This window comes from Aricia agestis, chromosome 3 (genome assembly GCF_905147365.1).
Source record: "Aricia agestis chromosome 3, ilAriAges1.1, whole genome shotgun sequence".
Taxonomy (NCBI): domain Eukaryota; kingdom Metazoa; phylum Arthropoda; class Insecta; order Lepidoptera; family Lycaenidae; genus Aricia; species Aricia agestis.
This window is the reverse complement of record NC_056408.1, coordinates 21,700,097-21,834,930: the sequence shown is the minus strand read 5'-3', so window position 1 is coordinate 21,834,930 and position 134,834 is coordinate 21,700,097. Positions and strand designations below refer to the sequence as shown.

The 134,834-nt window shown below is 37.8% G+C and overlaps 5 protein-coding genes across 8 annotated transcripts in view; 1 reads left to right on the top strand and 4 right to left on the bottom strand.

The window, feature by feature from the left end:
• The window catches only part of LOC121725707 (UDP-glucosyltransferase 2-like), a 5,006-nt gene extending 4,370 nt beyond the window's left edge, over window positions 1-636 (bottom strand). The window contains exon 1 of the mRNA XM_042112767.1: window positions 157-636. Coding sequence (XP_041968701.1) covers window positions 157-300 — 144 coding nt within the window. The 5' untranslated portion in view covers window positions 301-636. The remainder of the gene's footprint in view (window positions 1-156) is intronic.
• A 4,035-nt stretch (window positions 637-4,671) lies between these two features.
• LOC121725709 (UDP-glucosyltransferase 2-like) lies at window positions 4,672-32,143 on the bottom strand. The gene is made up of 10 exons (XM_042112771.1): window positions 32,085-32,143; window positions 31,736-31,890; window positions 23,713-23,800; window positions 17,251-17,416; window positions 13,865-14,056; window positions 11,132-11,351; window positions 10,586-10,805; window positions 8,257-8,476; window positions 7,352-7,455; window positions 4,672-4,893 (listed from the first exon to the last, which is right to left on the bottom strand). Exons 2-10 carry the CDS (start codon window positions 31,874-31,876, stop codon window positions 4,721-4,723), a joined length of 1,524 nt encoding a protein of 507 aa, XP_041968705.1. The 5' UTR covers window positions 31,877-31,890; window positions 32,085-32,143; the 3' UTR covers window positions 4,672-4,720.
• An 11,740-nt stretch (window positions 32,144-43,883) lies between these two features.
• LOC121740554 (EP300-interacting inhibitor of differentiation 3) lies at window positions 43,884-55,239 on the bottom strand. The gene is made up of 7 exons (XM_042133292.1): window positions 55,055-55,239; window positions 54,756-54,863; window positions 49,994-50,112; window positions 46,924-47,093; window positions 45,898-46,085; window positions 45,548-45,654; window positions 43,884-44,173 (listed from the first exon to the last, which is right to left on the bottom strand). The coding sequence occupies exons 1-7, from the start codon at window positions 55,140-55,142 to the stop codon at window positions 44,117-44,119; spliced, it is 837 nt and encodes a 278-aa protein (XP_041989226.1). The 5' UTR covers window positions 55,143-55,239; the 3' UTR covers window positions 43,884-44,116.
• A 1,089-nt stretch (window positions 55,240-56,328) lies between these two features.
• Window positions 56,329-81,260, top strand: LOC121740512 (protein mahjong). 3 transcript variants are annotated; one of them, XM_042133230.1, is made up of 35 exons: window positions 56,329-56,692; window positions 58,152-58,302; window positions 58,586-58,723; window positions 59,856-59,980; window positions 60,817-60,892; window positions 61,790-61,898; window positions 62,248-62,343; window positions 63,468-63,590; window positions 64,803-64,888; window positions 66,756-66,923; window positions 67,552-67,685; window positions 68,206-68,317; window positions 69,181-69,317; window positions 69,660-69,744; window positions 70,274-70,434; window positions 70,624-70,754; window positions 70,933-70,935; window positions 71,595-71,686; window positions 72,032-72,154; window positions 72,545-72,698; window positions 73,208-73,353; window positions 73,914-74,105; window positions 74,301-74,425; window positions 74,824-75,024; window positions 75,494-75,728; window positions 76,017-76,136; window positions 76,413-76,504; window positions 76,763-76,959; window positions 77,410-77,507; window positions 77,952-78,029; window positions 78,591-78,711; window positions 78,963-79,120; window positions 80,090-80,171; window positions 80,568-80,674; window positions 81,138-81,260. In XM_042133230.1, exons 1-35 carry the CDS (start codon window positions 56,595-56,597, stop codon window positions 81,231-81,233), a joined length of 4,350 nt encoding a protein of 1,449 aa, XP_041989164.1. In that variant the 5' UTR covers window positions 56,329-56,594; the 3' UTR covers window positions 81,234-81,260. The 3 variants fall into 3 exon arrangements, with proteins under 3 accessions (XP_041989164.1, XP_041989165.1, XP_041989163.1); XM_042133231.1 differs by lacking the exon at window positions 70,933-70,935; XM_042133229.1 differs by lacking the exon at window positions 70,933-70,935 and having other exon boundaries at window positions 71,577-71,686.
• A 3,532-nt stretch (window positions 81,261-84,792) lies between these two features.
• LOC121725384 (single-minded homolog 1) lies at window positions 84,793-129,407 on the bottom strand. Of its 2 annotated transcripts, none has more exons than XM_042112291.1 (10): window positions 129,164-129,407; window positions 99,138-99,356; window positions 98,502-98,677; window positions 97,910-98,019; window positions 97,337-97,457; window positions 96,713-96,891; window positions 88,154-88,260; window positions 86,901-87,048; window positions 86,240-86,483; window positions 84,793-85,398 (listed from the first exon to the last, which is right to left on the bottom strand). In XM_042112291.1, the coding sequence occupies exons 2-10, from the start codon at window positions 99,310-99,312 to the stop codon at window positions 85,165-85,167; spliced, it is 1,494 nt and encodes a 497-aa protein (XP_041968225.1). In that variant the 5' UTR covers window positions 99,313-99,356; window positions 129,164-129,407; the 3' UTR covers window positions 84,793-85,164. The 2 variants fall into 2 exon arrangements, with proteins under 2 accessions (XP_041968225.1, XP_041968224.1); XM_042112290.1 differs by lacking the exon at window positions 129,164-129,407 and adding an exon at window positions 115,686-115,921.
• Between the last annotated feature and the right edge of the window lie 5,427 nt (window positions 129,408-134,834).

Genomic DNA, 134,834 nt, shown 5'->3' with positions numbered 1-134,834 from the left:
CTTTTCATAAAATTACCCCCACAATTAATTTTTTCATTGCCTTTTAATCGTTTATTATGTAGAATTGATTTAGACGTGATTATTTACTAACGTATTTTTCAAGTATGACGTAATGCCAAAGGTAATGAACAATTAATGTAAGAGAATTAATGTTACCTCATGTCCTGCTTCAAGTAGCGGTTTCACCAGCCCCACCAGGAGGTTGTAGTGACTCTTGGAGGGAGCAGTCTGGACGGCCAACAGTCGGTAGCCAAAAGCCATCGATATCGTACAAAGAAACAATAGTATGAGCGTCCTCATCTTGAATTGGCCTTCTAAATTCAAAAATAAAATCGGTCGAGCATGAGTTCATTCGATTTTGCTCCTGCGACGGAATAGATAATTGTTGCTCCTGTCTGGTATATGGTGACTCACAGTCACAGAATACAAACTCACAGTTCACTCTTGTCTCTTGAGTAATATTTCACAATTATTTTTTTCACGATTATTGTTTGGTACTGTTATTGTTTAAACTAACACTATATTACTAAGCCAGAGCTGATTTATAACTGACGGTAACCGCAACTCGTTACGACTTACGGTACGTTATTTAGTCAATGTTGATCTTCATAATTTTTAGGGTTCCGTTCCCAAAGGGTCAAAACGGGACCCTACTACTAAGTCTTTGATGTCCGTTCGCCTGTCTGTCTCCAGGCAGGCAGGCAGGCAGGCAGGCTGTATCTCGAGAACGGTGATAGCTAGAGTGATGAAATTTTCACAGACATGGGTGGATCAACTTTTCCTTGCCAAAACCTGTCCCTCACAATTGGAATGCTCTGGTCACAAAACTATTGGCAATAATAATAATTAACTGCTTTTATATGTGTATCAAAACTACTGCCATCATATTAACGTAGGGATTAATAGACATTTTCTGTTATATAATATATAATATATAATATATAATATTTTACATGGCCCGACCGACGAAAATTCACTTTCATACAAATTTCTGTTGTCCTTTTGACAAATCGATGTATTGAATTTAATATTACGACAAAAAGTTCCAAAGCGGAGGCTGTTTTAACATTCCAAATACGTATTTGAATATGTAACGCTTCATAAATCTTGAATTATAGGCGACTAAATTCTTTTTTATTTGATAATTTGACTTTAACAAAATTGTCCCCACCAAAACTAAAATACCCTGGTCCGCTGTCATACGACACATAAGGAGGGGTAAGTGCGACAGACACAGCATTTAAATAGCTGGACCAGTAGGAAACCTTTTTGGGTTTCACCTGATACTCGTCACGCCACTTTATTTTCGCTAATTGATCGGCAATTTCATCTAAGACTCTGAGTGAGGCAGCTTTATTGTCGACAGTTTTATTGTCGAGCTGCGGGGTAGCATCGAAATTAAGGTAAATATATTAATAATTTCAATAAATTTTTGTGGTTATATATGGATATTATGTCTTAGTTCTCCTGGATATTGTTGAAATTTTTAGATTTCTTATATTCATCGACAAAAAATAAAATATGTGTAAATGTCTCCTAGGTCGTTCCCCTGTCGTTACCCAGGAGACAATGGGGATCATAGACATAAGTCCATTTTTTTTTAATTTTGCTCATTACAGAACATTTCGAGGAATAAGGTCAGTGATCTTTTTCTGTATATAAAAGAAAAAAATACCCATTACTTACCTATATTTTTGAACAAATATGTTGAACCTTAGTTTGACCTTCAATGGCGTTCGTATCAGCTTTCACATAATGAGAACTTGCATTTGACGAACCAGCCATTATAAATAAGATTGAAAGGAAATTTAAAACACTACAGAGGTCAATTGGCCGCCGGTGATGACGTCAGAGCGAAACTTTAAAAATTTATTGAGAAAAAACTAGCCAATGAATTTCAAAATTATTTAATTTATATTCTTAAAATACCCTATTTTAACGAAAAAAATATAAAAAGTACATGTGATTTTTTTGGACAATGCCCATTGTTACTAAGATTCTTACCTTCTAACTAAATTTGCTAACCGTTTGGTTTACTAACGTTATTTACGTCCGTTTTCAGCTACCCATGCCTTTAAATAAATAAGTAAGTAAATAAATAAATAAAATATTTATTTTATATATTAATTTATCTATAGATAAAATCTGTATTCTGATTTTTGAACATTACACAACCACAAAAAAACATATAAAGAGAAAAAAAATAACACAATATTCTTTGTGTTTGTGTTCAAACGTAGGTTCAAACCATACCTTTTTGGAAGACCTTTTCTGATTCATTACGACTTTGTCTATGAATAAAGTATTTTGATCTATCAATATCTTTTATTATATTTAAATTAAATCCAACTAATTAAACGTGACGTATTTTTCCCAAAAAACGCTCAAAAAGTCAACGAAAATCGGTGCTGAAACTACTGATATAAAATTAAATGTATAATTAAGATGATTCCCTATAGTGATAAGTAAAAAAAGCATGGTTGAATTTTTTGAAAAAAACTTGATCGCGTGCAAAGAATAATTGATTCACCCACATAATATTATGTATTTCTGTTGCCGCTATAACAACAAATAAGTAAGTAGGTACTAAAAACAAAATAAATTAAATATTTTTTGGGGGCTCTCATACAACAAACGTGTTTTTTTGGCCTTTTTTGCTTTAAGTAAGTAAGTAAGTATACATTTATATTATTCACAAAATTCTTAAAAATATTTGCACTTTATTAATTAAATAACAATAACATTAAAATAAAATAAATATATACCCTATATAATAGGCTCCCATACAAGAAAAATAGTTTTTTGACATTTTTGCTATCAAATAGTACGGAACCGTTCGTGCGCGAGTCTGACTCGTACTTGGCAGATTTTTTATCATTGTTGCCGTCCGGAATCACGTCCGCAAATAAAGTCGAAACTAATACATAATTTCGACTTTATTGCTATCCAGATAAGGTTCAAAATTGTTATAGCCCCCGGGCAACGTGATTGCCTCATAATCCTGAGATGATTTTTTTTAAATTTTTTCAAGCTTACTTTAATTGTCTACTGCTTATAATGCAGATATCGATACCAATTTCCAGAAATAAATGATTCTGATTCTGATCGAATAATCGGCATACTTCCTACGTAAAGCGTTTTGTATTAAGTACTTATTAATAATTAGTAATAAGTACTTAATAACTATAAACTAAAAACGGAATTAAAATCTGTCTAGTTACTAGTTAAGTAGGTACTACAACTTTAAAGAATGATACCTAATTGATCTCCGAATACATAAGCAACATGTTTATACAGTGAACTGCTATAAAATAATCTTCACATATTATACTACTTGCGCTTAACTATATGATTTCTTCAGCATGCAACTTGCAAGAATATTCCTTTTAAAAAAACCGGCCAAGTGCGAGTCGGACTCGCGCACCGAGGGTTCCGACAGCTTAAAGGTATTATAGACCTGAGTATTTGGTATGAATTTCAATTTAATACCTCTACGCGTTTATGAGGAAATGGGTAGTAAGTTTAAAATTATTAAAAAAATATATATTATGTGATGTAACTAAAAATTTATGGTTTTCGTAATTTTTCCTTTATCTATGCTATAAGACGTTGCTTCGTACCAAATTTCAAGATTCTGAGTTCACGGGAAGCACCCTGTAGGTTTTGATTCCCTTGCAAGTGTCGAAAATTTGCGGCATAAACGGCTGTATCTTTTGATTGCGTTGGCTTAGAAGTTTGATTTTTTCACAGCTTCAAGGGACAGTAGACCTGAGTAATTGATATAAATTTCAGCTTCATACCTCCACGCGTTCCTGAGAAAAAGGGTCTTGACAGACGGACAGACGGACAACAAAGTGATCCTATAAGGGTTCCGTTTTTTCCTTTTGAGGTACGGAACCCTAAAAATACCTACTATCACTTCAAACAACAGAAATCAAATGGGAACGTCTGTTACTTTGTATTTTACTGACTATTACCACAGTGCACAGTGTAAACATTACTGTCTAACTAGTCGCTACTATAGTGTATAACCTTGGTGACTAAAGTTATATTAATCATCGAAGACAGACGTTCCTAAACTTTTTGCTAATGGAACACGAAACAAATGCCTTTTATTTGGAGCATAGCGATGAAGTACTGCAAACCTATTTATATTATTGTTTTCTGAGAAACCAGTTGGTACCAGTATAATATATTGCGATTTGCGATGGATCGAAATGATCGATAAATGTCTGGTCGTCCTTATCTTATCGTATATTTTGTGATAATTCCAAAAATAAATCCAAATATTTACTATTAGACGTGGCATCATTTGATGAGTAAAATATTAATTCCCATTTCCCTGTGTTCCGCGGAACATTTCGAGAGTCTCTGATCTCTACATATTTTGTATTCTAATTATCGACCTTAGCTCTCGCAAAACAAAATATCTCCACATGATCGTTTTCCTGTTAGTCTTCGAAAATATTCGTTGTATCGTTTGGTAAGTAAAATGTTAGTCCCCCGGGTTCCGCCCACCCACTTTGAGAGTCTCTGATCTCTACACTTGCATTCTAATTATCGACCTTAGTGCTCCCATAATAGAGTCTACTTTCTCACAAAATAAAATCGTTTTCCTGTAATTGTCTACCAAGTGAGGGAAGAGGTATTTTTAATACATAATATTAACAATTTCGTATGAAATATTTATTTACAAGTTACATATTCCCTTAGCGGAATATCATTGCTTCTTAACTTTTTTCGTTCTCGAGAACATTCCTTTTATCAGACACACTATCTTCTTGATGACTCTATAGAGGATGTACAGCACCGCCAGCAGTACGGCCGCCTGGTCCAGCATCCAGATCTCGTACCACTTGTACAGTAGCGTCTTGGAGCGCAGGTGGTGGGCACCTGGACAAAAATATGTGTCAAAATTTCTATGAAAATTGATCTTGTTTCTAAAGGTCGTCGTTAATAGCTACGTTAAAACTGCGATAGCCTTTTTTAAATTTTCTCTCTACTTATTCAGAACTTTAGTACCTTTTTAATAAGCATAAGTAATGATCTCTGCACCCTCGGCGCATTGAGGACATCGGCCTACTATATGCTTAGGTTCAATTCAGATTTCAGACCGCAAAGCGACGCGAAGATGCATTTGTGAATTTGTATTGAATTGACAGACTTGCATGACGTCGCACGCAATAAAAGACTTTTACAAATTATATTAGTTACTAGCTGTTGCCCGCGACTTCGTCCGCGTGGACTTTAGTTTTAATAGTTGTCCCCGAACATCGACTGAATCGTTTACGCGCAAATCAGAAAAGTATATTGTGTGGGAACTGCACATTTTCCCCGGACAAAAAAAACATTCCTTGTCCCAGATTCAAATTAGTATCTCCAATCTCCATGCCAAATTTCATCAAAATAGATAAAATAGTTTAGGCGATAATCATAAAAGTTTATTGTGCGGGAACCGTACATTTTCCGGGACAAAATTAGTATTACTGGTCCTTTCCCGAGACTCAAAGTATCTCCATACCAAATTCCATCAAAATAGATTGAATAGTTTACGCGCAAATCATAAAAGTATATTGTGCAGTAACCGTACATTTTTCCGGGACAAAATGTATCCTATGTTCTTTTTCGGGACTCAAAGTATATTTATACCAAATTTCAGCAAAATGGGTCCAGCCATTTACGCGTGATGTCGTGACCGCGCGGCTTCGCCAGCGTAAACTAGATATTTCACAGACAAATTAGTCCACAAAAAATAGCCTATGATCCTTCACGTGGTCTACTTCTTACCAGTTACCTGTGCCAAATAACAGAAAAATTGCTCCAGTAGTTCGTGAGATTAGCCCTTTCAAATAATTTCCCCCGTTTTTTTCACATTTTTCTATTTCTTCGCTCCTATGAGTCTTAGCGTGATAAAATATTATAGCCTATAGCCTTCCTCGATAAATGGACTCGAAAAATTCTTTCAGTATTAGATAAACACTGAAAGAATTTTTCAAATTAGATTAGTAGTGCCTGAGATTAGCGCGTTCGAATAAGCCCTTTCAAATAATTTCCCCCATTTTTTCCACATTTTCCTCTATTTCTTCGCCATTATTATATACTATACAATATATTATATATTATACAATACACATGGGAGAGCCATGCTTCGGCACGAATGGGCCGGCTCGACCGGAGAAATACCACGTTCTCACAGAAAACCGGCGTGAAACAGCGCTTGCGCTGTGTTTCGCCGAGTGAGTGAGTTTACCGGAGGCCCAATCCCCTACCCTATTCCCTTCCCTACCCTCCCCTATTCCCTTCCCATTCCTAACCTCCCCTATTACCTTATTCCCTCTTAAAAGGCCGGCAATGCACTTGCAGCTCTTCTGCTGCGAGTGTCCATGGGCGACGGAAGTTGCTTTCCATCAGGTGACCCGTTTGTTCTTTTGCCCCCTTATTTCATAAAAAAAATAGTCTTAAAGTGATAAAATATAGCCTATAACTTTTCTCGATAAATGGGCTATCTAACACTGAAAGAATTTTTCAAATCGGATCAGTACTTCCTGAGATTAGCGCGTTCAAATAAGCCCTTTGAAATAATTTCCCCCGTTTTTTCCACATTTTCCTCTATTTCTTCGCTCTTCTTAGTCTTAGCGTGATAAAATATAGCCTATTGCCTTTTTCGATAACTGAGCTATCTAACACTGAAAGATTTTTTCAAATCGGACCAGTAGTTCCTGAGATTAGCGCGTCCAAATAAACCCTTTCAAATAATTTTCCCCCGTTTTTTTCACATTTTCCTCTATTTCCTCGCTCCTATTAGTCTTAGCGTAATAAAATATAGCCTATAGCCTTCCTCGATAAATGGACTATCTAACACTGAAAGAATTTTTCAAATCGGACCAGTAGTTCCTGAGATTAGCGCGTTCAAACAAACAAACAAACTAACAAACTCTTCCGCTTTATGATATTAGTATGGATACGAAATTGATCCAAAAATGCATATTTTCGCGTCGCGTTGCAGTCTGAATTGACCCTTACGGTGCTCTATATTTTTTCTGAAATAAAGGGGCAAACGAGCAAACGGGTCACCTAATAGAAAGCAACTGCCGTCGCCTATGGACACTCGCAACATTAGAAGAGCTGCAGGTGCGTTGCCGGCCTTTTAAGAGGGAATACGCTCTTTTCTTGAAGGTTTGCTGCTGGTGACAGTTCGTTCCAGAGTTAGTCGTTCCCGACTAGAGTTAGTCTATTTAACCACTTTCCGCTTATTCGCCTAAGACAAAGTTGCGAAAACGCTTACACTTACCGCTTCGGGTACTTTAGTTGGTACTTACATGGCGTTTAAAAAATGGTATATTATGCTTACCTTTGCTCTCAATGGCGAGTTCCACATAGCTGGTCAACAGCTTTTTCGGCGGCACCGGCCGCTTGTGGTACAGACTCGACAGGTACTGCGCTCGCTTGTAGTAACTGAAAGTAGGTAAGTAAACAATAGAAATCCCACCAAAATTTAAATAATAGCCGAGGAAAATAAAACTTTTGACCTAGTAATAATTAGCATAGAGCTAAAAATGTATATACTTAGGTATGAAATTATAAATAAAACTTTGAGGTGGTGTATATTTAACGTCTCTACCACATACATAAATCTAGATAGATACCGCATGTGTATGTACTTCCCAAACGACGAGCAATGCTCGTCTTTCGAAAGTCTGTTCTTTAGTCTGCTATCGAAATCGGACGTCAATCGGAATTTTAAAAATGCCTAAATGCCTTTTATAATAATAAAGTGACGAATTGAGCTGTAGAAATTCAAATAGAAATGTTGGCCTAGACAATGGTCACGTTTCTTATCATCGGTACGTCACAGTAGTTAGGAAAAAAAATTCATACAAATGGAGCGACATCTTGATCTGTCTGTGGTCTCTACCAATTTTCAGCTCTATGCGAATTATTCCTAGGTTACGTTTTTATTGCGTCTAATTTAACTATAACTGCATTCGCATTACCTAGGTTCATTATCATATTTTATCGGGGACACAACATACATAGAACTACATTGCAGAACTACTTGTCTACGATACTTTCAAAATCGACATAGTTTCAGAGCCTATATCCAATGTTAACAAACAAATCTTTCTACATTAAATCCGTCGATCGGAGATTCTCGGAAATGCCATTGTATTCTATTGTTGAAGCCCCGTATGAGCGTACGGGGCTTGATAGGTTAATCTACAGAATACAGATGTTTAAACATCACCTAGTACCTACCTATCATTAGTAAGCATCTCGTTCAAGGCCACTCTTAACTCTGGTACCATATCCGGCGAGTAGGGTACCACGAGGGCTCTGCCGGCGTGCACCGCCTGCTCCGAGTTACCGGGCTGGTCCCCAAACACTGGTACAGCCAGGATCGGCTTACCGAAGTGGAGAGACTCGATGATGCTGAGCGCGCCGCCGTGTGTTATGAACACCTTCACGTTCGGATGAGCTGCAAAGATATAGGCGAGAGTTGGCACCTAGATAACACTTGTAAGATGGCACTAGGCGTAACTACACTGCAACACAGTAGTTCTATCATGAGTTTAAAGCTACAGTATTTAGGTATAGATACTCGATACCGACTATGTAAATATTTAGTATGGCGATTTTAGTTCCGCAAGTAACCGCTAGAGGCGCTGTAAAATTTGCCATACTAAAAATGTACGTAGTCGGTATCGAGTATCTATAAGTACTATAGCTTTAAACTCATATTAGAGCTACTGATAAGTAAATAGTTATTACCTAAACTGCAGCGGAGCAGCGCGACACGCACGGCCAAATATTATTTGTGTGAAATCGTATGAGGTACCCAAGTGGTAAGCGGTAAGGGTCAATTTTTACTAGCGCAGAATTGAAGCGAATTATTTAAGTAAACTAAATAATATAACAAATTCAACCTTAACTCCAAAGCGTTAAAGCACTTTATTATTTTCGAATTCGCGTCAATGCGCCCGACCAACGCTTATTGGCCTGGCAGAAGTAATTAATGTATGCGTTACGCTCTGGTTGAATTTTCTGTGTTCAGTTTTTGGGAATTCGCTTCGCTTCGACTCTGCGCTAGTATAAAGGAAGACACAAAACGTCAGTTTGAAACGTGAAGTGTCGCGTCCCTCCCCTGCAGCTTAGTGTCGATGTCGCTTAAAGCTGCGCGTCAACTGGATGGGAATCGGAACGTACACAGCGTACGGATTTGTTGCTTATTGATTTCTATGGTACTCAGTACTGTGTCCACTGGATCGGCATTTCTGCGCCTGAGACCGGTATTTATGCCGATGACTTCATCCGCAGTGAACGCGTCATTCGGATTCCGAAGTTTTCTTCCGACGTGTTTCCGACGACGCGACAGCTATATATAAATACTTATTCACGATGAATGACGATACTTTAATTACTTTAGTGGAAAATATGAATAACTTTACAATCTAAAACATCAACATTATGCCAACTTAGGAGAGACAATATTTGGGATGAAATTGGGCAAATAATGAATGAAAGTGGTTCCGATAAAATACAGCTAATTACAACAATATCCTCGTCACTAATATCGTCCTCCATAATGCACGTTAACAGGCTATGACGGACAAAGAATAACCGGTGGTAGGCATCTGTGTAGCCCCGACGTTCAGAGAATATTTGAAAAAATTTATTCTGAATAAAAATTTTTGAGTTTGAGTTTTGAGTTTCTAAATTGCCGATGCTTAATGCGAATGCAGTGGACGCACCCCATCGGCATTTCATGAATGCCGACGCTCCGTCCGCTCCCTACGCTCTGATTCCGATCCAGTGGACGTGCAGCTTAATCCCTACTTATCCATGGACAATCAAATGAATAGTAAGCCTTTACTAGCAGAAATCGAGCCCACGATTTCCGAAGTGATAGCCAAGCAGCTCGGCCTTCGTGGTGCCCGTACCGCAGACGAAATCAGCTTATCGAGCAAGAGCCTTCAGTAAAACAGCGATAAATAAAAATTCTCTTACGACCTTTTCCGAGACACAGGTATTTCAATGTCTTTCATTAAACCGGTTCAGGACCCCAGTTTAAATGCATTCGGCGAATGCATTTTGACTATAACGGTAACAGAGAAAAAGTCTTTCGTATTTATAACATTAAGGGCCTGTTTCACCACTTCCTGATAAGTGCCGGATCCACAACTTATGTGACAGGTAATCTGACAGATAGAGTATACTATAAGTTGTAGATAGGCATGGGCGTACCCAGGTTCTGGTGCCAGGGAGAGGGCATATTACCCAGGTTCTGGGTCAGGGGGGGGGGGGCAAATCAGATTTTTCATAAGCTAGGTGCTTATAAAGAATATAAGATTAAACTTTTAGTTGTAAAAATATTGTATTGCAAACAAATGGCAAAAATTCGTTTTCTTAATTTTTATACATAAAAGTACTAGATAATATACCTACTAAGTATAGTAGAGACGTCAACATGATCCAGGGGGGGGGGGCGGCTGCCCCCCCCCCCCCCCCTGCCCCCTCGGTACGCCCATGTGGATATCCTATCTGGCACTTATCAGGAAATGGTGAAACAGGCCCTTAGAATACTTACTTAAAATACTCGTCTGCGGCATCCAGGGTTTGACGTGGAGGTTCTTGGGCGGATCCTTGATCTCTGCCTCGAACTTCCACAGCACGGTGTAGGGAAGCTCCGCAAACATCTTGACAAGGTCCTGCTTCACTTTCTCAGGGAATCTCATGGCTTTGAGGACAGAGCCCATGCTGAAGTAGATCACTCCGTTTTTGGAGGAATCCAGTAGTGTTTGTAAGTCCTACAAGGAGTCAATATCTTTGTTAATTAATTGTCACATCAAACGACCAGCAACAACCCTAATTCCCGTAGAAAAGAAACAACCAACTTATATAATACGTCATCGCTAATTTGTGGTGGACGGTGGTTCGCTATTTAGCACAAATGTTGGTAGGAAGAACAAGTAGGTAGTTCAGGTATTGCACGATAAGTAAAATTTAAGAGGCAAGGCAAAGCATTTTGCGAAAGTCGTCCCGCAACCCCTGAGTTCCCATATGCTCACGCTTGGATTAAAAGAAACATTGTAGGAATTTCTGTGCATAAAGCTTAAAAAACACTAGACTATACCTTTGGCAACGGTGGAACATTATCATCAATATGGTACCCGCCGATCTCGACAGCATTAGGCGGCAGGCTGATGGCAGGCGTGAAGGACGGATGTGAGTTGAGGAAGAGGATGGATACGTTGCGAATCGCGTCCCAGTAGGGCGGCAGCTTGTGCCCGCGGGCTTCGGCGAAGCGACCGAACTTCGCGTGGTATTCCGCTTCGTCTGCTGGGAAGTCTTTTCTGTGAAGGGCATGATACTACGTCATTTGATCGAACGATGATATATTATTCAGATGTAGTAGGATATTTTGAAACCGATTGGCTGACTTGCATTGGACTTCCAGTGAGGACAGAGTTTTGCGATTCACAAGGCAAATTTGCGAAGGCATTTTGAAATGAGACATTCAAATATGAAACTAGCAGCCCAGCAGTCCCGGGGACGTCAAGTCTGTTAATTCAAATTTCAATGTTTATTTTCTTGAGTAAAAATATCGATGCCGATGCTCGATGCCCCATTAGCCAATTCAACGTTACCATTTTTTTCTTCGCTAATTTGACTTAAACTCATTAAAATATGAAAGTAATGAAATATACGAATACAATACTCGTAATAAATTTGGCGTGGTATAGTTAATTATAGTTTTTTAGATAATAAGCCTTAAAATTTTTATGGGTACGGTAATTAGACAAATGTAAAATTTTGTGTAACGGTAATTAGAAAGCATTATAATTCTATCTAAAACATCATAGAAAAACACTGATTAATAATATTGTAAAAGGGGTAGAATTAACGATGTCCTATACAACCATAACCTGCCAATAGTAAGAAATAGACACTTTCAAATAAAATCTGTAAATGCGAAAATAACAACAAATATTGTTTTAATCAGTAGATATTTATTAAGATCCAGGTACGATGAACCTAAAAATAATTATATTCTAAATCTCTTTGGACAGAATAGCAACTCAAATGTAGGTCACAGCTTTTACATCTCGAAAATTACTTATTTTTGTTTTCTCGTAATTTTACAAGTTCATCTCTATTCATGAACACTTATTTCTCGATTTTTTTCCATTTTTTATTTTTTTTTGCCTTTTGTAATAAGCTCTAAAGTTTAACTCATTTCTCTTTTGAGTTTTCTTCCGCCATTTTGTTAGAATTTCGCTGATAAGCAGTATTTTCTTTTATAAAGTATACCTTTTTTCACTTTTTCCCTTGATCTCTGATATAAAACTGGGTAATTTCAAATTTTTACTCGACGTTTCCAAGGAACAAGCCTTCTTCTCTCCAATTTCTTGTCTGGTCATTCCCATCCAAAAAAAATAATGTATATATCGCAAAGGGACTAACTGACATAGTGATGTATCAACACACGGCCCAAACCACTGGACGGATTGGGCTAAAATTTGGCATGCAGGTAGATGTTATGACGTAGGCATCCGCTAAGAAAGTTTTTTTATTAATTCAGCCCCCAAAGGGCTATGAAACTTTGTAAATTTAAATAATAATAATAGTAGCCATTTATTTCGGATCACAGGAAATCCATAGTGTTAGTAGAAAGTACAATTAAAATTTAAATTACATTGCAATTCTTATAGTATAAAATTATTTATTATGAATGGTTGAAACTATTAATGAAACTTAATCTCTATCTAACATGCACCTCTATCCAATGCCTTATCAAACCATCAAAACTGTCAGTTAATACCCTTAGAATGCTGTTATTACTACTTCTGACACGCTGCATCAATGACGCCCCTCGTTTCCTTAGTATGGCGTTACAGCCATCAGTGCGCATTTCGGCAAACATACCTGAGGCACTACAGTACCTCGGTAGTCCTAACAGCATTCTAAAGATATTATTGTACTGAACACTAAGAGCATTTATTGCACGCTGGGTGTAGCTCGCCCATAGATTGCATGTGTAAAAGGACTGACATTAAGCTTTAAAAAAAGTCACTTTCACCTCTGTAGAGCATCTTGCAAATCTACGAGCTAACATGTTCCCACGTACGGCCAACGCTCTTCGCTCCCTCTTAATGTCTACTTCGTCAGCAAGCGTGTCAGTTACCCAATGACCCAGGTATTTGAATTTATTGACTTTAGCAAGTGGAACTTCATTTAGAAACACGGGTGGTATTGTACTAACTTTGTGTTCACGAGGTTGAAAAACACGCTAAGGAGAAGAGACCCGTGCACTTGTAATGTGCCAAATCCTGTTATTTTTGGGTGGGCACCCGAAAACAGCATGCGATACGGTAATTAGAACTTTTGATAGGACAAGCGATTATTTCATGATAACTATTTATAGGCTGGGCCTATTGAGTCGATATTTTCCAATGCGATAACCAATGTTTATGAGCATTTAAAACGATGAATAGATCATGGTTAATATGTATGTTATAAAAATTACAAGCAAGTTTCGAGATCAAGTTGGCGTGGGGACACGTCACGGTAATGAGAAAAACATGATTTTTGAACACGACTTAAATTAATTTAGTCTGAATTACTTAAATTAGAAGCCTGTGTTTAAGCTTGTAGCTAGTTACGGATGCTATCTACCGTTTAAAAATATTGCATACTTGAATAAGATAATATTACAGAGTATACAAGCCCGGGACACTTAAATTTTGCTATCCTGAGAATGGCCGTCAACATTGCATCGACGCGTTATTTGTTTTGGAGGAAATCCATAGGAAATCCTATCGGTAAAATTGACATATTGCATTAAATATTTTAAGCGAACACTTACAGAAACCCGAAGCTCATCAGCAGATACCACGCGGTGTTCATCATCCGCTGCGGCAGGTTCATGGGGATGGGGGCGCTGTTGAACATGGTGGGGATGGTGGGGATGTGGCGCACCGTGTCCACCAGGTTCTCCATGTGGGGAGACATCTCGCCGTGCAGCACTATCCAGGGGACTTGGAGCACGGCTGCGTAACTGGAACGGATAGAGTACGGGTGAGAAGATATTATTGGTTGCGGTACAATTACACATGCTTACAGGGCCGTCTCTAGCCCATGTGGCGCCCGTGTGCAAACATTACCCTAGCGCAACCTAGCAAGCGCGCGGTCAAAATGAAATGGTTAGAAAGTGCAAGTACAGTTTAGGGTGAGGAGTCCATTAGTATCATATGGATCATTTATCCTGAAGCCACTGGACATCAAGTTACCACATAGGTACTGTCAAATTTCTCCAATAGATAACAAACTCTATTGTTTGTAGATTAAGATTTTTTTGGTTTTGAATACCTACCATGATGTGCTATTGACTGGCCTTAACATCCTAAGCCCCAAAACGTACCCATGTTAACATACTCGTATCTATACAAATGTACTTCATATAAATGTCCAAATAATGAGTTTTTCATTGTTATTTTGACATCACAAATAATAATAATAATTAATAATATAGTCATTTGATAACATTTGACAGGGAAGTTCACTAAAAGCGAGGGCCCTACACACGGGTATAAAGTATTTTAAGGAAGGAAAGAGTGACAACTAAGAAAAACATAACATAAGATTTTTTTAATAATCATTTAATATAATATTTAATAATAACTATTTCCTTGCGAGCAGCACTCGGCGCCCCTGGGACTGCGGCGCCCGTGTGCAACGCACGCACTGCACCTATTAGGGAAAGACGCCCCTGGATGCTTATTTCAAGCACGAATGATGAAAGCATGCTTCAACCGAGCAGTTGCTGCTTATGAGCACGTGTGTCCAAGCATTGTTCAAAGTAAGCATTCTGCATGCCTATCTCGCTTTTTTAGCTTTAAGTAGCTAGCAGCAACTGCTCGGTTGAAGCATGCTTTCGTGCTTAAAATAAGCATGTTTAACTGTACTTTATGCTTTAGTACCCAGCTGTTGGACTTGGAGTTTTTTTGACAGGAGTTTATAATTTCAATAGTTTTGTTGATGTGTTAACTTGACGTAGACGTAGTTGACGTTAACTAAACAAAAGCTAGAGTGAACAGAAGTAACGAGAAAATCGACTAACGGCCATTCCCAATATTTGATCTATCTCTGGTTTTGCCCTACTAGAGATAGGAATAGCTAACAATTGACATTAGAGACATATATTTTATGTCAATTGTGAGCTATTCCTATCTCTAGTAGGGCAAAACTAGAGATAGATCAAATATTGGGAATGGCCGTAAGAGATCTCGAAATTTATAAGTTTGACGTAGTTTATGTCATATCGGCCGGCGCACGCAGTACTAATGCGTTACCCAGCATGGTGAAACCATGGACGTATAAGGGTTGATTCAGACCGCAACGCGACGCGTAGATGCACTTCTAAATTTATAGGGATTTGACAGATTTTAATTGCGTCAGACGTCTTGCGAATCTGTCAAATCCATACTAATTTAGAAATGCATCTACGCGTCTCGTTGCGGTCTGAATCAACCCTTATACGGTGAATCAATATGTTCAAAATTCAAATTAATATTTGCGCCCAACTCGCGTACACATTCGCCGTTTGTTTGAAGTGGAGGTACTCCTTGGTTCTGTCTACTCTGCAAAAGCGCTAGTGAATAGATCTGTCAAAAATCTCAGAAACCCTGTTTTTATTGTTCTGTGCAGAAACCACATACGCACACTTGCTAACGCACACTCGTGGACCAAGAAGGCTTCATCAAAAAGCAATTAGGCGAGATGAAACAACAAGGCCCAGGCACCAGTGTCAATGTCCAAACGCACGCAACGCGTCATTTCCCGGTTGTGGTTAAGAGATCGCACATTTTCAGCACGCACACACCGAACGTGCCGCATTTTAACCTCGCACATTCGTCCGCATCGTACGCGCCACATTTCGTGTACTATGCGGTGCGTTCGACGCGTACGGCGCGTACGGTGCTGACAGATGTGCGATCAGCTTTAGACACCACAATGGTGCTGCTGTGATAACTGATATGTCACATCGATATATTGTGTCGACGGACTCGGTGTTCAACGCAGGAGGGTGAATAACCGTTTTGTATTTTTGACACATGCTATGTGAACACTGTATAGCATGTGTTCCCACAGCATGCTATGTGAACGCATCACATAGCATGCTATGTGATGCGTTCTGCTTTGACGACGCAATGTACCATCGAGGAAGTTGATTCCTATGCAATTGACAGACCAACGTTATTTGGTCGAATATGTCAAATGAATGTTAATTGTGATATGTCAGCTGGGTTTGACGTAACCCAACCAAACTACTTAGGTCCCCGATTTGCATAGGAATCAACTTCTCTGATAGTACAACAATGATCTAGATTCCAGAGCAGTTTGAGTTGTGAACGCATACAAAATGTATTAAGTACCTTAAGGGCCTGTATTCCCAGAAATGGACGATTTTCAAGATTTAAAAGTGACAGTAGACACAAAAATATAAATAAAAAATGACGATCAAAAAACTATAAAATAGCAGGCGCAAAGTGTGGGACTGAAAGCGTACCAGCCGAACCTTTGCGCCTGCTATTTTATAGTTTTTTGATCGTCGTTTTTTTATACATCAATTAAATTGAGTCAAAAAAACGAATCGCCCTAAATATATTCTTTGTCTTTAATTCAGTGTAAAAATTATCTGAAAATTTCAAATAATTTGGACATGGTATGGAAATTTCGTTAAAAGAAGAGGTAACTTTGGGATTTTTTTCTATCGAGTGAAGTTAATGATATTGTGTAATGGAATCTGGATTCCACTGTGTTAGATCCTTAAGTACCACATATATTTTTTTCAGAATTTAAATTACTATATTTTTGTGTCTACTGTCACTTTTAAATCTTGAAAATCGTCCGTTTCTGGGAATACAAGGCCTTAAGGCGCTTTGCAGACGACGGGGCGGGGCGGGCCGGTCAATTTCGCCGCGAACGATAGCACAAAGGGAATCCTATATTACCATCGCACACGGCGGGCAAAAAGACCGCGCCGCAGGTGCTCGTCGGGCACTGGCGGCGCATGTCCGCGGCTGCCCGCCGTGGATCACATAAACCAGTTTACATGTAGCGCAGACAGCGTGTGCTTTGTATACGGTACGCGGCGCGGGCAGCCGCATACATCGACGGGCGTACGCAGCGAAATTGACCGGCCCGTCCCGCCCCGTCGTCTGCAAAGCGCCTGAATGTCAAACAGCTTACCCAGCTTCGATATCGCTGAACAACCACTCCGTGATAACGGCGTCGTAGCTCTCCTTGGTGAGGGCGTGCTGCACCTCCGGATTGTTCAGGATCGTCGTCGATACGTTCGACAACATTTCCTTCAATTGAACCATGGACACATCGTTGTTGTTTATGTCGTTTGTGTCTGAAAAAAAAAACATGTATATTTTACTGTAAAAGCTCGAATTTCGGTAAATCTTAAGATATGAGTGTAAATCTTAGGATTTACCGACACGAGTTGGTAAATGTAAGTATTTCTAATAATTACGACGATCTTTTTCTCCAAACGAGCCGGCCCATTCGTGCCGAAGGTCGAAGCATGGCTCCTCCACGGTGAATACCACTTTAATAATTTTAAAATAAAATAAAGATTTATGGGGGCCATCCATACTAAAAACACAATTTCTGGCCTGCTTTTGCTCTATAATGGTACGGAACCCTTCGTCCGCGAGTCTGACTCTCACTTAGCCGTTTTTTTTCAACATATATTATGTTGCATGCCTTAAACGTAAATCCTAAGATCTACCAACTATATGGTGGTAAAAGTTCGTATCGGACCTTTTCAGACATTTTACCATTAGGAATTGGTAGATCTTAGGTTTAACCTTTTTTACAAGAAAATCTTAGGATTTACTGCAGTTCGAGCTTTTACAGTAACATATATTTAGATTTTAGAATGTCAACATGACTACTGTAATCTTATCTTATATCTTTAAACGAGCAATTCTTGTGTCTAATATAATATAGTTGGAATCTCGGAATCGGCTCCAACGATTTTCATGAAATTTAGTATATAGGGGGTTCCGGGGGCGATAAATCGATCTAGCTAGGATCATTTTTAGGAAAATGTCTTTTTATTCTTGTTTTATCGATAATCGATAAACTGAAAAATATGACTCTTCCTGACATCTATTGGTGAATAATAGTACTATTTTGTGAGCAACTAATTGTTTTAACGACACATCACACAACAACAGCTAAAGCTATCCAGCAGATGGCGTTGTTAAGTAACACGAAGTCAATGAGTGTTTGCTATACCGAGCAAAGCTCGGTCATCCAGGTACTAATATTTAACATCACTACTACAAAATAACTTTTTAGAAAAGGAGATACATTATAGTCGGCTAAAACTTTGAAAGTAAACATTTCATGCAATAATTCTGTTCTGTTCCGTTTCGTTCCGTTCTGTTCTGTTCTATTGTAAGGGGGGATGAAAGTTTTTATGAAAGTATTGTTATTTTTAAAGAAAGAAGCGCTTAAGGGCCTGTTTCACCACTTTCTGATAAAGTGCCTAATAGGCTATTCACAACTTTTTTGACAGATTCTCCATACTTGATCAGCTGTCAAGTTAATTGGTGGATAGCCTTATCAGGAAGTGGTGAAACAGGCCCGAACCTTTTTATATTGCATAGCTTTTATCGCGGGCTCTAAGCGCGGTGACCGAATCAAGAAATTCTGTAACGAAAAACACCTAACATTCGTCTAATGTCGTTTTAGTTCGGCAGAATTCGGCTCGGTGCGAATCGGGCTGTGGTGCGCAACGATATCAAAATACTACGTTACGTTCCTTCTAATTCTATGGTGGCGTGACGTTGCCAGACATCGACACGGTGTTTGTGTGCAGGTACTAGGCGTATGCGAATTATGATTGCATTAAGAGGGTACACCAGGGGCGAGAGAAATTGAAAATAGGTATTTGAAAATGTATTGCTGTCTCACCAATCTCAAGTCTCCCACCGCAGAGCGCGATAGAGACAACACGACAAAAATTGTCATCAAAGAACAGAAAATCTTCGATTCGTTGTCCGCTGATTCCTTCTCCAAAACTTAACCGATTTAAGTACTTTTTTCAATAAGAATTAAAGCAAGGCTTGAGCTGTGTTCCTATGTTTTATTTTTTTTTTGTATATTTTAGCCAGTTTTGTTCTCTGGGTGTTTGAACACAGAGGAAAATCTTGCCATTTCTTTAGGTTTTTGGACGTTCTTATCTTTTTTAATAATAAAATTATGAAAAGACAGAAAACATAGGGACATGCTAATAGTGGCCATAGATATTCAGGAAAAAATCATAACTCTACCGGCATTATCCAGGGAGGAAACAGGGGACAGCGTTTGTATGGAAAAACGGCGATGTGGACTTTTCTTAAGTTGATAAAAATGCTATGCTTTACCGCGGCATTCCCCGAGTGCCACATGTATTTCTTTTAACTATGATGTTTTGATAGAAATAAATTCGGTAACAGATAAATAATCTTATAAGTACTTATATAAAATTCTCGTGTCGCAATGTTAGGCCCCGCACTCCTCCGAAACGGCTTTACTGATTTTAACCTAAATGCATATTCAGTGGGTCTGAGAATCGGCTACTGGGTTCTTATTATATTGATAAGTGTAAATATTAGTAAATAAAAATAAAAAAGGCGGCGACCATTGTTTGTACGACGGGATAGCGATAGACGTTTTTAGTCACTTCAATAAAATAATATGCGTGAAATACCTACTTGATTTATATTATGGCCACTGACCTCTATAAATTATAATATACTGGACAGGCTATGCCGTACAAAATGACAGCTATTTTTTATGCCAGTTTGAAGCGCCGCGGTGAGCGTACTGTGAACTAATTACATAGAAAACTAGCTGTCCCGGCAAACGTTTCTTTGCCATATAAAGTACTAGCTGTTGCCCGCGACTTCGTCCGCGTGGACTTCAGTTTATAGCGCGCGATGTCAACAAAATTGGTGTCAAAAGCTTTTATAAAAAAACCCTGGTACCCCTTAAATCAATACAGCTGTGCAGTGTGCAAACAATAAGTACTTCATTTTTGTATGTTAAACTTTATATATTATGCCAAATTTTAAAGCTTATTTAGCCCCCCAATTACACAACTTTACCCATAAACTATTTATCATTGATAGGTTTAGCCCCAATTTCACCAACGTCTGTTAGTGTTAACAGCTTGTTAAAATATCCTGTCTTCTCTTTCATTCATATGAAAAAACGAAACAGCTAACGTGATACTAATTCGAGCATTAACTTTAACAGTCGTTGGTGAAATTTGGTCTTAAGGTTACGTCACTGCCTGCACAGATAAAGTACTGAGTTATTTAATACCGTAGAATAGATATAACAATCGAAAAAAATCGAGACTTAAATGTAAGATGATACCACCTCTTATAGAAAGACTTTTGAGCAAGCGTCAGCGCCATGTAGAAGACGCACGGCGCCATATGAACGCCATTATGAATTTTTTGAACAAATTTACGACCCTTACAACCCTTTTTTCCAGTAAAAAAGTAGCCTGTGTCCTTTCTCAGGCTTTAGACTATCAGTATACAAAATTTCATTACAATCGGTTCGGTAGTTTTGGCGTTTGGCGTGAAAGCGAGACTGACAGACAGACAGACAGACAGAGATACTTTCGCATTCATAATATTAGTACAGATTATGTGCACACTGCACAGCTGTTTTTGGGTATTTTGATTAATTAAGGGCCGCGCTACACCGGAATGGCAACGGCGAGGCGAGCACTTTCAGCGCTGCCATTCCGGTGTAGCGCGCTGCGCGGCCCTAAGAGGGGTACCACTTACCAGGGTTTTAAAAAGTTTTTAAATTTGACACAAATTTTGTTGACACCGCGCACTATAAACTAAAGTCCACGCGGACGAAGTCGCGGGCAACAGCTAGTTATGAATAAAAACAATAATATATAATAAAGTAGGTATGATTAGTTCTGTTATAATAATGAAGTAAAAAATAAAGCGCCATCTGTTTTCATATATTAGAATTAAAATGTAAAAATATTTTCTGGATGGAATATAGGCCAACACAACACACTCGAACTCCTTAGAAATGCAGTAGGAGTTCTATAAGATCAGATAGATTGATTATTATTATAGCAAGTGATAATATTATTAAACATAATATTCTAACGTATTAAAAACTATAAACAAAAACATAATAACTAATAAGTATGATTAGTTCTATGTTACAACGAAGTAAAAAAAAAGCGCCATCTGTTGAATCGTATTAGAACTAAAATGTTCATTGCATCGCGTCGATATATTTCTGGATTTTTTATAATATTATACATAAAATATATTTAAGATTTTTGAAATATTATTTTAATACACATCCAAGACCCAGGAACATTGAAAACTTTTTGTTCCGCCTGCGGGACTCGAACCCAGGACCCCCGGGATGAGCGCTGGCCACGCGCAATGCGAAGTAATTTTCATCGATATTTTCATGGAAATAAGATATTTTCCCACATCAAAATGTAGCCTATGTCCTTTCTCAGACTCTAGAATAACTGTGTACAAAATTTCATTGCAATCGGTTCAGTAGTTTTGGCGTGAAAGCGAGACAGACAGACAGACAGACAGACAGACAGACAGACAGACAGAGATACTTTCGCATTTATAATATTAGTATAGATTTCGCCCGTATTATTTTATTGAAGTGACTAAATAATTAGTATGTCACTACTCACCATGGCAACGTCCATCGCTATCCCGTCGCACAAACAATGGTCGCTGTCAGTCTCGAGTTGTAATAATTTACTATTATTTATTCAACAAATGCACTTATCAATATAAAAAGTACCTAGTAGCCGATTCTCAGATCTACTGAATGTGCATATAAAATTTGGTAAAAATCAGTAAAACCATTTCGGAGGAGTAAGGTGACTAACATTGTGACACAAGAATTTTATATTATATACGAAGATTATATTATAAGATTATATTATTACCTATTTTTAACAAAAAATTAAAACCGACTTCCAAGGTAAAAACAATAATAATATGAACTAAAAAGTATTAAATAACTCTTACTCTTTAATATTGCCTTTTTCAGAATTCGTCTAAATCTCAACTATTTCTGTACATACTACAGTCTTCATTACTTTGAAGTCGGTACCAGCTAATTTTATCGTGAGTTCAGTCAATGTCAGAATATCTGAAGCTTTTGGGACTGGTACCGACTTCAAAGTAATGAAGACTGTAGTATGTACAGAAATAGTTGAGATTTAGACGAATTCTGAAAAAGGCACTATTATAGAGTAAGAGTTATATTTAATACTTTTTTGGTCATATTATTATTGTTTTTACCTTGGAAGTCGGTTTTAATTTTTTGTTAAAAATAATAATTTCACTCTTTTTAGTTATCTACAAGATAAGGCTTTATGCGTAAATAACCACTACGAATGTTAACTATTCACATTATGTTACTGTAAGCGAAATTGTGGTAAATGCTTGCAGTTATCTAAGCGATGCTGCAATTTAAAAACTTTTATCTTTAAATGTTCAGGAGTTCTGTTCGGTGCCTTTGGACCAAGAGACACCTTTGTATGAACTTTCTCTTATTCGTAACCTATGTTTAAGTTTCTAGAAACAACATTTTAACCACTATGAGTCTTTTGATAAATTTCAAGGATTTCCCTCTATTGCTCATAGATCCCATCATCAGGTCACCACTTTTGTAATTATTATACAAAATCAAGATTATATCCTATACAACAACACAAGAATTTTGATTCGGTCCACAAACAGCGAAATAATCATCAAAAACATCTGCTTCGATGCAAAATATCACGAAAAGCATCAATAATTGGGCCATAATGTGATGACCCATGGCATAATTATGATTTTGATGATGATGATCAAATAAATTGATGTGTTGGCTTATGCTTTCAGTTGTTTAAGCAACGCCGAAATCCCCGAACCTGTATCTATAAGGATTCAAAAGTTCTGTTGGGTACCTTCGGATCCAGGGTATAACCTGGTGCGAAATCTTACTTTTTGGTAGCATTTACCTCGAATGCATCAGAAAAAATTGAAATCATATTATACAATATTTCCATACAAATTTCAAGGAGTCCCCTCTATTCCTCCAGGATCCCATCATCAGATCACCACTTTTGTGAACATGGTACCAAATTCGAGTTAAACCCTATATAACACAAAAAGAATTTTGAAAATCGGATCACAAATGGCTGAGTTATCGTTGAACATACAAAAAAAAAGATACATACAGCCGAACGTATAACCTCCTCCTTTTTGGAAGTCGGTAAAAATATTACAACCGCCATTTGCAAAATAGTAGTTCCAAGTATCAGCGCCAAATGCCTATATGGCGACATTCAAATAGGAACATTTTATTGATAGCGATCGCCTGTCTTGGTGTTATAGAGGTCAGTGATTATGGCAAAGCAACGTTTGCCGGGACAGCTAGTAATAACCATAATATTAAGGTGCTCATATACGGGACAATTTGTCGTTTCGATCGATCGTCAAGAAAATCGTCCAATCGATCTTTTGAACGTAAAATCGTTCGCGATATTGCTACACACGTACAATTTGTCGTTCGATTTTAACATCGAGGAGATAAATCGTTACGATAATTGTCCCGTGTATGGCCATTGGCCACCTTTATACTAACCATCAACAACGTTTTGCAACACGCTCATGTCAATGATTCGTAGATTCTTCACCGGCTTCTTCTCGGGAAATATCGCCATCAGAGTCACCTGAAAACAACATCATCATCATCATCGACTTGATTAAAGTAATCGTAGTTAATTTCAAATTTACATTAAGTACCTAAATAAGGCTTAATGTTATCATGATCCAGCGAGTAACTAGTTTTCATCCGGTTCAGAAGACCAATTTTTTTTATCTTTATATTTTAATGAGCTTATTCAATAATGAATACCTATGTCGCATATGACCAATTACAAAATCAGAAAGGAACAAGCAAAGAAAAAACAATTGCTTAACAATAATTATTATTATTTATGATGTCGATCCTTCAAACTAATTTTGACAACTTTTAAGAGATCATTATAGCTACCATACGGTACGGTACATGAAGCTAAAACAAAGGTACGGTACTTCTAGGGTTGCCAACTTTTTTTGACAAAAAAAAAACGTTTTAGGGTCAATTTATACTAGAGCAGAGTCGAAGCGAAGCGAATTCCTAAATACTGAACACCGAAAATTCATTCGTAACGCATACATTACTTCTGTGAGGCCAATCAGAGTTGGTCAGGCGCATTCACGCGAATTCGCGCGGATGAGCGCACCTTTTTAAATTCTCAGAAGCAATAAAGTGCGTGAACGCTAATGGAGTTAAGGTTGAATTTGTTATGTTCAGTTTTAATAATTCGCTTCGATGCGCTTCTACTTTGCGCTAGTATAAATTGGCCCTAAAAACGTATTTTTGTATGCTTTTAGCGCATACTAATAATTTTTTGTTACGTGTTTGTTAAATGTTACGAAGCTTGTTTGACAATCAACATTTAATTTAAATAAATAAACAATAATTCATTCTTAAAGGACAATAGTATCAAATGTATGAAAAAAAAAGAGAGTGAACAGAAACAGGTGTAGCTCAGAATTTCAGTCCTAATAAATAAAATAATTCTGTATATAGGTATTTCCACTTAAGATTTGACCACTAAATGAAAGATATTGCTATTGACTTTACGTCAGGAGTGTTTTTTTTTAATTTTTTGTTTATTTATGTTATTCTGCAGCTCTATTAATGGGCAACAAGGTATTTTGGATTGCGTGATTAAAAGTTAAAACACCGTTTGAAGTAACACAAAATATACTAATTCAAACAGTTTAATTACATAATATTATTACGTACCTTCTACATATTCTAATGTGAACTGCATTGTCTATACGCACTCGATTTTCTTTTCTTTTTATTTAATTCCTTTAGTTAACTCATACATGCATGGAAGAAGAACTTTTGGAAGTTGTGCCCATGTAAAAATTATTTATAGACATCGGATTATATGCATTTGCATACTTGCATATTATGCAAATGCATATAATGGCACTTTTTAGGTGATAGTGCATATTTTGGCAATTTTTCGTTGATAGTGCATATTTCGGTAGTATTATGCCCTCGTAGTCTAAAAAATAGCTAATCATGACACACACCGAGGCCACAAAACAGAGGTACGATAGATCAAAACACTTCAAATATGTGGTCCATACCCATTTAAAGATTGCTATAAGTACACCCAATATACAATATCTTTCTAGATACAAAATTTGTCTTTGTAGTTGGCAACATTATTAAAAATTTTGAATAAAATAGTTAACGATTTGATAAACTTCCATGGGCATTAAGATTATCGGAAAATGTAGAAAATTATTATTGGTGCTGTATAAGAAATGAAAAAGCCTAGATTTGATGAAATTTAAAAAATTGGCGCTTTTATTAAGAGGATACACCAGGGGCTAGAGAAATGAAAAAAAAGTACGTGTAATATCTATAGCTGTCTCCCTTACCTCAAGCCTATACCGCAGAACGCGAAAGAGACAACTGCAGAAAATCCAGAAAATCAACGATTCGTTGTCCCCTGATTCCTTCTCCAAAACTTAACCGATTTAAGTATTTTTTTCATTAAAGATTAAAAAAAGGATTGAGCTGTGTTCCTATGTTTTGCTTTTTTTGTATAATCTAGCCAAATCTGTTTTCTGGACGTTTGAACACAGCGGAAAATCTGGCCATTTTTTTTGGGTTTTTGAACGTTCATATCTTATTTAATAATTAAATTATGAAAAAAAAGAAAACATAGGGACATTGTATTAGTGGCCGTAGATATTCAGGAAAAAAATTATAACTCTACTAGCATTATCCAGGGAAGAAACAGGGGACAACGTTTGTATGGAAAAAAGGGCGGTGTGGAATCCTCTCAACGGCACCACCGGAAAACTCTTCAAAAAAATAATAAATTTTAATATTAAGTGACTTTTGATTGTGCATATTTAGTGCATATTTAGGCCATTTTTCATGCATATTTGCATGCATATTTCAGTATTTTGATCGTGCATATAATCCGAAGTCTAATTATTTATAACCATAAGGTTAGGTTAGAGACTCACTGTTTAGAGTCTCTACACATGTAGATACTCTAAAGTCTAAACAGTGATGAAATCAAAACTACGGTGCTAGGCCTCATGTAGACACGACGTTCTATAAGTGTTAACTTTGTTAACCTACTTAAAAATAAATATTTTTCATTTCATTTCATTTTCATTTCATTTTATTTTAATTTCATTTTAATTTCATTTCATTTCATTACTTTTTTTTTTATTTTGCACGCTTGTCATAGCAAAACATGGCGCACTGTAACAATCCATGTAATCATGTTTTTGAGCAAATAAATATGATTAATGTGTAATAATATACTTTTTGGGATGGGCCAGACATCCGTCCAATTTTTCACACCCCGCTCTTATGCTGGAAAATATCACATTAGGTGTTATAGATAATATTATGTAAACTGTTTAAAAATATATTTGGTGTTACTTTAAACCATGTTTTTTATTACACAACCTAAAATAGTTCCCTATTCTTATGGACCGTTTTAATTATGGAAATTTATAATTGTTATAAAACTATAATAGATGAACGGCATTCTAATAACAATTCAGCTGCTAAGTACTGCAAAGAAAAGCATTAAAAACATAACTTTAAAAGAAGATAAAAAACTACCCCTGACAAAATTTTAATAGCATTAATATATTCTATTTAGCCAACAAATATAATATACATTAAACATAATAATTATTTCATTTATTATGACTGAAATTCTGAGCTACACCTGTATCTTTTAAAAAACGACTATCATTAATAGTAATTGAAAAATCGTATTACTTGGTGACTGAATTTTTAAATGACGATGCCCTGAAATAATTTGACATGTATTTTCAATTGTTAACAAACTAATAATTATTATGTACTAGATGTCCCGCGCGGCTTCGCCCGCGTAAATTAGGAATTTTACGGAAACCGTACATTTTCCCATAAAAATAGCTCTTATGTCCCTACTCCCTTCACTTGGTCTACTCTATATCTGTGCCAAATATTGCCATAAAAATTGCTCCAGTAGTTCGTAATTTCTAATATTTCCCCCGTTTTTCCCACATTTTCCTGAGTTTCTTCCGTCGTATTAGTCTTAGCCTATAGTCTTAGTTCTTACTCGATAAATGAGCTATCTAACACTGAAATAAGTTTTTAAATCGGATCTGTAGTTCCTCCGATTCCGTTCAAGCAAACATACTCTTCAGGTTTATAATATTAGGTAGGTATAGATTTTTTTAAATTATCGCTTGACAAACTCGAGTCTCGATCTAAAAGACTATGAAAAGTACTTACCAATAACATGGTATAATATGGTAGTGATGATGATGACGATGTTGATGATGAATGTAATTTGCATAGAAGCATATGCTTTCCGTTCTTAAAACAACGCCGAAACTCCCAAACTTGTATCTATAAAGAATCAGGAGTTCTCTCAGCACCTTCCGAACCACGGTATACCAGGTATACCTCGGTTCAAAATCTTACTTGTTGGTAGCATATGCTTAGAATACTTCTCACGAAACCGAAGTCACCACATATTTCCCTATAATTTTTGAGGAGTTCCCTCGTTTACTTATGGATCCTTCATCAGATCACCACTTTTGTGAATATAATACCGAATTGGGATGATACCCTATATTTATGATGATACCCAAAAGAAAAATTTTGAAAATCGGTTAACAAACGACGGAGTAATCGTTGAACATAAGAAAACGAACATAACACCTCCCCCATTTTGAAAGTCGGTTAAAATTGTAGCCTATGTGTTATTATGATGTTTAAGCTATATCGACGGGTGCAAAGTAAAAAGAGTCATCTACAAAACAGCTACTTTTCAGGAGAGCGCATAATAGGAAAAAATGCTCCCATTTTGTCAATTTCCAATCAAATTTATTGAAATTTTCATCGTTGTTTCATTATTTATAAATTAATCTACATGTATATTTAATTTCTTCTATTTATGTTTAATTTACGAGATATTGTAGTTGTCTGCATCTACATTGCGCTTGAAAATATGACAACTGAGTTAACTACCACTTGGTCGTTTCTACGTGGGAATTAAAAATTATATTTATTAAAGTATTTTTACCGATCACTAGTGCCATTATCAGTACCTAAGTAAAGTATAACACTTTATGTTATTAAAATATGTAGTTAATGCCCGTTTTACACCTTAAAAACACCAAGCTCAGAACATAATTGCGTAGATATCGTTTTCTACGTTGTCGATTCGGTGCAAGGTGCACGATTTAGAAGGAAGTTAAAATATGAAATACTAGCTTTTGCTCGCGGCTTCGCTCGCGTGGAATTTGAAAATCGCGTAAAATGCAAATATTGCTGTAAGCTCCCTTAGAAACATGATGTTATTCCAAGACCAAAAGTAGTCTAGTAATATAAGCGGTTTTATCTTTTCAAATAAGTTTATGCCAAAAAACAATACGATTAGTTTCTTAGTTAGAGCGTGAAGGAAGGACAAACAAATAAATAAATAAAAAAACATACTTTCCCATTTTAATATTAGTTTGGATATACTTAGGAATCATTCATTTACTTTCGTACAAATCGTAATTTCTCACAACAAAAATTAAATTCTGTGTCAATACTTTAATTACTTTAAAACTAATTTAAAAAGTATTCAGTATCATTATCAGTACAGGAACTATGTTGTAAATTATTATAATTTAGGCAGAGGCTTATTACGAGTAAGTCTTTGTACTTGGCACTTGCGAATTGTGATCATGATGGGTTCATTATAACATCATAAGCATCGCCGGACGTTTTACACCATCGGAGGAATGTATACGATTCTTCAGAACACAAAATGAAATTTTATTTCAACGATTTCTTAATTGCTTTTCATGATCACAGAGATCCTAAAACCGGTCAAAGATAAGTTAAAATGAATACTTCGCGAGATATTTTTGCGCTACAGTTAAACTTGCAAATGCCGGAATATGATGTTTTGCAGGTTGCAATTTCCCATTTCTGGACTGATGTAATTGTTTACCTAAATTTTGTCGTAATTTACGTCACGTGTCAATACACGTGTCTTTATTTCTCAATCGCCTTTTCTTTACATCAATACTGAACTGACGTCTTTTTCTACCGTTTAACGAGGAAGGCGTAGAACAATCACTTGATGCCTCCACTGCCGAAGAAGTATCAATGGTGTTGTCTTTAGAAGATTCACAGTTTGAGAGGGATAATATACTCGATGGCTCGATATATGAGTTAATAAACTCAAGCAGGTCATAGATTATATGAGATCAAACTATCTGTTTAATAAAAAAGACAAAATATTTTGATCTAATACTGATAATGGACGCGGCGGACTTGAAGTGATGAATTGTATTCTGAGGGCGTTGGCGTATTCAATAATTTGCTTAGATCGACATCCAAATTTTCAAAATCATTTTATATTTTAGACTGAGAGTGAACTGGTGTGACTGGCCCAGAGTATTCAGATCATGAGGACTTATCTTACGAAGTTAACTTATATTAATTTGTATTCATCGCTGATACATCAAGGTTTTCTATAGAAGTTCAATAATTCTTCATCGGGCAACACAGTATTTTGCTCGATAAATCTATCGTTTATGTTCTGGAAACTTTCAACTTCTTTAAAAAGTTGTTTTGGACTTTCTGAACATGAAACAACAGTAAAAAATAACAGAAAGAAATTAGAAGTCAATTAATATAATAACAATAAGAATTAACATAGAAAGGTACTCATAAACATAACAAACAATACTAATTTACAAAAGTAAATTGAGACATCTAAATCACAATCGCAACGTAGAAAAAGCTATATGGCAGATAGCCGCTTATGCCGCATAACATTAACCCCGCGCGTCCCGCGTATAGACGATCAGCGGTAGTTATCCGCATCTACGTCGTGCAATTTCACAAAACAGGAGTAGATGTCTTCTTTTACGTGACAAAAGTACCAGAAATAAGGTGATATTTGAATTTTTGTTTTTGTTATGTTGTAGAACATGATATTTTAAGCTAGTTTCTACAAAAAAACGAAAAACTCAAAATTGCAGATGACTTTTTTTACTTTGCACCCGTCGATATTATTGTAAAGTTTCATTAAAATCCGTTCAGTAGTTTTTGCGTGAAAGAGTAACAAACATCCATACATCTACATATACATCCATGCATCTATACATCTGTGGGATAATGCGTGGCGACGCTAAAGGAAGATCTTCCAACCGAGCGAGGTGTTATGCTCGGTCAGGCCGAAGCCCACGTGATACATTTCAGTTGTCGTATATATACCGACGCGCTCAGAAAACTTCGATAGCGCGATGCAGGAATATTAGGCGATTTGTGGGTACCGCCACACATCCAAAATTTTTCTCACCTTTTAAACCTTCCCTAGACCTCCACGAATAATTCAAGACCAAGATAAGATAAATCCGTTCAGCCGTTCTCGAGTTTTAGCGAGACTAACGAACAGCAATTGATTTTTATATATATAGATATTGTTATTTTATTTATTCCATATTGACATTAATTTAAGTAATATTGTTTAGTTTTAATTGAAATCGTGATGTACTTTGAAATATTTGTAATTTTGTAGGTATACCTTGACGAAGGTGGAAATGTAGTGAAACCAGTATTAATTTTAACACCTGTTACATGTACTTACCTGCATTTCACAAATAAATTATATTCTATTCTATTCTGTTCGCTCTGGGTTTTATTTTAGCATTGTCCTTTAAATAATTTATGCTCTATAGACGGATAGACGGACGGACATACCGAAACTATAAGGGTTCCTTGTTGACTACGGAACGCTAGAAACTCTTTCAGTGAAAGCTGAATTATCCGTTTTAAACAGTTCGTTCAGCAATTGTAAATCGTATAACTAGTAACTACCCATAATGAGTATTTTGTTTTACGCATCACAGTAAAGGTTGAAAATAAAGTATATTTGCATACTTTATTTGTATGTAAAAGTATAAAGTATAAATATCAAAAATAAAGTAGGATACGTTATTATAAAGTATGGTTGGCAACCCTATGTACTTACTTCTATATTTGATGAAACAAGAATTAGGTACAACGTTATACTCAAACGTTGTTTTTTTTTTTATGAAATAAGGGGGCAAACGAGCAAACGCACACTCGCAGCATCAGAAGAGCTGCAGATGCGTGGGAATAGGGTAATAGGGGAGGGTAGGGAAGGGAATAGGGGAAGGTAGGGAAGGAAATAGAGGAGGGTAGGGGATTGGGCCTACCAGACCTAAGTAGTTTGGTTGCGTTACGTCAAACCCAGCTGACAGATCACAATTAACATTGAATTGACATATTCGACCAAATAACGTTGGTCTGTCAATTGCATAGGAATCAACTTCCTCGATGGTACTAATAAAAAAGTGTCGAGGTCAAATACTGTTCTGTGATCTGTCTAGCCTCTATTACGCCGAACGCGCGATAAGGAACTTCGTTTCAATAATTGTGATATGTCGGCTGTCTTTGCCGTATAACGACCAAATTACATAGGTCCCCCATCTGCCTATTAAGCAACTTCTCTGATAGTATCTAAATAAACTATAAATCTGTTAAGTACCTCATGTCCCGCCTCCAGTAGCGGCTTCACCATCCCAGTCATCAAGTTGTAGTGACTCCTCGAGGGACCATTCTGGATGGCCAGTATTCGGTAGCCGAACGCCGCAGATATCGTACAGAGTAGCAGTAGGAAGGTCCTCATTTTGAATTGGCTGTCTAAAATTAAAAAAAAAACAGTATAAGACGAGTATTCATTAGGCAAAGAATAGGCAAAGAAAGAATTATTACGAATGAGCTTTTCTTTTTTGATTTTATTTCATTCAGAAAAACAAAAATATTTGAGCATGAAAAATCCAAATATCCGGATTTTCTTGAGAATTCTTTTTTTGCAATCCCTATCTATGACCCACATAGCTAAGCTTGCGCTATCGCCTGCACAGTGCACACGTCCAATACACTGACAGCCGACAGGTACTCAATAGTTGTCCACAAACAACAGACAACCTTGACCTGAACATTTAGGTTACATCTAGGTTACGTCAAGAACTATTGCCTAGATCTAGTTTCCAGATAAAAAAATACTAGAATATAATGTAAGTAAAATTAAAAAGTCAGTTTAGTGTCCAAAACATAGATTCATTTTATTTATTACTAGCCACCCGCCCTGGCGTCGCGCGCACGGGCATAAAATATAATATAGCCACTGAAAAAATGATTAAATGATTAAAATCGATAGCCTATGATCCTTTACGAGGTCTACTTCTTATCTGTGCCAAATAATATAAAAATTGCTCCAGTAGTTCGCGAGATAAGCCCTTTCAAATAATTTTCCCCATTTTTTCCACATTCTCCTAATTAGTCTTAGCGTGATAAAATATATAGCCTATAGCCTTCCTCGATAAATGGACGGAAGTGAAAAAAGCGACTTTGTTTTATAATAAGCATATTATAATAAATATAGATAGATATTATAGACTAGCTGTGTGTTTAACTTAATTAAACAGCGGCCGCGGTGATACCCGCTGTTTTTAAGTTTTAAATAGACATAGAATATAGACAGTATTGGCTGTAACCAACGCTGTAACACATAGGCAATTAAAATATTCACAAAACGCTTAATTGTATTTGTTATCTAATAATAAAATTCAAATAAAATAATTTTTACAACCCTTCGTCCCCGAGGCCGACTCTAACTTGGTCGATTTTAATGATATACTGTCGTCTGTCACACGTTGTTGTTGGTGCTAGACAGGCTCATAAATTATACTTTCGCACTTTGTTCTTAATTTTTAGATTTCATAATATTATGTTGTAGGCGTAGAAAAATCTCATTGAAAAATCTCTAGCACTCACCTTTAGTGTCTTCCCAAGTGTTATTTACGCTTTTCGTTACTTCATAATATTTCCTAGTCCTCCGTTGTTTAGGATTTACTTATAAGCACTAAAGCTGGACTAAGAATGGACCTTGTCGTTTTCATTCTAATCTAGCACGTCATGATAATAATATTATTATGTTATCATTGGCGATCCGCGATCTTCACAATAGGTACGGTCGCCAAAAAACTTTTGGTCCTTATGTGTAATAATAATAATAATAGCTCCCACACCGGTTTCGGTGACGGTGGCCGGTTTCATTGAAACCAGGCCAGCTACGCAGGAGTAATTTTATAGTGCCCAAGTGTGTGCGCAGTACACAAGAGCACTCTCTATTCCTTTACTCTCATAATCTTGTGGGACGGCAGACCGACACGACCGGCGAGAGATCAGGCGCAGGACCGACTTTTTACATGCCCATCCGACGCATGGATCATCTTACTTGTCAGACAATCAGGTGATCAGCCTGCATTGTCCTAACCAAACTTGAAAATAACATGTTTCCAACGCGGGAATCGAACCCACGACCTCCGAGTCAAGAGCCGCGCTCTGTACCACTAGACCACGGAGGCGTCATTATTATTATTATTATGTGTAATATTCAGTTGGGGTAAAAGTTTCTTCGCATTTTATATAAAAATTTAAAAGGTTTATTTATAAAGTTTTTTTTTTATGAAATAAGGGGGCAAACGAGCAAACGGGTCACATGATGGAAAGCAACTTCCGTCGCCCATGGACACTCGCAGCATCAGAAGAGCTGCAGGTGCGTTGCCGGCCTTTTAAGAGGGAATAGGGTAATAGGGGAGGGTGGGGAAGGGAATGGTAGGGAAAAGGGGAGGGTAGGGACGGGAATAGGGTACGGGATTGGGCCTCCGGTAAACTCACTCACTCGGCGAAAGACAGCGCTAGCGCTGTTTCACGCCGGTTTTCTGTGAGAACGTGGTATTTCTCCGGTCGGGCCGGCCCATTCGTGCCGAAGCATGGCTCTCCCACGTATAAAGTTTATTTAGGATTGACTAAAGTATTATATTGGTGCCATTTTGTTCGATAACTTTTTGCCATCTTGTTGGTAGGGACATGATCCCATTGCTATAAAATTTTTGGGGCTTCCCGCTTCTGATGAAAAAACTTCCACAAGTGGTTTTGGCAATCCTCTTGTCATGTCAACCTGACAGTTGTCACTGCCTATTGCCTAAGGAATTCTGCAGCCTGGGCCGGATCGTGAACTTACGAGGCCCTAGGCTGAAACTACTTAGGGCCACAAGTCACAACATTTTAACTCAGTTCGTAGTACCAACATCTAAATTGTATAATAAACCTTGGTCGTAACATTCTCAGGGATACCAACAAAAATTTAATAAAAATATGAATTCTTTCGCATTATCGTTTATTTTTGACTTGACTTAGCTGGGGGGCGGAGGTCCTTGAACTCATGGGGCCCTGGGCTTAAGCCCAAATAGTAGATCCGGCCCTGTCTGCAGCGACCGAAACAGATGGAAATCTGAAGCTGCAGCCTGCAATGTCAAGATTATACGGCGGATGCATTAACCCTCCCAGCCAAACTCCCGTAATTTTTGCTGAGTGGCTAAAGATGTGTGAGGTCTAGCGTTATCATGGTGAAAAACCACACCCCTTCTGTTTATTAATTCCGACCGCTTTCTCTCAACTTCTTGCTTTAATGTCATCAGTTGTTCGCAGTACAGTTCAGAATCGATGGTCTTGCCTGACGGTAACATAATGCCCTTCCAATCCTACCACACACACAGCATCACCTTGTTGCGAGTTAACCCGGGTTTCGCCACAGTCTGTGAAGCCTGCCGTGCCGGCCTAAGATGCGCACAACGAGATATTATCTCACTCTCGAGCGTAGTTATATTATTGTCGATATCGATATTATATCTCTTTTTCCCTAACATGCGTACGTCGAGAGATAAATTTCTCGTTCGTAGACTAGCTTCACAGATAATAGACCGTATATATCGACAAACTACTCTTCTCGTTTGTCATAATCTTGACAAAACTCGATAAAAATTTGTTGGTTCGAGTTCGTAGCACTGACCTCCATCTATACTTTTTTAATATTATAATTCTGAAGAGTTTGTTTGTTTGCTTGTTTGTTTGAACGCGCTAATCTCAGGAACTATTGATCCGATTTGAAAAATTTTTTCAGTGTTAGATAGCACATTTATCGAGGAAGGCTATAGGCTATCTTTTGTCACGCTAAGACTTAAATTAAAACTTTTTAATGACACCAAAATCAGCCAGATTGCAATTATGGTTGCAAGGGCGTCGCCAGCCGATGGCGCAGGGGGGGGGGCAAGTTGACTTTACCTACTACAGTCTACAATTCATACTTTACTCACTCTCTATAAATGAGAAAAGTAGGTATGAATTGTAGGTAAAGTCGACAGCACATGAAACTTTTCACTTGTACTACATACTACATCTATTACCAGATTTTAATATTATAGTGGTCGTTGCTTTTGCATTATATTTGGCAACGTTTTTTAGAGTCTCTAAGGGGGGGCAGCTGCCCCTCCCTGCCCCCCCCCCCCTGGCGACGCCCTTGTATGGTTGTCCGGCATGTCCGCGTCTCGGAGACTCATCAGTCATCTCAGCGTGCAGGCTAAGCCACGCCACCCCGCGGGGTGGCCTAGAAAACCCCACACGATCACACCATCACGGCTCTCTGTGGGAAAGCTAAAATCATTGATTTATATTCGCCAGTAATATATAAGTCAATGCTAAAAATACAAGTAGACGGTGTCTAGCAACTATACTTATACCTACTACAGCTTCTGGGCCATGTACCTAACCTAATACATATTACAACAATAGTAATCTGCGGCTTAGGTTTCAGTATTTCATTCAAGAACCTAGCTCCTACGCGGTCAGCTGTATGATGTACCTATTTTATCATGTTTCACAATGGTTTGTTTAACACATTGCACATTTTATAGAATCTAGAGTCTAAACACTTGTATGATTAAGTATATGGGGCAAATCAGATTTTTCATAAGCTAGATGTTTGTTAAGAATAAAAAATTTATAATTTTTAGTTGAAAAATATTGTATTGCAAACAAATGGCAAAAACTCGTTTTCTCAATTTTTCATTTTTATAGATAAAAGATTAAGTCTATGGATAAAAGTACTAGATAATATACTTAGTAGGGACGTCAACATGATCCAGGGGGGGCAGCTGCCACCCCCTGCCCCCCCCCCCCCTCGGTACGCCTATGATTATATTTATGCAGGGTTGCCACCTTTAGGTCCAATTTCACCAACGTCTATTAGTGTTAACAGCTTGTTAAAACTCTTTCATTCAGGTGAAAAACGAAGGAATGAACACGTGTTACATGATACTAATTCGAGCATTAACTTTAACTAAGTAGTTTTTATTCGTAGACTTTACAGTCGTTGGTGCAATTAGGTCTTAGTGGAAAAAATCGGGACGATCGGGCATCCATCACATACGTTCGGACTTCGGAGTTTGGTCCAAAAAAATAAACGGCCAAGTGCGAGTCGGACTCGCGCACGAAGGGTTCCGTACCATTATAATTTATAGAGCAAAATTAGGCCAAAATTTGTGTTTTTTGTATGGAAACCCCTCTTAATTTTTTGTTTAATATTAATATTCTTATTAAATATTAAAGTAAGTAGGTACACATAAAATTAAGAATTGTATGAAAAATTCAAGTACCTACCTATTGCAAAAGATACATACTCGTAAAACATTGTCATTGTTTTATGTATCTTTTGTTGTGTTCTTCATTTTGTATGTTACCTTATGTGCAAATAAAGAATTATAAATATTGCTATCATTGATATAGAGCAAAAAAAGCCAAAAAAATCACGTTTGTTGTATGGGAGCCCACCTAAAATATTATTTTTATTTTGTTTTTAGTATTCGTTGTTATAGCGGCAACAGATATACCTACACAATCTGTGAAAATTTCAACTCTCTAACAGCTAGCTATTACCGTTCTCGAGTTACAGCCTGGAGACAGACAGACGGACAGACAACGAAGTCTTAGTAATAGGGTCCCGTTTTTTCCCTTTGGGTACGGATTACGGAACCCTAAAAATGACCCTTGTGAAATAGTAAAAAAGTATAGTTAGCTACACTATAAATAATTTATAGATTAGCTAATATACTATTTTTTTCCTTAAAGCGGCTTATTATGAGTGTGATACCACAGAATAGATAATACTTAGTACAAGGTGGGTGATACATGCAAATATAAAAATTTATCCAATGATCAAGGATATTTTTTTTAAATCTGCCATCCAAAGCCATGAGATCCTGCCCCCCCCTGGATCATGTTGACGTCCCTACTAAGTATAATGTATATTATCTAGAACTTTCATCTATAAAAATAAAAATAATAAAACGAATTTTTGCCATTTGTTTGCAATATAATATTATTACAACTAAAAATCATTAATTTTTTATTCTTTATAAACACCTAGCTTATAAAAATCTGAGTTGCCCCCCCTGGCCCAGAATCTGCGTAATTTGCCCCACCCCCCCCCCCCACCCCCCCCCCCCCCAAATGGCCCAGAACCTGGGCAATTTGTACAGCCGATCGTACAGTGATATTGTTACGTGCTAGGGTTCGAAGTATTTGGAGAGAAAGACCTGCTGACTCTCTTGAAGACTTTATTCACAAAGCACTAGGTCCAAAACACTAAGCACTTACACTGTCTTAGGTCGTAGCCAAGTCGTAGGTTTCACTAGAACCCTCTGGATAACTTATTTTCACTCCGAAGTCACCTTGATGAAAGCTCAAACTGAACTGAATCACTGGCCTGACTGCGGCTATTTATATGGGCCGAGGCGAGTTCCAGATTATTCCAGAGAATTCGTTTCTAGAAAATACGCGCATGTAATCATACTCCTAACGCCATCTAGTATCGAGTAGAGGATTTATGTTGTCTGTGTTCCCCGAGTGGTTCCACTGGTTGACGCTAGATGGCACTGTGTGTCCGTATGCGTAACAATATTATTGTACAGCATGAGTTTTCTTCGACTTGCTTGACAACTTCATTACTTCACCCAATTACAAACTGCCTGACAAACAGTGCGTTTGTCAGGCAGCTTATAGTTTGGTGAAGTTGTCCACGTTTTAATATATACGAGCGTCAGTTCCACCAACTGTGAAGAAGCACCCAACATTGCGCACCAGATTCGAAGATAGTCCAAAAGCGTGACGTTTCTCTCTTGTGACAGATCGTAGTATTTTTAAGATCTACTTAACCTAACCCCCTCCCCCTCACGTAGTATGTGTATGTTCCACTGATATGTTCCCTTAGTTATTGAATAAAATATTTAGGTAAGCAGAGCATGAATCATCACTTACCATGAATCAAGTTTTTTCTTCTTTAAGTAATAAGATCAATTCACACAATATAAGCAATATACTGAATATTGTATTTATATTCATAACACAAGTTATATAGCAACGAAACTTTATCAGCTATAATTGTTTGTAATTTTATAATTTATTAATTTATTTATTATAAATTATAATAAAATTTGCAAACAATTATAGCTGATAGAAAAACCGCTGAGCGAGAGAAAAACCGCTACGCATCTGTCACGCACAATTTTATACTGAGCACATGTGGTAGTTGGTACCGGCGCACGCGCAGCCAACACGGTTCCATGGTACAGAACCCACAGAGTTTAGTAATCACAAAAAATTTTATTCTAGGGCTCCCTCACTACGATCACGTCGTTCTTTAATGAAAACCTTGCGCATCATCATTTTCGACCTTATAAACTTATAACGAGCACCAAAAGTCACTTTTTGTAGCAACCGGACTTACATATTTTTGCTCAATGATGTATAATGTAGGTAATATGAAAATTAGCAGTAAGTACCTACTTACATTATTATTTTTCAATTATCAATTGACAATAATTATTTTTCAATTATCTACAAAAAAAATTATGTCCCTTGGGGTCAAAATAAACCCAATATCCTTTCATCACGGGTCGTTTGGGACAGTGTTTCCCAACCTTTTTCAGCCACGGACCCCTAGGAAGTCAAACACAGTTTTCACGGATCCCTTAATAAGATAAACAGCAAAAAAATCGACCCCCGTGGGTTCGGGACCACAGGTTGGGAAACAACGGATTAGGATAATATACAGTTGGTCCTAGGGTACTTGTACTATTATCTATTATGTGCCTAGGGTCACCTTGGGTGGTGACGTCATGGTTTCCAGTAATGTAGCCTTGAGGCTTGACGGCAATTTTGAATGTTGCGAAGCAACTTTTATTTTCATTTAGGTAAGTATAATAATTTAAGACTTTATTTCTGATGAAATATTCCGCTTATTTGTGTAGTTTCAATATATTTTGTTAGCCAATGTCAATATTTTTTTTTGGGAACGGTTAAAGGTTATAAGAATGTTTTATACTTTGTTTTAGCTTCGTGGTTTTATACCACATGATACAACATAAACAGGTATAGTTATGGACGAATTATACATGTATGATTTCTCCATTGTATAATTTAAACATGAATAATGAATATGTAATAAATAATTTTAGATTTGTTTTAGCCACAAAAAAATTCTTTTAAAACAGAAATTTTTGGAGTTAAGAGGCTGTTTCTGACGGTAAGAAACATCATACCTAAAATTAAATTAAGAAATTTAAAAAAACCCCCGCCAAACAACTTAAAAAAGTAATGCTAAATATTCTTCTTGCGTCTTGATGGCGTCCATTTTTAACTTTACCCAAAGATTTGACATTTTGCACTGTAGTCAAAGTTAAAGTTAGTTGGTGCAATCCAGTCTAAGACTGGGTTGCACCAGAAGCGTGGGTAAAGTTAAATATGGCGTCCAAACACCCCATATTCTCATACGACATCTGTCAATTTTTCCGGTTATAGTTAAGGTTAAAGTTAAAGTTAGTTGGTGCAACCCAGTCTTAAAGTTGTTTGGCGGGGGTTTCTTTAAATTTCTTAATTTAATTTTATTTCATGCTTTTTAAACTTGTGTTGGTTATAGTGCACAATAATTCTGTTCTGTTGATAGAACAGGATCATAATATTATATCCCAATAAATACCATCTAGGAATGCCCTTTTGGATGCGGCCGTCGATATGAGTCCAAACATGAAACCTCCACTTTGGGTTTATATGGAGCTCGGCTCCTATAGAATCCAGGTGATGCTGCAGCAGCAGCATGAAAAATTTTATTGATTATCTACATCTTACTAGTTGTCGCAATTGAAATGAGCCCAAACACGAAACAATTGCTCTTGGTTGGTGAGGAGGTGGGTATCATATTAATTACCAGGTGATGCTGCAGCACCAGGTCAACTTTCCATTAATGTGTAAATATTGATAAATGCGTGACATTTATGAACTAGAATGCAAAAAGCCCACCAAGCGACTGCAAGTTGCTAATCGGCCCTTCACGAACCAGATGAACCGCGATTTTTCAGCACGGAGCTGGCTGATGATGATGAACTATAGCTAAGAACACTCTCAATTAAGTCAGCTTTCAAACAAAAAAAACTAGATCAAAATCGGTCCACCCGTTTGGATGCTACGATGCCACAGACAGACAGACAGACAGACAGACAGACAGACAGACAGACCGACAGACAGACACGTCAAACTTATAACACCCCTCTTTTTTGTCGGGGGTTAAAAACGAGACGACCTATAGCCGAATTCACACTAAAAATATGGTTCATACATCTGAAAACTGAAAAAATCATTGCAGTTTGCTACAAAATTATCGTTTGTGTTAATATCAGCGCTGAAAAAGTAAGTTTTTTTACTTTTGTACGGGCAAACTGATGAAGCCGGTGCGCTTGCCCATATAAAATACAAATACAAAATACAAATACAAAAGTCTTTATTCACCATGAAAATTTTACAAACATTTTAACAAATAAAGGTCCCCCAAACAAGGCAAGGCCTGTCCTTTGTCCAAAAAAATTGCTCTTTCAACGCTGCTTCTTTCACAGTGAACTCTATGTTAGGGACACACACACCCTAAAGTATTATCATTTATCACTTAGTTTTGTGACACCCTATACAAGTTAATACAACGGGACAAACCTTCGTGGTTTATGGAGAGTATATTTTATAACGTCATGTATGATTTATGAAAATAAACGAATAAATAAAAAAAAACATAACTGGAGAGATATGTTCAATATTCGAGGACGTGATATTTGGCTAAATATGTTAAATGAAAAAAATAATATCGTAGCTTAAAATTAAATAATTATTTACCCAACGCATGGACACCGTGCGCGGGAGGGGTTGCCACCGCGCCGGCCGCATAGTAATTTACTAATGTCCATGGTTCATTTATTTAAAGGGAAATTTGGTCAAAAATTAAGTACCTAATTTTATTACATAATTATAATAAGAATCGAGTACCGAGTACTCTCCTTAAATATTGATTATGTCTCACCAGTCATGCTGCATTTACATGTATTATCATGTGGTACGATGATTTCGAGTTTGATATGTCATAATATAACGCTACATAACGCAAGTTGCAAACTTGCAACGCAATAAAGACGCAAATGAACTGAGTATTTGCTGACTTCATTATGCTTTCCAAAGCATAATGGAGTCAGCAAATACTCCGTTCGTGTCAGATCCATCTGACAGTTAAATCCGAAAGTGTCTGTTTGTCTGTCTGTTGTATTTTTACGCTAAAACTTAAAATATTAAGAAAGTTAAAAACAACCCCTGATTCAAAAAAAATTAAGTAGATCAAACTCAAACTTTTCAGCACTGAGCGGGCTGATGATGATGAACTATAGAACACGCTCGATACTGTCCGCTATCAAACAAAAAAAACTAGATCGTCACAGACACGTCGCTTAATATAACACCCCTCTTTTTTGACGGCGTTTAATTTGGTACGAAAATATTTTGACTTTCGTTAAAGGACATATCACAGACACTTCTTTAACCTAACCTAAGACCTAAGAAAAGTTTTGAAAATCGGTTCACAAACGGCGGAGTAATCGTTGAAAATACATAAAAAAATATATATATCCACAGCCGGTTTTTGGAAGTCGGTTAAAAATAGCGGTCAACATCTACTATAGTATAATAATTGTAGTACCTACTGACTAAAAGGAATAAAAGTCGTACATTTCAGTCATTCTTTATTTTACAAACAGTTAAAAACTTGAATGTTAACTTTAATTGATATTTACAAGTAAAACTACAAGTAACACAATATTTTCAGATCACTCAAAACTTAATATGTATTATTATTTTTAACTCACTCCTTAAAGCTTTGTGTAGTCTTTTCTTAATAAAAAATATACCTACAAATATTAAAGGCGTTCTACAGAATCAAAATATTAAAACGATTATTATTTTAATCCAACATTAAGGTTGGGTTGCACCAGAGGCGTGGTTATAGTTAAAGTTAAATATGGCGTCCAAACACCCCATATTCTCATTTTTTTTTATGAAATAAGGGGGCAAACGAGCAAACGGGTCACCTGATGGAAAGCAACTTCCGTCGCCCATGGACACTCGCAGCATCAGAAGAGCTGCAGGTGCGTTGCCGGCCTTTTAAGAGGGAATAGGGTAATAGGGGAGGGTAGGGATGGGAAGGGAATTGGGGAGGGTAGGGAAGGGAATAGGGTAGGGGATTGGGCCTCCGGTAAACTCACTCACTCGGCGAAACACAGCGCTAGCTCTCCCACGTATAAACGACATACGACATCTGTCAATTTTTCCGGTTATAGTTAAGGTTAAAGTCAAAGTTAGTTGGTGCAACCCAGTCTTACACACTTTCGACGCAATTTCGAATACCTCTCGGTAAGATAAAACTACGAAATTGTGTCCTCGTGAAATGTCAAACCAAAAACGTATTCTGATTCACGATAACGGTAATAATTACCGTTATCGTGAATCAAAGTTATCGTGTAGGCACGATAACTCTGATTCAGTTAGTTGGTGCAACCCTCAGCAATAAATCAAGATAGAACGGCTAAGCGGGTGAAGTACACGTGTTTCAATCTTGCACAAGTGAGCAAGATTTGTTGAACGTTCATTTAGTCAGCGCGCACGTCTCGACTCGATTACACCGGAGCAGTTGTGCAAAAATGTGCAGTGTCTAATAAAAACAGAAGTACGAAAGTGAATCGGTCAAATAACGTACCCGTGGAAAGAAATACCTCCTATTTCTTTCCACGGGTAAGTTATTTGTTCTAACTAAATGCAAAGCAAATATTGACACGATCGATTCCTTAGCAACGCACGCGCGTCGCCGTTCTATCTTGATTCTTGACTTATTTCTGTGGTGTAACCCAACCTTAATAGGTTGGGTTGGACCAACTAACTTTAACTATAACTGTAACTTAAACTATAACTTTGACTACAGTGCAAAATGTCAAATCTTTGGTTAAAGTTAAACATGGACGCCATCAAGACGCCATATTTAACCATAACCATAGAGCTCGACAAGGTTTTAAATGCACGTGGCGAAAAAAGGAACTAACGCTGTCATCATACAAAAACGCCATTTTTGACAGTTCTCCTTTACCAGCAGCGCCCCCGCCCACGTTCATTTATAACCTTGTTGGACCAGCTGTCATCTGTCAATTTCTCCGGTAAAAGTTAAGGTTAAAGTTAAACTTAAAGCTAAATTTAGCCTTAACTATAACCATAACTTTAACTTTAACTTTAACCACGCCTCTGGTGCAACCCAACCTAAGGCCGGTATAAATAGTCAGTACTCAAGATGCATCTCGGCCTCAAGACACGGTTCAGGCTCTGTGATTGGTTGGCTGTCAAAATTTGAACCAATCCCAGAGCCGAACCGCGTCTTGAGACCGGATCGCATCTTAAGTACTGACTATTTATACCGGCCTTAGTAATTGATAGAAACCAGACTGGATAAAATCTCTACTTAGATTAAAATACCAAAATGAAGTCTAGCAATCTTTCATTCGTAATCACATATTATTGGATAATCTTTAAATTTTTATAATTCCTTTTCTTCAATGGCTTCTAACATTTCGTTAGTAAAGTAATAACAACTATAAAACATGACCACTTTAAGTCAGTGCCTCTTTAATACCATCATGGGTTTTCTGATGTCGAAAGCTTCAACGAGGTCCTGCAAAGAAAATAAAAAACAATTAAACAACACGGAAAATAAAAAACGACACGGACCAATTTGGGTGTAACAAAAGTGAGTGATAATATTTTAGGGTGTGTAATCTGTATAATGGGTCGCCTATAGAGAGTTTGCTGTGAAGTTGTAGCGCTGAAAGAGAAAAACTTTTGTATGGGAAAATAGGCATGATGAATATTTTTTTCTTCTTCTTGGTAATTAAAGGACCATTCACAAGTAGAACAATCAGTGAAAGAATGACTCTGTTAGCTTCAAAACTTTCCAAGATATCACAATTCAAAAATCTAATGAAATAGACCTTCATGAAATGCTCCAAAGGGCTACGAAATTATGACGTCATCGGGGGAGAACTTTGTTTGATAGTTTTTTTAAAATGAAATAAGGGGGCAAACGAGCAAACGGGTCACCAGATGGAAAGCAAAGTTGCCTATGGACACTCGTAGCATCAGAAGAGCTGCAGGTGCGTTACCGGCCTTTTAAGAGGGAATAGGATAATAGGGGAGGGTAAGGAAGGGAATATGGGAGGGTAGGGAAGGGAATAAGGTACGTAAGGCCCAATCCCCGGGCCTCCGGTAAACTCACTCACTCGGCGAAACACAGCGCAAGCGCTGTTTCACGCCGGTTTTCTGTCAGAACGTGGTATTTCTCCGGTCGAGCCGGTCCATTCGTGCCGAAGCATGGCTCTCCCACGTGTATACTTTTTATCCCGAAAAATGTACGATCGATAAACGAATTTTAGCGCAACGTAGTGGCGGGCGTCATCTAGTTTAAGGCTTCGAACAAACCTACGCGACCAAAGCGACTGCGAAGTGGGAGCGTCTTCCGCGCGGCAGACGCTGCCCATGTAATCTTATGGCGCTGTGCAGACCTGCGCGACCGCAACGCGGGATGTTCAAGTCGTCAAAGCGGGACGTGCGCGTCAAGTTGTCAGACGCGTGTTTTGTAGCGTATATAACTAGACTTCTTTTTTAAAACCTTTTTATACTATTTTATACAACTCTTTAGTTTATGATTTTTTGATTTGTTTACGTTTTGATAGATTGTCATGATATTAAAATAAATCAATTCGACTTGACCATTGTGGACATGTTTTAGACCTCTGCACTTTCCAAATCAAAAGCAAGCTTAGCACCTCACAATCCTCATGCCCGTCCGTCCGACCCGTCCGACTCTGATGTTAAATACACCAGATAAAGTCGCGCGTCTTCAGTGACTGTTCATTAACAAATGAATTCACGGTTCGCACCGTAGTCGCGCAGGTGTGCACGCCCAGTTCCGCGTTGCAGACGCTCCCGTATCGCGTCCCGCGTCACTGACGCGTGGGTTCGGCCGAAGCTTTAATGAGAGCAACATTACCTTCCACCTCTTCATGTCTAGCGAAACGATGAACTGGTTCTCGGGTATCGTCTCGTCTCTCTCCTCAGCCGGCACAGGCTTTATGAACGGTAGACCGTGCTCCTCATCTGAAACCAAGATTAATTTCGAAGTTATAAACAACCATGTTATAAATGCTTGCATGCATCATTCATGTCGTCTTTGTAACTCTCAAGAATTAATTTGTGTACGTTTTTTTTTTAATTACGGCCTGTCCACATCACCACGTCACGACTACGTCAACGTAGAACGGTGCGGTAACGTGGCACTGAGCACTGGCAGCTGAGCGACCCGCGCCTGCACGCCGACCACACTCGGTGCTCGACACTCACCGAGCTGCACAGAGATGAGGCCGTCTCGCACGAGGAAGGACAGGTGGTAGACGTTCTCGACGGAGCGGCTGAAGCTGGTTGGGTCTATGGCGCAGTGGAAGTAGCTGAGCGGCCCGCGCCCGCACGCCGTCTTCACGAACCGGTGCACGCGGCTCACCATCTCGCTGCCCTCCTCTGTCTTCTCTATCCTGTAAAGACAATGGTGAGGATTAAGGTGGGAAAGAGATAGATAGTCTCATGTAGGTATAGTTTATAAGGTTGCTACTGAATCGGAACAAGTAAAAAAATCTCGCACACGCACGAACATACTCGTTATTCATCATTCTTCAACCAGTTGAGCAAGAAAATTGCTAACTATAGTCAAAATAATTTTAGGTGGCACCAGAGGTCATTGACCTTTCTAGTCTAGTAGCTATGTAAAAAATGCTCGCATTGTTAACTTCAGAGTAAAATTGTACTCTAAAAAAAAAATTGTACACTTCATATTTTTCAATCGTGGTTTGCATAGAAAACCATGAAATATGACAAGTTTTTTGGCAGGGGGTCAATAAACGCTACGGACTGAATTTGCGAATATTATAAAAGTGAAAGTGTATGTCTGTGTGCCTGTTACCTCATCACGCTAAAGACACTGAGCCGATTTTGATGCAATTCGGGTTGCAGATACTTTGAGTCCCAGGAAAGGACATAGAACAGGTTTTGTTTTGGAAAAATATACGGTTACCGCGAGATAAGCTTATTTTGGCGCAACGAAGATGGGTTCGTCATAAAACAATAAATACTGCCAAATACTGGTCTTTATTAACTAACTTAATAATAAATTAACCTAACTTATATAGGAGGGAGGTGTGACATACACTAACATAATAAATAAATAAAATCAGATTTAAAGAGTGCTATTTCTACAGTGATTATTATTATTAGCTAAATAATGGTGTTCCACTCTTAGGTCATTAAAATTCAAATATTGCCATTTACAATGTAAGAACATTCTTAAAACTTCTGCAATGACATGCCTCGTCTTACCTGTCAACGGATTCCGGCGCCTTCAAAGCCGCGGCCTGTTGTCGCTCCACATGTCGTCTTGGAGCCCTGGGCCTCTGCTCCAGCGGCGTGGGCGCGAATGTACCGTACAAGTACGACAGTGTTGGCACCTCCGAGGGAAAACTGAACTCCCAAAAACTGGGATTGTGTTTCTGTAAAGAAATTGTATGAAGTTTCAAGTAAATTCTGCAATCCAGTTGCAATGCTCATAGGTTCGGTCAGAGAAGTTAATTGACAGGTCTTTCATCTGCAGACCTACTTCATTTGCTTGTGTTTTTACAAACTCAGGCGACAGATCACAAGAGGTGGGTCATATTATAACATGCAGGCAATCATTTGGATTATACATTCTGCCTCATGCATTGTTATTACTAAATTAGCTTAATAACAAACATTTTATATGATTTACCACGGAGCTCATACGAAGAGGAGCTGGCCTAAGCAACTGTCCACTGTGATTTTCAACTAGGTCCTGACGTCATCATTGTGGGCGGGGCTTAAGTCAGTACACTTTCAGCGTTTGTCAGGTGCACACGTAACGAGACTCTCAATAAATTGGTGTTTTCTACGTTTTTAACAACGAAAGGATGAAGTATTGTGTTTTACAATGTCAAAGTTACTCAGACAGACGTTCTGATAATATAAATAACATCACATTGCATCTGTAAATAATTTTAAATGTAATTTAAATATAAAAGTTCTAGAACATTTCAGATTTCAGCGTTAATTATACTACTTGACACTAGATGGCCAAACCTTTGAAAGATAATACAGACGTAAATGCGTATAATTTTGCATAAGTTTATTGGAATAATCATACTTGAATACTGGTAACTGTTATACACTTAGTCTTAAACACATTTAATAGCTAAAACCGTAGTTATATAGCTTTTATTATTATACTACTTATAAACCGCCATCTGTCGTCATCTATGATAACTATTTGAAACGTAACAAATATCCAGGGCTGTATTCAGAATTATTATTTTATTAACCGATTCAGTGCGGATGACACGGTAGCCGTGTCATACATGTTTTAACGTGTGGCGTATGACACGTGAGCCGTGTCATTTAAAAAACGATTATATCTCCCTCAAATTACACTTTAGAAGGTTCTACTCTGAACAAAATCATCTTAATTTATCACGTAGAACAAGCCTATAGGCTTCTGTGAATTAAAAAAACGTAGGGGCCGTCAACCTTTTTTAAAGGTGCATTAATTGCGGATTACACGGCAGCCGCGTCTTATGGGTTTTTAACGTGTGGCATCTGACACGTGAGCCGTGTCATTTAAAATGCGATTGTATCTCCCTTAAATTACACTTTAGAAGGTTTTACTCCGAACAAAACCGTCTTAATTTTCCACGTAATGCGTTGACATCAAAGTATTACTAATCCACTAACGATTTTTGTTTTAATCTAAGTTGTTTCTTTCGAAAATATTTTTAACTAGCTGTTACCGCAAACTTCCTTATCCATAGGTATAAAACGTTTCCCTGCGGTTAAAAGTGGTCTTGTACCTATGGGCTTTATTACTGGAACTCTCCTCCTTTTTGGAAGTCGGTTAAAAAACTTAACAATGAACTTGTTTAAATTTATCTACGAACGTATAATAATTTACATCGGAAACCCCGATTATATTTAGTATACTCATTTTTCTAACTTTGAAACCTACATAAGGTTTGCAACATCTGAATAAAAAAATCATTTTCAGGTTTACACTTAGTAAAACTACTCGAAGTCAACTCAAACCATTGATGATAACGGAAGGCTATCAATGGTTTGGGCTCAACTAAACAATAAACCTTTTTGAACGTGGCGGGTGACACGGTAGTCGTGTCATCTACTTCTATGGCGTATGACACGGATAACCTGTCACGAGAAAATTGTGTGCCGCCACGACTGAAAGTCTTCAAAAATGTGCGCCGCATTGAATCGGTTTAGTATCGCAATGACAATTTTGTTTGCTAATGTTGACGCGCGCTGACATTTGGCCAGCCGTAGGTAATTGATTAAAAAAAATTTCATTAAATTTTTGAAAAAGAGTACTTACCTATTACATGCTATTACCTAGTACCCACCCCATTCCCTTCCCTACCCTATTACCTCTTAAAAGGCTGGCAACGCACCTGCAGCTCTTTTGATGTTGCGAGTGTCCATGGGCTACGAAAGTTGCTTTTTTTACATTAAAAATTGTTTTGTTGTGTTTGTCTCCTTATTTTACATTAAAAATTCGGTCAAAATTCTAACCCTAATTTTAATGATTGAACTTATTATAATTAATATACATTTTTTAAAGTTCTGAGTACGTCCCATAATATTAAAGAATTTTGACATCTAGTGTAAGATAGCTGAACTACGTAGTAACATCAACATCGACCTCATCGATCGAAGCTAGTAGTTTTGCTTTTACACGATAGGTGAAATATGGAAAAGTGGGCGGAGCCTCACCCCGCAAATTGTCACGCGTTGTTTCTTAAGGAAACTTGATTACCACACCTCCTCTCTGTATTAGCTCCGTGTGATTTACAGAGCGAAGAAGATATAAACTACATCTTAATACAATACAGTAGGGCCTCGGCAATCCGGACTTCCGCTTGTTCGGTGATCGCGATAATCCAGCCAGCCGGAGCTTTAAAATGGGCTGAAGATAATGAATTTGATAGCCACGAAGTTATGTTTCTCCGTCAACTTAGAGACCGGGCTTTTGAAATGAAGTGCGAAAATAATACACATTAGAGGTTTTATTTTAACTTACTGATTTCTTACACTACTGATTTCTTACAGTAATTATGAACATGTACATATTCATTTTGTCTTTATGCTATAATTTAAAAAATTGATTAAAGAAACTGTAAGGTTGAACATGTGTTTTATTAAAATTAAATATTGCATACTATAATCCTGACGCCTAGATAATTCGAAAAGGGTCTTGTTTTTGCCTCTCCGGAAAAATGAGGCCCTACTGTATTCAAAATATCTTTCACTTAATAAAAAATCAGTTGCAACCTATGATGCTATGATAAATATTGACATTTCTTCAGAAACTCACAATGTGTTGTGCCAACTCGTGTCGGTCGTACAAGTTAGCATTGCCGCTAACTGACTCTGAGCATCTTACTGCTAAGTCACTTGTTGCTCGTAGAACTCTCGAGTCTAAATACCCCTCACCTGTAATGATTAAGATGGAGAATGGTTCATTATACTTTTTATAGTTAAGGAAATAGGAATTATATGTACTTATTTCCAAACAAGAACAAAAGCGTACTATGCCATTTAAAGAAATAGATATCTAAAATGAACATAAAGATAAGATTTGACGACCTCTGTGGCTCAGTGGTGAGTGCGTCGGTAGCTCAAGCCGGAGGTCGCGGGTTCGAATCCGGCCGACGGAACAAAAATTTTTCAATGATCCCGGGTCTGGATGTGTATGATATAATAAAAATCTTAAATATATGTATAGTATAATATATAAAAAAGTATTAAATATATTTCCGTTGTCTGGTACCTGTAACACAAGTCCTTTAGGTACTTAGCACGGGGCCAGACTGACGTGATGTGAAGCGTCCATAGATATTATTATTATATTATTATATGGAATTCTTCGAATCAAGTTAGCAACTTCTATATATTACAGATTTATGAAAAAGAAAGATTTAAACTTAACATCTATACTAATATTATAAAGAGGTAAACTTTGTTTGTTTGTTTAATTGTAATGAATAGGCTCAAAAACTACTAGACCGATTTTAAAAATTCTTTCACCATTCGAAAGCTACATTATTTACGAGTAACATAGGCTACTTTTTATTTTGGATAATATAGGGTTCCGTAAGATATTTCAGTTTTTCGGAAACAACCAGAAAATTTACTTATTTTGCGTACGCTGCCTAAACTATAAAAGATAGAACCATACAATGTTAAAAATCTTATAAATATCTACAAAAATGTCCGCGACACACTATACCTATCTAAGTCAAGTGAGGCACAACAACCATTTTTTAATTTAAAAATCTTGATTTTTTTTGGACTACATTTAAACGCATTTATTTTACTCATGCTAATAATCCTTATCAAAATAAATAATTTCATCACTAAGTACTGTTTATGTAGATTATATTTGCTCTTTGAATGATTAAAATTGGACGTTTGATTTAGAAGTTATGGCGAAATTAAAATATTGCGACTTACGCCCGTTTCGAAGTGGGCGCTACCAATGCCACAGAATAGATAATAGTACAAGTACCAATGCAGGGGTGCGCATTGTACACATTGAAAAGGTCTACAGAAAACTCCGCGTTGCTATATTTTTTTTTATGAAATAAAGAGGCAAACGAGCAAACGGGTCACCTGATGGAAAACAACTTCCGTCGCCCATGGACACTCGCAGCATCAGAAGAGCTGCAGGTGCGTTGCCGGCCTTTTAAGGGGGAATAGGGTAATAGGGATGGGAAGGGAAGGGAATAGGGGAGGGTAGGGAAGGGAATAGGGTAGGGGATTGGGCCTCCGGTAAACTCACTCACTCGGTGAAACATAGCGTAAGGGCGTTTGTGCACTACACGGAATTTTACCATCCGGCGCGGTGCGGCATCTCGATTTACCTACCTTATTTATATGGCAAACGTGAAAGTTATGAACGCCGGACGGTAAAATTCCGTGTAGTCACAAACGCCCTATGCGCTGTTTCACGCCGGTTTTCTGTGAGAGCGTGGTATTTCTCCGGTCGACCCGGCCCATTCGTGCCGAAGCATGGCTCTCCCACGTATATCTCTTATGGATATATCCCACAATAACATATTTTTTATCATTTACTTTTAACTTCAAATAATGGCTAATTTTCGAAGCGATTTTAACCAATACGGCAATAATTCTTATTCAATTAAATACTTTAAATACATTATTGATTATGGCCTTTTACAGCATAATTATTACGATTTTAATTTTAAATGAATATTTTCGACGAATGCGAGCCACGAGTAGTAATGAATATAAATTACTTATTTAAAATCAAACTACTGAATCGATTTTAATAATTTTTTCAGTGACTTAGGCCATAATTTATTTTATACCCGTGCGAAGCCGGGGCGGGTCGCTAGTTCAAATATAAAGTGTTAGTGTTAGTGTTTGCATTGAATATCCACCAGGTAGTAGGGCATTTTCAAAAAAATGTGTACCCCTGGTTTTTACCTTGTCCCTTGACTTCGCTACAGATTATTTGTAAAAAATTACATACTAACATTTTGTAATTTTAATGTAGGAGCATAAACAAGTTTTCTTTTATTAAAATACATTCACGTTTGTATAAAATTTTATTTAGTATGAGATTTATAAGGGTTTTTAAGTACCGAAAACTATGAAATTCACCTGTCCCCTTCCCAGAAGTTGTAACAAAATCTTTAATAACTATTTTTTTTCTTAAAGTAAGTTACTTAAAAAACATATGTTAGATTCCTAAATACTTAATGTATCAATTGAATGTCTTGTTATTGAAAAATCTAACATAATTTAACTACAAATTAATTAAAATTATAATCATGAAAAAACAACCCGACCGGAATGTTCGGTTTAGTGACCGTTTTTTTTAGTTTTATAAACATACTACAAAAATATTTTCGGCACTAAATGATAGCACTATATTTCATTGTACATCGAGAAACTTCAATTTGAATTTAGTAGTTAAAAATCTGCTACAAGACGCGGATGCAGGTTGGATGGTTCTTCAGGAACGGTTTATTTGTTCAGATAAGTGACCATATTTTGTAAGCATTATTATACTTTCTCCAACTGTTTCTACTGTTGACACGTTGCAAAAGTAGCTTAGTATTTAGTATAAAAAATGAAATTGTGATAACTATTATCGGTTATTTACAAACACTTTAAAAGTAAAAGAAAGTAATATTACGTGACTTCCGACTTGTGACTTTTTGTATGGTCACATAATATAATGGAACGGACAAGTCACAACAGGCGGAAAGCATAAGGCTTAGTTCACATTTTAAATAAATTATTTTTTTATTCACAGATTTTATTAAGAAAATTGGAGATTTTTAAACTGGTACGATTAACGTACAAATATATTTTTTATTACTTATGTGTTAAGGTGACGCCGCGTTAAAGTAAAAAACCGTTTTGGATATGTTTTAGATTGCTAGTTTTCTATGAAAGCCCGGCCCGGCCTCTCACAGAAAACAAGCAATGGAACAGCAAAAAATGGAAAGGGCGTAAGCGACAAAATAGTTTTGTCGCGTAATTTAAAAACCATAAATACATTTCATATAAGCTATGGGCAAATTAAAGTGTATGCTTGAACCAAGCCATGTACATTTTTGGAAGCTTAAATCACTCTCCTCTGTTGGAAAAATAGGAATCCTTTTTTTTTACACAGGTCTATTTGATTGATTATTCTGTGTTATAAAAGTTGACCAATCGTGTTATGCTATGGGTAAATCAAAGACAAAGACATGATAAATACTGACAATGACCTTTAATTTCTTAGCTTTAGTCATTGAAAAATCGATATCGCTACAGCCAAATCATCAAGGCGTCGCCTTTACTTAACAATAACAAATATTTAAAATTTAAGTACCTAAAAGTTTGATTTTTTTTTTAAATTTTGATTTTATTTCCACTACTTTTCTATCAGTAAAGTTGAAAATCATTTTGTATCGTTGATATTTGCAGATTTATAATAACTAGACATCAGATTATATGCATTTGCATACTTGCATATGCAAATGCATATAATGTCACTTTTTAGGCGATAGTGCATATTTTGGCAATTTTTCGTTGATAGTGCATATTTCGGTAGTTTAACTTCCATGGGCATTAAGATTGCAATCGGAAAATTTTGGTAGAAAATTATTATTGGCGTATAATAAATAAATAAAGAGTCTTTATTTCAAGAAATTAAAAATCCTGGATTTTATGAAATTATAAAAATTGCCGCTTTTATTAATGTCACTACCGGAAGTCTTCAAAAAAATAATAAATTTTAATATTAAGTGACTTTTGATTGTGCATATATTGTGCATATTTCGACCATTTTTCGTGCATATTTGCATGGATATTTCGGCACTTTGATCGTGCATATAATCCGATGTCATTAATAACTTATTAATTCGTAGACATGTGAACACATCTTTATGATTATGAGATGTTCGTCCCTCTAATTAATGAAGTTAAATCTATGAAATCAAAGAATTTTTTACTTTTATAAGTAGTGCAACAATAAAAATGTTTAAATAAAAGGTTTTTGTGTTATAAAAACTTCTTTAAATATGTTAAATATTACTTACTCATGTAAAAAAATGAAAAATAACCTAGTGGTTACTGGTTAGGTCACATAGTCACACTATGGATTAAAAATAATTGCTACTCTTGTTGATCCTTGAAACTATCTAAATTTTATTTAATAAACAATTAAATATGCATTTCACTAGATTAAATTAACGAAGAAATCCATTTATTGCTGTATTTTTTTGTATTTGAATCTGTTTCGTCGAAAATTCGATTTTGTTTTAATAATATCAGAATAATATAACGTTTTCAGCGTTCTTTTTAACTTATTCCATTAGTTCAATATTTTTCCTTGTATATGACATTCAAATAAAGGTAAATAAATGACCTTAAAAAATATATACATATTTTTGCAAGGGTACACGTTTTTTTGAAAATGCCCAGTAGACAAATTTAAAATTAATTTAGTGCAGATATAAACTGGATGACTGAGAAGTGAGAGGTTTTTTTTTAATGAAAAAGGGATCTTTTTCTCACACAAAGTAGCGGGAAACATTCAGTTATTGTATTAAACTTACCAGGATGCTTCACTCTCTCCTCAACTCCACCGTCAGCTAACAGGGACTGTACTTCACGCACAGCATTCTCTGTCTTCTGTATACGCATCTGATTATCGCTTTCATCCTCTGTAAATAAAGGATTCAACATTTTATACAAGCACGTCATACATTTTTGTATAACCGAAGAAATGTAAGCAATGTTACGTTTTACAAGCATCCGAGGAAACCAAAAGACTCTCCTTCAACCTAAAGCATAAAACACCTGACTAGATTATGAATTTATTTTGGTTATTATTGTAAAATACGTAATTTCGTACCTAATGTAGATAAGTCTTCGAGTAAAGCACGATAGTGAAGTTTTCGGTCATGACTTCGCAGGCTGCTTCTAGTGCCGTTGACGGACATGATTTGGTTTATAATCTTAACTTCCCTTAGTTATAAGAGGAAATTCGTAGGAAAATCAAAACACCAAAATCCAAATACAAAAAACTGCCGCCTCTTCTTCTTCTTTTGGCGTAAGCACAGATTACTAGTATATATTTGTAGAGGCGAAGCCTCCCCATCAAGCTAAAAACCAATGAATAAGGAAACAGATGGAGGCGATATAACTACAAAAATGTGTGGCCGGCGCCATATTGCCAAGAACTAAACATGGCGGTCTATAGTGATGGGCTACTCGGTTGATATTTGTCGAGGACATCGATAAACTGACATGTTTTAAGTGAGCGTCCTGTTATATTATATATTATATTAATATCAAAAATGATTTTTTTTTTATATTAAATAAAAAAATATAATTTTTGCCTATTTTGTCTCTATGTATTATAGTACATAGAGACAATTTTTTTTATATAGGAGCCTCCTTAATTTTAATAAAACTATTTAATTTATTTTAAGTTTATTAATTATTATTTAAGTTGCCATTATTGATATCGGGCAAAAATTACCAAAAAATCGGACAAATACTAGTTGTACTCGCGCACGAAGTGTTTACAGTTTATTTTAATTTTACCATCAATTATTATTATTATTAAAGTATGTATACAACTGAGTATTTTGTGAACATTTCAAGTGCCTATTTTTTTCGCGATATATCGAGACCGATATTGATATTTTTTCAAATATCGATGTATTTCTTTCAATTTTGACATCCCTATAATACGACACTTTGACAGTTTATGTACCTCGGAGAATCGGAACATAAAATGGCGGGCCAGCCACAGTATTTTGATTTGGTAAAGACCATTATGCCGAGTCCACTTATAAAAGTCAATGCTAAAAACTCAAAATTCAAACGTCAGTTGACAATTGACATTGACAGCAGACAGCAATTTTTTTCATTAAAAATTAATTATTGCCTTTATGAAAAACAAAATGATGCTTTATTTATATTTTATTTTGATGGTAAATTGATTATTGAACATGACATCAGTTTTTAAATACTTTGAAATCCTTATTTAAATCCTAAAAATATAATATTCATATATAAAAATCAAGAGATTCAAAACTCGGTCGGTACTAATCATTTGTGTTGTGGACTTGTGGGAAATTAAATTTTGTAATTGGTATCTCTATTTACTAGTTTGTAAAAGTTCATTCATATTTTGTGATTTTTGTGATATTAAAATGACTTTTGTTGTAAACGGGAGTTAATAATAACTTTAATTTAAATGTATTTAATATTAGAATAGATTTTCTTTATTAATTATGTAACGTACGTTTTAATTCGCCCTTTATTTACAAACTGATTATATTTAAATTTTCCCCAGTGTCGTAGCGTATGTGACAGATCGGAATTCATTGAGGTTATACAATTATTCGCGTAGTTTTCCGATCGACAGTGCATTGTGTAGTGTAATGGATTCAGCACCAGCTCAGGAAGTGACCGACCTCCTCAAAGAATGGGAGGAGCAGCACACGTCGCCGAACTACGATCCCATACCAACTTTGACAAGGTACGAGAGTTGATAACACTTTCTGTCAAACTTCGCACATTGTTGATCCCCTGAGCATGCTTCTGACTTACCGGGGATGATTTCAGGCAACAAGTCTAGGAATTCTCGTCTATATAATGAAATAAAAATCATATTTTCATACCTATATATATATTTTAATATAACTACAACTTATTAGACTTGCATGTCCCAAATCTCAAAACATGCCTTTTTGCACTCTTTTCCTAAAATAAACATATTGAACACCTTACTTTGAGTACTTTTGAACCTTCTTATAATCAAAAACTAAAAACTACTATTAGAAGTTCAACGACCTTGCTAGAATCATATTAAAAGATAATATTTTTGCCACCTTCTTTTAAATCTATTTCATAATATTGAACAATATATGAATTATTGTCTATAAATCACCACAGTGTAGTATTAACAAAAGAATAAAGATAAGTCATAAGTTTTTGATGTGTTGATAATTATGATATGAATCATGATGCAAATGTTGTCAGAGCAACCGCCAGTTCCGTACCTATAATTACATTAACTTATATGTCATTTGTACAATAATTCTAATACAAGTTTTATATTTTGATAACATTACAAAATACAAATACAACACACTATTGTTTTACTGTATTTAACTAAACAAAATAAACAAAACTAGTTGTTACTCTTAAAATTGTTTGCTCTAAAAGTCTAGTCTGCCAGACTATTAAGAAATGAAATAAAAAATTAATTGAAAATATGTTTTACCAAAAGAAAATAAAATATTGATTGTTTTGAAGTCAGTAACCCAGCCTTTTGGTGCATCTTTTTCTTGTCAAATTAGTATCCAAATAGCAAAAAAATATAATCATAATAATTGAAGTGGTAAGTGAAGTGGCAACTAACATTTTTTATAATATATGTTTTTTGCTTATTGCAAATTTATATTAGGACCTGGAAAATGATTTGCAATAAAAAAATAATAATTGAAGTCGGTACCAGTCCCAAAAGCTTCAGATATTCTAACATTGACTAAACTCATGATAAAATTAGCTGGTACCGACTTCAAATAATGAAGACTGTAGTATGTACAGAAATAGTTGAGATTTAGACGAATTCTGAAAAAGGCACTATTATAGAGTAAGAGTTATTTAATACTTTTTAGTTCATATTATTATTGTTTTTACCTTGGAAGTCGGTTTTAATTTTTTGTTAAAAATAATAATTTTTGTCTGCCACATTTTTGTCATGTTTCATTAAAATCTAATTTTATATTAAACATCTAAAATTAGGAATGTCTATAAAAGTTTGTCTATTTGTCTAGTCATATGTCTGTCTGTCTTTCTGTTGTTTTGTCATTGATAACCACTACCAATTTTTATTTTGGGATAGTCTCAAAAATCGACATAAAATACTTACAAAAGAATTGTATGTATAATTATTATTGAATTTTATTAAAAGCCTCCAACACACTTTACAGAATCGCAGAAATAATAGAAGCAGAAACAGAAAATTTTATGAAGAAGGATCCTGACCCGTTCGATGAGCGACATCCATCTAGGACCGACCCTGAGTGTGCACTGGGACATGCACTCAAAGTTATGTTTAAGAAAGATAATTTTATGACAAAGGTAAGCCCTTCTTAAACAGGCGAATAAGACAATTAGTATCCATCCCTGGTACTATCAAACCTATATGTTTTTTTTATTTAAAAAAAGTTGATTTGTTTGACATAAAAGATTATAATGTGTTGAAGTACAAAAATGTTTAATTTACGTCTGAAAACCATTTATTACTTGATGTTTACAATTGCATAATATTTCAAATAATATTTTAAAATAATAAAATATTTTTTACTAGCTACAAATACATATTGTTTTTTCATGGTAATAAAAAAGGTGTAAATATTTTCAGTTGGTGAATGACTACGTAAGAGACACATACTACTCCAGACAGAACATCACAGGCCGAGATGTACACAAGCTGAACGTAGCAGCATGCAGGTTGACACTGGATCTAATGCCGGGGCTGGAGATGAGCGTAGTTTTCCAAGTGAGTTGGTAGACTTACAGCATTACAAAAAATATATTTTTTTTTAATTTTATTTATTTATTTATATCAAGCCACATAGGTCCATACAATATATACCTTAATAACTAACATACATATAAATTATATATATGTACTTAATAACTAAAATAACAATACTAACATAGGTTAAGTCATTGATTGTTACTAACACATTTACTAATAATTTTATGGGTTTAAAGCCTGAAATAAACATATTTTATTTTATTTATTTATTTATAACTACACTTTATCACGAGTTAATGGTGACGTGACGCGCGCTTCATTTCGGAGTCTCCCCCGGAACCTTCGGTAGACCTCATCAGCTGGCCAGAAATCCTCCACTTCAAAGGTCGACAGAAGCGTCGGTACTCTCACCACAAAGGAACTGAAGTTGACCTTGTGACGAGACTGCAGACGTTAGACCCTCAAGTGGAGGGATGTCTTCTTACTGATGTAGTCCACGACGTCCTCGACCTCCATGGACCAGTGCAGGCGAGATATGTACAGGGGTGTCGCGGGAATATCCACACCATGTCAAATCAATTATTATAAGATGTTATCTATGGTTATAAAGCTAAGGTTTTTGTACTCTATGAAGGTGAAGCCTAAAGTGGAGTTTACACGGGTCGATCGGTAAATCACCAATGGAAATGGACAGCCGATACAGCATGCTCAGGCAACTTGTGAAGCGATTAGCCGCACGACGGATATCGACCCGTGTAAACCACCCTTTACGTCGCGACGTGCACGTTTTCAAAGCGTATTCCTTTGTAGCGTTTGGGAAAACACGCGAGCTAAATCCGCGTGCAGAAAAAGCGCACGTCTGAACGTGCCCTTATTAATTATATTCATAGAAATAAAATGTTCTTGAAACCAATTAATTAACTTAGTTCTTTTGAAAATGTTATTTAACATTTTTAATGAAATTGATAAAATGGCAAAAAGATTAATCTTACTTCATCTAAAAATTAAATCCCTTGTTCAGTCTGTTCGGTATATGTTTTTTTTTCTCTATGGTCTGCTCATCTTTTGTAACCACACCTATTTTCATAATAATTAATAACCTTTTTTTTTTTAGTAGACAATGTCAATTGAATTGCATTTTTTTTGTCAGGACAACGAGGCTCTGATCCACAGGCTAGTGAACTGGGCGACCAACTCGCAGGAACCACTGCAATGTTACGCGACCGGTCTACTGGCGGCTGCCATGGAGGTCCAAGAGATTGCCACTAACTTTAGGTGAGTAACTCAATGTCTATTAACTAAAGGTCCTTATTTTGAAGCTTTAAAGCTTAAGTTCTGTAATTTACGTCTGTTACTTAAACCTTGCTCAAGGCTATAGAAAAGATTTGGTTTCACAATGTAGTTTACTCAATAAATACGTAGAATCTCCTTATATTTTAAGTAAAAAGAGAATAAGACGTGGGAGAACCATGCTTCGGCATGAATGAGCCGGCTCGACCGGAGAAATACCACGTTCTCACAGAAAACCGGCGTAAAACAGCGCTTGCGCTGTGTTTCGCCGAGTGAGTGAGTTTACCGGAGGCCCAATCCCCTAACCTATTCCCTTCCCTACCCTCCCCTATTCCCTTCCCTTCCCATCCCTACCCTCCCCTATTACCATATTCCCTCTTAAAAGGCTGGCAACGCACCTGCAGCTCTTCTGATGCTGCAAGTGTCCATGGGCGACGGAAGTTGGTTTCCATCAGGTGACCCGTTTGCTTGTTTGCTCCCTTATTTCATAAAAAAACAATTATGCTACAATGCACTAAGGGTCTTAACACATTAGGCTGAATTACGCCGGCGTTAATTCCGCCGCGTTTCAATTGCATACAAAATACGGGCCGAATACGAGGGGTGACACACTATTACGTCGCGTTTTGTATGCGTTTGACATTTGCGGCGGAAATTACGCCGGCGTAATTCAGCCTAGTGTGTTTAGACACTAAGAAATATTATTAAATTCATTTATAATTTTATTAGACAAATGTGTCATAAAATGTTTTAGGCTGGTTTTGCTGCCAGCCTTCAATGACCTTGCTCATGTGATATTAACATGTCAAATTTTTTTTCAGGGAATTAAATGCAATGCTAGTACCGTTGATGTTGAAGAGGCTACACGAACTACGGAACAAAACACAAGAAGAGAAGGTATATAAATTATAAAAAAACGAGCTTTTGCCCGCGGCTTCGCTCGCATTAAGAAGTATTATTATATACACACTTTCATCCCCTTTTTTAACCCCTTGGAGGTAGAATTGATCAAAATCCTTTCTTAGCGGATGCCTACGTCATATCATCTAACTGCAAGCCAAATTTCAGCTCGATCGGTCCAGTGGTTTGGGCTGTGCTTTGATAGATCACCATGTCAGTCAGTCAGTCACCTTTGAGTTTTATATATATAGATAGTTTATTTATAGGAGAGATGAGCTTCATTTAATCCAATTTTAATAAATGAGATGTAAACGTAATAAGGTCCCTGGTAAAATACGCAACATAATTTAGTGAGAGTTGAGTGTCCTTTGTCCTTTCCCTGGACTCAAAATTATCTCTTTGCCTAGCTTCATTAAAATCCGTTCAACAGAATAACCATGAAGAGGTAACAGAGAGATAAGGTATGAGTTTGAAACCATAAAGTTAATAATACCTAGCGGAATAGAGAAACAAAGGCCTGAGCAAGAGAGATGTCACTATCAGTAACACTGCGTGGTAAAAAGAGACGTGTGATACATGACAGCAGCACTCTTTTTTTGACGTCCAGTCGGCACGTGCCGCACGTTGACAATTTAATCTCATAGAATTCATGTTCAATCATGCTTGTGTAAGTGTATACGTACACATATTTTTCACACAGATGAAAACCAATTTAGGTTTCGTTTGACAGCTCGACATTGTTGCTCTATTCCGCTGGGTATATTAACTTTATGGTTTGAAACAGAGAAAGACAACAGACAGAGAAATGCACTTCCTACTTCTATAATAATTTTAGTACATTTTAATAAAGTTCAAAATATGGATAATTAATTTGGTTGTCATTATATTTGCTAGCCGAGCTCTAATCTGGTGACGCCGCCGAACCAGACGCGTCACTTCGCGCGGTTCGACAAGCGACACAACCACGACAGCAGGACCAACGGACCCACGCCAGATAAAAACGGTAAACTAAATTATTATGTCCAGGGAATCTGGGCTAAAAGATTGCCTGGGGCAACAAGTCTGGGCTCTCATAGACCTTTTAAGAATTCTACTTCAATCAGTGCCTGGTTATGGTCTACAAAAAAAAGTTGAATTGTCAAAATTATGACAGTTATTGAAGTTAAAAATAACGCAGCGGTTTTAAACTGTTCGTATCTTTTGTCTATTTATTAACATTGCTTTACACCCTATTAGACACTGTTTTTATTAAAAAATAGCTTCAACGATAGCGACTTTAAATATTTTATTATTATGTTTGAGGTATAACTATACAATAACAATGGTGATGATGATGATGATGATTATTCCAGACCGGGAGAAGGACGAGGGTGGGGGGTGCGAGCTGATGGACGACACGCCGCCCATACTCACCAAAGACCCCGAGACACCAGTCAAGAGTTATATCTGTAAGTCCTCTGGTTCATCTTCTTCTTTTTTAAACACGCTTTTATTACCTTGGGCTGTATGTATGTAACAGAACCTTTGAGCACGATTTTGATCTATCTCCAGTAGTCTAATTAATTCGAAACTTTGCTTGTACATAGCATAGCATAGCATAATAGCCAATGACAATGCAATATTTTGTCAAAATATTTGCAAAAATTAAAAAAAGCGTGTTTCTTTAGCTTTTTTAAAGTATAATATTTTATTAAAAGGTGGCTCTTTAGTGCTTTATAAGATAGCTTTATAAAGAAAACACGGGTACAGCATAAGACACTATCGATACAGTCTCGAACCTGGGTATAATATAACAATGAAATGGTGTTATTATCAGTGCCGTAAATAGGGCGGTGCCACCGGTGCCCAGGCACAGGGCGTAGACTCTGGGGGGGCGCAATAGTGGCCAGACCAGGCAGACTTATTCTTTCGAATTGCTCCCGATAAGTATTTCCCGCTGCGCCCCAGAGATGTTTTCTAATGTAGTAAAAAAAATCTACAGCCGAACATATTACCTTCTCCTTTTTAGAAGCCAGTTAAAAAACAAGGATGCAGTTAAAAGCTCGCACAGGGCGCAAAAAAGGCTATTTACGGCACTGGTTATTATAAAAAATACCATCGTTAAGCTCTCATTCTCATTGATAAAAAAAAAATCCACCCGCAGCTGAAGGCAAAGTGCGGGTACGATAGAACCTACCGCAAGTAATGTACGCCTCTGTTAAGCTTTAATATTTAAATATTTCCATACTAGCTATTTGACCGAGCTTTGCTCGGTATTCGATAAAGCACGAATAAAATGACATTTTCTAAAAATTATTCCTAGCTAGATTGATTTATCGCCCCCGAAACCCCCTATATACTAAATTTCATAAAAATCGTTGGAGCCGATTCCGAGATTCCAATTATATATACATATACACCTACGTAGTTTGGTCGCGTTACGTCAAACCCAGCCGACGGATCAAAATTAACATTGAATTGACATGATCCGACCAAACGACGTGGGTCCGTCAACTGCCTAGGAATCAGTATCTCGATGCGCTTGTTTATTTACAATATTGAAGGTCTATATCTACATTACTCGTTATCCCAGGTCCGTCGCCTCCGGAGCGAGGGCTGATGTCGCCCCCAGCGCGGCCCCCACCCCCGCCCCCGCCCCTCGTGCACGAGACCTCCTCCAACTCCAGCTGGGCGGAGATGGAGACTTACGTCATAGGTATGATGACAGATTAATGAGTAACTATTAGGGCAAACCGCAACGCGACGCGTAGGTGCATAACTAAATTTGTATGGATTTGACAGCCTTGCAAGACGTCGCACGCAATTGCAATCTGTCAAATTCATACAAGTTTAGAAATGCATCTACGCGTCACGTACGAGTTGCGGGCTGAATTGACCCTTAGAGATATTTAAATATAGGCAGATGGGGGGGATCACTATACATGACACCATTGTTTGTGACGTTCATGACACCCAGCAATCACTCGCGCGATTATTGCTAGTGGATTGTTGATCGCTATTTTTACGTGACATGGTAGCGGTGTATGTCAAGCCCAGAAGACAGAATATATTGACTTGATATAACTTAATATAATATAACAAACGTCCACCATCTACTTACATATCAATTTCTCCGATAGTATACAATTTAGTATGTTAAACGCTCCGGATACGTTAATTAGTACGCAGATTTTTTTTTTTTTATAAAATAAGGGGGCAAACGAGCAAACGGGTCACCTGATGGAAAGCAACTTCCGTCGCCCATGGACACTCGCAGCATCAGAAGAGCTGCATGTGCGTTGCCGGCCTTTTAAGAGGGAATAGGGTAATAGGGGATGGTAGGGAAGGGAAGGGAATAGGGGAGGGTAGGAAAGGGAATAGGGTAGGGGATTGGGCCTCCGGTAAACTCACTCACTCGGCGAAACACAGCGCAAGCGCTGTTTCACGCCGGTTTTCTGTGAGAACGTGGTATTTATCCGGTCGAGCCGGCCCATTCGTGCCGAAGCATGGCTCTCCCACGTATGCAGATGTGCATTCATTGCGTACGTATAGACGGAAACCTCATCTTCTCGTCAGACGCATCTGCAGACTTGCACCTGTCACCTGCTCATGTAATGGACGGGCTTAGAACATTAATTATCTTATATGGTGATGCTGCGATTATGAGGTACCATCAAAGAAATTGATTCCTAGGCAGTTGACGGACCTACATTATTTGGTCGGATTATGTCAATTCAATGCTAGCTTTGATCTGTCGGCTGGGTTTGACATGACGCGACCAAATTACGTAGGTCCACCATCTTATGAATCGACTTCTCTGATAATACATATTACATGACGTTAACCTCATAAGCTGCCTCGGATTCAAATTGTTTTGAGTTTTGACTAACTAAACGCAGCAACATGTTTATTTTGATACCTTTTCCAGGTAATATTCAAATCCATCCACCGACGGACGCCACGAAACAGATGCTCATACTACGGTACCTCACGCCCATGGGCGAATATCAAGAGGTAAGTGAAGTTAACATTAAGTACTCTAAAAACATTAACAGTTCCAAGTGGAATGTAGATTTTATCAACCCATTCTGGTATAGCAAGCTTCCTTTTAATTGAAATAGATAACTGAATATTTTTTAATTTATTACTAGCTGTCCCGGCAAACGTTGTTTTGCCATGTAAATAATTTTTGGTATGAAAAATAGATGTTGGCCGATTCTCAGACCTACTCAATATGCTCACAAAATTTCATGAGAATCGGTCAAGCCGTTTCGGAGGAGTATGGCAACGAAAACTGTGACACGAGAATTTTATATATTAGATAATGCATCGTAATAAACAACAGGTAGTATTTAATCGAGTGACTGTAAATTACAGTTTTAAGTGTCAAAATTACTAAATTTGGGTTATAGAACCTATAAAGGTTATAGACTGAGAGTGAGTGACGAGAAATTAACAGAACCGCAACTTAGAAATTATTTATTTGAGTTACTTAAAATACAAAATGAGCAGCTTCAAAATTTTTGAGCGATCTAATGTTTCAGTGTCAACTGTCAACGTTACGTCCTGCATTTTTTTCAATATTTGGCAATTGTAATTTTATACTGAGCGGCATTTTATCTTAAATGAAGTGTTTCGAATACAGAAACCACTTTGAAAAATACACTAATGAGCGGAGTACAATGAGCACACATTAAAACAAAAAAAAATGAATATGAAATAACTATTTGATGAAACACTTTTATTCAGGGATCCCAAGAACAATTTTTTTTATTACTATGAAGCAAATTTTTTGTGAGTAGCTTCATTTGCATAAGAGGAACAACAATTTTAAATGTGAAAAAAAAAGTGGTAGCTAACAGAGATAGAAAGGATTTCATACTTTGATTTGATGATCCCAAAATATGTATTGCTCTATCTGTAGGAACTAAAATTATATAACGGTAAAAGTTTAGGATCATGCCCAACGATTTAGGGGGGCAGGGGAGGAGAGGGGAGGGGGGTAAACCACGTTTATATATAAAAATCATTTATAAAAAATTACACAAATCATAATCCTTAAAGGAACGTCAAAGAAATGGGTAAAAATTTTAATGGCGACCTATACAAAAAAAAAACAACTGGCTTCAATTATGAGTCGACGGATCACTTCTGGGTGGTTCACAAAAAAATAACCACGATGGCTAAGGCGGGAGCGTAGCGCAGCGAAGCCAACTAACCTAACCTAACCCAAAAAAGTCGTATTGGTCCGCAGCTCAACTCACCTGACTGCAACGATTCGTCGCCCCGCCCCCATTCGAATTCGCACGCATTTAACAATATGTAGTTTTCATTAAAACACGTATCAAAATATAAAATATAAAGCCTCAAATATAATATCAGTAACCAATTATCATTAATAAAGCAGCTCACAAAAATTTGCTCAAAGTGAACTTTTTTGTAGCTCGTAATAAATAACCTCATTTAGAAAAATTGAATCTATATTTAATATTGAAGTTGCCCACCATGTATTTCCAGTCGCTCACTTAGTAATACAGTCGCTCGGATAGAATTTTAATATCTGAAATAGATTAATCGCAATTCACATTTTGTAAGCTCGTTCTGGATTTTATTATAAATCAATATTAGTCGTTAGTTTAGTTTATTTTTCGCTTAGTCAAATTAATACCGCTCATGTTATTAAAACAGTATGTTCATCATCAGTCGCAAAGTTTTTTTTTATTGTGTCAAAAACTGTCATTTGTCTTTTCCCAAATTTTGTCTTTTTTTTTTTAACTAAAAGTTAGAAACTTTCATCTTAGACGTAAAAGAAAGAGCGACCAGTCAATTGACAATTTCACATTCATAATATAAGTATGAATAAATGCTCTTTTTTCCTCAGTTCCTATCTCACGTGTTCGAGAAGAACGCCCTGGGTCTGATCCTGGGTTACCTGAACGTGCGCGAGTCACGTGACTCGAGGCTGGCCTTCGAGGCGCTCAAGTACCTCGCCGCGCTGCTCTGCCACAAGAAGTTCAGCATAGACTTCATCAACATGGGCGGATTGCAGGTGAGATAAGCTTGCACGTACACGCAATTACGTACAGTTATACGCAAGTACGTACAGTTACACGTAAGTGCGTACAAGTATACGCAACACTGTACACGCACAAACAAGTGTACAAGACACACTGTTTTTTTTTTTATGAAATAAGAGGGCAAACGAGCAAACGGGTCACCTGATGGAAAGCAACTTCCGTCGCCCATGGACACTCGCAGCATCAGAAGAGCTGCAGGTGCGTTGCCGGCCTTTTAAGAGGGAATAGGGTAATAGGGGAGGGTAGGGATGGGAAGGGAAGGGAAGGGAAAAGGGGAGGGTAGGGAAGGGAATAGGGTAGGGGATTGGGCCTCCGGTAAACTCACTCACTCGGCGAAATACAGCGTAAGCGCTGTTTCATGCCGGTTTTCTGTGAGAACGTGGTATTTCTCCGGTCGAGCCGGCCCATTCGTGCCGAAGCATGGCTCTCCCACGTATAAATTAGGAAATACAAATCACATATTATATCATCAGAATGTCATGTTCTCCAATTCTGAAGTATAAACAAGGAAATAACATTTATCACACTCCAAAGGCTACCAATAGCTTTTTAAATAAATTACAATTTAAAATTATTAAAACCTACTGCAACGCTTTGCAGAAGTTTCTGGAAGTGCCGCGGCCGTCTGTGGCAGCTACGGGGGTGTCAATATGCCTGTATTACCTCGCCTACTGCGAGGACGCCATGGAGAGAGTCTGCCTCATGCCGAGGAAGACGCTAGCTGATTTAGTCAAGTGAGTTGCAAGGGACGGATATTAGCGTAGAGTGTGTTTTTGTGGTGACAAAAACTTAAAGAGGAGTTTGTATGGCATCAAATCTTACTAAATATTATAAATGCGAAAAGCCGTTTGTTTGTTAGTAGTTTGTTACCTTTTTCACGCCCGCTGAACCGTTTTTCTGAAATTGGGTATGGCGACCCTGAGTCCCGGGAAACGACATAGGCTACTTTTTATCCCAAAAATGTACGGTTCCTGCGCGCTAAACGAATTTTGGCGCAACGGACTTGTCTTCATCATCTACACAGTAATAAACTCCTTAGAGTGAGGAGTGACAACGATAAACACTTCCTTCAAAGCCTACCTGTGCATAATTCTAAATTCTAATCTTGCATTAAAATGTTTTTTGCTACACAATTTTTTTTAAATAAATGAAATCCATTACCTGTGCATAATTCTAAATTCTAATCTTGCATTAAAATGTTTTTTGCTACACAATTTTTTTTAAATAAATGAAATCCATTTTGCATATTCGTAGATACGCGCTGTGGCTTCTGGAATGTTCGCACGACTCTGGCCGCTGCCACGCGACGATGTTCTTCGGTCTGTCGTTCCAGTTCCGAGTTATATTGGAGGAGTTCGATAATCAGGTATGAACGAACCTTTGAAAATGCGCGGCAGATAGACGGAGATATAGTTGTCATTCATAGGCTGACAGCGGACCAACGTAATTTGGTCGCGTTATGTCAAACCCAGCCGATAAATTAGTTTGATGGTACACGGTACACATTGAAACCAGGAGTAACAGTATAAGCCCGGCCGCACATTGTACAAATTCTGATCAGAAACAGTTGAATTTCGCCGGATCGCCACCCCGCACACTATCCGAAATATCCTTCCGGCGAGTTCGAGCTCACTCGGCTCAGTACAAAATGTAAGAGACAGCGCGGACATTCAACTGTTTCTGATCAGAAATTTCGGACAATGTGCGGCCGGGCTCAATGACTGTTCGGATAACAACATTCCTTGAGATGGATTAATGAAGTGAAACTCTGTGTATTAGTAGGGGAGGGGAAGGTGCTAATTTTGTAGTCACTCGAGCGTCATGGAGACCTAGTAGATTTTTTACATTAGGTGAAACTGATAAAAAATATTAAGAGCGTTTTTTATTTTAGCGGTGGGTTCAGAAACTGCAGCCATTTTAAAGTTTCGAAAAAGAAAATATATCCAGAAAATTGCTTATTTACGTTAATTATAAATATATTTTAGACAACAAGGACTAAATCATTTAGTTTAGTGCAAAATAAAATATCTACGAAGCTTAGTTAGGAAAATATAAAGCTTTTTTTTAATATTTTAAAATGTCCCCACAGGCTTACCTAACCTATCCCGAAATCCCCTCTTCCCCTCCCCAACACATAACTAGAATACTGACACTGAAATGTCATAGTAATCTAAAGGCACTCTTATGTTTGTTATATATTCAACTAAATAATGTTTTTCTTGTTAATAGGACGGTCTCCGTAAGCTGTACAACGTGATATCGACGCTGCCGATACTCGGCGCCGATGAGGAGGAATCACGGGTATCCGACGACGAGACGTGCGCCGCACGACAGATCGTGCGCCACGTCTGCGTCGCGCTCAGGAGGTACGTACACGTGCACGTAATTAGTATACGGGTAAGAGGCTTACGTATACGCGGCAAATACGGCGCTCACACACATACTCATTAAGTATTCAGTATCAGGAGACATGTGCCCCGCGAGTTTGAGCGACAATGTGTGTCGTGTTCAGGATATACGCATATTAACATTCAGGTACACACCTGTGGCGTGCGAACAGTCGCACGTGAGCGTACACTTACAGGCTAATGCACATTTGGAATCAAATGGCAATTTATTTGCTTGTTATTTAAAAAAGCTACCCAATTTAAGTGTAAAAACAAACAACTTTTGAATTATTATGTTTGTAACGCTATATATCTGATCAGGTACTTTGAGGCGCATCTCCGACTGCGGGCGGCGCAGGTTCTCAGGCAACAGGGCGACAACGTACCGGAGCCTCCACCATACAAGGTAAATAATGAATAACTCAGATCTACGACTATCGTAAAGTGTCAAACTAACATCGAATTGAGCGTTCGGTTTGGTCAACACACCAAAAAATCGTATGGCGTTTTTTCAGGTATATGTCGAGAATACTGTTTTTCTGTAAAATAACGGAATGAAAGTATGTACTGGACAGTCTTTTTACTTTTATGTGTAATGCTGGCTTCTCACGGCGCGTAATATCACGAGCCGTGCCGCGCTGAGCCGATTTGTACGTGCGAGCATTAGCCAACAGGCGATTCCGCGCTACCCATTCTCACGGTAAAATTTTTGTAGAATAATGCTGGCGCCTGGCTTCTCACGGCGCGTAATATCACGAGCCACGCGCTGTGTGAAGGGGGTGGTTCGAGGTGGCACGGGCTGACACGAGCAGGCTCGTCCGATCCGATTAAAGTCGGTAACTTCAAAAGCGCAGCTTGAGCGGCTCGTAATATTACGCGCCGTGAGAAGCCAGCATTACTCTACAAACATTTTATTCTGTGTTATTTCTCTCCAGGCGTCAAAATCATCGGCGGAAGAGATCCAGGGCCAGATCGAGACGGTGCAGGCGGCGCCGTGGGCGCGCTGGGCGCCCGTCGACGAGCTGCTCGAACTGGGCGGCGTCGCGCTGCTGCTGCGTATAGTGTCCTTCGCGTACGACTGGAACTTCAACGGCAGGTGAGATGCGGGTGTCTTATACCGCTCCAGGCGTCCGTGTCATCGATGTTAAAACAATTATTTAATGGGGCTCCCATTAAAAAAAACGCCATTTTTTGCATATTTTTTGCTTCATATCAATAAATGGTACAAAACCCTTCGTGTGCGAGTCCCACTTCCACTTAGTCGAATTTTGACAACCCGGTTTAGGGCGGAGACGGTTCGTTCAGCGCTGGACGTGGTGTCTGTGTGCTGCGTGGCGCCGCGCGTGCTGCTGCTGCTCACGGAGAAACTCGACATGCGGGAGGCCGACTTGAACACCGGCGTGCATATCGTGCTCGGTGAGTGTTATAAACAAATATATTTATTTTGAGATGAATACTTCAGTCTTACATCTTTTTTTGCCGCTATGTAAAAATATTTTCCTATAATATTATGTAGTTATTAAATTATTAGGTAGTTGCTAATCACTTCTCGCGCCTCCTGTTGTCACATACACATTGCATGTTATACACACAGCGGGTGCGCTTTTGTTTCATTTTGCTTGTAAATTGAGTCCAGGGCTAGGCGCATCAGCAAAACTTCACGCACACAATCACTTACAATTACACGCTTTTTGTCCATATTTTTTTTTTTATGACATAAGGGGGCAAACGAGCAAACGGGTCACCTGATGGAAAGCAACTTCCGTCGCCCATGGACACTCGCAGCATCAGAAGAGCTGCAGGTGCGTTGCCGGCCTTTTAGAGGGAATAGGGTAATAGGGGAGGGTAGGGATTGGAAGGGAAGGGAATAGGGGAGGATAGGGAAGGGAATCGGGCCTCCGGTAAACTCACTCATTCGGCGAAACACAGCGTAAGCGCTGTTTCACGCCGGTTTTCTGTGAGAACGTGGTATTTCTTCGTGCCGAAGCATGGCTCTCCCACGTATAAATATATCATTCTCTCGCCGGGTACGCCCGCCATTTTGCCCATAAATCTATCGTTTCATGCAACTAACCACTATTAGCTACACGCATTGACATCAGCGCAGCTTTATCGCCCATTTTGCTTACAAAGAATTCAATCAAAAACATTTTCTTTTTAATTAAGAAAAAAAAATTGTTTTTGGTTGGGTACTGCTGCATTGAGCTGTTTGCGTACGCATTAACGTAAGTGAGGCAGCGGGCGCGACTGTTGCAGGCGCGGCCGACGGCGACATCGTGCCGGAGCCGGAGGTGCAGAAGGCGGCGCTCAACGTGCTCGTCAACTGCGTGTGCGCGCCCGTACACAGGGTGAGTGCTGCGTGCGCGTACGCACATGTGCGTGCACGCGCGCTAGGTCAATGTTAAACTGTAAAAGAGTGTAAAGTGCGACCACGATAGTTTTTAGAATTGAATTGCCAATAACTATCAGCCGATTGTTTTGTAGAAAAGAATACTGTGAAAGAAACAGACCTAATATGAATGCTTCTCCCCTAAAATTTCTGGATTGCGATGGATATGGTGACAAAATTAATAGGGAAACCTTTTGCTAGCAGTAAGGATACTTAACAGGTAAATGCGACATAGCAAAGTATTTTTGGCACCTAAAAAGACAAATATCGATGCATTAATAGAATAATACTTGTAAAATTACAGGCCGGCGTGACGACAGCGCGGTACTCGACAACAGGATCTACCAAGAAGAAGACGACGCTCAAGTCTTACGAGGACGTGATACAGAAGGTGTGGGAGAGCGTGCGGACCAACAACGGGATTATGGTACGTTGGCATTTCTACACATGTGACTTCAAAAATCTACTGCCTATGACCTATGTACTGACGTTTAGGCAGTATTTTATTCCGCCATGCAGTATTTTAAGGATCTCTTGGCACTTGGTTGATATTGACAGCTATCCACACCCCCGAAACAGCTGTCCATCAAATTACCAGCACAAGCCAATATATCCTTGTAAGGCTGCAATTGTCAAAAAAATAAAAATAAGGGTGTAGTTGTCAATTCAATGATGTGGGAATATGCATGCAAGACACAGACGAAGATCTTGCGACTGCTCGGTCAGACCGGAGCCCACTGACGCGACGTCATTTCTGCGGAATAAGTCGTGCCAATCTCAGAATAACGCGATTCAGGAATCATGTCTGTGGTTTCAGGTGCTGCTGGCGCTGATGATGGTGAAGTCGCCGATCACGGACGCGGACCGGCTGCGCGGACTCGCGTGCCGCGCGCTGGCCGGCCTCGCGCGTTGCCCCACCGTGCGACAGATCATCTCCAAGCTGCCGCTGTTCACCACCTCGCAGATACAAGGTACTGTATGACGGTGATGACGGTGACGTCGCCGATCACGGACGCGGACCGGCTGCGCAGGCTGGCGTGCCGCGCGCTGGCCGGCCTCGCGCGCTGCCCCACCGTGCGACAGATCATCTCCAAGCTGCTGCTGTTCACCACCTCGCAGATACAAGGTACTGTATGACGGTGATGACGGTGACGTCGTCGATCACGGACGCGGACCGGCTGCGCTAAAACAGAAAGTGACGAACCGTAACTCGGGAGTGTCGTTTAGTTTAAAACAATCTTCCTTATTTTATTCTTTAACTAGCTGTCCCGGTGAACTTCGTGTCACTTAAAAACCTTCCCTGGGCTTCTACGAATATTTTAAGACTAAAATTAGCCCAATCCATTCAGCCGTTCTCGAGTTTTGCGCTTAGCAACACATTCAGCGACTCATTTTAATATTATAGACAAGTATATATTATAATAATATAATTTATCATAATTAAACGTAGTCGGAGATTTGACTTACACCTTCTTTTCAGTGTTAATGCGCGACCCGATCCTGCAGGAGAAGCGGCAGGAGCACGTGATGTTCCAGAAGTATGCGCTCGAGCTGCTCGAGCGAGTCTCCGGGAAGAGCAAGCACATGGGCGCCGAGTTCGAGACCTCGCTCGCTAACATACACAGGGTGAGTGCGTGCGTGCACGCAAACTACGTACGTATTGGGTATGCATACACTATTTGCAAGTTATGAAAAAGATATTAGGTTGTATTAGAATTTGCGTTGTTTTTAATATAATAATCACTTTGTTGCTTTCATATACATTAACATAAAGTCTTTTCGCGTTTAGATGTAAATCACATGAAAATTAAAAACAATAAACAATGAAAATTAAACAATAATGCGTCCATAGTCCATACAGAATAAACAGGTCAACCGTAAGCGTCAAAGCGTAACATGAAAGTGAGAATAAGGGCCCATTTCACCACCTCCTGATAAGTTTATTATAACAGATTCTCCATATTCTATCTGTCAAGTTAAGTTGTGGATAGCCTATCCAGAACTTATCAGGAAGTGGTGAAACGTTTCACCAATTTCTTATAGGCTATTCACAGCTTTTTTGACAGATTCGCCATACTTCATCTGTCAAGTTAAGTTGTGGATAGCCTATTTGGCACTTATCAGGAAGTGGTGAAACAGGACCTAAGTCTCGAAAACTCATTATTATCTTTTTATTATCCATACAGGCGAACGTGGTAGCCCAAACCCGTATCAACTACAACGAACGGCAGCTGCTGCAGCTGGTGGCGACGCACCTCGCGTCGCGCGGCTACAGCGAGAGTGCCGCGGCGCTCGTGCGGGAGGCACACCTTCCCCCGCCCCCCGCACCCGCGCCCGCACACCCGCCGCCGCTGCACGCGCCCGCCACGCCCATCCGGGTACGTATACGTGCGTACGTGTATGTTATTGCGTATACATGCACGGACGAGCAGAGTTTGTGTTGATTTTTTAGACAAGACGCTGCACAGTCTTAGACAATTTAAAGAAAAAATCGTTTTACTGGATATACTCTGATCTCAGGGCACGTATAAATTTATGATTAGAAGTCTTATTGGTGTCTTCTATTACCTCAGCCTCGGTTATCAGTCTCCCGGGCGAACAGCATCGGTTCGCTGCAGCGCGACAGCATCGATCACCACGCGCCGCACACGCCGAACACGCACGAGGACAGCCCGCAGCCGCATGTCATTAAACTCAGGTTGGTTATTGTAGGTTATATTATTTAAATATCGGCATAAAAGAAAATATTTAAAATTTAAAATTCAAGAAACTTTTTTATAAACACGAGTTATAGAACGAAGTGCAGGAAAAAATAGGAAGGCGTTGTCCACTTTAATGTGTGTTGTTACACAACGCAAACCAGACGTCAGTTCGTGGCGTTGGTGTGCAACAGTCGTGATCTCTAAAACCATAACTTAACTTTAAGAAAAACACCGCTTTGCGGCTACGTAGAGACGCCAGATGTTGCTTGAACGTTGCCATGCAGGTAACGTCACTGGCCACGTCGCAATGGCGTCCAGGTGAGGTATGACCTTAAGGTTATTTTTAATGTTAAATTGTATGACCCTTTTTGACATTATATTTATTTACCTCCAGACGAGTACAAAACACGTCGCAGAACGTCCTCGCCAGCCCGGGCGAGCGGCGCTCGCTACAGAAGGGGGCGCACGCGGCGGGGGCGGAGCGCGCGCCCTCCCCCCGCGTCACGCTGCACTCTATCATCACGGAGTACCTCTACAACCAGCACGCGCTATGCAAGAACCCCGTTGTCACCTGCCCTCAGTTTAATTTGTTCGAGTGAGTGTTAGAAGGATCTTCTTTTAATCTTTATTTTAAAAAGGCTGTATATCATTTATATCATTGAGGATCTTTTGTTAATTAGAAATAAACATAGCATATTATATGCTATCTGACAGATGTTTTGGATCGTCAAGGAGTAAAAAAATGCAACAGAAAGTTCTTCCAAAAAAGAATATCTCAATTGAAAAGTTTTACGCATGCGACGAATTCATGTAGCTGATAGCATTTATTCGATTTAAATTTACAGTACAAATATTTTGTTTTCATTAAGTGTTGCACTTACTTTGTGAATTATGACACTTAGCTATTTCTATTCCTCATCTCTTTTTACATTAAAGTATGACGGCGAGCAACTCCGAAAAACAAATATTTACTATTTACTTATTACCAAATAATAATACTATTCAAATACCGATTACAAGTGTTAAGTTTACCTAGCATATTATTTATACTAAATACGTTTCAGGCCGCACAAATGTCCGGAGCCGACGGGTCCGCGCGCGCCGCTGTTCGCGGGGGCGGCGGCGGGCGCGGCAGCGGGGGCGGAGCCGGCCAACGTGTGCGCGCGGCTCGTGCGGCGCGAGCTCGGCGCGCCGGCGCAGACGCGCGCGCACGCACGCTTAGCGCACTCCCACTTCGCGCACGTGCGCACACTTCGCTTGCAAGACGATGATGCGTACTTCACGCACACTATCTTCCACGTGAGCATGGCGCTTATACTGCTATATGAAGATATTTTATTTTTTAGATTCCTGCTATCAGTTAATCTTAAAAATTGTTAAAAAACTATGTGACTGACTCATTCGCATTGCAACGTGGCGAAGCGGTGCGATGCATTTTAAAGAGCAGTTTAAAATTGGAATATGCAGTTCAACCGTCAATTTAATATGTATCTTTTCATGTAGAAATTAAAGTTCAGTTCTTAATTATTCTTAAATCGCGTCGCTACGACGCGTTGCATTGTGTACTGACCCTATATTGTTATGCAGCCGACGCAGCCGCAGCTGCTGACGGCGACGTCGTCGGGCGACATCCGCGTGTTCAACCTGTTTAACGGCGTCGAGGAGAACTCCTATCAGGTCCACGAGTCATATATCTACCATATGCAGGTGTGTATTCATTCATTAATATTATTATTTGTTTATTAAATAGTCATACATATCCATATATACCAAATGTTGGTAATTGTTAATTTTTTTACAACATCTGTTAAAGAAAAAGTTAAAATTATCACAAAATGCCGCCAATACTCAAGTTGTTGGATAGAATTTAGCACCATTTGGCCTATTAATAGCATTCTGATCTCCCTTACTGCCAGGCGTTTCATAATTTAGGATAAATTATATGCTCATTTTAAGGTATATAATATACGTATTATGTTTCAGGCGAGTAGAGATGGTCTGCTACTTCTGTCGTCGTCTACCATCACGTGGCGTACGCTGTCTTCGCTCTGGAACATGAAGGAGTTCGAACAGCTGTAAGTACACTGGATTTTCATCTATGTGTTGTAGTTGCTATGAAAAAACTAAAATTCGAGAACACTCGTCATAAATGGAGTTCTATGCCGATCAAAAAAATGTTCTCAATAATTATAAATGTTTCAAGATAAATTATAGCAAATAATAAAATATTCAGTTAAAACAGTCACATAGGTAAAATATAAATACTAAGCTCTCTTATACTCTTTCCGTTAAACTATCACATCACATCCACACATTAAACTGTCTTCTTCCAGTTTCCAACTAGACAACGAGGAGTATGTGGAGTTCTCTAAGATGTCAGACGAGCGGATCATCGGCACGAAGAGCGAGACGGCGACGATATTCGACACGCGGACCGGCCGCGCGCTGCTCACACTCACGCCCTCCATCAGCAACCAGTACGCCAAGAACAGAGCTACGTTTAATCCGACTGACGAGCTGGTGCTGTCCGGTGAGTTAGAAAATCTGTATATTGTGCAAATTCAAGACTTTTGTTATAGAAATATTGAAGTAAAAAAAAAACTAGGCCTTTGAATCCGTAGTGGATGATTTATACAGTATTTTCAGAGCGAAGTAACCACTCCTCAAATACTGTAGTGCCTGGGACAAGATTTAAATGTCCGTATGGTTGCCCAAGCGCATACGACATTCTCGCAACATAGTCGGCCTAGTCCAGAGGAAAGAACTAGTTAATACGTCTGGGACTAACTATGTGCGGGTTTCCTCACGATGTTTTTCTTCACCGTATATTATACCCTAAATTTTAAAGTGTGTATATGTCCCTTGCATAGAGCTCCCTATACAAGCAACGTATGTGTTTATCAAGTACCGCGGCTTCACACACTACCCAGACTCCGATTCCTAAGCTAAGAGCTAAATAATCTGTTGAACTTTATTGCAGACGGCGTGCTGTGGGACGTGAACACGGGCAAGGAGATCCACAAGTTCGACAAACTCAACCAGACGCACAGCGGCGTATTCCATCCCAACGGACTAGAGGTATGACACTGTTCTTGCATGTAAATAGCTGCTTCTATGTGATGTACTCTTTTGTGATTCAAAAGGTTGAGATTGTTCATGTCATTTTAGATTATAAGTTGTAAACTTATAAGTTATAATGTAATACGTAGTACATAGCAGTGCGAGCTACTCGCGTTCTCCTGACCCGTAAGTGTTTAGTTAGTTTCTGAAAAAGTTAGTTCCTTGCTAATTTGAAAATCATTTCTAAGGCCGGTATAAATAGTCAAGTCGGTCTCAAGACACCGTGTCTCAAGCACTGTGATTGGTTTGGCTGTCAAAATTTGGACCAATCATAGAGCCGAACCGCGTCTTGACACCCAGATGTATCTTGAGTACTGACTATTTATACGGGCCTAAGTTCAAGCCCTGTCATTGGCACCTGCCAATAAATAGGCGGTAGTTACATTCCTTTGTGTGTTTCAGGTAATATCAAACACGGAAGTTTGGGACCTACGGACGTTCCATCTGCTACGAACAGTGCCCGCCCTAGACAAATCAGAAGTGAGTATCAAATGATGACAATATTCTTCAGCGAAATTAATCTTGGAACTTGTGTTTACATGTATAAAAAGTTTAACCTAATTTGAAGATTATTTTCAAATTGTCTGTATAAACACTATTACTAGCTATTTGACCGAGCTTTGCTCGGTATTCGATAAAACACAAATAAAATTACATTAGAAAAATGATTCCTAGCTAGAACGATTTATCACCCCCGAAACCCCCTATATACTAAATTTCATGAAAATCGTTGGAGCCGATTCCGAGATTCCAATTATATATATATATATATATATATATATATATATATATATATATATATATATATATATATATATATATATATATATATATATATATATATATATATATATATATATATATATATTATATATATAATTATATATATAAGAATTGCTCGTTTAAAGATATAAGATATCCCGGGACAATAATAGTATTTCCAAAATAAATATCCTAGTTGGATGGAGTGGTTTGCACATAAACATATCGTAACAGACATATTTATAATGTTAGTATGATACTCATTCTGTATTTGTTCAGGTGATGTTCAACCCGGCGTGCAGCGCGTTGTATGCGGTATGCTCGGACCAGGACGCGGAGGAGCGCAGCCAGTTCGACACCAGCTTCAAGACCCTCGACCCCTACGACTACTCCAGCATTGGTATAGTACTACCCTGGACACCTACCGCTGCTGCAGAATAGGAATTAAGCAGCCTATAGTAGCGCCAGATAAGACCATTTTAAACCTACAGAATTTAGTAAAAAGATTTGATGGTGTAAGATGTCGTATGTCAAATGTCGTAGAATCGATTGGATTTATGTTTTTGATGCATTCCCAATAAAAATATCTACCGTTATTAATTTAAACGGTAACAGTGATTGTCGAAGTAAACTTTGTGTTGTATTTTCCAGCGACGATAGAGGTGAAGCGCAACATCTACTCGCTGGGCGTGTCGGGGGAGGGCGCGCAGATCGCGCTGGTCGAGAACGCCGGCGACTACGACCAGGTGCAGGAGTCCTGCGTCAAGCTCTACGACGTCGGCCGCAAGCGCGACCACGACGACGACGCGGTGAGTATGACGTGGGCGAAGGCGGGGCGTGTCGGGGGAGGGCGCGCAGATCGCGCTGGTCGAGAACGCCGGCGACTACGACCAGGTGCAGGAGTCCTGCGTCAAGCTCTACGACGTCGGCCGCAAGCGCGACCACGACGACGACGCGGTGAGTATGACGTGGGCGAAGGCGGGGCGTGGCGGGGGAGGGCGCGCAGATCGCGCTGGTCGAGAACGCCGGCGACTACGACCAGGTGCAGGAGTCCTGCGTCAAGCTCTACGACGTCGGCCGCAAGCGCGACCACGACGACGACGCGGTGAGTATGACGTGGGCAAAGGCGGGGCGTGGCGGGGGAGGGCGCGCAGATCGCGCTGGTCGAGAACGCCGGCGACTACGACCAGGTGCAGGAGTCCTGCGTCAAGCTCTACGACGTCGGCCGCAAGCGCGACCACGACGACGACGCGGTGAGTATGACGTGGGCGAAGGCGGGGCGTGGCGGGGGAGGGAGCGCAGATCGCGCTGGTCGAGAACGCCGGCGACTACGACCAGGTGCAGGAGTCCTGCGTCAAGCTCTACGACGTCGGCCGCAAGCGCGACCACGACGACGACGGGGTGAGTATGTCGTGGGCGGGGGTAGGGCGTGGCGGGGGAGGGTGAGACTCGCAAGCAAGATACGTTGGTGGTTGGCAAGATTCGTGGGCAGTTGGAGAGACTTGTGCATGGTAGGAGATACTCGTGGGCAGTTGGCGACGCTCGTGAGCGGTTGGATATCGTGGGCAGTTGCCCACGAGGCACCCACGAGTCTCACCAACTGGTGAGTCGTGGGCGGCTGGAGAGTCTTACACTCCTGTGTAAGATGTGAAGCCAAGTGGTGATCGTCGGGATATAATAATTAATATAACCAATAATCTTTTGTCTATAACAATGACAGACCATGAAAAATATATTTTTTAACTTCATTTAATTATTTATTTGTTTGTTGTGTTTAGGAGGAAGAGGAGGAGGAGGAGATGGGCGGCGGGTCCGAGAACGACGACGGCTCCGACTCCAGCTCCGACAACGACGACGAAGGTACATGACACAGACTATAGGTCTAAGGGCCCGTTTCACCGCTTCCTGATAAGTGCCGGATAGGCTATCCACAACTTATCTGACAGATACTCCATAATCTGTCAGATAAGTTGTGGATAGCCTGTTCCACGCCCTTAATATTATTAAAGTCTTTAAAGGCCAATATTCCGTGTGAAACGATTTTAATCTAAATGTAAACAAATAATTCAATCGCGAACAAACTATTGCGCTTTGAACAAGATGGCAAGATAGCATTAACGTGACAGGTAGATAAAGGAAATCCGCCATTTTGTCACTAAAACCTGTCTCGCTAAGTCTGCAGGCGATGCATAAACTTTCTGTGACAATCTCGTCATGTTACAACAACTTATTCTTCATGAATGACGTTATTTTCAGCATCCAACCTGATCCGCAACGCCGTGATGGGTCTCGCGGACCAGCACAGCTCCGAGGACTCGTCCCCCGAGCGGCCGCGACGACGCCGCACGCGCAGACAGCGACAGGTATACTCTATAGTCTGGTCACAACATTTATACCGTTTCTGAGGTCTTACGCCTCTAGTCCACCGACGCTGCGAACTGCGAAATAGCGGAGAACCGATTTAGGGTCTCATCCGCCACAAGACAGTGCGTTATATTGGCATCTCGCTCTACTAGTAACGATATTGCCATATAATATGCGGGCACGGTATGCATTTTCTTTGCAATAATTTTTTCGATCGATTCCTCGATATAGGTATACTGTATGCAGCGGCCTGCACCGCTGCATCTCGTCAAGTCGTCACAGCGAACGCGTACCGTAATCACTAATTTCATAAAACTATTGTCCCGGCCCCCGAGTCAATTGATTCAATCAAAATTTTATTCATAAGCAAAACGAGACCTGTTTTCGAATAATCGTTTTTATCGCACCTAATTTTTAGGTTAATTTTGATTTTATTTGTACTAATGCCCGTTTTTTTAACAGAGAGATAGAGAGATGGACGAGGACGGCAACAGCAGCGACAGTGAACTGGACCTCGTCGGCGACCTCGGACACCTCATAGAGTTTGACTTCGACTAACACAGATAATAAATGAATTACACCAACTTTGGATCTCTTTTCTCCCATTATATATTTTGTCCTTTTATACCAATGTTGGCTTTTGTCTGATATGTTGAAAAAACTATTTTCATCATCATTCGGTTTCGTAATGAAATGCTACATTTTTTTAATGAAATAAGGGGGCAAACGAGCAAACGGGTCACCTGATGGAAAACAACTTCCGTCGCCCATGGACACTCGCAGCATCAGATGCGTTGCCGGTCTTTTAAGAGGGAATAGGGGAGGGTAGGGATGGGAAGGGAAGGAAAGGGAATAGGGAAGGGGATCGGGCCTCCGATAAACTCACTCACTCGGCGAAACACAGTTTCACGCCGGTTTTCTGTGAGAACCTGGTATTTCTCCGGTCGAGCCGGCCCATTCGTGCCGAAGCCGAAGCATGGCTCTCCCACGTAAAAATAGCTATGAAATATCATTAATTTAAGAATGCACCTGACCCTAACTTGACTACATACTTAAACCTAGATCTCAAAATCTGTAAGGTCTAGATAACTGATTTTTTTACACAAGTAACTTCAGTTTATTAAGATCAAATGCTCGAGACGAAAACACGATTACTGAAGAAATGCTCGATAGTTTTATTTTTACAAAAAACCCTGTTTTAGACACATTTTTGCTTGGATCTTTGAAGTTTGCTGTCTTTTCTTTAATATGTTTTAATATCTAAAAAGGCATTGATAAAACCTAAATTTGTTCAAAATACTTTTTTCATAATCATTATAGTTCGTATTTTATTCATAGTAAAACTAATTTTGCGATGATTCCGCGTTGTCCTTTTTCAACTGGCATATGAAAGACGGGCGTGAGTGTGAAGAGAGAAGGACCATGTTTGATTTTTCCTACAACCTAAATTTTGTTGGCTGCTTTATAGGATGAAATAAATTAAAAAGATGGAAATAAAAACAAGAAACTTGTTGTCGAAATAAAAATTGTTGATAAGAAGAATGGCCGCGTTCTATTTTCTTTGCCGAAGTATACTCGCAAAATAGTGACATCTATTGACGTGTTATATATTATGTTAAGAACTAAAAGTATTTTTGTAGCGCCATCTTTTGATAAGTAGCTCAGAGTTAGACTAACTAACTTACTGGAGAATTATAATTAATTAATTACTTATAAGTATATTAATGATAATATGGACCAATTAAAACGCAGTAAAAAATTTAATAATATATTTAATACCTTTAAATAAATGTATTACCAAGTTATAAGTATATAAGAACTTAATAGTAGTACAGTTACATCTATTTATATACAATTATAGACTAGCAAACTCTCAGAAGTGACTGTAAACCCTTCCTAAAACGATACCACACATTCTACAATTTATTTTAACCTAAATAAATATAAGAATGATTAGGCAAATAATACTTAACAGACATCATATTTTAGTTGTCTGTCATCCGTATTTTCCAAAATAACATAATAGCTTGTGCATCGTCGAATTATTTTTATTCGAAAGGGGGACAATGTATTATATTATATTTATACTCAGTGTATTGTATAAATTTAAAAATAAATAAGAATACTGATCCACAGTATTTAGACACTTGTCAAATAAAAATTAATAATTACCTGTATAACATTAATTTTAATATTATACCTGAATTAATTATCATTACAAATTATTTAAGAAAAATCGTTAGTAGCTATTATAAAATGTGATCCACCTTAAAATAATAATTAAATAGCTGCCTGACAGCGCTGCCTCAGAGACATTTAATGATTAGTTAACTTTAATTTAGACATAAACTGGATACACTTTCTGTCAAGCTCTTTATTAAGTTTACCTATTCGTAAAAATCTCTGAGGGCGGCCGCTAAAGACGTTATGTGGTAATATAAAAATATAATTATTATATTGTATTACGTACTTCGTATACCACTATCCTGATTGTAAGTAATGGGACAATCTTAAAACTTGGGATGCTAATTTAATATGATATATTATATAAAAGGTCATACAGCAACCAGGAACTAAATAATGTATTTTATTTCTATGAAACAATTAAACTAAAAATAGGCAAGATTAGAAAAGTCTAGAAATCTTACTAAAGCAAGTCGAGGCACAAAACTTCATAAAAATGACAAAATTATGAATTCTTTGCCTCGTTACTTTGTATAATAATTTTAAATAAGTAAAAAGTAGAAAATAATAATTGAGTATAATAATAATTATTTCCTAATTTACAAAATATGGAATAAATAACCTTTTCATTTTTTGAGTGTCCACAAATTACGCGCGACTTTTATACAAAAGAGTCTTTCTATAAAAAAGTCTTTTGTATATAAGTCGCGCGGTTGCAGCCCTGCTGCCGCAGTGCTTGCGACGTAATATGAAGGCAGCCTTAATCGTATTACGATCACACTTACGATTAAATCTTAAGCATACGTACAATAGTTTTTTTTGTAACAACAAGAAAAAAATTAAGTGAGATTTGCCGAGATCGGGGGGGGGGGGGGGTCTCCAACTTAAGACACCTCACGTAATTTGTGGACGCCCCCTAACTTTAATTTGAATTGAGAGTAGATTTACAAAATAGATAAATAACTACATTCCTAGCTAGCTTAAATTATTTTTTAGATATGTCAAAGCCTCTATTCGTACTTAATCTATACTGTACAAAATATTACAATCCTATGCCTATTATTGTCTATACTTGATATTTTGGCTTTAAATAAGCAGAGTTGGGCCGTAGTAATGAAAGAAAACTTAACTATGTTATATTGTAAGCTTCCATAGTATTTTTGCCAGCAAAACTCTTTCGTCTTTAAAAAAAAAATACTTAGATTTTAAAATTAAAATGATATTTAAATTAAAATGTAATGTTTTTCTTCCATAGTTTCAACTCTGTTACAATTATTTTGTTAAACTTTATTATAATAATATGCTAAAAATATTATTAAAATGCATAATTATTATATAAAGAAAAGTATGAGAAATTCTTAGTATGAACTAAAAATATATAAAATAAATAATGTTTTTGCTATACATCTCTAAATTACATTTTATACAAAGCACGCCAAAAGTGCTACTTGATATATTTTCCATTATTTAATAATATCCTATTTATTATACACTTTAATATTTGTTACGTATTCCTCATTTTTTAGTATGAGTTTTGTTCTGTTAAAGAGTACTTGGCTCTTAGACTAACTTTTTTTAACCTGAAACTTTTCAGCACAAAAAGAGACATCTAGCGGTGAATAGCTGAAACTATTAATTGACAGTTATTTCAATAGGGAACGTGCGCAACAAAGCTTCACCTGACTGTTGCTTATCCGAAACTTGTACTTGAATGTTTACCATAAATCATAATATTGTACGTAACGTACAGGAACTTTAAGACTGGGTTGCACCAGCTAACTTTAACTTTAACTGTTTTAACTTTATTTTTAACTACAGTGCAAAATATCAAATCTTTCGTTAAAGTTAAATATGGCGTCCTTACCTCCGCTCATACGTGAATTTCTCCGGTTAAAGTTAAAGCTAAAGGACGCCATATTTTACTTAAAAAAATAACTTTAGTTAAACTTTAACTTTAACCACGCCTCTGGTGCAACCTAACCTAAGTTCCCTGTTGAAATAACTGTCGATTTATAGTTTCGGCTATTTACCGCTAGATGTCTCTTTTGTGCTGAAAAGTTTCAGGAAAAAGTTACAGTCCTTCAAAATTCACAGAAATCATGCCATTTAGACAAAAAATTGCTCCGTCACATATCCTGCACATCACTAGACTCTTAGAGCGCATAACCATGTTACTTTTTTATTTATAAAATGATTGGGCAAACGAGCAAAGATCACCCGATGGAAAGCAACTATCGTCATGGACACTCGCAACATTATAAGAGCTGGATGTTGCCAAACTGTCTCTTGTCAATCCTCACACATCTCAGTGCACAAACTCATTAACCGCCCCATAGTGTTGTGTATTATCGACTATAACGCTAGTGTACCCCTCCTGCGGGGGGGCGAACTCGCGCGACCCCCCCGCGCCTCCCCCGTAGAAGGACAGCAGGTTGGTGTAGCTGTACTGCACCTCGGAGCTCTCCACCGAGCTGCAGGAGGAGGAGCTCGCGGAGAACGGCCGCTGGTTCGCCGGGTATACGTAGTTCGGTTGGACTACCTGTTGATAAAATACATGATAAGAAATAATAGTATTAAAAATATCCACAGCCTCTCTTATAATATAACCTCCTTTTTGGAAGTCGGATAAAATACAAAAGAAGACGTGAGTGGAAGAACCAGATAACTAACATTTTATGAACCTTGTAACAAATGTATAACTTTTCTGCTTCATCATTTGGCTAATATCACCATTTATCATGGCTTTAATATCTGGCTACACAAAAAATCAACAGTTTTTTTTTATTTCAACATTGTTATGCATAAAAAACAGCAATTTTTTATCAATCACTACCTGGTTCTTCCACTATTAACGTCTTCAAATGTATTCTTGTTTCTTACGTTACAAGGAAGAGTTTGTTTGTTTGAACGACCTAATCTCAGAATTTATTGGTTCGAATTGAAAAATTTTTTTCGTATTGGATAGTCCATTTAACGAGAAAGGCTTTGGGCTATATAACATCACGATGCGACCGATAGGAGCGAAGAAACAGGAAAATGTGGAAAAAACGGGGAAAATTATTTGGACGCGCAGCGCGCTATTATCTAACTTGCTACTGGATCGATTCATAAGTTATTCGGCGCCTAAAGAGTAGACCACAGGGTCATAGTACCTATACATTTTTGCGACAAATGATTCCTAGGCAGATGGGGACCTACGTAGTTTGGTCGCGTTACGTCAAACCCAGCCGACAGCTGTCACAATTAACATTGAATTCAATTGAATTGACATGATCCGGCCAAATGACGTTGGTCTGTCAACTACCTAAGAATGTATTTCCTCAATTTCCTCGATGGTACGTCTCCGGCGAAATACCTTATTTTTGAATTATTTTACAAACCTCCTCCGTATACCCCTCGTTGTAGAACATCTCGTAGTTCTGGTACTCCTCCTGGTCGTAGACGGCGGGCAGCGTGTACTCGGGGTAGAACTCCGCCGGGAACTCGCCCTCGGGGGGCGCCAGCTTGTCGCGGGGGGGCGCGGTGGGGGGGTGCGGCGCCGGCGCGGGCGGAGCGGGGGGGTCAGGGTTCAACTTGGCGGGGCCCTGCTCGATGCTTAGGATGAGCTGTTTTTCTTCTATTTCGCTATGAATAAAATAGTAAATTTTAATAAACCACATAAAATAATTTGCTGCAATGTTCTTACTTAATCATTTTTTTTTGTATATGTATAAGCTGAGATGATCGAGAGTGTCCTTAGCAATAGTTCATCATTATTAGTCTTCAAAGTGCTGGTTAATTTGAGTTTTTCTATTTCTAGAAATGTTCAATATTTTTAACCGACTACCAAAAAGGAGGAGGTTATTTATGTTCGACTGTGGATATTTTTTTTTATTCTAAATTCTGAGGCGCGTGACAAACTATTAAGAGTTTCGAATTGAGTTCTTTTTAAATTTCTCAATTTAACATTATGTTATTATCTTGGAAAATTTATACCATTTGTTACATTAACCGAATTTCCGCGCAACATCTAGTAACAAATAAATCAGTCTGTCTGTATACCTGAGCACATAATTGACGGACACGATGCAGTGCGGCCTGGAGGAGCGGGAGTTGTGGACGATGGTGGCGTAGCTCTGCATCCACACCCAGCCCCCGGACTTCGTCAGGAACCGGTAGTACTGCGACGTCACCTGGCCCTTCGTCAGCACTGCGGAGAAAGATGGGTTTGGGTCACAGATTTTAATGACTATTGAAATAGCGTTCAATTTCAATGCGTATAAGGTAGGGGAGACTGGGGATATTTGACTGTAGGCAGCTGTGGGAGTGGGTTGACTAGTAGTTAAAAATTCTAATGACGTGTTACACTATTTCCCCCAGCCAGTAGCCACACAGGATATATAGATATTAGTAGTACCAACCTTTTTTTTGTTTTTAACATGGGGATATGCTTTACGCATCCCCGGCAAATTGGGGATATCGGCCGGGGTATGTGGGACTCCTGTCCTGTAGTCTACCCACTAAAACCCCATGGTGCTCCACTCCTCGCTTAAGGCAGAGTTGCGGGTACGATGGAACCTACCGCAACTGTACCAGCGATCATCTACAGACCCGACACCACCCCGCTGCTCGGGGGGCCGCGATGCGCAGGAACACCTTGCGCAACACGGCTCTCTCTCTAGGACTCGGTGCAATGGGCGGCGGTGTCTCCACACCACCACCCCGAGTATCCGGAGTAGTACCAACCCTAGCGCTAAAAATAGTTTTATCTCACTTTTATCGCTCGGACCACGAAAAACTGTTCTTCGAGTTCAGTAAAGTACTAAATGTTTAACATTTTCAAATAGCTTAAATTTCTGAGAATTAGTAACCCTTCCTCTATATTAGAGTCAACTATCGCCGGTCTCCCTTACATTTGGAACATAAAATTATAGCGTACACTAAACTAGACTGTCCTGTCTCAAATGAGCAGTACGACAACCCTAACAATGCTTTAACTAGCCCGGATCCTTTTAAACAGCATGAATAGCAACAACAGAACCGTAAGGAGGTGGTTGGACGGTTCAGTGCAAGGTTTGGTAACTTTTCTATGTTGTGACGTAGAATATATTATGGCAACAAACCAGCAGCCCTAGGGGCAAATTATAGTAACAACTTCGATGCTATACAAGTTCTGGTAGTATCCTCGAGGCTAGAAGTGTCAAAAGCCATGTTCTGGTAACATCCTCGGGATAAAAATGTGAAAAACCATGTTCTGGTAACATCTTAGAGGCTAGCAGTACTGACACTGAGGTGGCTGGTGGTGGTATACTCACGCGTGCAGTGCGAGTATCGCATGTGTAGCACGTCGGTGCCGTGTATGTAGTGGTACAGCGTCTTCTCTATCAGGTCCTGCGGCTCGTACCCCGTCAGCGACGCCACCCTGCAACAACACACCAGATAAACTACTTTGCTTATTGTAGTATACTGTGGTAATAGGGTGACGCCAAACTAGCGTAATTTGTGAGTTGTGACTTGTGAGTCGCAGAATTTCGGCTGTCAGGAATTCTGCTGCATTCAGTTTCATACAAAAGTCCTGGCGATTCACACGAGCGTAATTTTGTGAGTCATGGTTTGTATGAAAATATATTTACGCGACTGAAATTCTGCGACTCACGACTTAAAAAATTACGCTCGTTTGGCTTCACCCTTAACTGTTAAAATTTGAAACTTAAAAATCCCGATTCGAAACTCTTAAAAGTGTTATTAGAATGAAAAATATTCAGTCGACGTCGAAATACACTGGTAGTTGCTATAAACAACACAGACCGGGCTGACGATGATGAACTATTTCTGCACCCGGCACTCCTCTTTTTAGTCAAAGTTAAAAACATTTTGCTTATTGTAAAGAGAAATTTCTTTCTTCCGTGGAAATATCCAAATCTGTTAGAAAAGCGGTCGACGATCGCTTTTCTAACAGATTTGGATATTGATCGCAAAAGGAAATAGCTTCTCAAAACAGAAAACTTCATGCAAGATGTTAAAGTATAAATCCATGATGGCTGCTGCATGTGTCTCAAATCTCAATATTTTGATAATTAGAAGTAGCAAAGCAACTCGTACCTTAGTTGCTTACCACAATATACGTATTGATTTCATAGAACTCTGAACCATGTTATAGATATTTGATATTGACTATGAAATCGATATCATAGTAAAGTAACTACGACAGCAATATAACGAAACTAATGTTCTAGCCTAGTAACTATATTAAGAGGAGTCCACACCGCCCTTTTTTCCATACAAACGTTGTCCCCTGTTTCCTCCCTGGATAATGATAGTAGAGTTATAATTTTTTTCCTGAATATCTACGGCCACTAATACAATGTCCCTATGTTTTCTTTTTTTTCATAATTTAATTATTAAATAAGATATGAACGTTCAAAAACCCAAAAAAAATGGCCAGATTTTCCGCTGTGTTCAAACGTCCAGAAAACAGATTTGGCTAGATTATACAAAAAAAGCAAAACATAGGAACACAGATCAAGCCTTTTTTTAATCTTTAATGAAAAAAGTACTTAGATCGGTTAAGTTTTGGAGAAGGAATCAGGGGACAACGAATCGTTGATTTTCTGGATTTTCTGCAGTTGTCTCTATCGCGTTCTGCGGTAGAGGCTCGAGGTAAGGGAGACAGCAATAGATATTACACCTACTTTTTTTTCATTTCTCTAGCCCCTGGTGTATCCTCTTAATCTATCATTATATTTTCGATTGCTAAGTAAAAAATTCGATTACTTATTGTCAATACTTTATTTACATAAATTTTCTATTATCAATAACTCTATACTATTATCTTCTCTATTTAGAGTCTAAACTGTAGTTTGTACATAAAATAATAAATACAGAGTTTTTATAAGTCAATTTTTAATGGCGCTTATTAGGGTTCCACACTTAAATTTCGCCCCAGAAACTTTCGCACTTAAAGTATGAAATGTCAGCATAAAACAACACCAATTTAACACAAAAACTAATTCACCGTAAAAATCGAGGCGACCCCATACGGAACCACCCCTATAACCTATAACACGCAGTAAAGCGCACGTTACGACAGGCGGAGCGGGTCGTAATAAACTTTAGAATATTAAAAAGTTATTAAAACGGGAAAGGACATAGGATACTTTTTATCCAGTTCCCGCGCGCAATAATCGAATTGTGGTGCAAAGGAGTTATGGGCGTCATCTAACTAGGTCTTTGCATGAGTTGTGGATGATTTATCCAGTATTTTCAGAGCGAAGTAACTACTCCTCAAATACTGTAGTGCCTGGGACAAGATTTAAATGTCCGTATGGTTGCCCAAGCGCATACGGCACTCTTGCTACATAGTCGGCCTAGTCCAGAGGAAAGAACTAGCCAATACGTCTGGGACCCACTATGTACAGGTTTCCTCACGATGTTTTCCTTCACCGTACGAGCGTCCGTATAATTATGTACTTGAGATCAGAAAATGCGTCATCTAGTATCACGATATTATATTTATTTAAGTAACATGATACTAGCTACTAATAAATACTAAATACTAGATATATTTACAGCGGCCCGCTCCGCTACGACTCGTCATAATGTTCTCGTACCTCATATACCCTTCATAATTGCCGGAAGCTGATCTCCGCTTCTCTTTAGTCAACAGTTTTTTGGGATGAAAAAACAATGGCAAAGTAGTGACACCTGATTATTAGACATTGAGGGTGGAGGACTGGAGGATGCCTGGAGTGGACATTATGATTGTCATTATGTTCACAAGCGGTTTTTTATGTATTTACTTATTTGGCCTTATTAGGAGGGACTTCACATTATACAAATATATTATATCCTTTATGTATATTACATAAGGTCGTCCAACATACCAAACTTTGATATAGGTGTAGACCTTCTCTTGCAGATAATGTTGTGGAATTGACATAGTTGATTACATTATTAATATTATTTATTAGGTACACAATTTAAAAAAAATCTGCTGTTTCCTACAAATGTAAAGGCGCTTTCCTAGGTGGGTTTTTTAATTTTGATGAGATTTTTAGTAAGTTCGTACCTAACTTACAAGTAACCAAGAAAAATAATGGTCTTACTCACAGATTTATTTGAAGTAAGTGATTCTTACTTAATCGAACAGTGTTGCTAGTGTGTATGAGTTTTTTGCCAAGCGCGAGTGGCAATTACTTGTGTCGGGTGCGCGCCATTACAGTTTTGTTCGCACCCCCATCGGGCGGGACAGGAGTTGCGTTGAGCGGTGCCAACATTTAATATTTTGCCAAGATATAAAAATTCTAAATCGTTTGTCACCTTGTAACATTGTTTCATAAAGAAACTAGAATATTGTTGGTTATAAACGTTCAAGAGTCAAGACAAAATATACATACTTTTTTTTAAGTTATCTCAACATATTTCAGTGTAAGTTTAGGAGTAAGAACTAACTAGGAGTTACATAATACATTAATACAACAAAATACGTTAGTAGAAAATAGTCCGGGTCTTTTGAGGTAGACCGGCCGGTCGTGGACGGAGTCCTGTGTCTGATAGACATCTCTCTAGATCTCCTGGATCTATTACAAATCTAGCAATATTTTTTTTAATTATACGGAGGTATAGTCCTCCTAATCCTATAGTATATCCCACACCCTGAGCACTTTTGTGGTACACTTTACGGAAAAACTATCACGCATTGATTTGTGCTTACTTAGTAAGTAATTTTTATTTATATCTAGATGTGTTATCGTCGGTCAGTCAAGGTTTGCTTAAACTATTAAAATATTAAAAAAACTATCTTAAAAATTATTACCACGCAGAAAAACGACGCGAGCCCTCACAGAGCTCGGATTTTAGCTAGTTACAGAAAATATGGCCAGATATTTAATTTTCTTAATTGCGATCGATTCAAATACACTTTCCGTGATGATCTACAACACCGTCGGCATCATACGTGATTGTATCACATATGTACTTGTAATTGTAAAATATTTTGCGAAATAAACAAAAAGACCGCACGCGACTCCACGACCGCTGTGCTGACTGCTGACGGCTCAGAAGAGCTGACTCAAAAGCACTCCAGCACGTATGAAGAATCAACGGTTTTGGCGTTCGATTATCAACTCTACTACCTCGTGACAAGGCTCAAATTGATGTACGATGTGTATATGATAGATGCGCGGTTCGATTCCGGATTCTCGAAAAAGAATAAACGTTGTAACGTTAGGAAAATGGAGTAAATTAATATTGGCTGTTTTTCATCTGCTTTTCCTATTTTAGTTAGCCAAATTAACCTACGCATAAGGAACGTTGTCTCTATTCTCTAGGTTCTCTAGGTTCTCTAGGTTCTTTAGGTCACGGTTCTAGAATCTATAGGATCTTTAGGATTAAGCTAAAATCCCAATAAGCGGTCAAAGATTGTATGACAACACAAATTGACGCTAGTCTAAAACAAACCCATCAATCCCCAATCGGCATAAGTTTATAAGTTTAGCTTTCAAAAACTCTTACATAGCTGTAGAATGTAGATATATTAATCTGTAGATAGATTCGCATTAGATATCCGAAGATGTCGATCGAATTACAAAACAGCGATATGCAAAACAGCACCTGCGGCCGACCAGGTGGCGACACCCGACACTGTCAGACCATCAGACACTACACTATCTGCTCATCTCCGATTCTGGGAGGCTGAGGAGGGTTTTGACATAATATTATAATGACGCCTGCAACACGGTTGCGCCAAAGCTAGTTTAACGAGCGGGAACCGTACATTTATGCGGGATAAAAGCTATCCTATGTCTCTTCCCGGGACTCAGTCTTTCCATGCCATTCCAGTTACATTTCATTGTAATTCCAGCAAAATCGGTTCAGCGGTTTCTGCGTGAAGAAAAATTTTCACATTCCTTCTGTCTTCTGTGGTTCTATATTTTTACTATTAGAATCAATACTCATCAATACTCATCAATACTCATCCCTATCCATCCATTGTAATGAATGCGAAAGTTTGACTTTCTATAGATCTACGTGTGTTGGACTGTTTTCTCCTTTCGCTTAATCTTCGGAAACGATTTAGATAGGTATGGATAGAGATACATCTTTAAGACACATTAAGTCGCGAGTAGGCTCGTTTTAGTATAGAAGTCGCGCGGCTGCCGCACTACTCGCGACAAAATAAGAAGGCAGCCTAAGACCTAAAAAAGGACATATAAAAATTAAAACGTAAATACTATCCCACCAAAAACATAAATTGTAAAAGAAGCCAAGCAAAATATTGCATAGCCTTAATACTCCTGTAGTAAAAAGTTTTTAGATCACATCCAAGCCAAGCCTTCAACTTATTTTATAATTTAAATCAACATTCAGTAAATGTATCAATAGATTTCTTTATTTTATAATTAGTACAGTGGCTTGGCAATGAGCACTAGAGAAATAGAAAAATCCCTAGCGTTGTTAACATCGAAGATAAAGGGGGTGTGAAATAGCCGCGAACCGCTTCAAGAAAAGTATGGTACGGCCGCGCCGTGCCTAGCTTTGCTAAAAAGCTTGGCCCCCAGATTTATTGCATAATATTTCATGTACCTATTTCATTTTTAAATAATATGTAAATCGTAATAGCAAGTCTGTCTGTCAGTTAACTGTTATCTCTTCACGTTTGGAACCGAAAGTCTTTTCACTAGGAATCTATGAGTAATTAATACGTAAACTTAACATGCCGTCTGTCTGTCTGCCAATACGTCTGCTGTATCTACTAGTGTGTCTGTGTGTTTGTGTGTTTGTCTGTGTGTGTTGCGGGTCGGGTTTCGTCGAAGTGCATTGTGAGCGCGGCTGATTGGCGTGAACTAATAAAGCCGGGGTAGGGCCATAGGTGCTCTGACACGACGCGACGAATAGTTTTGTCCACGCTGTGCCTTTTTCTGTTCGTCAAGGGCATGCGTTATAGCGCAGTCAACAGCGGACATGAGGCATGCCCGCGACGCATGCCCTCTGACCGTATCCATAAAACTAAAATGACAAATGGGAATTAAACCGATGTAACGTTGAGATTATGGCAAATATCGACACTATCCTTACTAATACAAACTAACTGTCCAAAAAGCAATGCAAAAGAAATTAATAAAGAGAATAATTAGAACACGCAACTCTGTGAGATATGGTGGTTGTATATGGCTGATATGCAGGTAAAAGCTGCTTGATCATTTAAAATGATAAATAAATATTTTAAATACGAACGTCGCGTGTGTCTGTCTGTTACTTCTTCACCGATTTAGATTAAATTTCGGTGAAATAAAGAGAGTAGAGACGGGACGGTTTTGTTGCGAAAAAATTATTATTTTGACTAGATGACGCCAGATAATCTGTTGCGCCATAATGTTTATCGTACGGGAACCGTATATTTTTCCGGGATAAAAACCACTATAATTTTTCCTTTACGGAACACCAAGACGTATGCATACGGTCCGTTCGGTTCGGTTAAATCTTAATACTAGGTATCATATAATTCGTGTAATGAAATATACAGGTACTAACCTAACCTATACAGACGAACATATAACCTGCTTTTCTGAGTCTGTTAAAAACACAGGAATATATCAAGATAGAATGGCTAAGCGGGTGGAGTACGCCTGTTTCAATCTTGCACAAGTGAGCAAGATTTGTTGAACGTTCATTTAGTCAGCGCGCACGTCTCGACTTGATTACACCGGAGCGGTTGTGCAAAAATGCCTCATTATGTAGTGTCTAATTGTAAAAACAGAAGTACGAAAGTGAATCGGTCAAAAGGAGGTATTTCTTACCACGGGTAAGTTATTTGTTCTAACTAAATGCAAAACAAAAATTTACACGATCGATTCCTTAGCAACGCACGCGCGTCGCTGTTCTATCTTGATTTATTTCTGTGGTTAAAAACCTATATCGACCCGCTCTCTATCGACACATGTACATACATCGGCACACCGCGTGTATTGTGCTGTTCTCGGAACGGAATGCTGTTTAAATACTTATTGCTATTAAATATTTATTGCACACAGAATTACCCGTGAAAATGGGGCTTGAAACTTAGACAATACTTTTATTACAACAGCTAGCCATTTCTTTCCGGTTTATTGCGGCCATGTTAGTGCAAAGATAATGTAGTTCTCATTATCCAATATCCATACAAATTTAATATGCACTGCCAGTCTATCTTTTTTTTTTATGAAATAAGGGGACAAACGAGCAAACGGGTCACCTGATGGAAAGCAGCTTCCGTCGCCCATGGACACTCGCAGCATCAGAAGAGCTGCGGGTGCGTTGCCGGCCTTTTAAGAGGGAATAGGGCAATAGGGGAGGGTAGGGATGGGAAGGGAAGGGAATAGGGGAGGGTAGGGAAGGAAATAGGGTAGGGGATTGGGCCTCCGGTAAACTCACTCACTCGGCGAAACACAGCGCAAGCGCTGTTTCACGCCGGTTTTCTGTGAGAACGTGGTATCTCTCCGGTCGAGCCGGCCCATTCGTGCTGAAGCATGGCTATCCCACGTATTAATCTATGTGTATAATATACTTACAGTCATGGTAAAGACATGAGTTTTATTACGGAAAACGGATCCTGTGCGATGAACAAATTTTTGAGTGAATAAAGCTTAGGACCTAAGACTTAGGCATTATACTAATATAGTGAATATTTTAACCGAGCCCAACAATCTTTAGTCCTCACAAGCTTTTCAAATTTTCCCACTTTTAGTCCCCAAAATGCATATGGTTCCCGTGAGCTCGCGAAGTCACAGACCACATTATAAGGTCACAATTGTACTCAAGGCGAGGCCCCGTGAAATCGATGCCGCGCTCGCATTTACGACCAGGCACCAGCCGCGGCGGTCATTCAGACAGAGTGGAGTTTGGGATAGTAACCCTTATGTTGTTAGGATAAAGGTTAAAAGCGTCGGCTATTAACTGCGAGATATTAAGAGGTCAACGGTCAAGTTTGGCTATGATGGTTACCATGATAGCGAATTTCTCCAATCTACGTCAACCATGGGCTGCGGGCTGCGGCCTGCGGCCTGCGGCCTGCGGGCAGTCATACTCGAATACATGACGGTCACCATGATTGCAAGATTTGCAAGCTGTCTAAACTCTCATCTACGTCGACCATAATATGTAATCACTAATTTATATATATAAAACTCAAAGGTGACTGACTGACATGGTGATCTATCAACGCACAGCCCAAACAAAACATAAAACATAGGCATCCGCTAAGAAAGGATTTTGATCAATTCTACCTCCAAGGGGTTAAAATAGGGGATGAAAATACTTCTTAACGCGAGCGAAGCTGCGGGCAAAACTCGTCATAGATAAATATCGAACTCTACATATTAATATTAGTACAGAATTGATATTATGAAGAACTTGTATTAGTTCATTTAGGGCCAAGTGCTAACGTGAAGAGTTAACTACATAATAAAATTCTAATAAGTTAGGTACTACGTAATGTTTTTACGTAACGTTTGTAGTACCTATCACAGATTCCGATTTGTGTGCGTTTTCGAGATTTCCGAGATTAAAGTGTACTAATATGCTATAGGTAATGTATCGAACGCTTTGTGCGGAGGGATGTAAACGCAAGACATTTTTTCATACAATTTTGACATCAAAGTTTTGTGCCTGAATTCCCCGTTTAAACTTTAACGTAATATACTCACTTTTACTTATCTCAACTTTGGTGTAAGCGGCCTTACCCATTGCGAGGCCACGGGCGGAAGGTCTTACGATAAAATACCTTGCGAGGCCCCTGCAAGAGCGAAGACCCGGACGATTGGCCTGTTCGGTGCCCCCTAGGGCAACCACTGCTACTAAAACAGGGAGGCATGCGCCAAAGGAAGAAGAAAACTCACCTGGCGTCCAGGAAGATGAGCCTCATATCCAGCGAGGCTCGGAACATGAACATGTTGGAGTGCAGCTTGAGCTCGGTGACGGCGGAGGGTGGGAGGGAGTGGCCTACCGCTACCAGCCCCAGCGACGCCGTGCCCTCGCCGAACCGCCGCGCTCGCAGGTAGCCCGAGCAGTGGATCACCTGGGACGATGAAGTTGTTTGGTGAGATGCACGCGGTGTCCGGGATCAAAGGGGAACCCCCGAAAATCTAGGTTATCCAGGTATTGGGCCTGTTATTACTATTATCCGTTAGGTCCCGAATTAAAATAAACCTGTTTCTTGCGCAACAATGAAATCAGTATTTAAAAAAAGAAAAGGTCGTCTTTTGCTGCCTGGATAGATGGATTTTAAAGAGCATCTGTGCGAGTTACGTCGAATAGTGACAACTCTAAACGGAAGGGAGATTTAGTATTTTGGGACTGCATTGCTCTGCAGCAGACAAAAATTTTATGATGTCTGTCTGTGGCTGGCAGTTGTTTGTTGCATTGCTATCGCAACACACCTAGGTACAGTTATTTTTGTTATTCTAGGTAGAATATAACAGAATCACCCTGCCATGCCGTACACTCTGCTCTCAGCAACTCACCTTATACCCCGAGGTGGTGAGACCGGCGTTCCGCTTGGCGAGCACGCACTTCATCCTGATGAAGAAGGCGCGTTCGCATTCGATGTCCACGCCTGGGCCCCACACACCGCCCACAGGGTACCTGGAGCAGTCCAGGATAAGATAGAACAAGCACAACTTTAAAAATATCAAAAAAATGTACAGTAGCTTCCACAGAGGGTGGTCGTTTGATCGCGATCTACCAACAACCCGTATGACTGATCAACCTATGGTCAAAGAATTCTATTTAAACTGAGTTTAAATAGAAGTCTTTGCCTATGGTCCATCTATGGTTTTTCACACAAACAGATAAAACACAGGGTGGCTTATTTCTAGCGCCACTATAAAGAACATTAAAATTGAACTTCCCTATCTATTTTGCTGAGTAAGTACTCTTAACTGAGGGACTCTTAACATGGTGCAGTGCTGGTGTTTATTGCCTGTCATATCGCATAGGTACAATCTAGAGACCTATGGTCAAATTTCATAACTTGACTATCTCTATGCTGTCTCACACACGAGTTATAAGAACGCTGATCATTAAATATTCCTTACCCAAGTGAGGGGTGCGCGGTGTAGGGCTGTTGCAGGCTGAGCACGGCGCTCATCTCCTCGTGGTCGTTCTGGTGGATGTACTCGTAGATCGAGTTGCCCGTCAGCTCCACCTGAGGACAATGACGAAATAATAATTTAAAAATAATTTGGAGTTTGACCAGACCACTCATTTGGGATATTTGGTAATTTTGATTCAACATACTTAAATATCAAAATATGTTTTTAAACTGGTTTCTTATAAGAGTCTCTTATGGATTCGGATAGATCGAAATGATCAATCGCAAATGTGCGATTCTCTTCTCAACATTACTTTCAGTCTCATTATCCAAAATTTATTATAAGTATTCTGTTACCGTTATAATATATGTCAAGATAGCTGATATGCTACCGATATCTTTGACGTTTTTTCCCTACAGCTGGCTCGATATAGAAATAACCGCGAAGTAATAGTGCTGAGGCCGTGGGCATAAGGTTACCGTATAAGGCTCTACCTTCAACTGTTACTGAAAATTGCATCAGTATATGCAATTTTCAGTTGATTTAAATACTAAATTCTTGAACTTCAACAAAAAAAACCTCTTTAAGTACTTACCTGACTCAGCCCCAAATGCACAGACGCGGTTTCGCTGATGTACATGATCTTGCCGTCGGGCGCTACCACGAAGATGAAGCCGTCCAGCGTCTGCAGCAGGTGCGACCCCAATTCCCTGATGCTGAGCTCCCGCGGCGTGGGCGGAGCTGGTGCCGCGCCCCACGCGTCCCCGAGACCTGGGAGATTGAAGAGTTACTTGAAAGAGTACGTTACATGAAGAGTGCTGTTTATTGATTGTTTTGAAAATATGAGTAGAAGCATCAAGGGACTTCAGAGTCCGAACCAGCCGAATTCCATTATCTTAATTATAATTGTCATCTGAGGTTTACATCTAGTATAGTTACTCGATTCTGTCTGCGATTGAATTTGTCCGTGCAAGCATCGTAGCGTTAAGTGGATGGCCTTTTGATATATATTTTTAAAGCCAAAAATCCCAACCTCAGCACATCAACTTTAAATGAGCAAAGAATTTTATTTTAGGCAAGCATAATGAGTTCAACCACGCACGGTACCAAAAGTTTACCAAGAGCCAAAAAACTGTCGCATCTTCGGGTAGCTCGTTTTCAGCCTTATTGCTGAGGGCAGGGCCAGCAGAGAAATATTGCTTGCAAATCTAGCAAGTCAGCGAAATCTTACCATCCGGAAAAACCTGTCGCATCTTCAGGTAGCTCGTCGTCAGCCGTATGACCGAGGCCTTGTCGAGCTGCGAGGTGATGGCGGACGGCAACGGCAGCAGCTTGGCCAGCTCCAGGAACTCAGCGTTCTCCTTCTCCCGCCTGTAGCGCGCCGCGTTCTTGCTCTTCTCCTTCATTATCGCCGTGTTAAGGGACGGCCGGGGACTCTCTTTGCGGCACGCTGGAAAGATAGAGTTTGTTACGCTGAGGTTCTCTACAGGATAATTAGTTAATAATAATAATAATATCTATGGATGCTTCACACCTAGTCTGGCCCCGTACTAAGTACCTGAAGGACTTGTGTTACGGGTACCAGACAACGGATATATTATATTTAATACTTTTATACTATACATATATTTAAGATTTTTATTATATTATGATACACATATTTAATACACATCCATTACCCAGGAACTTTGAAAAACTTTTTATTCCGTCGGCGGGGCCGAGATTTGAACCCGCAACTCTCGGCTTGAGCTACCAACAGCCCACCAACTGAGCCACAGAGGTCGTCATAAGTCGTTTAATCTTTATACCCCCTTACTAATAAACGTTGTATAAGCTTTGAATAGTTATACAATATACAGTGTTTTGTTCCTGTCACACAAGTGACATTTTTAATTGGATTGAAGAAGACAAACACTGTATAACTATTCAAAGCTTATACAGCGTTTATTAGTAAGGGGGATAATGTTTTATACAGAATACTTGAACAAATAGGATTCGATAGTTACTGTAAATTTAGATATCAAGAGCCCCTCCACAGTGTACAGGCTTTTAGTGGGCCGATAGTTTCACCATATTGGGGTTTAATCAGTTTATTGTGCGCACCACCATACATCTTTACAATGATTAACAGTTCGAATAAATTCGGGCTCTGACTTTGCTATCGAAACAAAATTGAAAGCAATTTGATTATAAAGTATTGACTGTGCAGACAAAATATTATCAAAGATACTCCGTATATTATATATCTTCATCGTTCATGGTTCATTCTAGATTGGTGACTATAAACGTTCACACAAGCAACGTGGGAGAGCCATGCTTCGGCACGAATGGGCCGGCTCGACCGGAGAAATACCACGTTCTCACAGAAAACCGGCGTGAAACAGCGCTTGTGCTGTGTTTCGCCGAGTGAGTGAGTTTACCGGAGGCCCAATCCCCTACCCTATTCCCTTCCCTACCCTCTCCAATTCCCTTCCCATCCCTACCCTCCCCTATTACCCTATTCCCTCTTAAAAGGCCGGCAACGCACCTGCAGCTCTTCTGATGCTGCGAGTGTCCATGGGCGACGGAAGTTGCTTTCCATCAGGTGACCCGTTTGCTCGTTTGCCCGCTTATTTCATAAAAAAAAAAAAACTAAACTATGGACTTACATCGTTAGTACGTGTGGTTTGTGAAGCAAGAACTATAATATAAAAGAAGTAACGGCTCTCCGATTAGTGTACGTGTAGAGCCGATGCAGAGTGCTTCTCAGGCAGCTAATAAATATTTAATACTAGACGTTTCGCGCAGCTTCACCCGCGTAAATTAGATGTTTCACAGACAAATTATTAGTTTCATGTTTTCACAAAAAATAGTCTACTTCTTTTCAACATTTTCCTGTATTTATTCGCTCCTATTAGTCTTAGCGTGACAAAATATAGTTTATAGCCTTCCTCGATAAATAGGCTGTCTAATACTGAAAGCATTTTTCAAATCGGACCATTAGTTCTTGAGATTAGCGCGTTGAAATGAGCCCTTTCAAATAATTTCCCCCCGTTTTTTTCCACATTTTCCTCTATTTCGTCGCTTCTATTAGTCTTAGCGAATAGCGTGATAAAATATATTTTATAAAATATCCTATAGCTTTCCTCGATCAATGGGCTATCTAACACTGAAAGAATTTCAGTACAAACTCATATAATTATAATAAATATTATAAAAGTATAGGTAAGTATAGATATAATTAATTATTATCACAGTTATTAGTTGTTTTGTTGCGGTAGAATGCTTTTATAGGCATGACACACGGTTTCGCAGTGTGAAAACTTAATGTATAATGAATAGTCCATTTAATTTTCTCCCAAGGTGAAAAGAGGGCTTTTAAAACCCTTTGATTTGTATCATGCAATATTATATTTACACAGTACACTTGACAAGTAGAGAATAAATTCTCTCAGACAATTACTCTACATTTAAAAAAACCTCCTCCTTTTTGGAAGTCGGTTAAAAATTAAGGGAGAAGTTCTTCATAAAAATCCACCCCGTACGGCGTACGTAGATTATGAATATGAAAAACTAGCCAAATCCCTAAATAATTAGCTGCATGGTGGCTGCATGTATGATTATTGTATTATTCCATGCAATTGGATTATAATTTATAATATCTAAGACTCTTAACCTCTCTCTGCATTATAAACAGAGACAAGTAGAGAAATAACGAGGAGAGAATTATTCATGTTGAATAATTTTCACGAAAGTGCCAGCATGAATATGGATGCCACCTTTGCCTCTAGAAAACTCAAAAAAAAACACGAGTTGGCGGGAAAACAACATTGCTGATCGCGCTGAAATGAAACACGAAAAAGAAAAAGACAAATTGGCAGGAAAACAACATCGGCATGAATTATTCACGGTAATACTTATAAATGACCTTGCCGGCTTACAGAAATACAGAAATGTTCCCTCTCAGCTAAAACTGCGCGACATAAACACAACATATGGCCGGCCATTTGTAAAGGACCATAAACTAGCATTGGAATTCGTATTCGATTTTCGAAATTAACTTTTATGAAAGCTTTAAAATAGAGACTGGAAAATCATGGGAAAATCATACCGCTTTGTTTATATATTACGTGTATTTAATTAACAGTATACTTACTAGTAGCTCTTTATTTTACGAAATTAAAATCATCTCAAGTCTTAATATTTATAACTTAAAGAAATATCTAACAAGGTAATTATGATCTTTTCTCTAGTAAGTAATGATTAAATATAATTATAACAAATCTGCACGTCAATGTAACAATACAAAAAGTTTTTGTAAGTTATGAAAAAGTTTAATTGAAAAGAAGTCGGTTAATTAACACAAATTAGGTTTTTATATAATTTATGAAAAATGTAAAGAAAATTAATGATCCACTTACGAAATTCCATTTCGAAATCACAGATGTCATAAATATTTTTCAAAACACGCTTGTATGGCTGCTTCATTATAAGTTATAACTCAGTTCGAAATTCAAAAATAAAAAAAATACGTCAAAGGCTTTCTGCCATGAATTTGAAATTATTGCACCTTACACTAACAGGTTCGGGATTGTACTGACTTCACCTTCCGAATATTAGATCCGTTTCCGAAAAAAAAATCACAGGTACAATTGACAAAGGCCCGTATTTGTTAACAATTGACCGCCATGGCACGACAATGATGATTGTTACGTAACGGGAATCCTCGTTCGAGATTCGAAATGATAAGCACGTCATCAAGTTTGACATCTGTCAAAAGATAAAACTATAGGCAGATCATTATTTTGATCTCATAGTAATTAAAGCTTTGATAAACAATTCTAAGGAATAATCTTAAGGGTGATATCGCTGATAGAGCATTAAATTGGTAGGGTCCAAAAATCTGATCCTACTAGCATACCTATACTAAACTCATTTCTCTATTCCAATAAAGACACAACCGTTACTTAAAAAATTAACTACCGGAAACGGAAGTGAATTGCATCATCTCCGAGTGAACTTAAAACAAAAGGAGATGTGACACTCTTCTGCCAGGATAATAAAACAGTGCGTCCATTTCGTTTTTATGCTTTTATTTACGTTTACAAAAGTGATCAATACCCATTCATACAGCTATTAAATATCTATCAGATTTAGTGACAATAACTATGTATAATGAACCATAATTATGCGAGCACACGGAGCGCGATAAGTAACGTTAAGGACCAAATCAATAAAATGACATCTCATTACCATATCGGCCATCTTGACTGAAAACCGACACAATATGTTCGTTCGGAATCGCGACTTGCGAATCTTTTCATTCAAATAGGTACAATAGATTTTTTTAAATTGAATTATTTAAAGAAAGTCTCTTGTTTATGAGTGGCAACTGCCAACTGTTAACGGCCAATAGTTCAGTCAACAAATTGCCAATAACTAAAAAACGATGCGTTGTAGCAAAAAATATTCTATAGTGAAATTAAAGCTTATTAAATTCTCTATAATTTTGATTGTATACAGTTTTTCCAAATTCTCATCCAGTTTACGAAATACACGCTCAGGAAAAGTGAAAATTAAAAAAATATGTTGTGTTCACGGACGTAAAAAAAATGTTGTGTTATACATGATGGTCAATGAATGACATGAAATGTACATTCATTGAACATTTAAAAAAAAACAGAAACTATAGCGGTGTCGGGCCACGCGCAATATGTATAGGGTATATTGCGCGTGGCCCGACACGCACTTGGCCGGTTTTTGCATCATTGTATCTGCCATCTAAATGTTGTATAATCAATTCTTATAATTTACTAAAGCACGACGTAATCCTAACGTTTCGCTTAAAAAAATAATTTTTATCCAAACGTTTTATAAGTGTATATTTTTCTAATATTTTTACTAGAGCGTTATGTAAATGCGCTCGCTGTGGAACAAAAACCCGCACACGTGCACTAATCCGACGGATCCGGGTTCGATCCCGGCTGGCGCGGGCGGCGGCGGTGGTCCCATACTTCAACCGTGTTGTTCTTAGGGTGATGTTTACTGTGGGAACATAGTGAAATATTGCTACTTGTATACTGGAAGATTCTTTGTTTAAGAATCCATACTTCTAATATTATAACTGCGAAAGTGTGTCTGTCTGTCTGTTACCTCTTCACGCCCAAACTGCTAAACAGATTTTGCTGGGTATAATAATAATAATATAATAGCTCCCACACCGGTTTCGGTGACGGTGGCCGGTTTCATTGAAACCAGGCCAGCTATGCAGGAGTAGTTTTATAAGTAGTGCCCAAGTGTGTGCGCAGTACACAAGAGCACTCTCTATTCCTTTACTCTCATTACCCAGTGGGACGGAAGACCGACACGACCGGCGAGAGATCAGGCGCAGGACCGACTTTTTACATGCCCAGCCGACGCATGGATCATCTTACTTGTCAGACAATCAGGTGATCAGCCTGCATTGTCCTAACCAAACTTGGAAATAACATGTTTCCAACGCGGGAATCGAACCCACGACCTCCGAGTCAAGAGCCGCGCTCTTATATACCACTAGAAAACGGAGACGTGCTGACCAATAATAATAATAGACTCATACGTGGGAGAGCCATGGTTCGCCACGAATGGGCCGGCTCGACCGGAGAAATACCACGTTCTCACAGAAAACCGACGTGAAACAGCGCTTGCGCTGTGTTTCGTCGAGTGAGTGAGTTTACCGGAGGCCTAATCCCCTACCCTATTCCCCTCTCTAACCTCCCCTATTCCCTTCCCTTCCATACCCTCCTCTATTCCCTTCCCTTCCTTACTATATTAACCTATTCCCTCTTAAAAGGCCGGCAACGCACTTGCAGCTCTTCTGATGCTGCGAGTGTCCATGGGCGACGGAAGTTGCTTTCCATCAGGTGACCCGTTTGCTCGTTTGCGCCCTTATTTTATTTAAAAAAAAGGTATAACGCAGAAGATTTGCTAAGCTAAAAGGTACCTCAATGATAAATCCAAAACAGATGTGAAGAAATATAATTTAGAAGGATTTGAGAGGATAATTATTGTCTTTATTTACCTGAGAATTGAAAGATCTCGAGATAATCCTATAATCGTTTGTGGCGTCAAAGTTATAAAAGACTATATAATATGTTCGTAGTTGTAACTGTTGTAAGCTCTAACATGTGTTAATCTAGTAAATGCCAAAGGTGCTGTTTCTGCCAATTATTGTTGTAGAGATAAGGAGACTCAAAGAAAGGAGATATACGAGTATATATTTTAGATACTATTTACGTTAGAAATAGATACCATAATAGTCAGCAAGTGTAAGGCTTTCGACTATAGGTACTAAAGATTTAAAACAGTTATTTATAGTACTAAAACAGATGCAAGGCAGTTAAAATAATTGACAGTAAAAATCATAGAAATCTTTCTGTCTTGGCTTGACTTTTTTAAACTAGATTCCACTTAATGGCTTGTAATGCGATCTTAGTTGTAAGTGATCAATTGTCCAAGTAACATCCAAGTCAATAATACAAAAATGCAACAATAGGGATAGTTTCTTAAAGGCGGCAACGTGGGAACGTAACAAGTCAATAAATAATTGACCAAGTACGGCCATTTTTTTTTGTTTTTTTTCTACAATCTGGGAAGGCGTAGTATCTATTGTCTCTGGCCGCAAGGTACGCACGTGTCTAAAACAGGTTTTACTGTGTTTTGTTTGTTTTTGTCGCGTTTTTGCGATGGACACCTGTAGTTTCATTCATTGGAAATTAGCATTTCGTGTGGGAACGCTCGATGTGTCAAATTTTGCGTTCATTCATGAAAATTCTACGTGTTAAATGTAAATAGTTTACAAATTAGGTGGTAGTAAGGGCAGGTAAGAGGTACGCGCTAGTTTTCAACATCTACGCTGTGTCTAGAACTCTAGTCTTTTACTGACAGGGAATTTGGCAGGTATTTAATTTGGTGATTTGGCGGGAAAAAGTATTTTAACTATTAGGATGAAGCCAAACGAGAGTAATTTTGTGAGTCGTGAGTCTCAGAATTTCTGCCGCGTAAATATAATATCTTTTCATACAAATCATGACTCACAAAATTACGATATCCAAGTACATACATTATTACAAAATCTTAATCTTCAATTTTCAATTAAGTAACTATAATATTTTCCTTCCTGCTGAATGCTCATTGCTCTATGACGTTTCTGTTCTCACGCATTTGCAAAATAGAGAGAATATAAAACTTTTTCTGTTTATTCAAAATGTAATTTTACAGGATTTTGGACTTTAAAGTCTTTGACATAAGCTGATTGCCTTAAACAATAGTTTGTCTATGACTCATTGTCACGGTGACAGGTATTTTGCCGGGACTCCGCTTTTGTTATCGCGGGAAAGACCCTCCAGCACAAAAAAGCTTATTGTTTTATTCTACTAAATCTCTTCGATGATGTGAAAGTGATTAATTAGTTAAAAAACGTCAACAAAAATTACTAATATACAGGATCTGATGGCAAAAAGTGAGAAAAGAAATTGACTATACTGGGGTAATTGCAATAAAATATTTTGATCCTTTTTTTCCTTATAACGGCTGATTCTGTGTATAAAACATGCAAATAAAAAAAATATCCAATGATCAAGGATATTTTTTGAGATTCTGCCATCAAAATTTACGAATGTACGATACAGAATCGGCCAGCAGTAAGTAGTTGGGAAAGGGACCGGTGGCTTTAACACAGGTTATACTGTAAACTAGCTAAGCTGCCGGTTGCGATCTTAACATTCTAATATAAAAAAAATAAATTGAAATTCAAATAATTTGCATGTTGTAATTGTCTAGATTAAGGTTTTTATGTTTCGAGCTGAATAAAGTACATTAATTTATAATTTGCCTATACCACAACCTATACTCCCACATACTACTACATAATATTGGGAATTCCGTATGCGAAAATGTTTTTGTTCTATTTTCAAATTCTAACTTTTTACTTTTTAAATAAAGGCCGTGAGCAACGTTTAAAAAGTTATTATATTTTTTATTGTAATGGCATGTCAAAGGTGTACAAACAAGCGGTAATTTAGGAAGATGGTGTAAATCAGAGATATTTTTTGCGACGGTTCCGCTCGTAAGCCGGTGGATTATGGCGATTAGTGTTAGTTATTGCTGGGGTGGAGTAATCTGACAAAACATCTGGCCGTCGATAGTTGCATATGAATATTAGGGTATTCGACGTACTGATATATTAAATGTGAAACTGTGTCTGTCTGTCGATCTTTCTGATTGAATGAGGTATTAGATAGATAAAGTTAAAATCCCAGGAAATAGTACGTATTCCATTTTCTGCGTTTTCTTTCCAAATAAACTCTCAAACTATAGATGTGCATTATTTCCGGTGTTACTCGGCTATTTTAGAATATTTGTGTATCGGATAAATGACGTGCAGCTTGCTAATAAAAGTTAAACTCGTTAAAAGAGCGAGAGGAATATTAGCGCAAAAAAAGTAAAACAAATGAAAGGATATTTTTTGTTGCAGAAAAATATTTTGTAGGATTTTATTTGGCGAATACGAACTCGCGGGACCAGCTAGTTTTATTTTAAAATATGAACCGCCTAGGAAATGCCAGCTACTAAGTGAACATTAATAACACCAACATTATAGAAAACGGTGCGTACGTCACCCGCCAACAATGTACGGCGACGTGCTCCGCGCGTAAACACCTCTACAATGTTGCCAACATTACAAACTCAATATTAGTTACGCCTGCTTAACTTTCGTAAGGGAACTTACTCATGTAAAGTTTTTTTTTTCATTTATAGGCCATGCACAATTTTTAGATCGCTCACATATGCGCCTCTTGCCACCAATTAAGCCGAAGGAACTGAAAGTTTTGCGTGGCCTCTTCTCTCCTTGGCGACCAAACTGTTAGTAATAACTAATAAGTATGTATCAGACGAAAACTATAATATAGTTACTGCGAACTTCAAACATATCCTTGCTACTCTTCACGCCAAAACCGCTATTTTCATATCATTTTGTAGGGAAAGGATATGGGTATCTCCATATTCATATTCATACCCTGTAAGTCCCGCAAATCTATCGTATAAAAGAAATATTCTTCACATAAAATACACACAATGAAAACATCGCGAAAAAAATTAAGATTCGACTTGAAAATAACGAATGAGGAATTTCAAAACAACGTCTATATTGTATAGTAAGTTTAACAAAACAGATATAAATCCCTCAAAATCAGGTTTAACTGCAATTTTCGCTAAGAGTAAGACAAATGTGAGTACATGATTAATTATTATTATTAATTATTGTAAAAACTCGTTTCCGTTAAGACGGAAGCGATGACAAATAAAACCCACGGTTTATATGAACAATTGAATTTTGTTAATATTAACTTTCAGTCCTACTCTAGGCCGTATACACACGTTTTCTGTATTCGATTTCCGAATTCGTTTTCCGTATTCGGACATCCATATGGCATCAAATCAAATCAAATCATTTATTTCGGGCATCAGAGGCCCATAAAACAAATACCTTAAAACTAACATACATATTTTATATATTATACTTAAAAAATTAACACTGTTACGTTTTGCCGGCGACGTGACTCGCTTCGCTCCGGAGTCTTCCCCGGAACCTACGGTAAACCACATCCATCGGCCAGGACAGAAGATGCGTCAGTACCCTCACCACAAAGGAGCTAAAGTTAACCCTGTGGCGAGACTGCAGACGCTCGACCCTCAGGCGCAGTGTCGTCTTCTTCTGGATGTAGTCCACGACGTCCTCGACCTCCATGGACCAGTAGAAAATACATCAACTGACGCACACGTTCGCTTTTTTTCGAACTGACGAATTCCGCACGAACGCTTCAAACTTCAAAGAAACGAACTTTTGATCGACGAATAAGTCTACGGCGTAGCGGTGTTACGCCGTAGCGCTTCAATAGATAATAGCGGGTTTACCAACACAATAGGCTTGATGACTATTTTTTTTTTCTTATTGGTAATTGGACGACCCTTAAAAAATAGAAACTTCGCTGAAAGAATGACTCTGATAGCTTAAAAATTCACCAAGATACGACAATTCAAACATCTCATAAAATAGACCCGCCCGAAACGCTCCATACAAAGTGCTACGAAGGACTGACGTCACTCTTTCGTAGTTTGTACGCATCGGAAGAGAACTTTGTTCGATAGGTAAGTATATTAAATATTGCGTTTATGAAAGTGGTTTCATAACAAAAGTTGCTTTTAATTGCATAAGTTATCGAATGGTATACAAATATTAAGAAATATAATTGAAAAAAAAATCGACTTGATTTTCCAACTTTGAAGGCGCATAACAATAAAAATACAAATGCTATCGAGCTGAAATTTTGGGAACACTTATTTTTTACCGTGATTTCTTTATTTTATTAACAAAATTTGCTAATCTTTGACCTTGTCATCATCCCTATTATAGCTATATCCACACTGTGCACGTTCGTCTTCAATTTTCGTCATCTTCTTTCATTCAACTGTCGTGTTGGCGTATTTAATAATTGAATGCGTCAACGAACACAACGCCAACATTGTCATTAAAGAACAAAGCTAAAGTTTTGGATACGGTTAGTGCGTCGCGGGCATGCCTCACGTTCGCTGTTGACTGCGCTAAAACGCATGCCCTTGATGAACAAAAAGGCACAGCGTGGACAAAGCTTATGAATAATAAAAACTAAGGAAGACTAACTGTGTCAAAAAAATTGTCCACGAGTCCACAAAATCTGACCCGAATACATGCATACTTTATGCATGTATTCGGTAGGTATACAATTTTGTGTAGATATAGAAGTGACAATAAATGTCAACGGCTTTATTTCATTTTGAGTGTTAGTGTTTCGTTGCTATTGCCATATTGTAGTGTGCGAAAAGGAACCAAATTCAAAACGGTTGGAGTATCATGGGAGTTACGTTTCCTTAGTTTTTATTATTCGTAGGGGTTTACAATGATTTACATTATTGATTATTCCATTCGAGTTATCGAATCAAAAATCAGTTCAGTACATTCCAGCGCCGGTTTATATTATTCCAGAAAACATCCAGCGCTGGATTCGACTACTGGATTGGAAAAAAAATGTACAATTTTTTTGAAACTAGGCACTAGCTTCTGGAAATCTTCGGGGTTACTTTTAATTTCTCAATTTGTACGACAATAACAAAATAACTGTCTCACTCAGCGACGAATACTGTAACTGCTTAACTGTAAGTAATTAAATTAAGATTTGACAAAATATAAGCTCCATATTATATTACCCTTTAAACTCTTCATCAAATTGAAGTTTAATCATCGTTACTTAATTATCTGTGAATGCGGCTGTAAGGGTTTTCATTCAATTATATCCACGTGCCCAAACTAAACGCAAACAATAAACTCTTTAATTAGATGGTAAATAAGTAAAGTCAATGTTTGCTGAAGCAAATGAGTTTAATTTTGAGTGGCCAATCACTAATGACTAAGCTAAGATGGCGGCTTTAGTTTTGTGGATCCGGAATAAAACCGGAAAACGAGCAGATGCATTAAGTACATTGTGATTTACATTACTAGAAGAAATGCATTATGTTTGGACAAGAAATTTTCACAAAGTCCTTAATTATTATGAATTTGATTAATTAATAATAATATTAAAATAAAATAAAATTTTAAGGGGTGGCTCCCATAGAAAACACACTATTTTTCCTATTTTTGCTCTATAATTGTACGGAACCCTTCGTGCGCGAGTCCATCTCGCATTTGGCCGATTTTTTTTAGAAAAGGCCCGATACATACACGAGCTTAAAGTATAAAGCTAAAACTATCCACTTCAATCACTTTATCATGATTTGTAAACATGTTTGTTATTTTTATGACATACTAAAGCTACACGTAGATCATACCACCAGATGTTCTAGCCGAAAATAGAACGATTAACTAAAAAACCATAAATAGTAATTATCATAATTCGAATTTGAAATCCGAACGAAAAAATGTACCAATCGTCACGCACAAAAACGATCCATAAAGATTTGGGCGCGAACGTGCAATATGGCGGCACTTTTCGAATTTTTTCTATTTTATTTGTTACTTTAAACGCATATTTGTTTTTATTGCACCGGCGGCCATTCTAGGAGTCACGGATGTGCCATTAGATGACAAATTATAAATGTTTAGCCAAATTTTACAAGAGTTCGGGAATCCGACGGAAATCACGTACATTTGCTCTATAAAGGGATATCCTTTGGAATTTAGAGCTAAATATCCGAATTCCGAAAAGACATTGATTAATTATTGTTATTATTGTAACATATTCATGACGCTTACCGCCGTACTCAAAGACATTTAATTATGATTAACATTGAATTTAATAAAGAGTTTAACAGATGGGGCTTATATCAAATTTTTTAATTAATTAAGTACATATAGTACTTAATGTGACGTCATGTTTAGAAAATTCTTCGGATTGAGATAAAGAAGATCCTAAAGTGCTTGCTTTTCCATGTTAAAATTTTCATGGTAGGTATTCAGCACAAATGGGCTGGCTCAGATAAATGAGATGTTTTGTAGCGTCAAGTAAGTGAGGAATTGGGATCCAGGAGTGTAAAGTGATGAAGGAATGTTAGTGGAATCATCCGCGGTTCCAGGTGGCGTGCTAAAATGTAAAGATGTTATAGTACCAAAAATAAAACAAATTTGACGTATTACCCATGTGTGATCTCTTAGAATGCTGAATCAAGCGGGCCGGTATAGCCCTGATTTAAACATAGGCCAAATATTTTATTTAGTTACTAGCTGTCCCGGCAAACGTTTTTTTGCCATATTAAGTATTTCGCCCGTATTATTTTATTGAAGTGACTAAATAAGTATGTCACCATGGCAACGTCCATCGCTATCCCGTCGCACAAACAATGGCCGCCGTCAGTCTCGAGTTGTAATAATTTACTATTATTTATTCAAAAAATGCACTTATCAATATAAAAAGTACCCAGTAGCTGATTCTCAGACCCACTAATTATGCATATAAATTTGGTTAAAATCAGTAAAACCGTTTCGGAGCAGTACGCGGCCTAACATTGTGACACGAGAATTTTATAAGTATATAAAAAGATTATGTAAAAGTAAAGCAAATAAAGCAAGCGGGGCAGCAGGTATTAGCCATTTTATTATAATTATTAAAAATAATACTGCCAATGAAATATGAAGTGGGCACTTATTCACGCTACAGAGCAACGCCTAACAACGCCCACTAGGTAATAACGGTTTTGCTCATCTTCTGTCTTTATCTTGTACGAGCTTTTGCCCGCGAGTCTTCGCTCGCGTTAAGAAGTGTTATTATATACAAACTTTCATCCCCTATTTTAACCCCTTGGGGTTGGAATTTATCAAAATCCTTTCTTAGCGGATGCCTTCGTCATAACATCCACCTACATGCAAAATTTCAGCCCGATCCGTCCAGTTTTTTGGGCTGTGCGTTGATAGATCACCATGTCAGTCAGTCACCTTTGAGTTTTATATATATAGATTTTGGACATACGAGATATTTTGTTATAAACATAATAAAACAACGTTTGATCCCTATTACGCTACTGAGTACTAACTGGCTATATTTTCTACCGGAAATATTTTACAAGCTTTTGTTTACTATCATATTCTGTTCCGTTGTCTGTCTTTAATCAAATCTTGCAATGTTAATGGTTTGCTTCCCGATTTCCAAGTATGGATAAAATCTTAAGACTCAACTCTTGAGGTTTATTGAAAATGTTTTTTTTTATAAATTGTAACGTATCTTGTTCTAATATTATTTTATGCGAACACTTTTTAATCTTATGCTTTTATTTGACAAGGCCAGAGTAACGAATCGTAAAATTCCAAATAATACGACCCACATTTGTACCTCAATAAACTAAATATTAAAAAAAAAACTCGAAGGACCATACGCCATATTGTCAGCCATTTTACCGCGATGGCTACCGTGCGGCTGTCACTGGTCATCTGCCTGTCGCTATACAGCTGAGGGTTCCGTAATCCTTTTTATGTTTTATGTAGAGGTAGTTGAAACAAATACCTATAATTTATTGTATTGTTTTACCAAATAAAATTTATTTCTTTCTTTGAGCTTTGAGAAATGTTCAAGTAAATGTTCAAGTGTTAAAAAGGTATTCTCGCATCTTTCTCAAGCCATATTATGCGGCAATCTAATATTATAGATCATATTTTTTTTTCTCTTGTAAGCAATTATATTATAGTTGGTATAATTGCTTACAAGTTATAAAGTATAGACTAAGTACGGAAAAAAGTATGTAGGCAATTCGTCTAACAAAAAATCGTCCCAATAGGACGAGTTTCCAGATTTTTATATCATAATACTTAATATCTATCTAAACATTTTAACATTGACCTATTTTACATATTTGTATGTTTTAATATTTCCTCGAGGATCCCCGAAACAGGTTTATTGTCATTATAGTGATAATATAAAGAAATGGTTTGTAAACTTACCCACATCCGTATGGGATAATCGCCTCTATGGTGCATAATAAATAGGAGCCATAAGAACGAAGGTCCCTTGAGGGATTGTGGAATCCAGTCGCAGTGTAAATATGTAACTTAGCCGGCCCTTAATAATGGTGGAAAAATAAAGTGCGTTGGACTCTATCACAGCATTTTGATGTTTTAAGTTCCAGTTGAGTTTATTATACGTGAATAATGAATTTTATAGTTATTTTTATTTGCTAGATACATAACAAATACAATTTGTAGTAGAAAAACTGTACTGATTAAAAACGGGGACTTTAACGAACGTAACAAGAAAATTCTCCAGATAGACATTAAAAAAAATTACACTTTAAATTTAGTGTCTAAGCGCCTGCTTCACCGCTTCCTGATAAGGCTATCCACCACTATGGAAAATCTGTCAAATAACCCTATCGGGCACCTTATCAGGAAGCGGTGAAACAGGCCATAAATATAATACCATGCCGAACTTCCGCGGCGGAAATTCCGTATGATTACGTCAGCATGTCAAACGCATGTCGTATACAATATAACGCGACGGAATTTCGGCATGGCGTGTAATCGGTAAGTTAAAAGATATTGCAGGCAGAAACGAGCCGAACTTATCGAATGCTTCTTAGTACTTAGACAGCTAGTCATTAAGTTCTTAGGTAGGCATTTTTCTACTATTATTTTAATAGGTTAAGAGATTATCCCCGCGTTCCATTAAGCGTTAAAAACGATCAAAATGCTTCAAAATAGGAGGCATTTTGAGCGTTTTGATTGTTTTAACGCTTAATGGAAGCTATATCCGCGAACGATGACGCTGACTCAACCGCTGAGTCGGCGGTATATAACTGTGTCACGACCTCCAGTATGTATGTAATACTTATGTTATATGACCTATATTTATATAGTACTCACGTATAAAATAAACCTACCCTACTAATTTTAAAATCGACGTGTGCCTGTCAACATAACTTAAAGGGAAAATTGATGAAAATTGAAAATGGCAAAGATTTATTATTTTATAGGATACTTTAAATCATAGCAAAATATATGGTTCCCGAGCGATATACGAATTGCAAACGAAACGGTTACCCCCACACCGGTTTCGGTGACGGTGGCCGGTTTCATTGAAACCAGGCCAGGTACGCAGGAGTAATTTTATATTGCCCAAGTGTGTGCGCAGTACACAAGAGCACTCTCTATTCCTTTACTCTCATAACCCAGTGGGACAGAAGACCGACACGACTGGCGAGAGATCAAGCGCAGGACCGACTTTTTACATGCCCATCCGGCGCATGGATCATCTTACTTGTCAAACAATCAGGTAATCAGCCTGCATTGTCCACTCCTAACCAAACTTGGAAATATGTAACATGTTTCCAACGCGGGAATCGAACCCACGACCTCCGAGTCAAAAGCCACGCTCTTAACCACTGGACCATGGAGGCGAACGAAGCTGTAGGTAACGTCTAGTCTTATATATACCTAATTCTTGTGTTTGTGACACAACTCCGCCTAAACATGAGCGTACTATGTACTATCAGAGAAGTTGATTCCTAGGCAGATGGCGCGGGCGGACCTAAGTAATTTGGTCGCGTTAAGTCAAACCCATCCGACCGATCACAGCTAACATTGAATTGACATAAGCCGACCAAACGACGTAGGTCTATCAACTAGTAGTAGTAGCTTAGGAATCAATTTCCTCGGGTATACTTCCTATTATAATGAAGTTTCATCGGGTTATGTGAAGCCTAGCGGCTAGCCGACAACTACGAATAACTCGACATAATTTCTTTTTTTTTATTATGAAAACCAACAGCATTTTAAGGACAATTACAGCAAGATATATGCGTGTTAAGCAACGATATAATATGCCAATTAAAAGTTTCGCTAGTGTATAATTAGGTCAAGTAAATTGAACATTGAGTTAACGACACAAAATGTGACCTAAAATAAGCTGAATTAAGGTGTTAAGTTTAAAACCTTTAAGCAACAAAATCAATAATAGATCATTATTATTAAGTACTTTCAATTTTAATAAATGCTTATTAAGTGTTTAATTAAAGCACTTTAAATTAACATTACAATAAATTCAACATACCTATTTTATTATTTTGTCTTACAGTTAGACGAAATTAGATTGGAACAGATTACTTTAAGACTTTTTAAAATCGGGAAGAGCTTGGTTTTCATTTATAATTTCTATTAAAATTCATGTTCTCTGCACATGTTCAGTATTTAATAACTTAAACCTTAATATCCTAAATCTATAACTAAGAAAATCTGACATACCCTCTTTCATCTTCATTTTGCAATTTATTTAACACAAAATATCACAAAACACTTAACTAAAAAACTTTCCACTTAATTACTTAAACATTTCCCGAACGAAATAAAAAAAAAACTACGCGCGTCGGAAAAGCGCGCGAATCGACCTGTCAACGTCAACTGAACCTAATTAAGCGGTGGAAATGAGTACACATTTTCAATTTTGTTCCGTGTTTTCAAAAAGCCAATGTCAAAGTAGCGATGCGCAAGCGCAACTCTGTAGTGACCTCGATATTTTTGATTATCGAGCAGAAATCATTTAAATTGTTTCTTTGTTGTACGTAAAATATTTTGCTAACGATATTAATATTTCAAGGTTGTGTTAACTTGTATCTAGGTGATAGTGCACGTTGGATTTATCTCTCAAATTCTTAATAAAATATTTAGTTAGGTACGTATTAAACACTAAAGTACACGCGTTGCTATAGCCATGGTATTATAGTGGTATACCATTAACAATAGTAAGATGGTATACCACATTTAAGAAATGTTTCATTGTTATCTATCATGTAGTCATAATAACAATGTGAGCAACATTACAATTGTCGAATTGTAATGTTGGCTAAATTATAAATAAAATCCATGGTTACATTTACGGCAGTATTTTTCCAGGGTTACCTTTTCGGGATCCGTCGCCTACTGCACGAGCTTTTCGAGTAGGAGAGCGTGCCTTAGATCTCTCTCCCGGAGAAAGTGGCAGAAGCCTCACATGGTTTTGCTGGTAGACCAGATGCCACTGACTGGGCTGCTGTAGTTTTCGGCTTAGGCGGGTTCATTGGCCCAGTGCCACGCAGAGTGGAGGCATCGTCAGGTTTTACTGGTTAACACTGTATGCTCGTCCTTACCGCAGCACTCAGGTGGTCCCACATATCCAGCCCAAGGCTGCCGGGAAATGGGAATGCATCAAGCATTTTCCAGCGTTAAAAAAGAGGTTATTTTTTTGGCAGATAAGTGAGCTGATAACTTTGTGGCACTTCTTTCGTTCCTATTCTCTTTTACCACCCAAGCGCTCTTTAGTTATCCTGATTTTGACTCTACATATTCAATTATACCTACTAATAGAAGGAATTAAAAAAAAAAGTTTTTTTAGAAATGTTTCGGGGCATTGCCATAGTATTATGATCAAAAGTTTGATGTTAATTATTGAGTTGAAATAAACATTTCCTTTTTTATGAATAAAAACATTCTGAATAAACATTTTTTTCGGAAGTTTTATGATCTGTGGATCTTAATTTTCTCGATTCTGCATTAACTATTTGATGTAAGCCAGCCAGAGAGTAGAAGCCACGCTTAAAGTTTCTACTCAATTTATAATTAGTTAAGTATTTCATTTTTTTAATTACTCGAAGTTTTTGGTCATTTTTATTTTTAGAACAGAAATACTACTTAGCATTTTGTAATTAATAATAATTACTAATTGTCGTTGCATCGTTTCGATAACAAGGAGTTGACACAAGCGTTTGGAAACGATCGTAACTTTACCAGTTTATCATTCTCTTTGTTTTTATGTTGCAACTTAACATACTTTGATATGTAGGTGACCAATAATTGAGAAAACTTAATTTTTAAATGTAAGAATTACAGTTCAATACGTCGCTTATTTAATACGAACACTGAATAGCTTCGGTCCATAGTATATATTATAATACTACTAGCTATTTTACCGAGCTTCACTCGGTATTCGGTAAAACACGAATAAAATTATATTTTCTAAAAATGATTCCTGGCTAGATCGATTTATCGCCCCCGAAACTCCCAATATACTAAATTTCATGAAAATCGTTGAAGCCGATTCCGAGATTCCAATTATACATAATATACAATTCTTGTATCTGGGGGCACGGCAGTGCCCCGCCAAGTCAAGCAAAAAAGCTGTAATTTATATACAAGAATTGCTCGTTTAAATATATAACTATAAGATATAGAGAGAATATTAGAATATAGTTATATAATAGAGAATATAGTTATCCACAACATGATAGACTCTCCATACCTCCTAAGTCAAATTCTATTTAGGTGCCCGTCTCGTACCCGTAGTAGCTTAACATTTGATACAGCAGTGTGTAGATCAAACTATGCTAAGAATCGCTTTATGGTGAGAGCGTGTGAAAGGCATAATCTTAATTTTAATGAAATTGATATATTCAACTTAAAATTTAAATCATTTGCTGCCACAATCAAAGAAATATAGTTGTTTTCTTGTAATGTTAGTATATTTTGTTTTCTTCCACACTATTGTATAAAATTGTGTGAAATTTTCTTAACCAACTTGAACATTGTGTTATTTATAATTATTATTGACTATCAACCGTTGCATAAACTTCTTGTATCACAAATAATTGATCCATGTTACTGTAATATTTATCTGTGAAAACTTTATTGGCTCATATGTGTTACTTTACTATTTAAAGTTGTTATGTGTTAAAATGCTGTTTGTTTTCCAATAAATAAATAAATAAATATGGTGGTAAAGATAATTTTTCATCTTGAAAAACTTTAATGACAGACGTTTTGGTACGTAAAAATCTCCAAAAAGAAACGGTCGTTACTTCTCGTCCCACGTAACTAGGAAAGTTTTCGACAAATTTACTATTCGAATTATTCGAATATTTTACAAAAATTCGTACCACCTTTTCGTTAATAGTATAAAGTAAATATTTCTTGTTTTTACTTTTATCAACAGTTAATGTTCATTGTTAAACATTTTAAAAATTATATAAGGTTACAGGCAATAAAGGAAATTCTGTAAATTGTAAACCTTTTTCGATAGTACCACCTTTTACTTTGATTATGCTTAGTCTTACTACGTTATGATATCTGTTCCTTAACACCTCCATCGTGGGTATCGCAGACACAATAGATTTTCAATTGTTAGCTTTTCAATTGCCAGTAGCTGGCTGCCGCTTGGGGATTGATAGGTTAATACTAAGCCACCCGCCTTTTTGATATTTTCGAGCCACGTTCACGTAGATAGCTTCGCCTGTGTCAACGTGGCTCGAAAGTAATAAAAAAAAGGCCCACTCGAAAACAAATAGCACGACAAAGAAAAAAATTGCAACGAAGCTCTGGGGAGGGTAAAACAATGCTGACTGTAAGCACAATGTGACTTTAGTGACTTGAAGTTTGCTAACGCCTATAACAATATGATATTAAGGAGCCACCGACCGAGACGCGATTTCCGTTCTCGGCCGAGACCGAGAGCTTGCACCGAGAACACAAAAAGCGTGAAAAAAGTTCAAAGCTGTTTCTTTTTAATATTGTACTAACTGTTTCAATTATCACTCGAGGACTGCCGCCGTGAAGCTATTGAATAGCATATTTTATCAACTTAGTTGATCTAGAATCATAGATCAACTAACCACATATCAAAAGATTCAAGCCAAAACGCCAAGGGCGTATAAAAAAGTAGTTTTTTTAGGTAGAAAACTACAACATTTTTTTGACTTCATTAATGTCAAGCAAATTTTTTGTAAGTAGCTTCATTTTGATAAGACCAACAATAATTTCATCCGCAAAAATTTTCGAAAGTGGTAGCTAACAGAGATAAAAAGGATTAAATATTTCGACTTGATAGTCCTAAAATATAGATTGATCTGTAGGACAATATTACTGTTAAATTATATGAATATTAAATAATAACCTATATACCAAAACTCATTTAATTAGGGTTTCGTTTTAGGGTTCTGTAATCGTGGAATCCTAACGACTAAAACATGCTCAACGGCGACGATAAAAGGTCGTATATTCATTTGTTAGACTAAAAACAGATTTTTATATCATTAAAGATCTAGAATATTCATAAATAATATAATTTTTCTAAAATGAACTTAATTATGTTCGTAATCCATATTAATTTTATGTGTTAATAGCATTTTAAAGAAAAATAAAAAATATTTTATTATTCGAATTATTCGAAAAATTATTTGGCGAGTATTCGTATAATAAAATCGTCGAATATTCGAATAAAACGAATATTCGAATAACATACCCTACACGTAACACAAATATTTGCAAGTTCATCACAAATTCACGTACCTACTTAAGAGGGCGACTAACCTCAAAAATCAAACATCGTCCTTCTCTATTCACACTCACGCCCGTCTTTCATATGCCAGGTGAAGAAGAACGACGCGGATTTATCGCCAAATTAGTTTTTTCTCAATAACTCGATAAATATACAACATTTTAAAAATCCGCTAGGTCGATCTCTCAATGATAGAATTATATACGATGTGTTAAAATATTAACTTAGTTCAATGCACGGTTATGCCAATAAATGAAAAAATCGTGAGAATTAGATGCATCTTTGTGATTTTTTTCTATCGAGAAAATTTTAAGATATCGTGTTTTTGCTCAGATCGAATTCTCGGAAATATAATGTAGTATCTAATTTTAGAAAATGAAACAATTCGGGGCTTATTTTCAAGTATAAAAATGAATAATAAAATCGACACTTTAGGGTTAGTCAACCCCTTAATTACAAAATTTATAAAATTTTAGATGAATGAAAGTTAACTCGGAAATAAAAATGAAATAATTTTCGTAAGCTTTTCACAATACAGTAATTGCCGATTTCCTTCGATAAAGATTGTATAACGTTCTCGAAAACGATTAATATGCGACATTGCTCTTTCGAAAAACCATAGCGATAAGCGTGACACAAATGATTACAATATCAATAATATTATAAATCAAATGGAACAAAAACGGTATAACGAGTGACAATACAAATGCTCGATGCCGTACGTGCCGCGGTAAGCGACTCCGGTATTACGTATTGATTTCGGAACGGATGGGTTTTCGGCGGGAAAATGTGGGTGGTAGAGAATTGCGACCCATATTTTTTTAAATTATTATTTTGATGCGAGGGCTATGAAATTATTTTTCAAATCTTTTTGAAAATCCATACAAATACTAAACTTGTTTTTGCAGAGTAGATTACCCTAATAGTAGAATATTATAGAGATTAGAACAGACGTGCATTGTTTCTTAATCAGCTATTTTGGTTTAAAATTATTATTTCCATAACGTTTTCGGGATAAAACAATGTACATCATTATTATAATACAGATGAAACAAAATTGAATGATTCGCGGAGTGTATGGCGTATGCGTCCCCTGTATTTTTTTTATGAAATAAGGAGGCAAACGAGCAAACGGGTCACCTGATAGAAAGCAACTTCCGTCGCCCATGGTCACTCGCAGCATCAGAAGACCTGCAGGTGCGTTGCCGGCCTTTTAAAAGGGAATATTATAGTTTATCATATGTAGCAGCGCTGAAAGATAAACTTTATAACTATTTTATTTTTGTATGGTCAAACTCATGTCGCTGGGGCCTGGGACGCTTGTCCATACAAATCACAAAAAATTGCTCTTTCAGCACTGCTACTTTCACAGTGAACTCTATTTAAGGGACACGTCACCTCTAAAGTATTTTACTTTGTTTGTTACACCCTGTTTATCCGACATAATGTACGCGCACGGCGAATATTAATTGAGTAATGAGCCTGTAGAGTCAGTTGAACAGTTCCTTACTTTTTAAGACTTCAGCTCACTGAGTTACTTCAGCTATTTAAAAATCTGTAGATGATGTTCATGTTTTTAATTGCTGTTCCCGTGAACTAAAAGATGCCGCGTCCATTCAGCCTGGGAATGTTTGCCATAAAAAAGTTTACACGTCACTGTCAAACTTCGATTTTTCGCATACCGCCCGCGTGGACGTAAACAAAGGAAATTATACGCCCAAAAAGTGATCCCAGCGGCGTGGGAACATGGCGAGAGCATCATTACGGCGACCCACTACCGCGTCATTATGTGACACGTACACCATAGACAAAGGTGTGACGTTTGTGGAACGTCACTGGCCCCTGTGACGTTGTAATAAGACTCAAATTCCTAAAGTATTGTATTCATAACCGAATATGTAGAGTTGTTTGGACGTGTTAAAATTAGAACGAGAACGTCATTTGAATTTGTTTGAATTTAGAATTGTGGTGAATTGCATAATAATCGCATTCCATTTTGGCTATTCCTTTATGACACTGTGTTAAATCTGTTTAAAACAATTATTATTACCCAATTATTACCTCTTATGACTCATCTCATAATAAACGTTTTTAACAGACAATAAGACACTGTCAATAATTTCATATTCGATTATTAAAAGTTTTTCTCTTTGTACCCTTACCTACCTAAGTCATAAGCAGAGAGAGATAATTCTCTCTTTCACTATAAAAAGAGAATAAAGAGTGTTAGAATTGGAGATGACCAAGTTTTGAAGTTAGATCAAGTGTGTCTTATTTTGTTTCTCTCGTCCTTCTGACAACGAATTTACTTGTTAGACGCTGTATTTTAAACGAATTCGGTTATACATGACCTAAATCAAAGATAAGTTTTTGCTGTAGGTAAGTTATATTCTGTTCATGTGATTAACCTTCAATTTAATGAAGAGTTTGACAGATAATGTATGGGGCTTATGTCAAATTTTTGAATTCATTACTTTTAAGTAAGTAATTAATGTTCCACTTTGAGTACGGCAGTCAGAAAAAAAAATGTTTTGTCAAGAGCACAAACTAAAATCTAAATCAAAGATTGTCTCTAAGTTATGTTATTTAGCGTATATTTTATTCGCTCTAGTATTCTCCTTTGATAGCGTACAATGTCGTGACGTGCGGTTGTCAGTTGTCAGTTGGCACGCGCTCCTCTGGGCGGGGCCACGGCTAGACCGGCCTACCTCTACCTATACCTATAGTGACGCTTCGCTTAATGCTTTTAACTGTACTTAACGTTAAGTAATAATTATAAGCAGTAAGTACTCATTGTTCTTCGAGATTTGTCGTATCATGTGTATGAAGGAAATGATTTTATCGTGACTCGAATTTTTGGGGTTATTTCATTAATACTAACGCAAAAATCAAACATCGTCCTTTCTTCACACTCACGCCCGTCTTTCATATGCCAGGTGAAAAGGACGACGCGGATTCATCGCCAAATTAGTTTTTTCTCAATAACTCGAGATTCTCAATGATAGAATTTTGTACAATGTTAACTAAGTTTAATGCACGGTTATGGCAATATAATATTATGAAAAATTCGGGAAAATTAGATGCATTTTTGTAAAATTTTTTTTATCGAGAAAATTTTAAGATATCGTGTTTTTTGCTAGGTCGGATCCTCGAAAATATAATGCAGTATCTATGTTTAGAAAATGAAACAATTCGGGGCTTATTTTCAAGTACAAAAAATGAATTATAAAACCGACAATTTACGGTTAGTCAACCCCTTTATGTCGTCGCTAGTCGCATACCGTCGGGAAGTAGTAATGTAAACCTTCGATTGCTTCCATCTCACTTGTCTAGTCATCCATCCATCGATCTATACCTAATATTCCCATTCCCCTTTAATGTAAGTATCAACTCAACAGATATCTTGATTAAAATATTATATGTACCAGGACAAAATCAAAAATATACAAAGTCCCGTAGACTTGGCATTTTGGGCAGCTCTACGCATTTTCTACAACGTTCGCGTCGATCTCTACATTTCAAGTATGAGGTATAATGCTTTTTAGTTTTTTTATTTGTGCTATAATACTACCCACTGTAATCATGTAAGAGATTATAAAAAACTGTTAATACAACACTCCATTAATCTCCTAATACGACAATAACACCGGCGCGCGGCCAGTATTTGCTCAGACAGAGTGCCGGCCTCTCAGATTTGCCAATTTCAAAACAAACAGACATTGAGCTCCCGCACGCACAAGACCCTCTATTTTCCTACTAAATCTATGCAGTCTATGCTATTACTACTCGTTTGTTGTGTATGGATTTAATTGAAAAACTACTTTCTTATTTAAGAAAATATAATCGATACTTCCACCATCCATATAAGTACATTAAATTATTATAAAAGTGAAAGTGTGTCTGTCTGTCTGTCTGTCTGTTACCTCTTCACGCCCAAACCACTGAACCAATTTTGCTGAAATTTGATATCGAGATACTTTCAGTCCCGGGAAAGGACATAGGATACTTTTTGTCCCAGGAAAATGTACGGTTCCCGCGCGATAAACGAGTTGCGTGCAACATCTAGTTACTTGATAAGGCTAATTTTAATAAAAAGGTGTGATCCGAAATTATTTTTAGCGAAATACAAATTACAAATAACCTTTTTTAAATCGATAAACGGTAGGATAATTATTAATTTTGTATCTATTGCAGGCTGTAGCCTGTATCTAAGTATCTAAAGAAGCATGAAAATAACATGGTAAAATATTATGTGAAGTATTATAGATAAAATATTATTAATTGACGTTTTATTAATGAATCATGATGAATTAAAAGTAGAGAACATTGCGTAGAGACCGGAGGGCCATGTACATAATAAGTGTTAAGCCCTTTACAATCCAAAACCTCATATAAAAGTATGAATAAAGCGGAAACGCGTAAATAGAAAACAGTTTCATATAAATCAATTGAAATTTTAACAATAGTGTGACAATAGCCTCAAAAACGGGACGACACCTGATTGGCGGAGAGGCGGGGTGGCGGGAGGGCGGCGGCCAATGGGGGCGCAGCTACGTGCCCTATCTGTCCTTCGCACCCCCGGCTTAAGGGCTGAGGGCGTGTTTGCCTTGCATTTTAGTTGTTTGTCGATTTAATTGATGTTCGTTTTTTAAAAGGGTGCGCTCGATAAGAGCTCTTTTTTCGAATTTCGATTTTTTGTTTTTTTTTATTCATTCCTATTCGAAAGGCAAAGCCGTCATTGGAATAATGATCGTTGCTCGCCGTTTTGCGTTTTACTAGTGCTTTCTTGAGATATATTGTTTTTTTATTGTTTCTGACGTAAGGCGAACAAAGAGGGCCCAGTGGTGTTGGTGGAACAATGGTTTGTTATTTTTAACATGTAACCCGACGCTGTTATGACCTGGTCAGTGTGGTCACCCCAGCTGCCCCGGGTCTCGTTTCATCATCATCATTTACCTGACCACACAAATACCCTAATGAACATCGAAATAACCTGAAATTGTAAAATTGTATACCTAAGGTGTGGTAAAATCAAAATATACAGATATTTATTATTTTGAGCACATATTGTTCTACTACCTGAGTAAAGACCTGTAAGCAGAAAAGTATTTAAAAAAATCCATACTATCCATGCTTCTATACTAATATTATCAATGCGAAAGTGTGTCTGTCTGTCTGTATGTCTGTCTGTTACCTCTTCACGCCCAAACCGCTGAACCGATTTTGCTGAAATTTGGTATGGAGATACTTTGAGTCCCGGGAAAGGACATAGGATACTTTTATGCCAGAAAATGTATGCTGCGTGATAAACTACCGAGTACAGACGCAATGTTTATAAAATTTCACTAGACTAGAGAGGACGCCGGTAAAACACAAAGGCAACTTTTTAACGGGAAAATGTACGGTTTCCATAACACATACTGTACAAAATAGCGGAAATCAATTATCTTGAAAGTTTTTCGACAGTTTCAAGGATTAGATATAGTTCTAGAGCTTTACTTATATTGAGCTTTTGAATATTCTAAAGAGCGATAAGACGGCCACATTAAACTTAATTAAAATCGGATTATACAATAAAAGATTCAGTTTTAAATACTACAGAACATAAAACACTGTAGACTTAATAGAGAACTAACTGTCGTACCTCAATGTTTCTCTAAAGTCTAAACTCTACCTTGTAAGTACTATTATCTATTCTGTGACTTTACATAGCCTAAATAAAACGAGTACTTTACATAGCCTAAATAAAACTAGTACTTTACATAGCCTAAATAAAACTAGTACTTTACATAGCCTAAATAAAACGAGTACTTTACATAGCCTAAATAAAACTAGTACTTTACATAGCCTAAATAAAACGAGTACTTTACATAGCCTAAATAAAACGAGTACTTTACATAGCCTAAATAAAACTAGTACTTTACATAGCCTAAATAAAACGAGTACTTTACATAGCCTAAATAAAACGAGTACTTTACATAGCCTAAATAAAACTAGTACTTTACATAGCCTAAATAAAACTAGTACTTTACATAGCCTAAATAAAACTAGTACTTTACATAGCCTAAATAAAACGAGTACTTTACATAGCCTAAATAAAACTAGTACTTTACATAGCCTAAATAAAACGAGTACTTTACATAGCCTAAATAAAACGAGTACTTTACATAGCCTAAATAAAACTAGTACTTTACATAGCCTAAATAAAACGAGTACTTTACATAGCCTAAATAAAACGAGTACTTTACATAGCCTAAATAAAACTAGTACTTTACATAGCCTAAATAAAACTAGTACTTTACATAGCCTAAATAAAACGAGTACTTTACATAGCCTAAATAAAACTAGTACTTTACATAGCCTAAATAAAACGAGTACTTTACATAGCCTGAATAAAACGAGTACTTTACATAGCCTAAATAAAACGAGTACTTTACATAGCCTAAATAAAACTAGTACTTTACATAGCCTAAATAAAACTAGTACTTTACATAGCCTAAATAAAACTAGTACTTTACATAGCCTAAATAAAACTAGTACTTTACATAGCCTAAATAAAACTAGTACTTTACATAGCCTAAATAAAACGAGTACTTTACATAGCCTAAATAAAACTAGTACTTTACATAGCCTAAATAAAACTAGTACTTTACATAGCCTAAATAAAACGAGTACTTTACATAGCCTAAATAAAACTAGTACTTTACATAGCCTAAATAAAACGAGTACTTTACATAGCCTAAATAAAACTAGTACTTTACATAGCCTAAATAAAGTAGTAATGTCCTGTGTCCATTAAACAAAACCTTATTCGTTTACCTAATGTTTAAATACATATAAACTAATATTATAAATGCGAAAATGTGTCTGTCTGTATGTATCTTCACGCCCAAACCATTGAACCGTTTTTGCTGAAATTCGGTATCCTAAGTCCCGGGAAAGGCCATAGGATACATTTTATCTCGAAAAAATGTACGGTTCCCGCGCGATAAACGAGTTTTGGCGCAACGCGCGGAGTTGCGGGCGTCATATAGTTTAAAATAAATATTATGTTTTTTTATCGGCGTGCAAAATAATATTCAGCAACCAGCTATAACATAGCGCAAAATCCCTTGAGATTTTTTAAAGTTTTTTCGCAAGAGATTTATTATACATAACTATGTACAATAATATTTTGATTAAATAATAGGAAAATAACCTGTGTTAGGGAATGCATGAAAATATAAGCACCTAAACAGTTGGTAGTACATTACCGACGGCCGGCCGCCGCGGCATGCGCGCTGATAAAGGTAGCCTGTAATTTAAATCTTTATTTTGAACAAAAAATATAAAAGCTACTGACTGTGATAATATTTAAAATGAATTAATATTTCTTATTCTTTATCTCTATAAAAAATAGGAATCTGAATCTTCTTTCAGAAGGATAGCCGCAAGGACTCAACAAGGACGAGAGTAGGAGGTACGATGAGCAGGGCTTCACACTTGTGGAGAGAAGAAAGAAGAGGTCGCCCACCGTCCGCAACCACCGCGGCACCGCACCTTAGAGTTCAACAAGGCTGTTTATGGACGTAGCGAGAAAAGGCACTAACGCTTCTATCATACAAAAACATCATTTTTGACAGTTCTCCTTTACCAGCAGCGCACATTGACATTGACACATTCAATTAAAGCCTTGTCGAACTGTACGTACCCGAGCTGCGTCTGCGTAGCGAGGTGCCGGCGACGCCGCTCTACGTGTCGCGTCTGCACTGGTCCATATGGAAGTCAGGGACAACGTAAGCTACATCCGCGAGAAGACCACCTTGAGTGGAGCGTCTGTACTCTCGCCACAAAGTTAACTTCGGTTCCTTTGTGGTGAGAGTACCGACATTAAGGCCGGTATAAATAGTCAATACTCAAGAGGCATCTCGTTCTCAAGACGCGGTTCGGCTCTATGATTGGTCTAAATTTTGACAGCCAACCAATCACAGAGCCTGAACCGTGTCTTGAGACAGAGATGCATCTTGAGTACTGACTATTTATACCGGCCTTAAACTTTTGTCCACTCTCGAGATGGAGGAGTTCTGGCCCGCCGGTGTAGTTTACCGAAGATTTCGGGGAAGGCTCCCCAATGAAGCGCGCATCACGTCGCCGCCAAGAAAGAGTACGTGAATCTCGTGAATGTGAGAGTGCTGTGAGAATAATAATATTATGCTGTAGGATAAGACTGTTCGGTGTACATCCGTTGTCTGATTGCCGTAACACATTACACAAGTTCAATGGGAACAACATGGGATTAAACGACGTGATCACAATAGACATAACCTGTCTACTCTGACGTGACTTACTTACACTGTATGATTTGTACTAGTGTCTATTATTATATGAGTATAATAAAGAATAAAGAAAAGATAAAGAATCTGCCTAAAATTCGACTTAATTCCCTTCATACTCTTGCACGCGGTGACGGCGTAGGTAACAGCTGCGGACGTACTATGTGTACCACAGATTGAAATTTCTTGAGCCTTAGTAGCATAGATAATACATATATATATACTGAGACTTAGTAGGCTATGGATATTTTATAAAATTAAAACGATTAAAACATCACTAAAACTCTACATTTGGGTGTACTAGCTATAGCGTATCGTGAAACAGCGCTTGCGCTGTGTTTCGCCGAGTGAGTGAGTTTACCGGAGGCCCAATCCCCTACCCTGTTCCCTTTCCTACCCTCCCCTATTCCCTTCCCTTCCCTACCCTCCCCTATTACCCTATTCCCTCTTAAAAGGCCGGCAACGCACATGCAGCTCTTCTGATGCTGCGAGTGTCCATGGGCGACGGAACTTGCTTTCTATCAGGTGACCCGTTTGCTTGTTTGCCCCCTTATTTCATAAAAAAAAATAGCTAAAATTATTTTTTCACCATCATGACAAGGGCGCATCTGCCTTCTCATAAGATACTACCCGGGATATAAAATCCTGAATGAAATAAATAATTATTTGTAATTACTAATTAGCAAGTAGTACCGGCATAATTATAATAATATTATTGACTAATGAATAAGTATTGAATACAGATTAAATACTGCACTGAACCACGGACTTCAATTACTGAACTTTCAGCGTCGGTAAACAGTTTTCTTGTCAAAAGTTAAGTGTATTAAGTCTGTCAAGACTCAACAAATTAAAAAGTCGCAACATCGTAGTGTCATCCCTTTCAAATCAATCTAAGAAAAAAGGGATGACACTACGATGTTGCCACTTTTTAATTTCTTCACTTTCTTGACAGACTATAAATAGTACACAAAAGTTGTACTTTGTACTTTTGTTATTTAACGTAGGTACCTAATTAAGAGATAGTGCAAATTCGTTATAAACGTATTTATAGAATTTACGAAATCTGATTAGGTTAAAAATTAGAAAGAAAAAATATAATTTACCTTACAGGATTCCAATAAGAACAACGACGAAACATTTAGAACAATTTATAAATCCACAATATTCGATTTTCGAATTTCACTCAGCACACCACTGCACGGCATTTCAAATTTTAAATTCAGAACTTTTGTGCAAAGGATTGAAAATATTCAGCCTAGTGTGTTAATTTTTTAATTCATGAACGGGTTTCCAATGACACATAATTGATTTATCACTAATTAATCAATGCGTTATCGCATCGCGAATGTCGGCGGGTGACTGACGTGCGGAGCTTTCGTCCCGTTCCCTCTTCCAGAGGGATTAGGGAGGGAGGGGTGATCCAGGTCTGAGGCACTCTGAGGTGAGCGATAATGCGTGACTAGGCTTTAATATTTAAACACACATAATAATAATTTAACTGCTGATTTACCTTACATACTCGTAGTTTATATATTTTGGTAAAAAGCTTCGGTGACATTGAGCTCGCGGGTAGAGTTTTGGTATTAATAATTTGTTAAGACGTAACTTGAACAAACTCTTTTCAAAATAGGCATTTATTATTTATATTTTCGGTCATATTACGATTTACGGTCCCAGCCACGAGATGAGTCACAAAATTAAATATTTAATAAAGTCATAATTAAGTCGTCTCATAGGTTCGAATGTAGTTAGAGATACTTTTCAAAGATTGGCAGTACAATCTACATAATACCTATTATCTATTTATATATCCTGGCTTTGGATGAGTTAGGACTTAGGTTATATTGTTATAAAGTCTCAGCTCCAATTTTTATTTAATTACATTCTTAATAATTCTTATTCGAAAGCATATTTGATGAACCAAATATTATATTGCATTTGCAGTAGTTATAGAGTAAGCAGCTAGTCTAACAAAGGTGAGGTGACATTGAAAACCATCGCAGGATCAGAAATGACAAATATTAAGGAAGCATAAAAAGCCGTAGACCGTAAAAATGATCGTCGTTGGAATTAAATAACCATTTCCGAGCCGAGCCCGCCATAAACAAACGTTGGAACTGGTTTAAAAAAAAAGAAACGTCATTTGCATATTTTGACGTTTGCCTCTTCCCGCCTCCAAGGGGGCGAGCGCTGATTGGCCACGCCCGAACCAATAGATACAAGTTTTTAGGAATTATTTTTAGATCTGATTTTTTTATATTACTGGTTTTAATAGCAATGGGTATTTGCAGAGTGGTATTTTCTAAATCCGAACTAAGACCCGTGAGTGACGATTGACGGGTGAAGCTAATAATCGTTTTCATGATGGGCTGTTCATGATTGTTATTTTTAGCAGGCCTACTTTTACCAGTCTCGGTTAAGGCAAACAGTGCATTAGTGTCCTAACCCGCAATTTTTTTTTGTTGAATGCAGTCTTGTTCTAAATCATCTAATGCCCGGGCGTAGTGCTTCGTGCACAGATTAATATGTAGTGTAATACCTCCATGGCTTCGTGCTTAAAACGATTCCATTGGACGATCTGCGTGTATCGTCCAATGGTATCGTCTTATAGTACGAAGCTTCATACGATAGACGCATGTGCGGCCACGGCATAAAGAACATAAAGTTGCATTCATAACACAATACATATTTTTTTGGGTTAGTATATACGAATGCTCAGCGTCTATAGCTACGATAGAGACCACAATATGATATTTAATCCACGATTAACTATAAAACTGACTGGCAAAAAAAATTGTGAAACCAAGTCAAGATCTTCATTAAAAGATACCATAATATCTTCATCCCTGTATTTCTTTTAAACTTGTGAATTCTATTGCAGTCTCTACTATGCTATGGTCCAAACTGCGAGGCTAGATAGCAAGCCCATATTTTATCTCGGAAGGCTATAAGTTATTTTTATTACGCTTAGACTAATAGGAGCGAAGAAATAGAGGAAAGTGTGGAAAAAACGGGGGAAATTATTTAAACGCGCTAATTTTAGGGACTACATGTCCAATTTGAAAATTTCTTTCAGTGTTAGATAGTCCATTTATCGAGAAAGGCTATAGACTATATTTTATTACGGCAAGGATAATAGGAGCGAAGAAGAGGAAAATGTGGAAAAAACGGAGGAAATTATTTAAAACTAGACGTTCCACGCAGCTTCGCCCGCGTAAATTAGATATTTCATAGACAAATTAGTCTACAAAAATAGCCTCTGATCCTTCACGTGGTCTTCTTCTTATCTGTGCCAAATAACAGAAAAATTGCTCCAGTAGTTCGTGAGATAAGCCCGTTCAAATAATTTCCCCCGTTTTTTTTTTACAATTTTCTCTATTTCTTCGCTCCTATTAGTTTTTCTATATCAATGGGCTATCTAACACTGAAAGAATTTTTCAATTCGGACCAGTAGTTCCTGAGATTAGCGCGTTCAAACAAACAAACAAACAAACTCTGCAGAATTATAATATTAGTATAGATTTTTTAAATCGGACCAGTAGTTCCTGAGATTAGCGCGTTCAAACAAACAAACAAACAAACTCTTCCGCTTTATAATATTATATAGTATATAGTATAGGTTGCTTAATTGCTTATTATCTTAAGAAACTACTGGAGCAATTTTTATGTTATTTGGCACATAATGAAGAATAGATCACGTGAAAGGACATAAGTTTCTTTTTTTTGCGGAAATATGTACGGTTTCCGTGACATTCCTAAATTACGCGGGCGAAGCCGCACGCAACATCTAGTAGTAAATATTTTCAAGAACTCTCCCCCCCCCCCCCCCTAAATATACCTACGCTCCCCATTTTTGGAGTGTTTACCGGCCATTTGGTTGCGCCGTGCAAGCATTAGAGACTCCTTGACGTAAGACCAAAGTGAATCACGAATACAACAAAGACAATACAATTCCTGGAAATCAATGATATCATTCAAGAATAATTCGATCAATAATAATTAATAATAATAGATTGGATTGGTTCACACAAATAGACTCTGGCACCGTGGTAAGGTAATTGTTCTTGAAGGAATTGCCGTGCTACGAATACCAGACGATACCAACTTTAAGAGGATTCTGCAGTTAATTTAAGAGCCCCCGCAGACTGTAGACTTTCAGTCGGCCGATAGTTTGATGAAAAGCTTTAAAATATAATCAGTACGAAGATGTATGAAGGTGCGGACACTACGACGTGGGAGAGCCATGCTTCGGCACGGATGAGATGATACAAGAGGGGTTTCAGGTGCAACGTCCAATGATGAAAAGCAATTATAAAACGATAAATCAATTTTCTGTAAGGCCTTCATAAGGCATTGACTTATATAATATTACTAGCTGTTGCCCGCGACTTCGTCCGCGTTAGCATAGTAGATCACATCCCAAGTATTATTTATTGTACAAAAATATTCAATATCCAGAATTGACTTTCCTACGATTTTATTATATACAGATTTTTCGCGCGGCTTTGCTTGCGTAATTTAGGAATTTCACGCAACCGTACATTTTTCCACATAAAGTAGCCTTTGTTCCTTAACGTGGTCTATTCTTCATGTTTGCCAAATAACATAAAAATTGCTCCAGTAATAATTTTCCTCCGTTTTTTCCACATTTTCCTCTATTTCTTTGCTCCTATTAGTCTTAATGAGATAAAATATAGCTTATAGCCTTCCTCAATCAATGTGTTATCTAACACTGAAAGAATTTTTCAAATCGACCAGTAGTTCTTGAGATTAGCGCGTTCAAATAAGCCATTTCAAATAATTTATCCCGTTTATTCGACATTTTCCTCTAATTATTCGCTCCTATTAGTCTTAGCATGATAAAATGTAGCCTATAGCCTTCCTCAATCAATGGGCTATCCAACAGTTGTTCCTGAGATTAGCGCGTTCAAATAAACCCTTTCATATAATTTCCCACGTTTTTTCCATATTGTCCTCTATTTCTTAGCTCCTATTAGTCTTAGCGAGATAAAATATAGCCTATAGCCTTTCTCGATAAATGGGCTATCCAACAGTAAAAGAATTTTTCAAATCGGACCAGTATTTCCTGAGATTAGCGCGTTCAAATAAACCCTTTCATACAATTTCCCCCGTTTTTTCAACTATTTCCTCTATTTCTTCGCTCTTATTAGTCTTAGCGTGATAAAATGTAGCCTATAGCCTTTCTCAATTAATGGGCTATCTAACAGTAAAAGAATTTTTCAAATCGGACCAGTAGTTCCTGAGATTAGCGCGTTCAAATAAACCCTTTCATGCGATTTCCCCCGTTTTTTCGACATTTTCCTCTATTTCTTCGCTCCTATTAGTCTTAGCGTAATAAAATGTAGCTTATAGTCTTTCTCAATCAATGGGCTATCTAACACTGAAAGAATTTTTCAAATCGGATCAGTAGTTCCTGAGATTAGCGCGTTCAAATAAACCCTTTCATATAATTTCCCCCGTTTTTTCCACATTTCCCTCTATTTATTCGCTACTATTAGTCTTAGCGTAATAAAATGTAGCTTATAGTCTTCCTCAATCAATGGGCTATCTAACACTCAAAGAATTTTTCAAATCGGATCAGTAGTTCCTGAGATTAGCGCGTTCAAATAAACCCTTTCATACAATTTCCCCCGTTTTTTCGACATTTTCCTCTATTTCTTCGCTCCTATTAGTCTTAGCGTGATAAAATGTAGCTTATAGCCTTCCTCAATCAATGGGCTATCTAACACTCAAAGAATTTTTCAAATCGGATCAGTAGTTCCTGAGATTAGCGCGTTCAAATAAACCCTTTCATACAATTTCCCCCGTTTTTTCGACATTTTCCTCTATTTCTTCGCTCCTATTAGTCTTAGCGTGATAAAATGTAGCTTATAGCCTTTTTCAATTAATGGGCTATCCAACAGTAAAAGAATTTTTCAAATCGGACCAGTAGTTCCTGAGATTAGTGCGTTCAAATAAGCCCTTTCATATAATTTCCCCCGTTTTTTCCACATTTCCCTCTATTTATTCGCTACTATTAGTCTTAGCGTAATAAAATATAACTTATAGCTTTCCTCAATCAATGGGCTATCTAACACTGAAAGAATTTTTCAAATCAGACCAGTAGTTCCTGAGATTAGCGCGTTCAAATAAACCCTTTCATACAATTTCCCCCGTTTTTTCGACATTTTCCTATATTTCTTTGCTCCTATTAGTCTTAACGAGATAAAATGTAGCCTATAGCCTTTCTCAATCAATGGGCTATCCAACAGTAAAAGAATTTTTCAAATCGGACCAGTAGTTCCTGAGATTAGCGCGTTCAAACAAACAAACAAACTCTGCAGAATTATAATATTAGTATAGATTATAATATTAGTATAGATATAGACTAGCGGGGTAAGTATATCTCTAGATATAAATAGTTCCTCTTTCCACGAAAACTGACTTTCAATGGTTTAATAGCTGTTAAGTAACAAAAACTACAAAATGATATAAAAAATATTATAAAAAAATATTAGATAGGAAATAACTTAAAATTAACAGCTTCTGTACCTACAGGTTTTTTAAAATGAAATAAGGGGGCAAATCCGTCGCCCATGGACACTCGCAGTACCAGAAGAGCTGCAAGTGCGTTGCTGGCCTTTTAAGAGGGAATAGGGTAATAGGGGAGGGTAGGGAAGGGAAGGGAATAGGGTAGGGGATTGGGCCTCCGGTAAACTCACTCACTCGGCGAAACACAGCGCAAGCGCTGTTTCACGCCGGTTTTCTGTGAGA

Bases quoted from the DNA above. Each gene is read 5' to 3' on its own strand.
- LOC121740512 (XM_042133229.1), top strand. From the start codon at position 56,595: ATGGATTCAGCACCAGCTCAGGAAGTGACCGACCTCCTCAAAGAATGG. The intron at 63,591-64,802 runs GTATGATGACAG...TACCTTTTCCAG, and splicing joins GATGGAGACTTACGTCATAG to GTAATATTCAAATCCATCCA. The intron at 70,435-70,623 runs GTGAGATGCGGG...AACCCGGTTTAG, and splicing joins GACTGGAACTTCAACGGCAG to GGCGGAGACGGTTCGTTCAG.
- LOC121725384 (XM_042112290.1), bottom strand. The intron at 86,484-86,900 runs GTATACAGACAG...TTTTATTCATAG, and splicing joins TCCGTCAATTATGTGCTCAG to CGAAATAGAAGAAAAACAGC. The intron at 85,399-86,239 runs GTTTGTAAAATA...TTTTATCAACAG, and splicing joins ACGAGGGGTATACGGAGGAG to GTAGTCCAACCGAACTACGT.
- LOC121725709 (XM_042112771.1), bottom strand. From the start codon at position 31,876: ATGAGGACCTTCCTACTGCTACTCTGTACGATATCTGCGGCGTTCGGC. The intron at 23,801-31,735 runs GTACTTAACAGA...TGTTGTTTTCAG, and splicing joins TACTGGAGGCGGGACATGAG to GTGACTCTGATGGCGATATT. The intron at 10,806-11,131 runs GTATAGTCTAGT...GACTCCTTGTAG, and splicing joins ATGTTCCACCGTTGCCAAAG to GACTTACAAACACTACTGGA.
- LOC121740554 (XM_042133292.1), bottom strand. From the start codon at position 55,142: ATGTCCGTCAACGGCACTAGAAGCAGCCTGCGAAGTCATGACCGAAAA. The intron at 47,094-49,993 runs GTGAGTTTCTGA...ATTTCTTTACAG, and splicing joins ACGAGTTGGCACAACACATT to AAACACAATCCCAGTTTTTG. The intron at 44,174-45,547 runs GTAATGTTGCTC...TTTTCTTTGCAG, and splicing joins TAGACATGAAGAGGTGGAAG to GACCTCGTTGAAGCTTTCGA.